General features: G+C 32.1%; 3 protein-coding genes across 7 annotated transcripts; 1 reads left to right on the forward strand and 2 right to left on the reverse strand.

Annotated features, from left to right (window-relative positions):
* Positions 1-18,883: 18,883 nt before the first annotated feature.
* On the reverse strand, positions 18,884-24,710 carry LOC143068707 (testis-specific serine/threonine-protein kinase 1-like). Its single transcript, XM_076242964.1, has 4 exons — positions 24,307-24,710; positions 22,130-22,278; positions 20,381-20,588; positions 18,884-19,271 (listed from the first exon to the last, which is right to left on the reverse strand). Exons 1-4 carry the CDS (start codon positions 24,589-24,591, stop codon positions 18,960-18,962), a joined length of 954 nt encoding a protein of 317 aa, XP_076099079.1. The 5' UTR covers positions 24,592-24,710; the 3' UTR covers positions 18,884-18,959.
* A 39-nt stretch (positions 24,711-24,749) lies between these two features.
* On the forward strand, positions 24,750-26,204 carry LOC143068706 (testis-specific serine/threonine-protein kinase 3-like). The gene has a single exon (XM_076242963.1). The coding sequence runs from the start codon at positions 24,866-24,868 to the stop codon at positions 25,934-25,936; it is 1,071 nt and encodes a 356-aa protein (XP_076099078.1). The 5' UTR covers positions 24,750-24,865; the 3' UTR covers positions 25,937-26,204.
* Positions 26,205-31,915: 5,711 nt separating this feature from the next.
* Positions 31,916-80,808, reverse strand: LOC143068708 (WD repeat-containing protein 64-like). 5 transcript variants are annotated; one of them, XM_076242967.1, is made up of 32 exons: positions 80,220-80,808; positions 77,883-78,013; positions 73,528-73,633; positions 65,481-65,587; positions 64,967-64,996; positions 62,848-62,958; positions 62,160-62,386; positions 61,593-61,635; positions 60,720-60,817; positions 59,668-59,801; positions 58,841-58,968; positions 58,254-58,338; positions 56,846-56,994; positions 56,135-56,258; positions 55,564-55,727; positions 54,762-54,956; positions 54,147-54,271; positions 53,407-53,544; positions 51,245-51,386; positions 49,902-50,013; positions 48,976-49,151; positions 48,456-48,561; positions 48,169-48,230; positions 47,609-47,721; positions 46,855-46,972; positions 45,438-45,529; positions 43,476-43,593; positions 43,040-43,075; positions 39,391-39,471; positions 38,761-38,856; positions 34,975-35,161; positions 32,049-32,187 (listed from the first exon to the last, which is right to left on the reverse strand). In XM_076242967.1, exons 1-31 carry the CDS (start codon positions 80,374-80,376, stop codon positions 34,988-34,990), a joined length of 3,678 nt encoding a protein of 1,225 aa, XP_076099082.1. In that variant the 5' UTR covers positions 80,377-80,808; the 3' UTR covers positions 32,049-32,187; positions 34,975-34,987. The 5 variants fall into 5 exon arrangements, with proteins under 5 accessions (XP_076099081.1, XP_076099083.1, XP_076099082.1 ...); XM_076242969.1 differs by lacking the exon at positions 34,975-35,161 and adding an exon at positions 36,375-36,408 and having other exon boundaries at positions 32,052-32,187; XM_076242970.1 differs by lacking the exon at positions 34,975-35,161 and adding an exon at positions 38,126-38,144 and having other exon boundaries at positions 32,107-32,187.
* Positions 80,809-123,900: the final 43,092 nt, after the last annotated feature.

Below are 123,900 nucleotides of genomic sequence, written 5' to 3' on the forward strand. Positions count from 1 at the left end.
GTACCAATGTCAGTTTCAGGGGAAGTGCAAAGTGGAAGTTCATCTAATGGGGTCAACTGATAGTCACTGAACTCATCTTGTAGCTGTGTTGTCTCTTCATATCGTTACATAGCTCAGGTAAACAGTCCTACATTTTGACTTTTGGTTACATTGAAAAAGACCGATAAAACCGAAGGTCGTATTACTTCTAAATACCGGAAACAATTCCGGTCAGAAATCCGGGTGAAACGGGTAATGTTAGAAATTCCCGGGACCCGCCGGGTAAAGAAAAACTCCCGGGTGAGAGGTGAAAATAACGGGTGTCACCCGCAAAAAACGGGTGAGTTGACAGGTATGTCCCAGATCCCACTTACTGTTTTGTCAGATTCCCATATCCCGCTTACACTATGTACATGAGCAATTTTCATTTTTTTGTCATTTCCGGGGTCCTGCAGAACCCCATTTCCCATTTTCACGACAGACCTCATTTCCCGTTTTCATGACACAATAATTTGACTTTCACGTTTCACGCTTGCGAAAAATTGTCAATATTGGTCACGCTTAGACCCAATGAGAACCACACACTAGTCAGTATTTAACTTCACCCAAAAAGATGACTCAACTTCCCTCTATATTTAAAACCTGCATACTAATTTAAATAGCATTTGCTCCCCTTGAACACTATTTGGCCCCTTCCGTGTCATTTCCCTTTAAATTTGCTGAAAAGTCATACTTTAAGTCCATTTACAGTAACGGCTAATATTTGATTTTACCATCTTAATTTCAATTTTCATATTGAACACATTTGACCATTCAATATGAGTTCCCATGTATTTTTGTCATATATGAAGGAGGTTTTAGGTCATGTTTTCCTAAACACCTTATTGCTATTTGTCTGTCTGGATTGTTAAAACCACAAAATCAAATATTGATGAATATGCAAGTTTTCAACAATCCCGGAACATTAACAAAGATGTGTGTGAGAGGGTGAAAATTACCCTTCTGATGTACTGATATTTTTAGCACCCCAAGTGAGAATCTAACTCAGGACTTTCAGCACTGTAGCCATCGGTCTTAACCACAAGATCACGAACTCACATTTGATGAACTAATTTCTTCTATATTCAGTCAGAGCTCAGACATAAACAAGTCTATTTTTGTTTTTGACTTAAAGAAGTCAAAACATGTATTTATCATAAAAATGTGTTTTCAATTTTAGACTTATCTAAGTCATAAATTGACAGACTTGTTTAGGTCTATTTATGTTGATGAAAAAACTTAATTCCACTTAGTGGCCAAACTACACAACCTATGACAGCAAAAACCTGTCTGAGAGTTCACAAGGACTTGAGCTATCTATATGTAATTGTCTAATTGAACATCCTTACTAAACACAGATGTTTTTCCTCATTAAGTGTAGTTCCAGGTGGTTGCATTGTAAGGTTAATTAACATTATCTCCGATTTTTTAGACTCTCATTCATATTTTTCTTTAGAAGACAAAGCATTGTCTTTCAATGTTTTCATTATTTGATTTAGATGCATGACCTCCTTATAAATATGCGTGGGTCTTGAAGTTAACCAATTTTTATCACTTATCGACTTGTAGGAGTCGATATTTGCAACTTTTTGATTCTGGTCAATTATTTCTTGCTTAACAATATTTGACTTATTAAAGTCGTATTTTGTCTTGCATTAAAGGGAGACTAATCCTAAAACTTACAAATTTAGACCTCTATGAGTCAAAAGCAGATTCAGACTTATTTATGTCTGAGCTCTGACTGATATTAACTGTACGTGCATAAATTCTGTATTATTTGATAACCAATCACATTCACGTTGCATGTTTGCATGATAATGGGTTCTGTATGAGTGAACTGTAGTGTATTGCAAAATTAATGCAAATTGTGACGTCAGTGCGCCTTCACGTGACATAATTATTTGTAACCAAACCGGCTTCTCATGTAATGTAACGGTTTATTTCGTCCTCTGTGATATTTTATCCTGAGGATAATTTGTCCCGGTAATTTTTTTCCAGGCATGGTATTTCATTTCACAGGTTGATTTTTCCCAGAGGAGTGAAAATCTATCAGATTTCTGTGTTATGCCGATAGTATGTACGGGTATATATTTGCCGTATTATATTTCACAGAACCGTGTGAAAAAGAGTCCCATTAACTACTATGTAAGTTACTCTCAATCAATATATACCTGACTATAATTATAAAATGTTTACAAAGGTAAGCAACTGTCTAGGGCCAGGTAAGGGAGGGGAAAAATTAGTATTAGTACTATTTCGCAGAACGATAAACAGATGCATAGACAGACCAAGGGGGTGGGGGAAATTTAGCTTATGACATATATGTAAGAAATCATTGAAGCTTGATGGGAGTGGGCAACCCTCTGGTCCATCAGAGCCCCCACACCTTTTTGAAAAGTTCTGGATCTGCCACTGAGATTTGCAGGTTTTCTTAGTAAAGATACCTTAAAATATCACAAACTGTGTGCTTTCCAGACCATAGTTTACATTTTTTTTCATATTTTGCCGTGTCAAAATGACCTAAATTTAAAGGACAGTATATAGACCCAAAAATGGTATATCACATTCTACACATCAAGATTTTAGCAGGAAAGACTGCCATTGGAGTTTTTAACCATTGTGACTTTTTAATTTGATCTACTCCACTAATTAAAGTCGTTGAAGTAGAATATTTAATGTAGGTTTGTCCACATTTTGGTATATATTAATACATGTTTAGAAATAATGTTGAGCCTGTTCCTAGATGCCTGTTATAGACTTCAATATTTATTGTTTATTGAAAATAAATGGAATCAATTCTTTCAGAAAAGTTTAATTCTATGGAAATGTATCCCCCCTTTTATAAGTTGAAAAGGCTACATAGAGGTCAATATACAGTCTCCAACAGAAAACCAAAAAAGGAAAAATAAAGTGAATTTTGGAGAATTATTAAATGTACATGCATTTGAAATATTTAAGATATATTGTTTCAATTTTTTTAGTTCTAGGTTCCACATAACTACCATTTTAGAAAACGATTTCAATGCTAAGTCTATTAGAGGGATATTTGATTTTCATTGGTTGTAAATATGGAATCTTATTCAGTGGCAAAGGAAATAGACACTGACAAGTCTTAGATAACATTTTATATAGTTTTGAATTTTTCTTCGTCAGTTGACTAAAATTAGATGGAGGTGTGTTCTAATTTCCAACAGAGGAGCAATCAACCTATATCAATATGTGCATGAAGCAAATTGATAGTTGCTAGATACTGAATGATTATATCCACAATAAAGGTTTAACCTGTGCATATATACTTAAAACAAGATAAAAAAAGTCATGTCTTTTTCAGGACTTCTGAATCCAATCATGTAGTATGGAATGTTATTGAGATATGGTTTGGGTGGATGGATGGTCATGAAGGACCTGTAGTACAGAGTATATCACTGGATTTAGCTCTTTGTCTAAGTGTATTATTAAAGTACTTTGCTTTGAGCTCAGTTCATTGTTATGCAATTCATTCTTTGTGAAATTAAGATTTGACAGACAACTCTAATGGACAAGGATTTGTCAAAGTAGTATCATCTCTATGTACAATGTAAGTATTCAGGAGATAAAAGCATTCTATTTTGATTTGAACCATACATTTTATAAAAAAAAGTGGGAACAAATTTACCGGACAATGCTACTCCCACTACTAGCAATATGATGCTAGGTTGTTTTAATACATCTGTATTGCCTGCTGATGACTCGGCCCTGAGTGTAAACGGTCCTTCAATTAGGAGGGAAAAAAATTATAAGGCCTATCCAGTCTAAGGGAGCTACCATTTGATTTTTATGGGGGGAGCTAGGATGAAATTTGAAAAAAAAGGCAGGACAGGATTTTGAGTAAAAAAAAAAGGCAGGATGAGTAACTTGGCAAAAAAAAAAAAAGGCAGGATGACAATTGTTGTAAAAAAGTCAGGATAAGCTAAGAAAAAAAGAGGCAGGACCGAATAGACTGAAAAATAAAAAGGCAAGACAGAGATTACAACTAAAAAAAAAGGCAGGACAAAATTTTTCATCCTAGCCCCCCCCACCCCATAAAAATCAAATGGTAGCTCCCTAATCGATTTCTAAAACTATACTTCATTGCACATGTTCAACATTTTTATACAACCACAAAAAATTTGGGGTCGTAAATTGGTATCCTGTCCGAAAGATGGTTTCTGGATAATAACTTTATTATAAGTCAACAGAAATCAACAAAATTATAACACAACGTTTATAACCACAAAAGGAAGCTTGGGATTGATTTTGGGGGTTATGGTCCCTAAGGTTTAGGAATAAGGGGTACAAAGGTGCCCAAAACAAGCTTTAATCTAGTGTCGGTTTAAAAAGTTGTGTATAAGTATTTCAATTGTTCTGAAATTGTACCACAATGTTTAATACCATAAGTAGAAGGTTCGGATATATTGTGTGGGTTATGGGACAAACAGTCTAATAATTACGGACCAAAAACAAACATTTTTGTAAATTCAAGACCCTTAATTGGAGTTTGTCCAGAATGGTTCTTGAATTACCTAATACCAATGCTTTATGAAATCTTCTTTGAAAATTGGAGTTATCTTTCTTTGTTCAGTCAACTTAAATCAATTATACAATATACAATGCAATATTCACTTTATTACCAACTGATAAATTAAAGCAGTCATTAATAACCATTCAGTGATTGCAAGCACTTTCTAGGGTATGCCCTTTTACAAATGGAAAAATTATACATTTTTTTAGTTTCTGATCTCTTAACTGAAGTTTGTCTCCTCTAAATGTTTCTCATTTCAGAAATTAAAAAGAAAATTTCTTTAGATATTTTTGTTTGAAAGGATTAATATTCAGCAGCATAGTGAATTGCTCCTAACACAAAAGCAAAACAAATATTTAAGTTCATTAGACCACATTCATTCTGTGTCAGAAACCTAAGCTGTGTCATCTATTTAATCACAATTCAAACTCAGAGCTGTTTCCAGCTTGAATGTTGTGTCAATACTAGCCCCAACTGTTCAGGCTTCGACCTCTGCAGTCGTATAAAGCTGGGCTCTGCGGAGCATCTGGTCCATTCATTTGTTTATTTTTCAATTTGTGTGAATTAACATAGTTACAGTAAATGCTAATTACTGCACTTTCATACCACAACAAATATTGTATTGGTACATGTATCACTCAAATGTGTATCCATATAACCAAAAAAATGAAAAGGAATAATTTTGCATTACCTTTTGAATACTATGACTTTTTAGATATGTAGACATATTAAGACTCATTAGTAGATGTTGATAATATTGGCTTAAAATGCTTGAAATTCTATCAGATTACTTTTGGAGCAGTTATGAGTTTTGAAATTAGAAAGATCATATCATATGCAACAAGTGTAGTAAGTTTCAAGTTGATTGGAATTCAGCTTCATCAAAAACTACTTTGACCAAAAACTTTAACCTGAAACTCCCACTTCCATTTTCTATGTTCAATGGACCGTGAAATTGGGGTCAAAAGTCTAATTTGGCTTTAAAATTAGAAAGATCATATCATAATGAACATGTGTACTAAGTTTCGAGTTGATTGGACTTCAGCTTCATCAAAAACTACCTTGACCAAAAACTTTAACCTAAAGCGGGACAAACGAACGAACGGACCCACAGACCAGAAAACATAATGCCTATCTACTATTGTAGGTGGGGGCATAAAAAATTTAATAAATAACACTCATAATGCTCAGATTTGGTTGTCATCGTGCAACATAGTTAATAACACCATATAGAAAAAACATAGAACTCATTTTGTCATAAGACACTGTCAAACATCCATACATACTATCCACACTCATCTGTGTCCACACTTGTTTAATTGAAAAATAAGTTATAAAATATTACAAAAATGTATATGTACAATAAATTTGTCAAATTTGATACTACTTGTGAAAGGCATGCATATAATCATTATAGGCCCAAAATAATCAAATCAAAATTAAGATTGAATATTTTTATAATAAAATTGTGTGTGTGTTAATGACAGTGCTAGTGGGATGAGTATCACCAGCACAATAGTCAGAACCTCTGTGTTGGTACCATAGTAAAGGGGCATAAAGAGTTACTCTAGTCCGTTCGTCCCGAACGTCCAAAAAAAAAAGGGTTCCGTTCTCTTCACTTTAGTTGCCTCAACCAAATACTACAAAACTTATACCCAAAATAAAAAAAGAAGATGTGGCATGAGTGCCAATAAAAAATCTCCACAAAAGACTAGATGACACAGAAATTAGCAGCTATAAGTCACCCTACGGCCTTCAACAATGAGCAAAGTCCATACCGCATAGTCAGCTATAAAAGGCACCGAAATGACAATGTAAAACAATTCAAACGAGAAAATGAACAAAAACAAATATGTAACACATAAACAAACAACAATTCATGAATTACAGTCTCCTGATCTGACTGGGGACAGGCACATACAAAGAATGAGGCGGATTAAACATGCTAGCGGGACCCCCACCCTCCACCTAATGTGGCGAACTCTCCACAAGAGACCAGATGACACAGAAATTAACAACTATATGTCACCACACGGCCTTCAACAATGAGCAAATAGATATAGGAAGATGTGGTATGAGTGCCAATGAGACAACTCTCTATCCAAATAACAATTGATAAAAGTAAACCATTATAGGTCAATGTACGGCCTTCAATACGGAGCCTTGGCTCACACCGAACAACAAGCTATAAAGGGCCCCAAAATTACTAGTGTAAAACCATTCAAACGGGAAAACCAACGGTCTAATCTATATAAAAAACGAGAAACGAGAAACACGTATAAATTACATAAACAAACGACAACTAATGTACATCAGATTCCTGACTTAGGACAGGTGCAAACATTTGCAGCGGGATGAAACAATAGTATAACATCACAACATAGAAAAACACACGATAAAACGAAAATCAAACGAGAAAAGAAACGGACAAATGTATAGGCTCCTGTCTTGCGACAGGCACATGCATACTGAATAAGGCGGGGTTGAACATGTTAGCGGTCTCACCACCATCTCCCAAACCCGGGACAATGCTTATTTCAACATAAAAAAAAATGAAAATTGGTAGCGTCACTTTTACCGTTCATGAGTTATCATGTTCCTTTAAAAACATAGAAAATGCTGAATTTTTCGTTTTCGTTCTTTTTAATAAGTTTGACTCAATCAAATGTTATAAACCTTATACGTAATGCTTATTACCCCATAACACAGTACAGATCTATCAAGTTCGATATTGGGTGGTGTTACTGTTCATGAGTTATTAGATATAAAAAGTTGGTACGAGTACTAATGATACAAATATCAACACGTAGCCTTAAGATAGGAAAAATGCTAAATCTGTTGTTTCTGTTCTTTAACTTTAGTTTGCCTCAACCAAATGTTTTGAAACTTATACACAATGCTTATGGTCACAAAGCAGTCAAAATTACGTGAATCCTGCATCCTGCATCTATATGTGGAAGTTTACTTGTGGTTTTTTTTTCACAAGCAGAGGTATCTGTGGCCCATAGACATATTGTACATTTATTTCAGTAAACAGTTTATTTACTTCCTTTGGATTCTACTTCTATTAGAATTAACTTGCATATTTTTTTAGGATTGAGGTGCAGTTTGATAACAGACAGTGACCAGCATTAAAAAGTGTTTCACTAGATTGAGCTCTATGTCTAAGTGTACTTTTAAGGTTCTTCGCACTGAGTTCAGTTTATTGATATGCGTATACCTTCTGTGCGATTTTTCAAGATGCTTGAACAGACTATCCATATGTACATGTCCATGAAATGAAATACAAGGTAAAATAATTGAAACATTTTGAATTATATATCACAACTGGCAGCACATGGTGCTACTGAAGCAGTAAATGTTCTCTCTAATTTTTCATGACAATTAAAAGATTTAGTTTTCATTTGATCAAAACATTCTTCAATTCAAAAATTGAGAAGGGAAATGTGAAATGTGTTAAAGAGACAGTAACATGACAACAGAGCAAAAAGCAGTCGAAGGTCACCAATGGGTTTTTAACAAAGTGCATGAGAAAATACATCGCCCGGCGTCGGACTTCAGATGGCCCCTAAACAAAATGTGTACTAGTTCAAACTCCAATACATAAAACCGAACTTACAATTAAAAACATACAATACTTACAAAAACCAGAGACTCCTGCCTTTGTCAAGGTAATCCTTGGTAATCATACCAAGAGGCACACCCAATATGCATAGGTCAAGAGTCAAAAAGTCATAGACTGGTCAAGAGTTCCATGACAAAAAAAAAACCGCAAAGCAGATTTTGAGGAAAGGGTCATCGCGGTACACAAAACTAACAAATATATCTATATATCTAAAGAAGATGTGGTACAGTGGCGGATCCAGAGGGGGGGTTCCGGGGGTCCGCACCCCCCCTTTATTTTGGCCGATCAATGCATTTGAATCGGGACATATGTTTGCACCCCCCCTGCACCCCCCCTTTGCCCTGGGCTAGCACCCCCCCTTTCGAAAATTCCTGCATCCGCCACTGATGTGGTATGAGTGCCAATCAGACAATTCTCCATATAATTCAAACAAAATATATAAGTTGTACAATGAGGGCAAAGGTCAAGCTCATATGAAGTTTCTCGTGCCACTAGACTCACCATTTTATGACAATGCATCTTCATGCTACATATTCAGAAGCAAGGTCAATTTAGAATTATACTTTTAGGTCAGGATAATATACAAAGGAACACACTGTATCATGATGACACACCCAAAATGCATAGGTCAAGAGTCAAAAAGTCATAATCTGGTCAAGAGTTCCATGTCAAAAATACACAAAGCAGTCCTGCACGAAAGTTCATCACGGTACACGTAACAATGTCTTATGTCATGATGCACTACACATGCCAAATACAGATTGAGAACACAGGGGTCAGGGACAGAAACAGAAGACATATAACTAAACTCAATGGAACAGTACTTGTATTGCAGGTCACTATATGCAGGTGCCTTCAAGATAGAACATAAACTCTCGCAACACTTCAAAGTTTAAACCGTCTTTCACAAAAGTTTGAGCAGGATTCTTTGCAACGATTAGCTTACCACTGTTAATTGAAAATCGTGTCGTGCAGTTATGTCAATAAATTAAAACGGTAAGATAAGGCATTAAAACACTTAAAACTAGGGTTTACCATTAATTTCTAACCTTACCATGTGATAGCCCTATGGTAAACTGATAGAAAAACATGATGCAGTCATGAAATTGAATATTTGCAATAGTACGACCAGAACAATACAAGACAGATTTGGAAACAAATGAAAGTAATTATACATACGAATTTTTAATCACAATGCACAAATAAGGAACCGAGTTTTCATTCAATTTATTCATTTAAAATGTACACTCGCGTTAAACAATGGAAATTAATACTGTATATTTATATAAACGATCAATCTTGTAATAATATATGTAAATCGCAGAAATATTCAAAAAGTTTCTGTGTTACTGGTTTTGATTTGTTTTTCAAAATGCCACCAAAGGGTTGTCACTGGCATGAATAAGAGCTGCTTAATAGTGAAGACATGCACTTACTTTTTAAAAGATCGATTATGAAAAATAAGAATTCATGACACTGAAGAAATCTGACAGCCAATAATTATTATTTCTGACGCGAAATTTTCAATTGGCATTTATCCGTTTCAGATCCGTTCATCGTCCGTTTTAGGTAGCACTCCACAGTTAGAAAATAAAATTAAAAATGAGCCATAAAATGTTTTATCATCTCCTATTCCTGGATTTCTATAGACAATAACTGTTTAGTGTCTTTAAATATCAGCTGTATTTGTACGAGGCTAGGAAACAAGGTGTATGCGAGCTTTTAACGAGCTATTTCACCTGTTTCGAGCCGAGTACAAATACAGCTGATATTTAAAGACACTAAACAGTTATTGTCTTTATCCTGCAATTAATTCAGTATATTATTTGTGTTTTGAAAGACACAAAAACACATGTTTTGCATTTATTTTCGATTTGAAATCCCCTGAGACCCGTGTAGTAATACGATACAGTAATCACATATTCAGCCTGCTGAAGACGGGTTCGCAAAAAAAGAATCTCGAATAGTCAACAATAATTTATCGCTCAAGGTGAATAATTATTTATTTTAACATAACAACTAATTTCAACAGTAAAAACAAATAACAGAACATTGTCCAATTTTAAACAGAAGAGTACGAATTGTCCTACGCTTCAGACTGACATTCACTAAACATGCATGCTGAAATTGACATGGTTGTTTTTGTTACACAATCATACACATTCAAGTTTTGAAATCGATAGTTGTCATCGTAGAAAAGACTGCTGTTCATGTGTGTATGTTATCAGAAAATTGGTGTGATTCTTATTTGAAAACAAACAGCCAGAACGTATAAAAGTAATCGTTAGTTCGCAATTGATACGTCATTGGAATGCGACTGCAATACACATTCTGAGGTCACGCAGGTTCATACAATACTCAGTCCGGCAGTGGGCGGAGCTTTTAAGCGATATCTGATATACAGATACAGCATAGCGATATCTGTAGGGCTGTATCTGCATAGTAGAACACCCAATTGCAGAATAACATACATTAACCGAACTGTTTGTGTTGTACATGTGCATATGTATGTAATCATGCAGTATCTTTCATAGATTTGATTTTCAAAAGTTGAAAGGGTGAAAAATAATTCCTTTTCTGTGTATCCATGGCAACATTCTGCATTTATTTACCATAAAATATTGCAAAAAGGGGATTAAACATGTCACATATCCCCCCAAAATTTGGATCAAACTAGAATTTCAATGCCTTTGAGTGATACCTTTTTAGAAACTGTTTTCATAAATCTTCCTAATGATCAAATAAAAAATGGGTGTCTTTCGCCTCATTTTTTCGTAAAATATAATCACAAAGTTCATGCGACAAAAAGTTGGAAAAAAAAACATTACAATAATCATGAATTGCCGGACTAATGTATGGTATGGACATACTAATACGGACTGTCATACAGAAAACAGCCTATATTACATACATTATATATGATATTGATGTTCATATAAACCCAATACGAAGGCTATTTTAATACTCAGCTATCCAAAAATGAATTTTATTGCACACTAGCTCTTATATTTGAAAAATCCACAGGGACCAAAATTCGAAACTACACACCTACATTGTAACTGTGGAGTGCTACCGTATCCGTTATACGTCCGGTAGAAGTCCGTTTTACATTCGTTCGACATCCGTTTCATCCGTTAAACTCCGGTAGACGTCCGTTGGTGAATTTGTCTACAAGACCTCCACCGAATGAATAAAGCCTCGGTCACCCCTTACCGGATAGCTCGAACGGACACCTAACGGATAAAAAAAAAAGTTATCCGTTGACAAAATTTTTATCCATTGGGAGTCCGTTGGTGTACTAACGGACATGTAACGAATGCCTAACGGACACACAACGGACATTGAACGTACGTGAAACGGATACGTACCGGACAGAACGGACGTCGAACGTACATCCAACGGACGAGTACCGGATAAAACGGACACCTAACGGAAGCCGCCGGTAACGGATAAAACGGATGAACAAAATAATCTGAAAATTAAAGGCAATAAACCATCTAAAAATTAAAGGCAATAAACCATCTGAAAATTAAAAGCAATAAACCATCTGAAAATTAAAGGCAATAAAATAATCTGAAAATTAAAGGCAATAAACCATCTAAAAATTAAAGGCAATAAACCATCTGAAAATTAAAAGCAATAAACCATCTGAAAATTAAAGGCAATAAAATAATCTGAAAATTAAAGGCAATAAACCATCTAAAAATTAAAGGCAATAAACCATCTGAAAATTAAAAGCAATAAACCATCTGAAAATTAAAGGCAATAAACCAACCCGCTGCAATATCTCGTCGAACATCTCTGTGGGCATTCGAAGGAAGTGTACAAAGGACTGCCGATCCTCCCGCCTAAGTTCGGTCATGAGTTGGTCATATAGACCAAAACTGCGTCGTCTTTCAGGACTAAGCCATGGTCGTGTCCACCATCTCCTTTGTCTTCTCCTTCTTCTCCTTTCGACAGCTATAATGTTTATATTTGCTACATTTAAGTTGAGTCTGGCCTGAATGAGAGCTGCTTGGTAGCGAAGACGTGCTCTTACTCCAAGATCCATCACGAATAATAAATATTCATGACACTCAAGAAAATCTGACATACCAATTATTGGCATTTCTGACGCGAAATTTCAATTGGCATTTGTCCGTTTTACATCCGGTAGGCATCCGTTTTATCCGTTTTCCTTCCGTTAATGTCCGTTTCACATCCGTTTTATCCGGTAGGCGTCCGGTAGACGTCCGTTGGTGAATTGGTCTACCGGATCTCCAACGGATGCATAACGGACATGTAACGGATACAAAACGGACGAGTACCGTACAAAACGGACGCCTAACGCCTAACGGACGCCTAACGGACGTTCAACGGACATTTTATCTAACGGACGCCTAACGGACGTTCAACGGACATTTTATCCGTTGGACGTCCGTTCAAAGGTTTGAACATGCTCAAAATTTTCCACCGGACAGAACGGACGTCAACGGATAAAACGGACGCTTAACGGACATGCAACGGATATGGACGGACGACTAACGGATAAGAACGGACGTCTAACGGACATGAACGGATTGAAAAAAAGTTATCCGTTAGGCGTTCGTTCGATCTATCCGGTAAGGTGTGACCGAGGCTTTACGGACAAGTAACGGATACGAAACGGAAACGTAACGGACGAGTACCGTACAAAACGGACGCCTAACGGACGTTCAACGGACATTTTATCCGTTGGACGTCCGTTCAAAGTTTTGAACATGCTCAAAATTTTCAAACGGACAGAACGGACACTGACGGATAAAACGTACTCTAAACGGACGTGAAACGGATATCGACGGACGTCTAACGGATAAGAACGGATGTCTAACGGACATGAACGGATTGAAAAAAAGTTATCCGTTAGGCGTCCGTTCGAGCTATCCGGTAAGGTGTGACGGAGGCGTTAAGAGTAGAGTTCTTGCAAATATAAAAAAAAAAATGTTCAGGCGTCTCTGACTTTGATCAGATTCCTCACACTAGAAATCACCCCCTCTGAGATCTTCCGGTCTGCAAGTGTTAGACTATAAACGTTTGTAGTAACTTGAGAATAAACGGTACATGTATCACCTTAATCGCAAAGGCAACTTTGGAACTTCGAATGACGATCTTAGTTGTTCCACATAGCTTTTTGAGTAAAGAGATATAGGAAGATGTGGTATGAGTGCCAATGAGACAACTCTCCATACAAGTCACAATTTATAAAAGTAAACCATTATAGGTCAAAGTACGGTCTCCATCACGGAGCATAGGCTCACACCGAACAGTAAGCTATAAAGGCCCCCAAAAATAACTAGTGTAATTCCATTCAAACGGGAAAACCAACGGTCTAATCATTATAAAAAAAAAACGAGAACGAGAAACACTTATAAACCACATAAGCAGACGACAACCACTGAGTATGCATAGATCTCTACACGGAACCTGCTCCGTCATATGGAGTCGTCGCACTGTATTTTCGACAATCGATGTCAATCTTAAAAAAAAAAAAAAAAATTATGGAAGACCTAATAATCAGGCAGGCTTTTGCAAAATATTTGTGTCACAAATCTTCCATTTTTTATAACCCAAAACCATGTCCATCTCTCCTTGTTTATGACTTGTTATCGGACTCTCTTATTATCGGAAACATAATTATGAACATTTGTGGAGCTGAAACTTCTTGCCCTTCCGAAACACAAGATTATCTCAGAATTTTTTTTATATTAAGTTATAATATATAGGATTTTTTTTCTGAGACTAGTGCCTGTGTGATTTCCCTTGCGATTTATTGATGTTCGTCTAGCTCAGTCTTTATTTGTGTGTGTGGTATGATTGCCAATGAGAAAACTTTCGAAGTTGACATTGGACAGACATAAAGTTTTGGACATGCTCAAAATTTTCAAACGGACAGAACGGACGTCGACGGATAAAACGTACGCTAAACGGACGTGAAACGGATATCGACGGACGTCTAACGGACATGAACGGATTGCAAAAAAAGTCATCCGTTAGGCGTCTGTTCGAGCTATCCGGTAATTAGGTGTGCCCGAGGCGTAAAGAGTAGAGTTCTTGCAAATATAATAAACAGCTGCGCCATGAGCGCATGATACGCCCGACGTCTTGTGTGAAAGTTTTATGCAATTTCATAGTTTCTGAGAAAGTTTTAAGCAATTACCATTTATTGCTTTTGAGACACGGCGGGATATGTGACCCCCCCCCCCCTCCCCCTGTTTTATTTTACAAATATCACTAAAATAAAATTTTGAATCAAACCAAAAAGTATACAGATCTTTAGATTAATATAACAAAAAAGTGTGTACAGTTTCAAGCAATAATCATAAATTGTTTTTGAGATACGGCGCGACATGTAAAAAAAAACCTCCCCTTTTTTACAAAATACTCAATAACTCAAAAATAAAATTTTGAGTCATCACCAAAAATATACAGATCTTTAGATTAATATAACAAAAAAGTGTGTAAAGTTTTAAGCAATAATCATAAATCGTTTTTGAGATACGGCACGACATGTAAAAACCCCCTCCCCCTTTTTTACAAAATACTCAATAACTCAAAAATGAAATTTTGAATCATCACCAAAAAGTATACAGATCTTTAGATTAATATAACAAAGAAGTGTGTAAAGTTTTAAATAATAATCATAAATCGTTTTTGAGATACGGCGCGACATGTAAAAAACCCTCCACCTTTTTTACAAAATACTCAATAACTCAAAAATGAAATTTTGAATCATCACCAAAAAGTATACAGATATTAAGATTAATATAACTAAGAAGTGTGTAAAGTTTAAAGCAATAATCAAGAATCGTTTTTGAGATACAGTGCGACATGTGAAAAAAAACACACCCCTGTTTTAGTTACAAAGTGCCGTAACTCAAAAAGTTTAAATCTTATTTTAACCAAAAAGTATACAGATCATTTGACCATCATAAAAAACAACTATATCAAGTTTCATGAAATTTAGATAAGTCGTTCTCAAGTTACGGTGCGACATGTTTACGCCGGACAGACAGACAGACAGACGGACGGACGGACGGACGGACACCGGACATTTGTATACCATAATACGTCCCGTCAAAATTTTGACGGGCGTATAAAAATAAAAATGTCCAGTCGTCTCTGACTTTGATCAGATTCATCACACTAGAAATCACCCCCTCTAAGATCTTCCGGTCTGCAAGTGTTAGACTATAAATGTTTGTAGTAACTTGAGAATGTACATGTATCAACTTAATCGCAAAGGCAACTTGGGAACTTCGAATGACGATCTTAGTTGTTCCACATAGCTTTTTGAGTAAAGAGATATAGGAAGATGTGGTATGAGTGCCAATGAGACAACTCTCCATACAAGTCACAATTTATAAAAGTAAACCATTATAGGTCAAAGTACGGTCTCCATCACGGAGCATAGGCTCACACCGAACAGTAAGCTATAAAGGCCCCCAAAAATAACTAGTGTAATTCCATTCAAACGGGAAAACCAACGGTCTAATCATTATAAAAAAAAACGAGAACGAGAAACACTTATAAACCACATAAGCAGACGACAACCACTGAGTATGCATAGATCTCTACACGGAACCTGCTCCGTCATATGGAGTCGTCGCACTGTATGTTCGACAATCGATGTCAATCTTTAAAAAAAAAAAATAATTTATGGACGACCTTATAATCAGGCAGGCTTTTGCAAAATATTTGTGTCACAAATCTTCCATTTTTTATAACCCAAAACCATGTCCATCTCTCCTCGTTTATGACTTGTTATCGGACTCTCTTATTATCGGAAACATAATTATGAACATTTGTGGAGCTGAAACTTCTTGCCCTTCCGAAACACAAGATTATCTGAGAATTTTTTTTTATATTAAGTTATATAGGAATTTTTTCTGAGACTAGTGCCTGTGTGATTTCCCTTGCGATTTATTGATATTCGTCTAGCTCAGTCTTTATTTATGTGTGTGGTATGATTTCCAATGAGAAAACTTTCGAAGTTGACATTGGACAGACATAAAGACATGTTGAGTGATCTATAAAACAATAAACTAATTTTGGCCTAAAAGATTTTACTTACCCTTTCTATTGATCCCAGATGACGTCGCTACCAATAGTACATGTGATGCCATGATACCCCTACCCCTATAGATCAAAAGGAGATCACCACGTGACGGCATTAACCCAAACACAAAGTCACTAATTTAGCTTACCCTAGTTCCGATAAACTCTGATATTGGTTGCTGTACACCATAAATTTCATAAAACATTATGAAACAAAAAGTGAAACAAAATTATAAAAGCGACAGAGTTTCCTAAATTAAAACACAATGAAATGAAGATAAACAAAAGTTTGATATTTTTATACCTATATTCAGTGTATATAAAGTGCAAATCAGCTAGTTCATTTTCACTATCACATGCGAGTATGTCTATTGTAGAATAAAGGATCATGGGAAAACTTTATTTTTTTACGTTTCGAAAATACCAAAATAATTGATTTGAAGTTAAGTTTCAACATATTTTCATTGTGATATGTCTATCTAATGTACAAACATAGCACTAAAGTTAAATAAGTGTTATAAAAGCAACATAACATAGCATTTCGATTATTGAAAGCGATCCATTTTAAGTATAGATGCGATGAATTATCACTATTAATTAGTGCAATCATTTCTTTTTTAGGATTTACTTCATTATTTTATTTTTTATCTAATATTGCGTAGACCTACATCTGAATGTGCAAGGCTTTGTCATACTTTAAACGAAATGTCAAGATATCAAGGGAAAGAGAAAGAATCATTTTAATTCGACGAGATCAAGATGTTTTTTTTTATTTTTTCAATATGAAGATATTACAAACGCCATTGCATATACGGTGTCAAAAACAAATCGTCTGTTTATTTATCATTCTACATCAGAAAGGAGTAGGTTCAGTAAGACCCCTTTTTGGCCCAAAATATAGCAGTTTTACAAAATTGTGAAAATGTAATTTTTTAGCTATTTATTGGAAAGTATAATACTTCTGCTACATAAATATGGGCGGTTTTTGACAATACAATGCACATATATCGGGTACTAGCATCATTAAGTCATGCTAAATTACTGAAATCTTCACAATTTTAGCATTTCAGTTAAATTTTAGATGGTTTCCGTCTTAAATGAAAGTGGCCGCATTCGTGCTCATTCATAATATTGAAATGTAAGTTGTATTTGATGATAATACATTACATATATAAAGGTTGAGGATGAACACGGATGCGGCCACTTTCATTTTTGACAAAAGTGACGTTATTTGGCATATTTGATAGATTTTTCATATTTAAGCTTGAATCGAAGCGATTTTAATGACTAAATCAGATAAAATCATTCACAATAACTAATTGAATCAAGTGAAATAGACACTTAAATGTTTAAAAAGTGTTCAAAACCTTTCGTTAGATGAACCTGAAATTTGAGGCCAAAATCGGCCCTTACCGGACCTTCTCCTTTATGGCATATCCAGTGAAAATGATATTTTAGGATCCGCACTTTACATACACTGATATTAGTCACTTTACAATAAAGAGATGTAGTATAAAAGCCAATCAAAAAACTCCCAAAACAGACCCTGAATGACATGAGTTTATAAAAAACTGTAAGTTACACCAGGACCTTTAACTAGTATACATTTAAACCATTTATCACGACCACGACTCTTTCTTTTTCAGCAAGCCGATTGATTGATAAGACAGTGTTACTCTTCCGGGGCACCTGGTTTCAATCGAAATTTTTGTAGGTTTCCCGTTGCTCAATAATTTTAGTTTACAGTGTAGAGGTGTTTGCCTTTTTGATTAATTGTTGGTTTGTTTTATCATGGTGTTGTCTGTTTGTTCTCTCAGAAAGTGTAGATTCTGCGATCCTTCATCAATAAAAGAAAAGGATGAAACGGTCTGGTCCATCTGGTTGCAGATATGTCTCAATTTTGTGTTAGCACTGTGACTTTAATTTTTGTTTTGTTTTTTGCAGAAAGAATATCAACGACAGCCTATCCCCAAAAAAATATTTGAATTGTATAAACCTTTTGTATAAGACAAGTTCATGTTAAACTTTCATTTGGTGTTAGGATATAAGCTGAGTTTAACTTGAGATTACTGCAGTTAGTCTACATGAGCAAAAGGTTTGAATCCTTACACAGAAAAATTCAGACAATATTCGAATAAATCATATACACTTTGAATTCTAGCGTACCGGATGAAGGCGTTAGTAGAAACGCAATAACTGTGTTGTTTTTGAAAGTTTTCTACTTCCTGAATTTAAATTAGAGTGACAAAAAGTAACTTTATCAAATCCGCTACCTTTGCTTTTAATTTTTTTTAACTTTTAAATTTTAAAACTGTATTTGTGAATAGTAAATATTTAGCCAAAAACCTTTTTCATAGAAAAAAAAATGAATAGATGAATGAATGAATGAATTCATTATTTCTTAGAATAGAAATAATCAGATTCTCTCCAACTCAACAAACACATTGTGATCGTGTAGTGCCTCGGTTGACAGTTAGAAACCTCGATGGTTTCAATGTCCATTTATATTGTTGTCTCTCTCTTGTCGTCTGGAACCTGCCTGTCAATTATCTGATTTCGTTTAGGTCATGTTCAAAAGATTACTAAATCATCTTATAATCTAAAAAGATTTTTTTTTATTAATAAACTAACAATTTTAAAGATATACAAAAATAAACAACAGAAAAACAGATTATATCAAAACGATACTTTAGAATATTGCAACTATGCACTTGATTTGACTTCGTTTTTACCCCAGTCTAAATTTAACTTTTCTCCTTCCGTTCCTACACGTCGTTCTGAGCTATGTGTTTCTTTTTCCTTTTCCTTGACCTTGTCAAGACTACGTATCCAAGGATGATCCTCCATTGCTGTTATGGTCGCTCTTTTCTTGACATTTGCTTCTAAAATTTTGTGAATCAAATCTTGACATTCCGCGTTTACCTTTTTCGACTTTGAAAATGCAACTTTTCGTTCTATTTGGTCTTTTATCATTTTCTTTAAATTTGAATCATCATAAGGCATTGAAGCACAAACCTACAAAAAGAGGGAAGTATATGGTTATAAAAAAATAAAAATAAAAATGTGACAACTTGACAACATTTATGTACGTTTTGGCATTATCGATAAGTTGAATGTATTCTTATGGGCACCTTTTTCGCCCCTCATATATCAGATTTGTTCCTGTATTATAATGTATAACATTTTATGGCCAATATCGGTAAAGGTCCGTCTTTTTAATTACTCACTTTCTCAAACTGTTTATGACAAATTTACAAAAAAAAACGTTGGCCTGGAAATGGTTGATTTTTTATTCTGGGACAATTAATGTTTTACTTGTTATTGGCTTTAAACCAACTTTCAGTATCTACAAGACAATTACAATGCATATTTGTAATTTTTGTCGTCTTTATATTAGTTGTATTTCTGCCAATCTGTAGATTCTCGTCATGATTTTTTTAGTTTGTTCTTATGTTGTGCTGTTACATCAGTAGTTAGGCCCTTACAAACACGTTTAACCCGTCACATTTTATATTAACTGTACAAATTCAGTAGCCTGTAATTTAGTGGCCTATGTTTGACGTCTGTCATATTCATATAGGCATTGGCCTTTGTTAGTCTTGTAATTTAAAAAAAAAATTTAGTTCATTTACATGTTTTGGAGTTTAGTGTGACGTCTATTTTCACTGAACCAAGTGCACAATTTTATTTAGGAGCCAAATGAAGACCACCTCAGGGTGCAGGATTTTCTTGCTGCGTTGAATGAAGACCCATTGGTGGCCCTCTGTTATTTTCTGCTGTTTGGTCGGGTTGTTGTGTTTTTGACATATCCCATTTCCACTCTCTAATTTAAATTCGTTTATTCTATCGTCATTTTTTATACAGATTGATTTTCATATGTATTCAAGTCCAATTTTGTAATTGTGGGGCCTTTTATAGCCGACTTTACGGTGTGTGTTTTGCTCGTTAATTTTACTATGGTGGATAGTTGTCAAAAACAATCACAACTGATATTTTACGAAATCAATGTGCAGACCGAAACCTGATGATTTATATTCATTAGTGCAATTAACCTTTATTAGTTTTTTTGTATGTCCAATCGGAATTCAATAACATTTATATTTATTTTCCTAGTATAACCTTACCATTATATATAGTATAACACCCATACTCCAGATGTCATGCATGGGACAATGGTATGGAATTCCTTGTAAAATCTCGGGTGCTGCATATGCTGCGCTACCACAAAAAGTTTTACTGATATCACCAGCCTCGCTTTCACGAGCAAATCCGAAGTCCGATACCTTTATATTATTTCGTTGATCCAATAAAATATTCTCACATTTCATATCCCTACAACATATCAAAAAATATTTTACTGGTATGCAAAGCGAAATTTCAATGCTTTTTGTGCTAAGCAATCGGGGAGATTATTTTAAAATTTGTTTCTAGCGGTTGATAAGTTTGCGATAAGAAGCTCGTAGTTCAGTGTAACTATGTCGGCTTTCACAATACACTCAAATTAAGTAAATTAAGTAAGTGTATAAGTTGGCGTGATTTGTTGTTTTGAGGTAAAGAACCACACCAAAAATAAATAGTTCCAGCTTCATTGAAATATTAACGTGAAAAACGTTGCCATCAAATGTCACCAAAGCTTATATGGATAACCCCGCATACAACTGTGATTCAATACCTCATATTGACATATTCTTGCAAAGCACGAACAAAAGATCTTTCACTTTGCTTTCGTTCTGAACTATATTTTAACGGTGTTGATATATAATGATATAAATTTAGTTGCTACAATATAATCTGTGATCTCTGTTAATTAAAAAGATTTATCAGCTCTGTGTTGAAGGCCGTGCTTTGTACTATAATTGTGACTTGGATGGAGAGTTGTCTCATTGGAACTCATACCACATCCTTTTTTTTTTAATGTTCAGCAACATTTGTCAAATGTTCAATATAAAAACGAAAAACGATAGTAGTTGGTTTCAGTTTGTTTTCAGTTTAATGGTTATGACTCAACCGCAAGGGACGCCATTAATCTGTATAAAAAAACGTAATCACTTACGGTTGGTAACATTTGGGAAATAAATTCGATGACTCTGGTAAAGAAATATCAAGATTATGTTGCAAGAGATAAGTTTCCGCTTGGTCTATCTATCATGTTTTTATTTTTGAATGGAAGCCCGAAATATGAAGGAAATGTTTGCCGCAGGACATTACAGAGGCGGATTCAGAGGGTTTTTCAGGGGACCAGGTTCTCCCTTTTTCACAAGGTGGGAATCAATTGGTTGATTATATAGGGAATCACTCAAGCATAACTGGAGCGGACCCCCGCTTAGGCAGTCAGTAGCCCTCTCCCCCTTATATGATTTTTTTCTGGATCCGCCACTGCATTCCGACAACAACAGTCATTCAAAATAGCTTTTTAGTTTTAAATTCTATACTAATTGATAGGGGGACATTTGTCGTTGTAGTTTGAGATAGAGCATCCACGTTTCGTTAATTAATGCTTGCGCCAAAGTCTATTGCTGCTTCAGAACAAAAAAAGTGAAAGCCCCTTTAGTCCTTTCTGGTGTTATGTTTATCGCGTATGCTTGAATATAAATTTTGTATAGTATATGCTCGATGCTTGATATCAAAGACTGCATCTTAAATAAGCAAATGAGGGTGGGACCAGTAATTTTCTTTGCATTAACTTTGCATTTAAAGTCTCCGAAAGGCAAAGAAACTATTATTTTCTTATTGTCTAAGATAAGGAATGTTAGCTCAAAACTTGAAGCTTAGGTTAAACAGAAAAAAAGGTCTTGCCTGACAACTCGTGTTTTTTTTTTAAATAAATGAAAGATTTTCTTGTAGCTCATGCCGATTTGAGACATCATACTTACCTATGAACCACTTTATTGTCGTGAAGGTAATCAATGGCACGGATAATTTGTCTAAATATACCCTTAGCTTGTTCATCAGAAAAGGCTCCTCTAAGCTTTATGTATTCCAAAAGATCCCCGTGTCCAGCATGTTCTAATACAATATACACCTAAAACAATATAAATATTTTTGATTCTTAAGATCAAAGCATCTCTGAAAGTAAAGAAAACAAAGTACTACCTTTAAATAAAGCAATTAGAAACTAGATGTGTCAAAGCGACACGAATGGCCCCGTCTCAAAAAGTTAAAAAAAAAATCTGCAATTTCAATAAAAACTGTGGACACAAACATGATGATTACTAGTCTCACATATCAATAATCAGCTCAAAATCTGGAGGCTTATAGAAAAATGTCCATATAACTGTGAATTTCAACAATTTTCAAAGTTGTACACCCTTAATTTTGGCAAAAATTAGCAGAGCGGAACGAAACTTAAACTTTATCTGTAACTCATCATGGTTAGCTCACATACCAATATCTGAAAGCATTTAGAAAAAAGGTCCGTATAACTGTGATTTTCATTAATTTATCAAAGTCTGAAGCCCGAAATTTCTGCAAAAAAATAGCCGAGCGGAACGAAACTTAAACTAGATCTGTAACTCATCATGTTTAACTCACATACTAAAAATCAGCCCAATATCTGAAGGCGTTTAGAAAAAAATCCGTATAATGGTTTGTTGCGGAATGACGGAATGACGGAATTACAGAATTACGGAATGAAGGACAAGGGTAAAACTATATGGCACCGATAACTTCGTTGCGGGGCCATAAAAATCCATTGTTTAAGATTTCAAAGACCTAAATTGTAGGTGAGCGACACCGTGAAACTCTTTTAAAAAAAAACCTCCGGTATGGTTTAGGTGTCAGACCACCAATTACTCCCTCCAATTTAGAACGTAAAAGTAGTCCTACTTTGACACAAAATAGTGCTTTTGATGTCATTGTTTACTTAAACTAACCAACAAATTTGCAGAAATAAAACTTTTGGTGAATGGGAAATATATTTAGACCATTTTGAGCCAAAATCACTTGTCTATGAGTTTGCATTAAAAATTCAGGATTAATGCGCTACATAGTACACTAATTTAAGATTTCCAGAAAACCGGGAGTTATTTTGGTAGTACCTGTCTTTTCAAAATCAGAAATTTGTTACAAGACTTTAAACATTGGTTGAAAATTGGCATGAAGGAAGGTGATACATGTACAATTCAGGATATACCTGGTTTCCTTGAAGTTAAACTTAAGGTAAAATATTTAGAAAGCTGTGAAAATTGCAAAATTTGGTTGAACAGATAGGGATTTTTAATTGGTGGTCTGACACCTTTATCGTGTCATTGGGTTGCTGTCTCATTTACGTGTTTTCCCCTTTTATTTGTTTATATACTTTTATTTTTCACATCTATACATACTTTACTGAAACACAAAATATGTTTTTATTTGCTAACTTCGAAATTAGACGAGAATCGATAGAATGGTCTGACAATAAAAAAAGAAAGCCTTTCCAAAACTTTGAGGAGTTTGATATTATAAGCGAAACACACTATGGGGAAGTTGGTATTATAAACTTATAAAAGAAGAGGGACACAGTATTACTGTATGTTTTACACTCAATGGGTCAAAATCAGAAATTAGTAAAAAGCTTTTATTTTATTTGAAAATTCAAAGATTTTATAAAAAATATACTTATAAAAGATCAACAGTTTTACACATTAAATATACATGTTATCCGGCGCTAGTTATGCATGTGTTTGTAATTTATTTTTTATTTTTATCAAAATGCGTATTAAACCAAAATACAAATAACTTGAATCAGAAAGAAAATATAGAGCTAAATCTCCTATAATTGGTTTTGTTTAAGACATTCTTTTAATTTTTGGATAAATTATAAAATTTGCCAAAATCTAAATAAAAATGTAGCTTTCAGTCACACGCTTTCACGAAGGCAAATAAAGAGAATATATGAATGGGTAACAACTAGCCAAAAAATCAAAAACTTGAACTGTAAGTAATTTCAGAAATTACGGACAAAAAAAACATAAAACAAAGAAAAGTAATGATATACAAATTAGAGTGAGCAAAAAAAGAAACACAAAACCTTAACACATGAAATATTTGAAACAGTGCAAAGTATTCTTACTTTATTGTGAAATTCCATTATTTCGAACATCTTGATAACATTTGGATGATTTAAGCTGGCATGTATCTTTAATTCTCGAGGTAAAAACTTTTCTCTAAAATCTTTTGGTGCTTTCTTTCTGTTGATGATTTTTATTGCAACCCGTTTCCGGTTACTCTCACTAAATGCTCCTTTAACTTTTCCATAAGAACCTTCTCCGAGTGTGCTTCCTAGAGCATAACCTCGTTTCCTCAGTTCTATCTCCTCGTCTGACACGCCAACTCCACCGGACAATGCTTTGTTCATTTTAAATCAGCCATATCCAATAAGTTCTTACATAATGTTTGGTGTAAAAATGAAGCATCACGTTACGCTCCTGACATTGTCGGAAGTCCGTTGCTCTGCAGCATCCATAGTGACGTTTGTTCTACAATGACGCCGACATTTTGGTTGCTCTTGGTTCTAACCATTGTGTCTCGTTTTGGAGTTGGATGTCAACAGAGGAAGCAGTAAAAAATAACAAGCTTCGGGAATGTGGAAATTGTAAATTTTAAACTGGTTAAAGATCCTAGAATTGTTAATGCTGCCAGAAAAGCGGTCCAAGAAGAGGATGGCTGAGGAGAGCTCATCGAAGCCTGACAAATTAATGGCAGAACTCGAGCTTATGCAATCAGAGCTCGAACAAGTCGATGTGAAACGATCGCTATCCTCAAGGAATGAAACCGTAACTTATAGACCAACTTACCGTGCTGTCTTAGCAAAGAAAGGATATTTAGTGAAACAAACTCTTGGAAGCGGAAGTTATTCCAAAGTCAAGTATGCACATTGCTTTAAGAGTGATCGTGATAAAGTTGCTGTAAAAATAATAGACAGAACAAAAGCACCAAAAGATTTTCAGCACAGATTCCTTCCTCGTGAAATGGAAATATGGCCTAAACTACGCCATCCTCATATTATTCGTATGTTAGATATATTCGAGGATAGTAGACGTGTGTATATGATATTAGAGTTTGCAGAAAATGGTGATGTTCTGAGATACATTCAGCGTAATGGAGCTATCAAAGATATCATTGCTCGTTCTTGGACACGTCAGATTTGTGAGGCAGTACGATATCTTCATGAACAAAACATTACTCACAGAGATCTCAAGCTAGAAAACCTTCTATTAGATGGCACCCACACGATAAAGATATGTGATTTTGGTTTCGTGAAAGAGGACTGTATGCGGGATCTTAGCAGAACCTACTGTGGATCGAAGTCATACGCTGCTCCAGAAATTTTGAAAGGAGAGCCCTATGATCCTAGAAAAGCAGACATTTGGGCTATTGGAGTGATTTTATATATTTTTGTTACCGGTAAAATGCCTTACGATGAAAGTAAAGGAAATCAGGGTGTGTTAGAGGAACATAAACGTTTGAACTTCCCATGGCAAAAGTTTAAGAAAAACGTGTCAGACGATTGCCGTTGTTTAATTTTGTGGTTGTTCTCCTATGATTATAAAGACAGACCAGATATCTATGAGCTGCTTGGTTCTCCGTGGTTTAAGCAAGATGTGAAAATACGACCCGAGAACGTCAAGATGGAAGGAGCAAGCCGAAAATCGGAGAAACAAGACAAAGAAGCGCCCTCTACAAGTGAACAATCTGGGTAAAGGGAATTGTGATTTGTTCGTACTGGCTTTTGTTAATCATTATTTGTATTTTGGAAATAATTATAAACGGTTTAGATATGTTTTTCCTTTTATAAGTGCAATACTTTCAACTTTTCTATAGGTGCATATTTTGTAATATTTTGATAAGATAGTATATTATATTGTAGGTGATTATATTTTTTAATTGTAATACTTTGTACATATGGTACTGTTTATTTATATTGCCTTTGCATGAATGTTAAAATTTAATAATAAAAATGATATTTAATCAAGTTTTGCAAACATTAATCGAAAAGGCAATTGAAGTTTAATGTCATGATGTGGTACTCAAAATGTGTAAAGAGTTAGTGTCTGTTTCATCGGGAGTTCATTGTTCGGTTCAGTTTATAGTCGTGTACAGCAGTGAAAATCATTGGTTATTATGAAGATATTCTTTTCTTTCATGTTTGGACAGTTTTTTATATAAATAATACCTAGAGTTAATTCATTTTTCATTTTGTTTATTCTTCATTGTTAATTTGCAGTATAACAGTGAAAACAATATCCGACATTTCTTCTTTTTTTAAGTTTAAGTTTTCGATCACAAATCTGTGAATTGAAATTTTGTTTTATATATCTTTTTTTTTAGTTCATTACAAAAATAATGAGATCAGGCCTTGCGTTCATAAAACTTTCGAGTCAGTTTTTGTACTCGTACTCGAAAATCAACCAATCAAAATGTTGGATTTCATGTTTCGAGCATGATTTTTGTGCTCCGAGCACTGAGCAAAGTTTTATGACTTCAACTCAAGGTTTGGTTGCCAATGAGAAAATGTAAACCAGAGACCAAATTAGTATGGATGTAAGCAACTATATGTCACTGTACAGTTTTCGACAATGAGTATTTCAAAATCGTATACTAGTATACGGTGAGCTATACTAAGCCCCGGTATGACAAAATGTGAAACCGTTTGAGTAGGCGAAAAAATCAACGGCCTAATTCATGTCAATTGTTTCTTTTAGACTTGTCAGTCAAGGTGGCGTGTTGGTCAGTTTCTAAAATACAATACGAAACAATTCATGCAACTGATACTGGCAGAAGTGTTACAAATTGGTAAAAACAGGCACTGATGTCGAGGATTTTTCTTCAAATCGACTTGGCGTACAATTAACAAAATATAGTTGAGAGACAAACTCTGTCTAAACTATGTATGCGTCTCCTTTGGATGTCGACTTAGACTCATGTCTGCTCACCAGGATTGATGTCCATTTCTCCGAGATAGACAAAAGATACACAAGGGAAATTCCAACTCACAAACTGACAATTACTTTGCAAAAAACGGAAACAACAAAAATACCGTTAAAAAAACAAATAAAAAAATTAGATTAGATAAACTAACATAGAAAACTAAACGACTGAGCAACACGAACCCTAACAAAAACCGGGAACTACCTCGGGTGCTCCGGAAGGGTAAACATATCCTGCTCTACTAGCATCATCCATCAAGTTACTCATGTAAAATACAAACCCTGTGATCTCTAGAAAAATTTATAGTCTATGGACTTTTCACATGATCAGTTTGCGGACTGCAAATAATATCCATGCACACAAGACAGGATTGCATGGTGTTATACGCCCTATTTGGACCTCTGTTTTCATTTCCACTTTCAAACGAATTATTCTTTTAAAGTTGCGATTCATCATGCAGATATTTTCAGCGAGAAATACAATACTCAAGATCAGCTGCATCCACCTATTAAGATATAATTTTTTGTTTCCATTTATAAGCTCAGAGATTGAATCCACGAGTACTTGGCATGGGTAATGCTTATGTAACGGGACTATGCCAATCGAAGAACCAATTACATGGCATTAATCCAGGGGATATCATGTCTTACTTGGTTTTAATGAAGTGTTCTTCAACTGATACAGTGTTTCTTTATCGTTTTCATATAAATAAAGGGGGGTATCTGGTATACGTCAAAGAAATAGCAATCCTGGGTAACAAATAACCAAACATGAAGAATCATAAGGTCTATCTATGTACAGTTCTCGACCCTTGAATAGACACGTATCCATTGAATTCCAAAATCGTCCATTGTTTTTCGTAACTTTTTAAGTTAGAAATCCCTTTATATCACTGTAGATTTGGTATCGATACTGTACTTTTTACAACTTGTTTTCCCTTTGGAAAGTGTCATTAATATTAAACAAATATGTTTTGTTATACTATCATGGTCTATTTGCAGTATATTTCAGTTTTGTTTTTGTTTATTGCACTTATATATAAATCCACTTTCTCAGCTATATTCTATCTGTTTGTACGTGCGACATCAAGATTTAATGGTTGGTAGATGATTGAAGTTCACATTAACTGACAAAAAAATACGTGTATTGAACGTAAGATCGAAAGCACATTTTCATTTATGCTTAAAAAAAAGAAGATTATTGCTTTACTCATTGTTGAAGCCTGAACGGTGACCTATAGTTGTTAATTTCTGTGTCATTTGGTCTCTTGTAAAAAGTTTCATTGGCAATCATACCACATCTTCTTTTTTTATATATATATTATATCGAATCTCTACCAAAATAGGATAGCTGTGACTAAATGTAGAATAATCATACATTGTCTCTGAACAGAGAAGAAAGCAGGACCAGAGAGACATTTCTTTCCTATTTTGTAAATAAATGTTATATCCTAGACAATTTATAATTTTCCCAATCAAAAGTCCATAACTAGATAACTAGATATTTTGGTTGAAACTCGTGAATTTTTAACACGAAGCCGAACGATGAAAAAATTCCGCGAACCTGTACTACTTCGTAACGTCATAAAGACATTTCTACAGAAACGTATTGTTCACGTCACAAACAATGGTCAGTGCCTGGCTGTATTATGTAAAAGGTGACTCCGCAATAGCACCGATGCCGTATAAAGTATTGTGTATGCAGCAATGTCCAGATGGTTCAATCCCCGATTAAGTATATTCAGAGTTCTTTGTATGTGCTAGTTATTTCATTAGATTAGTGAATTGATCTTTGTTGCATTTATAATAAATTGTATCATTGACCTTTTGACCTCAAAATAATTTGAATTGATTGATGGACTGTTGTTTGGGAAGCAGGACAAATCGACCCACTGGAAAATCGCCCTACACCAAAGCGCCCCACTTTTCCACCAACTCGCCCCACTTTTACAAAAAAACGTTGTTTGCTTAATGTCCAGTGGCAAATGTTTCAAGCATGTTCAGGACGAATGATGTGATTAAGAGCTTTATTTACAAATTTTATGTTTTGTTATGAATGTTAATTTCACCTTCAAATATTCAACATTGAGAGCTTTTTCTATTTCAAGAGACCAATGAAAAGCAGTCTGACCCAACATGCTAATGTGTTTACACTTTAGTTGTCATTTCAGTCATGTTTTACCTGAAGTTTCATTCTTTGTGTGTATCTAAGTAATGTCCATTCTAGTAAAGTTTTACACTGTTAAGAGCATTGTGTTGCTGTTATACCAATACTTCTGGTAATGACGAGGAGGATATTATAAGGGGAGAATTCTGGAATTTTGAGCAATTTACAAAAATGGAATAGATATTTTATTTTACAATTTATGATATGAAAATGCAAATTGTGAAATACAGGAATGCATTTATTTTAAAAATCAAACCAGTCATGAATCCACCACTGAGTGTGGAACAAATAGGTTGAACCCTACCATAAAATTTATGTGGAAGTTACAAGCCATGTGTCTGTCAAGGATTTTGAAAAGAGGGGTTCCTTGCAAGCCAATGTTTGGTGCGATATTTGTTAAAAGTCCATCATGCATTTATCATAATTTTTTATATGACGCTCAGCAAAAGGGGTATCAGTACCCTGTCTCCCTGAATCCACCTCTGCTATAGTCCAGTCGATGTCATTTTCTTTTTTTTTACTTAATTATTACTTATTAACTTTTTTAGGTTTTTTTTAATTGTTCATACCTGGTTTACCACACCTTGTCTTGCTTAGAGATACCTCACCACAAGGGGTTTTGTCCATTGTTGAAGGTTGAACTTAAGATGTCTTTTTTTCCTTGGTGGATTGCTGTCACATTGGCAATTCATAATGAATCCACACATCATAATTATACTGTTTATCTGATATATTATGATACTGAGCACCATACCCAATCCTGGAAACTGCCACAAATTAGTTAATCACCACTTTACTTAAAAATTACAACAAATCTCTTTACTTAATATTGCTGACCAGTATTGCATACACAATAAGAAACAGACCTGAAATCTTTAAAGTATGAGGAAATCTGAAATGGGGTCAATGCCATATGACATTTGTCAGACAAATATATGTACTGTTAGAATTGTTTAACACTAGTCATTTTGAGGTCCTTTATAGCTTGCTTTTCAGTGTGAGCCAAGGCTCCATGTTGAAGGCCATACTTTGACCTACAATTGTTTACTTTTTGCCCCTTTTGACTTGTATGGAGAGTTGTCTCATTTGCACTCATACTACTTATTATTATTTATATTCTAACAAAAAATAAACGAACTTACTATTGTAGACCAATAATGTGCTGGTACTACATGAGAAGCATTTTACCCACCACAAAGATTCATTTCAAATTCACCTAGAAGGAATATAATATTTATGGCCTATCAAATCAAGTTTCAAAACATTTAATTTGACAACCATTGGCAAATAAAATTCATAAGAAGATAAATATTTCTTTGTTTATTTATAAAAAATATTTATCACAGACTTTCTAAAATATCACAGGTAACAAAATAAAATCTTGAATTTATCGCCCACTTACAAATTCATTGCATGTTAAACATATAAGAAACAAAATGAAAATAAACATGATGAAAAATATGGAATCATAACAAAGAGTCAATGTAAACTGCAATGCTCACAGCTTAAAGTAGATACAAAATCACCAAAAGTAGCCTCTTGATTTTGTAAGAGTTTTTTGCAGGTTAAAAAACAGAAAATAAACATTTGCATAACTGACTAAGACTGGCCTCAATATATCATATCATCAATTTAGATATAGAGATGTGGGTATTAGAGCCACTGAGATGTGTGACCTTAAAAATAATAAAAAATATAAAAATGTAAAAATGATTAAACTTTACAGTTGAAGTTAAAATTCTAAACAGCATAAAAGCAAGAATTGGCAAAGCCATTTTTCTAGTGTTCAGTATGAGTACAAAATATCATAAATGTAAATTTTTAAAATAAATTTAAGCAGAAATTATGATGCCTCTGTTGAAGGATTTAGCATTTGTTGGAACAAGACCTCAAGAAGGATAACAAAAATAAAACTGGTACCTGAACAAATAATTGTCAATTAGTGTCCTCTCTTACTAGTATTGATGATACCAGTAAAAATGACATTCAATCAGTATTCAAAATTAATTAGTACAACTTTTAACATTGCATAAATGCTGATTTCGTTTTATAATACTGCTTGATGGAATCATATGTTTTCTTTAAATACTGTTAATTATGAGTAAGGTAATTCGAACTAATACAAGCTGGTGAAAGATATTTATGTATTAACATTATGAAAAATAATACAACAACTGTAAATTCAGAAATTATTGTGTGCATTTATAATTGTGATTTTTAAAGCAGGGACAAAAATGTGAGATTAATTATTGCCACTTTCAAGAAAATCTGTATGCAGATATAAATATTAGATATTTAAATGCATGTTCTTATTAATTGAGATACTCACTCAGTCGCATAATTTGCAATAATAAAAACCACACTTTAATTTCTGCATTTACAGTATATGTTTGTCAATTAGAAATTTAAAAATTAAAATTAAAATGCAAGTAATTAATTATGATTTATCCAATTCATTCAATTTCTAAATTAATAAAACTAGTTCAAAGTCCACCAACATCAAAGGTAGAATTTTAAGATAGTGTCTAGATGAAAAGTTAACATTTCATATAATGCACAAAACGGAGAAAATATTAACAAATTTGTCTGGTTATTTGATCAACTGAAGTACAGAATTAAAAATACAATCCGTTGAATTCAAAATTGTCCTAAAATGATTCTGCATACTCTATTATGATGTTAATGAGCTTAGCTTGCTCATTTTACTCATGGATCTTGGCGTGGGTAAAATTGACTGTCTGGATTGCATCCTTGATGAAAAATTGGCAGATGACAATGATACACTGCCAACAGACCTGCCCATAGCACTACCTCTTTTTGTTACACGACGGCTAGCTGCTTTGGTTTGCATAATTAACTGAAAAACAAAAATATAAATTCTGAATCTACAAATTCTTCATGAATACGAATTCAATTTTTAGCTTAGTACTTTAAATTCAGAATTTTTTCAATGTCATTGCTATAAATTTGTTCGACAATGAACAAAAATCCCCAGATTAATTTTTACTATTTATGCAAACCTATCTGGTCACAAATTTTTACAATAATACAAAAGATATGGAAACAAATTTAGAATTTACATCAATAATTCTGAAGTCATCCAATCAACCTTCACATGATCTGCTTCAATATAAAACAATAAAGAAGTGGATCAAAACCAGATATGGAATATACAAGAAGGAGATCACAACCAAACTACACAAAAACAACCCAAAAGACATCTAAAGGTCAACATATGGTCCTTAGCAACAACTACACAAAAAAACAACCCGAAAGACATCTAAAAGTCAACATATGGTCCTTAGCAACAGACAAGTGTTTATATAATAGTTCATTCTCTAAATCATTCAAGACTACAAAGTGTATTCTGAGTGTATTATCACAAAACAAAGAAAGTGCCATTTTTTGTGGATATTTAACAAATTGATATGGTTCCTTGATTATTAAATTTGTGATTTGAGGTATCATAGAAAAATCTATAAAAAATTTACAATTCATCAATGAATGTTTATTTTGCAGTTGTTTCTGCTAACTCAAGTAAAGCATCTACGAATTACTTACCGGTATTAGCCCAAAGAATATTTAAACTGTAAACGGGAGAGGAGTAATAGATATCATAGTTCTCCTATATTCCTAAATTTTTCGTGTACATATAATTTAAAAGAATGTCCACAGTACACTGATAAAACAACCACACTTTCATTTTCTATGTTCAGTGGCCCTTTAAATTGGTGTAAAAACTCTAACTTGGTATTAAAATTAGAAAGATCCTACATATCATAGGGAACATGTGTACTAAGTTTCAAGTTGAATCCACTAAAACTTCATCAAAATCTACAACGACCAAAAACTTTAACCTGAAGTGGACAGACAGATACATGGATGAATGAACAAAGGGATAAACAAACAGATGTACAGACTGTAAAACGTAATGCCCCACTTAGAGGCATAAAAAGATAGCAACAATTCTTCGACTACATTTCACCTAAAAAAGATCTGTACCCTGAAATATAATTATGAATGAATGCATATACAGATTACTATTTTCAATCATTGACAGATACAATAAAGCTTTATAGAGGGAAATGTAAACATGTAGTTAGTTATATGTATAAATAATATTTCATGCTTGTTATATATTTTTTTTTTTTTATTTATACAAACATTATGAGTGAGAAACATCAATCATGAATTATCTCCCTTTAAAAAATTAGCCAAATTAAAGCCTTTATTATCTCCCCTTAGTAACTTGGTCACTTATCAATGTTTCTCACTTAACATTTATCATGCATATCATACTGGTTACTATATTCATGTATCAAAAATACCATTGAAATTAACAGGTTAAAGGTTTAGAATACATGCAATGGAAAAAATTCTGAATTTTTTTTTCAGAAAATGTCTTTTTATCTCAACTTTAGTTATCAACTGTGAAAAATAAGTGCAATCTGTGATAAACATAATATGCTGTGAAATTGATGCAAAATAAAGTGTTTTTAAAAAAAACCAACCATCAGATTCTAAGCGATTAAATGCTGATCAAATCTTCTTTGTATCTTGGGATCTCTTAATATTTGGTGGAATCAATTCACAACTTTCATTTGTAAATTGTTTTCCTTGTGTAGGACAGATCTAATGCAACTTCAACACCAAATTTCATGTTCAAATGTAATAATGACCACACGCTGATGCATAGATACTATATAGATATAAGAAGATGTGGTATGAGTGCCAATGAGACAACTCTCCATCCAAGTCACAATTTGTAAAAATAAACATTTCGTTATAGGTCAAATTATGGTCTTCAACACAGAGCCTTGGCTCGCAGAAACAGCAAGCTAAAAAGAACCCAAATGATTATTTTGACAGTGACATTGACATAATGAAGTTCATAGTTCATTTGATGTACCGTAATGGCAACAGAGACAATATCTCATGTCATTTTACAAATATGTCAGTTCTAAACCAAGTGAAGGGATGTCTATGTATCTAGTTCTAAACTAAGTGGAAGGATTTTGTCTATGTATCTATAAGTGGAAGGATTTTGTCTATGTATCTATAAGTGGAAGGATTTTGTCTATGTATCTATAAGTGGAAGGATTTTGTCTATGTATCTATAAGTGGAAGGATTTTGTCTATGTATCTATAAGTGGAAGGATTTTGTCTATGTATCTATAAGTGGAAGGATTTTGTCTATGTATCTATAAGTGGAAGGAATTTGTCTATGTATCTATAAGTGGAAGGATTTTGTCTATGTATCTATAAGTGGAAGGAATTTGTCTATGTATCTATAAGTGGAAGAATTTTGTCTATGTATCTATAAGTGGAAGGATTTTGTCTATGTATCTATAAGTGGAAGGATTTTGTCTATGTATCTATAAGTGGAAGGATTTTGTCTATGTATCTATAAGTGGAAGGAATTTGTCTATGTATCTATAAGTGGAAGGAATTTGTCTATGTATCTATAAGTGGAAGGATTTTGTCTATGTATCTATAAGTGGAAGGATTTTGTCTATGTATCTATAAGTGGAAGGAATTTGTCTATGTATCTATAAGTGGAAGGATTTTGTCTATGTATCTATAAGTGGAAGGATTTTGTCTATGTATCTATATGTGGAAGGATTTCAACTACAGAGCTACTTACAGATACAAATATTTCATCTTTTGACTTTAGTCTTTAAATAATCTAGTTTGTCATACTTCTTGTTGAGTTTAAGATAGAGAGAGTTGATACGAGGGAGGACATTCACTTGGGATGGCTTCCGTATCCGTAAGAATTGTTTTTGGTCCATACTAAATTGATCTCTAAATTGGCTGTTAGAAGGTAAACTCTACAATATGAAAGTGTTAATCACACAGAGCAGTTAGAGTAGTTAGCTCAACAATATCAAGTTATAACCTAAAGTTAGCTACACTACAACATGTTTCTCACACAAATATCCCTCAAGTTATTTCAAGCCAACAACAACATTTTGGAAATCATTTCATATTATTAAGGATTTAATATCCCATATGCATAAGCGCTGATTCCTGAATTTGGTGTAACCCTTTTTGTCCCTTTTGTTTGAACCAGATTTTTGTCATTTGAATAGAGATTTCGATATTAAATATTTCAACTATAGGCATAGAACTTGTTGTATTTGGTGTTATCTCATAAGTTTCCTTTTAAATGATGCTCCAGAGAAAATCTAACAATTCTGTCCCCCTAACCCTGAATCTAATATTCTTTATATCATGTTCTTGCAAAGGACTACATTTGTGGCACTTAAAGGATTATTAATTATTTGATTAATGCTTGAACTGCAACATAACCAAAATGTTAGATTAAAACACTTTTCAATGGAGTCTGACATAGACTTTTCTAAAATAAAAACCAAATAAAACAACAATTTTTTGTTCCAGCTTCCTACAAACAGAATGTCAGGAGTAAATCAGTTTATTTGAATCAATAGAAAATATCAAACTTATCAGACTTACATAAGAGAGGTAAAAGAAATTTTAAAGCTGGTAATATAAAATAATTTAATTTGTGGTGTATTCAGGCTGTATAGGTTATACAATTGTACTTATTGACAATTAAAGTCTTAAACAAATATTGTGTCAAATAATAGGAATATCTAGCAACATCTTCTTCATGTTCATGTTCATAACAACATAAGGAAATATTATGGTCATTTGATGTGCAAAAAAGAAACATGCCACATTCTCATTATAAAATAGACATTGTTACTGTAAACTCAGAAATCATTGGGACAGGGTTATATTCGCAATAATTTGAACTCGCATTTTAAAATGTTGTATATAAGTTGAACAGGAATTTTTCTCAACATCGCCAAAAATTAAATTGCAATTTAGACTAAAATGACAAAATTGCAATATTAAATGCACGCAATAATTTCTGAATTTACAGTATCTATATCTTTTTATTTAATAAGTGTTGCTAGATGTTGCCATTGGCCTAAAAAAATTCTTGGTAATTTTAAATTGTTGCAATTCTTGTACCTCTCTGCCTGACATGTCATTCAACAAAAGAAGAAGTCTTACTTTAGACATTATTAGTCTTTCTCATATCCTCCTGCTATAGAAATAAGTCAAAAGTCATTCATCATGTGACAAACTCAAATGAAATCAATGAGCTCAGGATGAATGAATTTTTATACTAGAAAGTCCCCCTTTCCTCCATAGTGACGCCTTTTGACGCCACCCCTTTACTCCATAATGTAGCCTTTTGACGCCTGTGTAGTACCTCAGTTGAAACGCTTTGACTACAAAGTGTCTGCAGTAGACTTAATAAAATTTGTATCCAATATGAAAAGGAATATCGTAGGAATATCCAACTTTAATTTATTTGATGAATTATTTGTTTTTCGCAATGCATAAATACTTTTAAGCATATTTTTAGCATTTTATTGAAAAATCCTTATTTGAATCAAGTATGCAAAAAAAAAATTCAATGGAGGAAAGGGTTAATGAACGAATAGTTTAGTGAATTGTGAAATTTGGGTAAGAAACCTAGCTTGCCAGTTATATTCAACAGTTCACTTTACAATACATGTTGTCTGAGTTTAAAGTGGAAACCTGATACAGACAGATGGCCAGATTCCTGGTAAACACAATGGACATCGATCGAGATCTACATTATACATGTTATAGGAAGAAATGATAGTGTTCTGCATTTCTTATCTTCATTTCAAAGACATGATTATAAGATAACACAGTTGCTGTTAAAAAACATAGAAGAAAACAAGTTTGCTATGTGCCACATACATTTGATGTGATTATATCAAGACAAAGTGTGCAAACATGTTAAATAACATAGTCTGTTTCAATTATCATTTAGTGAGTGTTGTATTTTATTGAATTATCAAAATTATTCCAAACATGCATATTTGGAGTATATTTGCACAGTGCCTTGAAGTTATTTGTGGATAGGGTCTATCATTTATGGGTTTTTTTTAAGAAAATATTCAAAATGAAACAAAAATCATATCAAAAAGACATAAAAATAGAATGCAATTTCCTAACAAAAATTTGAAAAATCTTTCCTGAAGAAGTAAGCAAAATGATATATTTTTTGTCTTATGTCAGTAGTTTCAAATTAGAATACAAAATGTTTTGTATATAAAAGAAAATGTGTCTAATTCCTATAACTATTTTAAATTGAAAAATATCAAATCTTGTTAAACATGTACAAGAGTAAATTTCTCCAAGGCACTGCTAGTGTTGATCAATTGTTGTGAAAAGACCATTTTGTGTATTCACAGTATTTAAGTTAATATCCTTCTTACATTTCTTTTACTCCTACAATAAATGCAAAGTAACTTAATTTGCAAATATCCTTAATGTTCTTGATTACTAACTAAGCCTCAATATTAACCAACATTAAAATAAATACTGGAAAAGTAAATTAAAATTTCTGATAGATCCTGATAAAAGTCTATTTTTTACAGAAAAAACTAAAACTTTGTTTTTTATCTGAACTTTTGAAAAAAATCTGCCAATAAACTTTTTTGTTATAATCTTTCAGGTGAAACAGAGTGTGTTTTAATCCCCACATTATTTTTTTGTATATATGAATGATAAGCCCCAATTTTTGATTTATAAATTAAAATCAGAGTTACCAAAAAAGGGGGATATGGTGCATGGGTATCACTACAATATTGGCATTATACAGACTTAGAAACAATGTCAGACACAAACAACATATAAATTAAATGTATTTGTCTTGGTATTTAAGGCGTTTTATTTCACTAGTTGGAAGGGTAGGTCTTCTAGTGTTTTGTTTGTTTACTTACAATGGCCTTAAAATGTAAACTGAAATAAAAACAATGCTTTACAATCATGATGCATAGAAAACACTTCCCAATAAAGAAAAGGATCTCAGAGACATAGTAGTAACAAAGACTGCTCTACCTAAAACAAGTTTTCTTGCCAGCAGTCTATAAACCTGTTACATGTTAATGAAAATCAGGAGATGTGATACCATTTCCAATGAGTCCAAGTGATGTGCTGTATGTAAGCGTACTGCCATAAACAATGACCATTTAACTAATAGCTTTTTAATTCAAATAACTTTTAATCAGAATTCAAATTTTTTTTACTTTTTTACAGCTGTTGAGTTTTTAACAACCCAATTACCAGTACAATTGTTAAAGTAAATATTTGATTGCCCATATTTAGTTATATGTCACATGAATGTTGTTTTATGTACCAGCTAGCAGATGAAATAAGACCAAACTATCAATTTTTATCCCCTAAACTCCAGTAAAAAAATATGAATTAAACTAATGAAAAATCTTGTAGAAAGCAGAGCAGTCTTGTTCCTAGTTTACAAGGATATTATTTCAGTCCCTACAGCCAGATATGAAGTACCAAATAGACCATCTAATAGAAAAGATACTGTTTAATCTACATAGTAACATCACCGTACCTTGCTTGCTCCACCAAACATAATACTAGAAGCTTCATTGTTATGGGGCAGCTTAAATGCTAATTCTGGTTCCTTTATTTTCTTTGGTGTTTTAACCTGAATCAAAAAAAATAAATTAAACAGGTATATTGAGATATTACAATCACAAAAAGGAAACTTGGGTATAAACAATAATGACTTTTCTATTCAGCTGAAAGAGAAATATTAGTGTTTTTCATAAGGTAAAACAATTTGTTGTAATCGCAAAACTTTGTGATATTTATACAACTTGAATACAGACATTGAACAGTTAAGAGTTAGACATACAGTATTACAAAATTGTGTTTGTTTGATGATAGGTGTCTAGATATATTTTGCTTCAATTGTTTTTTTACAAATCTCCATAGTATCATGAGCTTACCAGAAAACTTTATCATAAAACGAATAGTGCAGATGTTTATTTGCGTATCTATAAAATTGAGAAAGGAAATGGGGAATGCGTCAAAGCGACAACAACCAGGCCATAGAGCAGACAACAGCCGAAGGCCACCAATGGGTCTTCAATGTATAGTTTGAAATAATAAAATGTTTAATTACAGTTTGAATATCAATAGAGGACATTTTGAAATATACTCTATTGAAAAATCTTACCCTGTATACCGGCAAAGCTCTAAACACAGCTCCTTGATTCTTGTCTCCTGTTATTATGCTCTCTAGATGATGATTATATGCCTAAAATTAAATACATAAGGTTATATTGATGATAATGGTTGTTAAAATTCTGAATGGGAGCATTTAGTTGAGGCCTCCATACTTGAGCATCTTCTTATTATTTTTATAACTTATAATTATAAATAATATCCATGCATCATTAAAAATGTTTGTCAGACAACTAGGTTTTTATTTTCAAATATTGATTTTCCTCAAAAGTTGTTTATACATATCTGTTAAAATCTATTCCAAGCCAGACAGAATCAATGAATATTTCATGTAAATCATCAAAACCTATAAGACCACATTTTAACATCAATCTGAATAAATGTTTTATGTGAACTCACTAAAATAAAATGCAAACAATATATTTAATATTTTTATTTTAATGATAGTTTTACTTGTGAATTTAGAAGTTATAGTCATAAAACATTTAATGCAAAAAAGGATTGGTTTTATGAGGAAGTTTAACTGAAAATAAAGTTTTGTCACTGCATCACTCCTAAAAAAACTTTGACACAAAAAAAATATATATCACTAAATTTATCTAGCATCACACAACAGTTACACGTGAATGTAAATTCATCATTGCAGAATTCAATAAATTCATAATATTTTTTAGATTGATATACACTAAAATATCATGATTGACTGTCAATACTACAAAGAATGGAAAAATAGCCATCAATGCAATATTCTTTACCTTTTTGTATACACACAATGAAATAACCAATGATCCTTTGATTCTAACATAGCAATTCAAAACAAAACAATTTCACATTTTTTTCTAAACTTTGCTCAAACAGCATTTGCAACAAAAATATATATTACTCCAAATTGACAACAACACTTCAAATGATCTGCAATTTTATTTGCTATGGGCTACATGTTCTGCCTGCACGGCAGGCTTCATCAGTACAATTTTTATATAGAAATTAGTTACTGCAGTAATCAAAGTGGTACATTGAATTTGACGTCGTCATGGTGAGAGAAACACATTGGTTCACCACATGGAGTTTAATTTGATATTATTTTATTCGTTAACCCCTGCATCCGAAAGGAACCACCTTACTACATGCACCGATCAACAGGCCACCAGTGTATACATGTCACAAAAGCAACAACTGAACCAAGATGACGAAGATTTCAGATATCACCTTACATGTACATCTATAAATAATAGCAGAAGAAACTTACCACACACCACACTGGTGCTGATCATAAATGAACTACTGATATATTTACAACCATGCCGATAAACAGAATAGCTACAGTAGACGATAAAAAATTATATAGAATCACCAAATAATATACAAGGGAACACATTTTGACAAATTTATTTTCCATTAGTGGCGACCAAAATCTTCCCATTGTTGCCGATGCGCCAGGAAGTAGAAACATCCAACAATGGCCAGGTTGGAGGAGAAGCCTTGCGAAGTAGTAGGGACCATGAGAAGCTTGATCATTTAGATGCCAAGCCTTTAGAACAATGCCATTTATCATAAAAGTAAAAAGTTACATTGTGAACAAACTTTGTTTTTTCTACATTTATCTTATCTATTGATAACTCTGTATTGCTACTTTCACTTTTCATTGTGTTTCTCTCACCATGACAACGTCAAATTCAATGTACCACTTTAAGTAGTTTAGTAACTAATTTCTGTATAAAAATTGTCCTGATGAAGCCTGACTTGAAACATGTAGACCATAGCAAATAAAATTGCAGACCATTTGAAGTGTTGTTGTCAATTTGGAGTATTATTTTATAATGTTGCATTTATTTGCATAATTTGACAACCCTGCATACCAAGGTATCCACTTCAGGGACTCTATCGAAATGTCACACAGGCATTGGTTCACCACATGGAGTTTAAAAAGATATATTTTATTAAAATTAACACAATCCACACAATGCTAAATCTATGACTTTTTTCTGTGATTGCACTAAAAAAATCAAACAGACAAAAAGGTTCAAATCTGCAAAACACCATTATCACATAACCAGTGCCTGCAAAGTGTTATATGTGTATAACAGTATGTTAATTGGCCGATTTCAGAATCCTTTGGTTTCTGGGAAATATTTCAGAAGTAAACCACAAAACATCATGATTGAATAATTATGTCTTAAACATTGGATATTAACCAATGAAATTAATTTATTATCTGTTTGGGGTATGAACAATCATACCCGTAGCCAGGGGGGATTGGGGGGTTCGGACTAACTCCTCCTTGAAAACAAATAATCACTGTTAAAGTCAACATTTTGTTCGAATTATGTCCAAATACACCCCCCCCCCTCCTTTAGGAATTTCTGGTTACGGGCCTGACAATGCACATGATTGAAACAGTTAATTGTGTAAGAATTTTGATTTAAATTAAAATAATTCATTAAATTTGTAATATAATTTTTTAATAAGGCTTCTGATTTTTGTGAAAAAAAGCTTCCTTCTCATTCTATAATAGGATATATGAATGTTGTGAATATAGGACAAAACAAAGCTATGTTTATGTATTTAACTTCTTATGTTTGAGGTGTTACATTGTACTTTCATGTGGTTGCCTTAGATATTTATTTAATCATGAAGTAACAAAACAAAGTATTTGTAATTTTTTCATTTATTTCAACACATTTTGGTGCCGTGACCAGGATTTTAACTGTTCCAAATCAGCCTTAGTGGTCTATTTTAACATGCTTGTCAATAGTTTGATCACTTTTATGTCAAACTAGCATTAAGCAGGATATCATCCTGAATGTGTATGTAATTGTTGCCACTAGTCAGGGGGTCCTATTGGGGGGTTCTGATCCCAGATCCCACTTTCTGTTTTGTCAAATTCCTGTATCCCGCTTACACTATGTATGTAAGCAATTCTCATTATTTTGTAATTTCCCGGGTCCTGCTAGACTTTATTTCCCGTTTTCACGACACAATAATTTGACTTTCATGTGTCACTCTTACAAAAAATCGGCAATCCATGTCACGCTTAGACCCCAATGAGACCAACCAATCATTATGCAGTCTTCAATCAATCTTTGAATTATATCTTTCTTCATTTCAGGTATATAAAAATGAAATAAAATTTGCCTACTTAAGATATTGAGTAATTTTAAACTTCATTTAAAATTTTTAGAATGGGCACACTAGAACTTCTGGTACTAATATTATCACTTAAAAAATCATTTGCCTCTAATTACAACAGTTCACAAGACCACAGAGTTAATAAGAAAGCAAAAACAGTATGTGGAACAAGAAAATGCATAAAGTTCCTTGGAAAGAAATTTCCATCATTTTTTTCTAAAAAAAAAAACCTCCATCTGGCATCAGAAATTCAAATTTATTTTCATACTAGATTCAGGAAGGAAAATTATTAATAATTCATTGAAACAGTTAGAGGGACTATAACCACAGATTTGATTAGCTACCCCAAAAAACTGAGGAAACAGGATGGTGTGATAAGGTGAGCAAAACTGATTTCTGAGGGTGCGAATTATTAAGTGACAGAAAAATCTGGTTTGTGTGAAAACAACTGTTATACACATGTTCTGGCATCACAAAACTTGAAGTTATTTTGTAGCTTATACAACATTCACCTTCTTATGTAGTTCTAAAAATCTGTTTAAATTATCCTGAAATAAGTAACAATTTTCATTTACTATGAATACTTTTAAGCACTTTCTGGTCTCAGATCTCTTTATTCATTTTGGTCATTTTTTTTCAGGCCATAAAAATAATTGTGTCGACTCATCTGGTTTTCCTTAAAACTTGGGTTGATGGGAAAATTTACCTTTGAGATATACAATAACAAAAAAATTTAATGTCGATAAAAATTTGTGTTTTCTATTTATCACAAAAAATACTTTAAAAAAAATGGGGATTACTCTGCAAAATGGTACAAGGTATAACTTTCTATCTTTGTGTTAATTCAAATATTAAGAAAAATCAAAGTCTTTTTCAGTAATACTTAATTTTCTAGTACATTAACTGGATCTTATATCACTGGGACTATTAAGAAACATAAATAATTACCTTAGGTTTAATCAAAGCTCCAAAGAACTTTTTATCTATTTCATATGTAAAAGGTTTTTTCTTTGGAGGAGGGGCCTCTGATTGTCTAATGTATGCTGATCTTCTAAATGGTGTCCACCTGGATAAAAAAAAACAAATGGCTATTAACCCTTTCAACGCTGTACACGGCATATGCCGCGATGACATACGCCGTCCGCCACTGCTATTCGCGGCATATGCCGCGATGACAACGGATTTTTCATAAGGACTCTTAAACCATTCGGTTTTCATTCGGGTCCTCTCTAATTTTTCCTTGTATGAATCGAGGATATGCAAGGTCTCATTTGCGCTTGAAATCCCGGCAATTTTTATTGTAAAATCATGCAGTAGAAGGAAAATTGAAGGAAACTAAAAACAAATATTTTGACAAATGCAAATGGCGGAAATCGGAAACGAAGCTGTAAATATGGAAATATTTCAGCATTTATATGGCGAAACTGATGACGAGGATTAGTTAAAAGGTTTCTTGCTATCTCAATGTGTTTATTACATTCAATTCGTGTGGGAAATATGATTTGATCGATCATTACGAGACGTAGAAAAAGAGGGGGAAACGGAGGTTGACTGAAAATTTTGGACGGAGCCACTGATTTGTGCCATGATTACATAATACGTTGTGTATGGTGCAATACGCTACGGAATCGAGCAATTGGTGTCTTCTTTATTATATGGCAGATAAAAAAACAAAATAGATGAAGACGAAAAGTAGTTTTTTTTTCAAAATTCAACACAAATGTAACAAATTACACCTTTTACCTGTTAATTACCTGAAAATGCAGGTAACCTGATAAAAATTTTACTGAAATAACTGCCTAACATTACAGTGCATACTCTCCTGAGCATTTTTCATGCAATAACTTTTTCTGTATCTCTTATAATAAAAAAGATACAGCAGTCTGAAAAGGAATATACTGTTCTAATGAATGAACACAAAAAAAATGCAGCAGCAGCAGCCATTTTTCTATTTTTTTGTGTAGCGTTGAAAGGGTTAAAGTGGTTCAACATAATAAGTCAAAAGTCGTACTATTAAAACTTAACTACTGTCAAAATATTTTTTTTTCATTTTTATTCATGGGTAACCAATTGTCACAAACTTCAAATTTCTACACCTAAAAGAATTTTAATTTTTCGTTATTTTTTTTTAATATTTTGAAATGTTAAAAAATTAATTAAAAATTTACCAGCAAATTGATACCTAATAGTCCATTTGCCAATTACCGATTTGATTCAGTTATAACACACTTTTTAAACAAATTACTTCCCTTTGTCAATCGTAGACTGGTTCCATACCGGACAAAATTGGCTTTTGCCAATGCAAAGCATGATGAATTGAAAGTGATGTATCGGCAGTTTAACTAATTTTTCATAAAAAAAATTACTGATGTCAAAAGTTTTCAGATCAACAACAAATTAATGTAATTAAAAGATTTGAAAACCTTTAAGATTACTCACATTACGCACAGTAAATTTGCTCGTTCTGCTAGCTCTCCATTATAAATGAAAATTAATGTCCCTCATAAAGGAGACAACTGAAAGAGGGATCTCTAATTACAGGGTCAATTACGGGAATAGGCAAATAGCCTATTCTATAACAAAATAGATATCACAGTACAGTTGAAAATAGCACATTACATTACTGAGTTATCTCCCATGGCCTGTTCCATCATGTTTTTTCCCAAAACTTTTACAATTCTACACAATTTGTCTGAAGCTGTATACACAAACTTCTTTTAAAAAAATTTGGTCAAGTACTCTTAAATGTTCATTGTTCAAAAATTCATGAAGACACACTTGCAGGTATGGTCACTGTTTCCCAAGTCAACACTTCTAGTTTGCAGCAAGATTTTATGGTTGTGTTATTATTAACATGTTTTTTTACACGAATTTACAACTATATCTTAGTGGCAGTAGAATAAAACTTACTTCTCATTATCAAATATAAGTGGATATTCATATTTCTGTACAGTTCTTATGGTTTGTTTAGCACTTTTCTCTTGAACTGGAGCTAGTGGTCCCTAAAATCAGTTAAGTTCAATTTAAAGTAAAATTAGTTGAATCCACCATTATTATCAAACAAATATATAATATAAACGTATGATTGCCAATAAGCTAACTATTCACCGGAAAGCATATAACATAATTTAGTCTAGTCAATTTAGTGAACAACCTGCAACTAATTGCAACACAAGGTTTTTCTCTGAAAAACAAGTCTGTTACTATCTATGAACAACATTCTAAAACTATACAAAAATATATTTTGCGGAAAGTGGTTTAATTCACGAAAATATTTTGTAGTAAAAGTAAGGTAATATGAGTTACTTCCCCTTATTTGCCAAAATTGAAAAAAAATAATTTATCCAAAAAATGATCTTCATTTTTTAAAACAGTTCAAGTAATACAATACAATGCATAATTATGTCAATTCAATAGAATAATTTAACAAGTGAATCACTTTCCTGTCTCATAGTTTGTATAATTAAATAAAGATATAGACCGAGATTGTGTTCTGATATTTTACAATTCGAAGATCAGTGATGGTATGTAACCTATAACAGAAGACTATTCTGAGTTAGATTAACCAACATAGTCATAATCTTACTAGGTTTTTGAAAGAAATCTACCCCTTTGTTTAAGTTAATTTTAGTTGGGGGAGGTGTTCTCAAACACATGTGTTTGGCCATTAAAAATTGAATTTTTTTGCAAGACTTATTTTTTTGAAATTCAAAAGTTTTTAATTGTTTTTTTACCACAACTTTAACATGTTTTAAAAGAAAACATTTTTTTTATTTTTCTTCTTGAACAAACATGTTAAGATTTAGAATCGAACAATGTTTTTCAGAAGAAAAAAAAAGAATGATGAGTGTTAAATGATTGTATCGTATAGGCGGATCCAGGCTACCCTCCTTACGTTGGAAAAATTTGGTTGATTATATAGAGAATCACTGAAGCATGACTGGAGCGGGGCCCCTTTAGGTCAGTCAGAGCCCCCCCCCTTTATGAAAAGTTCTAATTGTTAGCAACTATAGGTCATACCTCCTTCAACAATGAGCTAAATACAAGTCTTTATCGCAGAAAGTACTGATACTGGAATAATACTTTCTTGCCAGGACACTTCAGGCATGCTAGAAATTAGAACATTAACAATGTCCAGTATCAAAGCCGATAGTTATATTTTGATGTGTCAAGACTTCTTTTCAAATTTCCTTTTAGGCAGATAGTTTATAACTTTATGAGTGAGAGTTATATATGTTTTAGACAAAACAGTTTTGAAATAGCATTTATTTCCTTATTATTGCTGACTAAAAATAAAAAAAGACAGCAGTTTACAAGACTTTTTTACCTCAGTAATATCGTAAGGAAGAGTTGGAGGACCAGCTGTTTCTTCACGTTCTGGGAATACAAATGGTCTATGCTGACCGTAGAAACCTACAAATCTACCCTTGTAACCCCACCATACTCTGTAAATATATAAAATAATGTCAAACGATTAGTTTATACTTAAATATTTTTTTCAAAACTTTACTTATTTTGTTGTGAAGAAATAATTATTTATGAAATACAGAGGTAAAACTCATCACATATACATGGATTCTTATTTGATATGCCATACCCAGGTTTCTTCTACAAAACCCTCATAGATTTTTTTTTTATGTAAACAAATTTGTAAAATATTAATTCTACAATTCTTTTATTCTTTCATTATTGACAACAAACGTCTTTTGATTTAATTAACTCAAACTAGAATCTTAACTTGACTAATTTGTCAGTAAACTTAACGAAACAGTGGATTTTCATATAGACAAATTCACCGGACAGAATCAATTATCAATCTAAAATAAAGAACAATCTTTAGTATATATAATAAATAAACCAACCTGACTGATCCATCTGTAGATCCTGACAGAATGCACTTTAAGGGTTTAGTATAAACAAGGGAGACAACTTTACCTGACTGATCCATCTGTAGATCCTGACAGAATGCACTTTAAGGGTTTAGTATAAACAAGGGAGACAACTTTACCTGACTGATCCATCTGTAGATCCTGACAGAATGCACTTTAACGGTTTAATATAAACAAGGGAGACAACTTTACCTGACTGATCCATCTGTAGATCCTGACAGAATGCACTTTAATGAGTTAATATAAACAAGGGAGACAACTTTCACTAGATGAGCTCTCCAGCTGATCACTTGTTTTATTGCACTCTACAATCACAGAAAATACAAAAATACCAATTAAAACATTCAGGAAATGAATACCTTCATATAGATTCTAATTTTGTTGTAAGAAAGTAAATTTATCTAACCAAGATAGGAGAAACATGATGACTCATTTGCACCCAAAAAGAGCATCAGTTTCTCCCATATTTTTTACAAACCCAATTACCAGATAATGAAACAATTGTGATGTTGCCAAAAAAGCTACTAAACTTTTACCTTTCAATGTCGTAGTAACAATAATGAGTTGAAACACAGCTGTTCATGCAAATCAGTAAGTTATATTTGCATATGTACAATCAAGGAAATATAAGGAGTACTTCTTCGCCCAAAATTTTGAAGGAAATGAAATATGGCATTTATGTCTATAAAACAGAAAATCAACATCACATGTCACAAAATTATAAATCTACAGCAGTAGTATCAAATACTTACAGGATCATTTGACTGTGGGTCTCTCAAGAACTTCCCTATACTCCATAAAGTTAAATATCCCTCTGAAATAATATACAGTTTAAATCAATTGATAAAATTGTATAACCAAGTTTTATGAAAATTGTTTTGTTATTGAACTAGAATGTCTTTATATATTGTCAATAAGGTTTCCAAAATTCTCAAATTTAATTTTTGTACCTGAACATGTCTCATCAGGACAGTTTAAATCATCTTTTATCTTTTGGTCTCATCAAATTTAAAATTCAAATAAGTATTAAAAGTCTTACTTGAATCACCAGATATGAGTATGTTACAGCGTTCATCATGACACAGGGCAGTAACAGGAGTTCCTTGTCTTCTTGTAACAGCAGACACTTCACGTAATACCTGACCCTAGAAAAGACAAAAAGTTTAACATAAAGCAGAAACTTAAGAAGATATGATGATGGTTCTACTGAAAAGAAAAAGAAATAATTACTTCATGAATAAATAAAACATCAATATGTCTGATAGAAATAAGATGTGATATGATTGCCAATCAGTCGACACTCCACAAGAGAACAAGGACATAGTACTGGCTTCAATAATGAGAAAAACCCATGTCCCATCATCCTAACAATCTTATAACTGACTAGTAAGAACTCTGTTATATTTCACAACTGATAGGTACTTTTACTTTTAGATACAAATCATGTTTGTTTTTCTGTATCATAGCCAAAAAATTGAAAATTACAAAAAGTAAATGCTTGACAACTCCCCCCTTTTTCCGTTCCATTATGCCATAATGTTCCTCAAAATTAAACCAACCTCCATGTTCCAGAATCTGATATAAGAATCTTGGTGAGCGGTGACAATGATAGGATCATAAGTTTCCTCCACCCATTTTCTCTCTTCTGTCCATTCTTCTTCTTCCTCCTCCTCTTCATCCTCATGTAAGTTTAGTTCTATGTCGGGTTTCTCATAATCTTTCTTTTCTTCTTCATCTAAAAAGTAATGTTTTTCTATACTGCATCTTTTTACATTGACATTTATATGCATCATATTCTAGGATTTTAGATTTGCTTTTGTAAAGGGCCGTTATTTGATTCAGAATTCACAATTTTTACTGATTTCAGAACACTCACAGTAATCATTTTTTTTTTTGCATATGTCATTGAATGATTACAGTCAAACAAAAAGAGAGAAAAATCAAAAAGTTTATGGCCAAAAATACTGTTTAGGTTTTTGTAGTGAAATACAAATAGTGTGAAAATGCCTGCTTTGTTCACAACTTTGACAATTGTTTCAGCTATTGGTGTAAAATATATAACTGAAAAAAATATATATAACTGAAATTTTCAGTATCAAAAATTGATAAAACTTTTTTACAACTGTCCAAGTCTAGGTTGTAACATTTTGACAAAGTGTTGATTTGCATTGTGGTTGACACATACATAGCAGAAAAGTCTCACCATGTCAATGCACCAGCTTAGCTCGTTTTGGAGTTTGTGCAGTTCCCTCAGTTTTCGTTTGTATAGTACCTTGATTTATCTTTTTTATTGACATATGGAATTTGAACATCGGTTAACTACTGTTCCCCACATTTAAAGAGGGAGGGTAGGAGGGGTCCTGAACCCCGATATCCCAAGGTCCTGAATTTAAATAAATATAAATCCCGGATCCCGAAATCCTGAGCTTAAAAACATCTGACTCGAAGTCCCTATAAAGGTCCTACCCCCCTCTTTAAAACCTACCCTTGTCTTTTTCCTCTTCTTTTCCTTCCTTCTCAGGGTCTTCACCTTCTATTCTGGCCGTTAACTGGTCTACAAAATCCTTCTGTTCTTTTTGTTCCATTTTATCAGGTGGCTAAAAAAGAATTTGAAAAGCAAAATTAAAAAACAGGATTCCTTAAATATATTTCAATAATGATGGAAAAGTAAAATCACAAAAATACTGAACTCTGAGGAAAATTCAAAACGGAAAGTCCTTAATCAAATGGCAAAATCAAAGGATAAAACACATCAAACGGATGGACAAAAACTGTAATATTCCTGACTTGGTACAGGCATTTTCAAATGTAGAAAATGGTGGATTGAACCTGGACCTGAACCTGCAAGATTTTCTTCATTTAAAAAGAAACAACTTCACCACATTGCTCCTGGTTTGAAAGCTATTTATAAGCAACAGATTTGATGTTAACTTAATGATGACAGGTCTTAAAACACTGTACCTACTGATAAATAACTGGCAAAATCTTTTTAGCTAAATCTATCAAACTAGATTTTGTAGGTGTGTATGAATGTCTAAATCTGATTTTGAACCTAATACATTTTTCCCCAAAACCTGTATCATAAGACTGTACTAACCTTAGATGATCCATTGGAATGGCCCTAGAAAAATTGCTCTCTGTCCTTATGATTCAAATATAAATGTTGGTGATCACTCTATAAAATAACCTTAGTTGGTCCAATCTTATGTTGAGGTAAACTGCTCTCAACCCTAATCCTGAGTCTGATATAATTTTGTTTTGACATATTTATAGATCATCGTTGATCATCTCAACGAGATTGCTTTTCTCGCTTGAGCCGGTACAGCAAAAGCGAGAAAAGCAATCGAGTTGAGATGACCAATGATAATCTGTTTATCCCTATTTTACCTATGAGGAGGGTGTCAATTTCATGTCAATTTCCTTAGCAACGCCACATGCCTCCTTAGTTTCTAGCAATAATTTTCCATCTCAAGTGAGTAGCATGATATGAAAAATTATCACAAAAAAAGATCAAAGGCAAAATGCACAAAATAGCGATAAAACTATATACTAACATTAGGTGGTAAATTGAAAGTGTGAGAAACACACATTTAATACTGCCTATAACATTTTTCCAACTTATGTCACAACAATAGTACAATTTGGTAATTAGTGCATTTAAAATGGTGTGATTCAAAAAGCACTCAATCCGAATCTTGATCTAAATATAAATTTTTAGCCTTAACACAATATACTAACTTTATGTGGCACATTGGAATGACGTGAGAGAGAACAACTCTCAATCGTAACCCTGATTTAAATTCTTCAGTAATACCAATAAATACTAACCTTAGGTGGTGCATTGGAATGGTGTGAAAGTCGTGATCCTACTCTAGAACCTAATCTGGATCCTATTCTAGAAGTTTTAGATCTGTGAGACATCTGAGAACCTGCCCCTTCTCGCTCTGTCTCATCTTCAACTTTCGTCTTTCTATAACAATAAACAATAACAAATAAGAATGGTTTCTTTAAAACCAAAGGTTATTTATACACTTACTCAAAATCTGCTTCTACTCAATTTACTTAGCAAAGAATAATTTTAAAAGTGTAGTTTCTGTAAAAGGTTACTTATCCTTAGCTAAACATGAACAGAATAAAAATTTGTCAAGCATTAAAAGTATTTATAATAAAAAAAAATTGTCCTCAAAGAAATACATAAAAAAAGTCATTGCATTTAATGTAATAGAAGTTTATTCTTGCTGGCTGGTGGGCGGGATCATAGGATATTTGGTAAGCAGCAAAAGGGGAAAAACATGCTTTTAAACTGCCTCGAATTACTCTTTCAGAGAAAACATTAATATAAGAGTAAAACAAAGTTTAAATTAAAACTTATCAGGTAAAACTGGTAAATGAGGTTGTTTGGCATAAATGTTCACAGGAAATTTCTTAGCATGCAAATAAGGTCATGAATATATTAAATGTTAAAATCTCAATACCATTAATATATTACGTTCTGAAATAATTACAGAAATACATTACATTCACACTGCACTGATATTAAAAAAACAATTGTATACCTGAACAGCAGAGACCATTCCTTTGTTAACCTTAGGTTCTAAAAGTGGTCTAATCTATTTTAGTATTTACAAAATTTTCTGACAGCTGATGAAATAAACATTTCAGAACACTGGTAAATATAAAGTAAATTACCTTTTCAACAACATGCATTGTATTTGTGCCCAAAATGCCTTCATGTGTTACAAAAGTTTGTAATGTTTATCATTGGGAGTTTGACGCTCATGGTTGGAGATTTTTTCAAGCAAAATATGGTAACAATAGAGACTAAACTTTGGTGGCACAAATGATTAAAATTTGTTTCAAATTGTGACAAAAAAAAAATCCAAAACCAAATTTTATTTCTAAATCTATTTCATATGCATGTTTTTCTTCATATGTTTCTTATTTTGCAAAAAGCTTATTTAACAATCTATGATAGATATATATTTTTATGGGTTTCGTTTGTTGTTGACTATATTGTGCTTTTAGCTTGCTGGAGTCCCAACAACTCTATCTTTCACAAATAGAACTGACCAATTGCAAGAAAGCAGATACACAAAAGAATGATCTCTAGGCCTACTGTAAAACAAAATCATGTACATGCAGTAAATGTAAAGTGTTAAAGACTCAATCAATTACGCATTCACTTACTTCTTCTTGTACCTAGAACAAATCATTACAGTACAGAGGAGAACAAATACATGTGTAATTTCACTAAACAGTGTAGAACAAATAACTAAAAAAGAAGGGAGAACAATTTATAACAATTTTGTGGAAAACAAATAATTACAATACGATGGAGAACAAATAATTAAAATACAGTGGAGAACAAATAATTACAATGTTGTGGAGAACAAATAGTTACAATACAATGGGAAACAAATAATTTCAATTTTGTGGAGAACAAATAATTACAATTTTGTGGAGAACAAATAATCATAATACAGAGGAGATCAGATAATTACGACACAGTGGAGCACAAATAATTATGATACCACATATTTAATTGTGTGTGCTTAATTTCAAGCCCATCCAATAGGTCAGATGACAGCGTATGATGAACATGGCCTGATAAGGATGTACAGTTTCTAGAGCTGTACAGTTTCAAAAACTAATTAAAGAATTATATCTTCTTCAATTTTTTTCTTTAATTCTATAAGGGTTATTCCCTTAAAATGTATGTGCGAGGGAAGAATGGGAAGTTTGAATATTGAATACAGGTCATGGATCTTTTTTCAGTATGTATCTATTATAATTATGCAAAATTATCTAATAAAAAATGGTTCTTGGTTGTAGGGATATTTTAAAAGTGCCTTCCTACCCTCCCACATACATTTTAATGGAATAGCTCTAATAATTAAGAATATGATTTTTCCTGAAATACTTGTATCATAAAAAAAATAATTCTATGTTTTTACGAGATATAAAGCATATAAACCATCTTGTATACTCACTTTAAATATTCTGGACTAAGTTTCTTCTCTTGATGTATTAGAAATTTGATTTGATTAATTTTCTTTTCCCCTCCCTGTCTTGATCTGTGTCGACTCGTTGGTGGAGAAGAGGTTTCTTCAGGATCTTGTATTTCATGTCTGAAATCACAGCAATGACTGAACAGACAAAAATTTGCATAAATCTTCTGTCTCCTACTTAACAATGCTTCAAAATTTACATTGTAAATTGGTATTTCAGAGAAAAAAAATCTCAACACAGGTATAATGTTTAGGTACATAACCATTAATTTGAACTGGTAAAATAGAACACTCAAGAAAGTTTTACATATTTTAACAAAAAAATAGTTCTGACACATAGCTTCAACTCTGTCAATAAGTAAATATTTGTTTTGAAAGGTAAAATCATTCATGAATTTATATAGAAGTGCATATTTGCCCTGTTGCTTTGATCAGAAGTACCTGTATTATCAAACTTCATGGAACATGAAAACTCTGATAGGGAAATAATGGTATGTTGTATCTTTTAGTAAAAGTCACATTAGGTACAGTTTTCAACATGAAATGATTGTTGTTTTTGGTGAATTTAAGACAAAATAGCATTAAAAGCTTGAAATTGCAGAAATTGACATAGAGAGCAATGGTGCAATGAACTAAGTTGTTTTAATCCTTTATGTGCAAAATAAACTGTAAAATTTCAAAAGTTTTTTCCCATCTTGTTTAATTTAAAATATCTTACTTACACTTTATCAACACTAGATTTCTCTATGTTCCATGTGATAAGTTTACCATTACTACAACCAGTATACAGAGTATTTTGTGAAAACGTCTCTATTGTTGACATCTCATTTAGTGTTAATAAATAATCCTGAAAAGAAAAGAATCAGAACGTGAATTAAAATTTAAAAAAAAAAAAAAACAACAAACAACAGAGACATTTCATCAGAGTTAGTAAAATCTGTCATTTGGTAAAAGAACATTTTCAGACAACAAAAGTTCTACTAATACTGTCTGCTAGTTTATCATACATGTAAGCAACATTAAAATAAAGGTTCTGCATTAACCAAAATATTTATAATATGTCTGGAAAAATAATTTTATATTTCAAGTTTCATGATACCTTTTTGAAGCGGTAATCATTTTAATAATGCATTCCTTCAGCTTTCAGTTAGAAAATTCATTCCCTAAGATTCAACATTCATAAGCTTTAGCCGGATAGACCAATATTTTTTGTAATTATTTCCCATTTATAGTTGATATTAGACAAGATCTGAGTTGGAAATTTTGTATATGATTATTTTTTTTAGTCACATAAATAAAATTCTAGTATTTTATCCAACAATGACATCACTACTCACCTTTTTAAATACATTATTAGACATAATAGAATTTTTCTTGGAAGATTTAGATACATTAGAATTCTGTCCTATATCAGGTAATGGGTCTGCTGTGAATGGATCACTCAATGAAGCACTAACATCAACATCTTTGGTAAAGAAATACACATCACTAAACTCTCGTACACTGGGTAAATCATAACTCTCATTATTATCCTACAAAAGATATTTTAGAACAATAAGAGCTGAAATGCTCATAATCATATGTAATTTTCCTATTTTCGTAGAGCAAATTTATCATCTCAGTTTTAAAATTGCCAAAAAATAACAGGTTAACACTAACTTAGGGTAGAACCTGTATGAAATAATTATGCAGTGCCAAAAATCAGTATTTTGATCTCCAGAATTTTTTGTTTTAGTGTAGCTCTGTCTAATTTAAGTATTTATCCTTTTTTTTATTCATGATCAGTACTAGTTGTCTTACACTGTTCATAGCCACAAAAAATTACTTCATATAAGCCATCAACCTAGTTTACCCCCCCCCCCCCAAGCGCGACATTCTGTATGTTCCTGTTCCAAGTTAGGAGCATGCAATTCAGTGGTTGTTGTTTGTTGCTGTGCAGCATATTTGTTTTTCTTTCATTATTTTGTACATACATTAAAATCAGGCTGTAGTTTTCTTGTTTGAATTGTTTTACATTTGTCTTTTAGTGCCTATGCAGTATATGTTTTGCTCATTGTTGAAGGCCGTACTAATTAGTGTCTACAAAATTCATTGATGATTTTGGATAATTTGATTTTGATGAATAAATTTCTAACTTACCAAAATAACTCTAATTTTATTATTCCAGCCTGCTGTAAGTATGACTCTATCCTTGTCCAGACTCCAGTATTTCATTCCTATTATACTGAGATCTTCATCAGACTGTCTACCAGATTTATGTTTCAGTTCCTGTCCAGAACCAAAATCCCATACTTTAATGGAGCCTAAATTATCAGAAAAAAAAAATCAACTTTAATTTTTTTCAATTAGTTACATCCATTTCTAATAGAAAAAGATTATTATAAAATTCAGCTTGCAACTCCCAATGAGTAAATTTGAGTTAAGCAAGGTTTTTTTCAACTTTTTGGTTTTACAGCTACTCTTTTTGGTTGTTAATGTTTCTGATGATATTAAATGATACATATAAAAAAACATATGAAGCTTAAAACATATGATTTATCTTGATTTAGAAGCAATTTTTTGTGTTGAATGTATCCTTGATTTAAAAATATGTGCCTCATTTGTTTAAGAAATTATTTCTTCAGGGAGCTTCTTTTAACAAAGTAGTCCTTTTTCTTTGGAATGTAATAATTGATTGTTCATCGACTTATTCCCACTAATTCATACTTACCATCAAACCCTCCTGTAGCTAGTCTGTACCCTGATGAATCTAAACAACATGCTGTCACTTCCACATTAGGTCCATGCGCATCTGTTATTGTATACACACGCTTTCCTGACTCATATTCCCATACCTATAGCAATACAATCAAATGAGTTAAAAAGAATAATCTATCCATACAATTAAATTTATATTATGTTGAAATCTCATTTCAAACTATTTTATAGTATTTGTGTTTCTTAATCATTTTAAATATAAATATGCAATCAGTTTATATTTAAGAAATATTTGGATTTAGAAGAATCATAACAAGGTCCTACTTTTAAAGTAAGCAAATCATATTTTGAGTGAAAGATATTTTTTAACAGTCTTTAAAAGTTAGCCTAAATCTTTGTTTGTGACACACTTTACATTTGAATCAAGTCTTATGTTAACCAAATTCAATATATGTAACGTAAACCTATTGCCTTTTTCATTAACTGTAGGGGAAATATATATTTTAAAAAAACCTGTTCATTTGTGACAATTTAGCAAAGAATCCTGTTGGTAAGCATTTGACAGATTCATTTCTCATACATAAATCTTATATCATATGGAGTCTAAAAATAGAGGAAAGATTCTCTATTCATTGTGAGAATTGGATCTAGCTCTCTATTGTTTAGGATTTTACTGAGTAGTTTTTTCTTCTTATAGTAATTGGAGTTTGATTTCTATACATACCTTTATAACAGATTCTGTACATATTGTAACTATTTGCCCCAGCTCTCTGTTGTACAATATTTGACTAACTGGTCTGTCGTGTGTATGGGGTACTTGCATAGTGTCCTGTACAGCTCTAGTTAATGGCCAGGAATCTATCACACTGGAACCTGTGGATGAAAATTGAGAATTTTTTTAAGGGCATACAATACAGTTACAGGGGAGGTTATGACGTTGCTGACGTAAAATGTTATTTTCGCGACATCAAACTGTAACATATCGGTAAAAGATGCATTTTTTGATTTTTTTTAAGGGCATACAATACAGTTACAGGGGAGGTTATGACGTTGCTGACGTAAAATGTTATTTTCGCGACATCAAACTGTAACATATCGGTAAAAGATGCATTTTTTGACTGATTTTTATCATTCAAACTGATTTAATTTGAAAACAAATGCATGGACCCCTATTTTTTTAAACAAATTTTTGTTTCATTTTGCACGGAGATTATGTGGACCAAATTTTATAAAACTGTAAATAGTGCATTTTTTTTAATTTCGATAAATATATAGCAAAAAATTACGTTTTTTTCTCAATTCATGTCCATTTAATAAATATGAGCTATTTCTGAATAAAAAATGCATAAATTTTTACTTATGAAATACAGAAATTACAAATTATTGAACAAAAAACAAATTGTGTTTATCTTTTAAAACAAAGAAGTAATGTCTTCCTTTCCAAAGGGAATATATGGCCACAAATTCAAATTTTGAACAAATATACAAAATTTCTACCTCATTTTACTCAAAAAGTAGCACATGAAGGTATATTTTTTATTGCATATTTGATTTAATCAGGTAAAAAATAGTCTATATGGAAATTTTTATCAAACTGTAAATACGGGATCAAAACTGTATCATATGCCCTTAACTGTTTTTCAAATGACTTTACACAGGAATTAATACAAAGTATCAAAACATATAAATAAAAAAAACACAACAAATACTGATAAATTTATGCTCTTAATTTATAATAACTTTTTTTTTCAAACAAAGAAAGATACCAATGTTACTGAATATTATGTAATTATAGATTATCGTTGATAATCTCAACGAGATTGATTTTCTCGTTTGAGGTGGGACAGCGAAAGCGAGAAAGGCAATCGAGTTGAGATGACCAATGATAATCTGTTTATCGCTATTTTACGTATGACAACGTTGTCAATTTCATGTCAATTTCGTAGCATGATACGAAAAATTATCACAAAAAAAGATCAAAGGAAAAAGACACAAAATAGCGATAATGTCCGCTATTCTTTTACTGCTTTATATTTTTATTAGTATTAATAGCTGCTAAGATCTAGATTTTCTGTATATTTCTCAATTTCAGAAATCTAATTTTCTTGTACAATGTAAAGCTCCTGTCTAACCTGTTAATAATCTTTCATGTTTGTTATCAAATATCATTGAGTATATTCTTTTTTCACCTGGTCTCTCTTCGTTGTCTGTAAATACCTATTTTTGAGAAAAACAAAAAATTTAATAATGTAAACCAAATACAATACAGAATGTTATCATTAATATTAAATTATCTGTTAAAATTTAGATAGTAGTCATCATTCAACAATTAGTACGTTAAAATCTATTTTTGATACTGTGGATTCATTTATATTTGTTGCATACAAATTTTGGTGGATTCTTTGGATGCAGTGGAATAACTAATTCAAAGGTTCAATGAATTACAAATTTTCTATTGAGATGTTTGCATACTTTGCTAAAACCATGAAATTATATATTCATGAATATGCAAGTTTTCCTCAAACCACAAAAAATGGTAACCACGAAAATGAATGAATCCAAAGTAGATTGGCATATGCTAGGATTTTTTTTTAATTCAAAATTGAGTAAACAAGATAGTTGAGATTCTTCAAATAATTCAAAACAAATGTCAGTGAATGTGAAATCTGAAATGTTTAATATTCTTCAGGTTATTGAGTTTCACAAATGAGATAATTACCTGCAGGCAGGTTAATGTATGTATATCCCACACTCTGAACACTCTGGCTGTTGACAGACTGATCAAATGTTGGTCTTTCTCATTACAACATATGTCTACTATTGTAAATAAATGGCCTAACAACTTCCCTGTAAAAAAAATGTTCAAATGTACAATATATTGTACATGTATAACAAAATCTACACAAAGCTCATTATTCTAACAGAAAATGACAAACATTAGAAAAATTCCTGAATTTGAAGAAAGGTTTTCTTTTTTTTCTTGTTTCTTTTCCATTAATGTTAAAATATAAGTAAATGCCATCTAGTGAATGATTAATGTTTTGACATTTTACATTTGCTGCAGTATGATGGGATGTTTATGGCATTACCACAGAAAATCTAGACATGCAATAAACCTTTTCAGCTAAATAGCTTTGTTTGAGAAAATAATATGTTATTGATGGCAATGATCAACTATTTGTCTAGAAATCTTATGTGGATGCATACAGATGAGAAGAAGTGTTCGTATATTATATTACATTATACTTATTGTTTTGGGGGAAAGTTAAATTTTGGTAGTAAGACCTGTCACGGCCAGGCTGGAAAACTGGATAGGCAAATGCTCACATTAAATTTGTACCGATACAGTGTGTTAAATGTCTTCCTTTTTACACCATAACCCATGGTGGTGCTCCTACTAAAGGAGGGAGATACAGAACATACATACATACACCCACAATTCCATTCTGTTGGATGTAAATAATCACCTCACTATGCTTCGAGATATATTCACAATTAGTCAATAATGCACCCTTTCCTTGAACCATAGATCTACCCCCTGATTACCTGTTGGTCTTGAAAATATATGTGGATGCCATACTCTGATTACTTTGTCTACACCACCTGTGGCAATGATATTGGCTTTGGTACAATATTCAAAACAATTTACACCTTTTGGAATGGCTACATCTCTCACCTCACTGCAAAAAGTAGTGCTAAATATTGTGCAACCATGCCAACAATGTGATTCACAAACTATACTTTAACATGCTTTAATTGTCAGTAAAATCAAACAAAGTGTTCATAACATATGTTTATTGTTTATTACATTTTCTTTCATTTAATCCCCCCTCCCTTCTTTCTTTTTCAAAATCTTAAAATCAATATATATACTATAAACAGGTACAGGCCATATAGGAAACATGCTTTATTACGCTACTATAAAGATGCATAAAAAGCAATTAAAAATTGGCAACATCTGATAATAAATTACAAATGTATTTTTAAGTGGAAAAGATAGACATATACTGGTTAAAGATATTTTTGAAATTTGGAGTTGTAGACATTACTGCTGTCTACAGTTTATCTCTATCTATAATAATATTCAAGATAATAACCAAAAACGTCAAAATTTCCTTAAAATTACCAATTCAGGGACAGCAACCCAACAACCGGTTGTCCTATTCATCTGCAATTTCAGGGCAGATAGATCTTGACTTGAAACACTAATTTACCCCATGTCAGATTTGCTCTAAATGCTTTGGTTTCAGAGTTATAAGCCAAAATATACATTTTACCCCTATGTTCTTTTTTTAGCCATGGCGGCCATCTTGGTTGGTTTGGCGGGTCACAATACACATTTTTGCCTTTGGACCAGGTGAGCTAAAAACATCATTCATACCAATTTTCTTCTTATATCATTCTACCCTATTTTATTATATTGATAACTCATGCAAGCATGTGACATTCCAAGATAACATTGAGACAACATACACCTTAGTGAAACATTGCAAATTGTCAGAAGTCAGCAGGCAGAATAGAAGAAAAAAACATGCACTAATGCACTTCCATTATAAAATTCCAACTGACATGTCAAACAATCGTGATTGCATAATTACCCATCATCATAAAGTCGGTCCACTTCCTCTAACACGAAAGATTTCTTACTATGCGGTGAACATGACGCAAAACATCGTAACTCGGGGAAATATTTTACCTGAAAAAAAACAAAGCTAATTATCTATTGATTGAAATTAAATTGAATCTTAGTGCAAAGAAATGTAACACTTTTTAGAAGTGGAAAAAAATTAAGTTAATTTCCCCATGTACTTCTGAAACAAATTTTCAGGTTAATTTAACTATGATCATGGCATGAATGATAAATAGGACAAATTGGATACTTTAAATGTTAGCAATGAATTTAATAGAATTGAAATTAATTATTAAATGTCATCCATTATATTTTCAATGTTTTATTAAATTATTTTCTGCTTCCTATGCTAATTTTCTTGTTTCAGGCCAAATAACAATAAGGAAGCCATCATGTTATTATATTGAATTGTCAATATAAACATCTACTTAACCCCCATTATAAGGAGAATTTATTGATGCAGTACTATCTAGTGTCAGTTTCCATCTGTAGTGCCAATTCTAATGTCATAGTTGAATAAAGTAATTTTAAGGAATGTTATATATTATTTGCTGTACATGTAATATCATATGAAGCCTTTCATATTAGGTCTCATTAAAACTTGAGATGCCATGTATTTAGGTCTAGGGTCTAAAAGTGGGGTGGATGATTTGAGTCTGACATTTGATTTCAAATTTTATTATTATGTTATTTTCATTCGGGTACTTTAGTTACAAAGTGAGGTCACATATTGCTGAATGATTTTTAAGAATCAGATCCGTTTAATGCTAATAAATGGCTAGTAGCTTGTGTAGTCCTTCTGAACAAGTTAGGTGTACTTGATAATTACATACACACTTACTTGTAAGACATAATCATTGTGCAATTTTCTTCTGACAATTTTGCTGGAAAAAAAAAATGTTCATATGAAGTACTTTTGTATAATCATATATGGAATTTGGTGCCTACAGTTGATATGAGCTTGTATTATTGTATGAAATTTTTAAGAGTAAATGGGTTGAAACACTTCAGTCACTTCTTTTAAATAGTTGTCAGAGATTTGTTTTTAATTACTCAAAAGTGCAGATATAACACAAATATTTAATGGGCTGGAGTATTAATCCACTAAAAAGAATGTTTTTGCTACAGGAGCAATATGACAGGTACCAAATGTGGAGCAGGATCTCCTAACCCTTTGATGGCACCTGTGTTCACCCCTGGTTTTTGGTGGGGTTCGTGTTGCTCTGTCTTTAGTTTTTTTTTGTTGTGTTTTTGTGTACTATTTGTCTTTTATCATTTTCATGTTTTTGCCAAGGCTGCGTCAGTTGTTTTTCGACAAATGAGTTAAAATATCCCTTTAGTATTCTTCACCACTATCGTAAATATTGAAAATAATGAGAAAGTGAGTCTGTGATTGACAGATACTTACTGTGTAAGTTGATCTGGAGCTATCGTAATATTTGTAGGTATTTGTGTTTGGCGTTTGTCACTGTCTTTGGAATTTTTTGGCGTAAGATCTTTGGCAACTAATTTTAGCACATTGAGATAGCCCATGTCGTCTCCAAATAAAACTATGTCATCTAAAGTTCCCTCAGGGTTTGGCACATAGGATATACATTGTGGGGAATTCTCAAATGGCTTGATTACAAACACATGCTGAAATGACAAAAAACAAAAAATATTATGAATTTTTGTGCATACATCACTGCAACTCACATCACTAAAAATCAAATGTACATGTACATCTATTCATTTCAAATGCAAACTATCTAAATACCACAGTAAATATGTAAAAATGAAAGACAATGCGATTGTTATTTGGCCTCCCTCTCTAGGGGTATAAAATTTTATATTCCTTAATACCACAGTAATTTTATAATATAAAACTAAGTTTTTAATCAGGATAAGAACATATATATAACTTGCTTATCTGAAGATTAAATTATTTAAGACATTATATTTTACAGTGGACTTTAAAACACGCTTCCAAAAGTTCTTGTAGCATTGGTGCTGCATATCAACAACATTAGCAAGTTCTTTTTAAAAAAAATAATTGCCCTGCCAAGTTTGTTTGAAAGGGTACTGAGCATTACAAATCAAAGTGACACTAGCAGTACCTGATTTTTTCCTTTTGATCTGTTGTCCCATACACATATGCTACGTTCTGTACAACAAATAGCTTTACGTATAGACGGCAAATATTCACATCCTGTCACCCACGCTGGTTCCTAAATATAGACAGTGAGAAAATAAATAAAACTTAAGTAAAAATTAATGTTGAATAGTAACATTGGCTACCAAATGTTTATCAAAATCAACATTATCAAAGTTCTTTTTTCAATATTGATATCAAAACAATGGCTCCAACTACTAGTATGATTTTATAAGTTAACTTTCACGTAATAAAAATATCTACCCAATCCATGCTACCTCAGATTAAGATTTTCTGTTCTTTTTTAAAATTATTATTAATAATATTATACGTTTATAGAAGGATTCAAAATATCAACTTTTTGTACTTGTCTCGATTTTGCTGATGTACTATGAACTTATTTACTATTATTAATATATATGTAGTTCTTTGCCAATAAACACATTACAAAAAAAAACCAATGCATTTTGCTGAACTAACTTGAGCAAACATCAAATATTGAATTGATCCTAGTCTTAGTCTCAGTATTTGCAGTTTTTACTAATTGCATTTATATTACATGAATCTATTTTAAACATGGATTTTTTTTTATTACACAATGTTTTTGATTAACTGAAGAAAATGTTTAGAATTGTTTTCTTGTCATAGTAACTATATTTCATTGATACTTTTTTTAAATGTTTAGTCCTTTAAAGCTTACTTCATAATTTAACTTTCTGAACATATTTATAAAGAGGAAGATTTAAGTTTGAAATTATCATGCGATATTCTTGAAAAAATAGATAGTTTGTGGAAATAAGTTGGTTTACAATATGTATTTAAATTTATTATTTGTCAGTTACCCACAACCAAAACTTTAAATAGAATATAATAGACTATAGATAATAAAGTGATACATTTATGTGAGTAAAAATGAGTATAGAGACAAACACAGATACCATTCAACAATCCCATTAAAAAAAAAGACACAAAATATATTAAATATAGATACATGTACTGTATATATGGGACCCATTCAAAATTAAATATAGATGGTTTTCCATAAGCATTATTACGTGTGTATAATAATATGTTTTAACATTTGTGAGAGATAAATATACCATTCACTGTAAAGAAGCTGGGTCGAAATTAAGATTTTCACACTCAGTGAGAAAGGGGCAGATATACATTCACTTTACCCCTTCGAGGACATAATATTTGTTGCTGCCATCTTTTTCTTCTTTTGTAGATGTAATCTTACGCTATTTCAAGTACATATAATTCTGCTTAGAAACACTCACACACATATGATACTTATTTACACTTAATATTACAACAAAATCATGTTTTTTCTCAATGGTGGTTATATAAGGGTATTGGAAAAACTTAACTGTGAAATTTCATGTTAGAAACCATTGATTTTTACCCAAATTATTTGAATTGGAATATGTTTATGAGTTTCAGTATAGAGAGAACAGCAAGACATTGTCTATAATTTTTTTTTTTATTTGAACTCATCATAGACTCTTATTCTAGGTAATCCTTGAACAAATAAATTTTATATTTTAAGACAAGAAAACGTTATATAAGTTAGGATTTTGAGCTTTAAACATACTATTGAACAATTGTTAAATTGGTGAAAAGTCTGAAATCTATATTCAATTTTTATTGGACAACATTGTTAAGATGTTTTATACCTGAAAGGCAAAACACATGTAAAAACATTAGGACACAACACAATTTTTGAATAATTCCTATATCGCATTGAGTGAGCTTTAAACATACTATTGAACAATTGTTAAATTGGTGAAAAGTCTGAAATCTATATTCAATTTTTATTGGACAACATTGTTAAGATGTTTTATACCTGAAAGGCAAAGCACATGTAAAAACATTAGGACACAACGCAATTTTTGAATAATTCCTATATTGCATTGAGTATTTATTCATTAAAAATAAGGGAGATAATCACTGATCAGATTATGTCAAATGCATTAACAATCAATGTAATTCCATTATTCTATGTGACTTCACTGATTGCATTTAATCTTTATATGAAAATCAACCATATAACATGTAAATTCCATTTATAAAGGTGTACTTACATTAATATCTATACAGCTCTGTAATCTAAGCTGAAATGACATAATAAGAAATATATAATCTTCTTTTATTTCCTTGTAAAAGATAGCTGGTTTGTGGCCATCTAATTGATACCTGTATTATGCAGGATTTTATTCTTGAAAGCTTTTTCAATATATGGTCTAGACATGCACAGTTCCATTCTAAATTTCAAAGTAGGAGGTTTGTGCAGATGTTTTAACCCCATCAGATTTGTGCCTGTACCAAGTCATGTTATCTGCACAATGAGATGTTTATTTTTTTGTCTTTACGATTATTTTTTCTGAGAAATTGTTTGTTTGATAAATCTTTAATGTTGTCAGTATATACTGTTAGTACGTAGCTTCAATTTACTGTCCAATTTAGGATTTCGCTTATGCAATACATTAACTTGTAAATGTTAAGCAGTGGAACAGTACTACTCTTAGCTATAGGTCCTTATGATATTTGAACTATTTGTGAATCAAAATAAGGACCTAAGTGCTATGGTAGATCTACCTTATTATTCCATATACAAATGGCTCCCTTCTGTGAGGCTGATATATAACCATCTTGTGAAGGTATGTATCTCAAACACTGCACTGTATCTCTTCTGGTCTTGTCACCTTAAAAACAAACAACAATCTATTGAGAGAAATGGCAGACAGCAGATGAAGACAATGGAATTTGCACCAATGAATTGATTGGGATAGCATTTTTTCAACTTTTACGATACCTTTATATAATTGAGTCAAAATTTAAGTGACACCTATAGTTTAATCCAAATTGAGAGAAAAAAAAAGAAGTAAAAGTTTCTGCTTTAACGAGCTATATATATAATGAGCGAAAAATTAAGAGAGAAAGGGTTATTTTTTTCTAAATTCTGAGCAAAAACATTGATTTCAAGAAATTTAGTGTTGAAAGTTTCATTGTGATTTTGAGATGAAGAACAGCATTACAAGCCCTGTTCCTTTGCTTTTTGTGTGTTTTTGTTGTTGTTGTTGCTGTGCTTGTATTGATTTTGTGTAAACGATGGACACCCAATATCTTTTGTTTTTCTATTTGAAGCAAACAAATTGGAATGAAAGTTGTTCTAAAACAAAATCTTAGCAATAACTGAGGTGAAAGCTTTGTTGACACAATTAGTTAATAAGCCTTTTGAACTTTTAAACTAAAAGATTTCAACTTGGTATTTATGGAGGTTTAAATGGTATGAGGGATAGCCTGTGAAATAAGTCACACATCAACTTTTTGACCTTTATATAATTCATAAATATTTATTAGTGCTGTCCAAGAAACCATTTATTTTTTAAGTTCTCCTTTTAATGGATTTTGTGGTCGCCCCATTAATTAAAACGAAAGGGTAATTTGCAATTTATCTAATATGGGAAAAAAAGAATGAGGAAAATTCATAAGTCCACAAACATACTTATTTTCTTAAAACATGAATAGAACTTTTGCAGTAAATGTTCGCAGACCAAATGAGCTTTTTCAATGTAGTTGTCCAGCCTTGTGTTAAAAAATTTATCAAACATATAATACGGCATGATTTGCGTTCACACAACACTCATTTCTAGAATAAACTGCTGTAGGTATGCATATTTTCTAAAAACTTCTTATAATTATTTTGAGAAGTGTGGGAAATCGAAATATAAACCTGTAGGAGATAAAAACCATAAACAGTCAGTCTCAAAAACTTTGCCTATAGGAACTGCAACCTTAGTTAATAACAATATGAAGGGCAAATACGATTTAAATAGTTGTGGTATCATCATGATCATGTAAATGCAAAGATAGTTAAACAGAAGAAAAAAAATCTGAATCTAAAAAACAGAAATACCTTGAATTTCACAAAAGCAAATTATTTCACACTCAATCACAGAGAATTTTAATATACAGCTGTCAAGTGCAAATGCATAAATATAATCTGACTAATTATGCCAATCATTGTTATAATGAATAATGGATGTTAATGTGAAAAAGCGTGAATAAAGTCATTTGACGTCAATTCTTGAGATAATTTTCTTGCATGTTTGAGAACTATTCATTAGTTCTTATAAATGTCAAATGTCCTCCCAGGGAGAAACGTAAAGTTTAAATCGAAATGGAAACTTTCTTAAGGTGAATAAAATAAACAATCACTAAGAATAAAATAAGAAAAGTGCAAAATAATAATGCTGTTTAAGGCAAAATTTAGAAAATGAACTGTTCAACTTAATTCCACAAGAGTACACATAAACCAAAGGAAAACCTTATTGAAAATGACATGAATCAACCATTTAACTGAAAATGGCTTTTAATATTTAGCCTTAAATTCAAATCTTAAAGAATTTCTTTTCAAAAATTTTCAATAGCATATATAATCATTGAATGTATACACACATGGGAGATCATTATCAAACTTTGTTATAGCGTAAAAATGAAGTTACCATCACAAAAAAAAATAAAGTAATGATAACTTATTAACTGCTTGCATTCATTTCTATCAATAGCTTTTTTGTGCATCAATTATATATCTACATTACAGTCAAACATTTTATATAGACTGCCTTAAGTTTCCAATACAAATTTCTTTAATGGGTAAACTTATAATACATTACTTATTTAAATGGCAAATCTATACAAATGCTTTTTGCTATTTTTACTGTACTGTAAATATTGACTTTAAAACGTAACGGTAAGTGTCACTAATGTTTAGAATTTCATTCTTTAGGACATTTATATATACATGATATATAAATATCACAAAAGTTAATGATTAAAACAACTTATCATGATATATACAACCAATTTATACCATTTAAGTAATGGATTTTCTTTATAATTTTGACTCCAACTGCTCCTTAAATTGGTTTAATCAATTATATACAAATGAAAACTGGGTTAGAAAAAACAAGAGGCTTAACATGGATAGCAGATGAACTGCTTGCTTCCTGCTATTTTTTTCTTCTTCAGTCCCACACAAAACAAAATCATACATTTCACAAACAATAAAAAAACGTTTTAAGGGAGTTTAAGAAAATTGGAGCTAAATGAGAAAACACATTTATAAATAAGGCTGTTAGTTTTCTCTTTTGAGTTGTTTTACATTGTTATTTTGGGGCCTTTTATATCTGACTATGAGGTATGGGCTTTGCTCATTGTTGAAGGCCGTATGGTGACCTATAGTTGTTACTTTCTGTTTCATTTTGGTCTCTTCTGGAGAGTTGTCTCATTGGCAATCATACCACATCTTCTTTTTTTACATATAATAATTAGAATGAAAAAAAGATACACATAACAACCCCATACCAAGTTCCTGAAGCAAGGGCAGCTATATATATAAGCAAAATTGATCCATTTTTCAAATAGTAGCCAATTATAGTACTGTTTTCAAGGAGGTAAATCACAAGCCTTTCCCCTTCCTCAAACCTCAATCATCTCTATTTAAATCACAATTAATATTGTCTATCTTTCCTAAGTAGTTATTTTGGAAGAAAAATCATGTGCTACTGTTACAACTCATATGGAAATCACAAATAAAATTGATTTCATATCTTAAAACTGATAAATTAGAAAAATACTACCGCTTTACATAAATTTATACAGAAAAATATTCTCAAAAATATTATAGAACAGCATTTTGAATCATTATTTCGGCTGTTCAGACTAGAACTAAAACCCTTTCTTATATTTCACATGCATGTGCTTGTTCAATTTATGTTGATTTAATTTAGAAGTACAAATGTAACAGATATTTTCATGTTTACACAGTATTGTTTTAGAATTCTTAGTGACACCCTAATCTGAAGTTTACTTTGAAAAACTAATCACCTAAAACTACTTGAAATTTGTTTTAAATTCAAATTTCAAACAATTAATTGATAGGTGTATCAATTGAATGAGATATATTCCTTATCACAAGAGAAGTTTTTATTCATAGCATTGGTCATGGTAGTCAGGAATGTGACATGAATCTTATCATCAGACGACAAATTATTCCTGTGATTTACACCATAGAACTAACAATGCTCTATTTTATAATGGGAATTCTGGTCCCCTGTCTGACCCTGATTCTCAATTGTACGTACAACCAAAAAATAATCAGACATTATCTGTATGTATGACAAAGTTTTGCACTACAAAATGTAATCCAAAGAACATAAGAATGCAAACCCTTTCAAGCTTTGTGTAAACAAATTATAAATATCTAATTTAGTATAGTTAGTGGTTTGTTCTTGCCATGCAAGTTTTAAAACTACTTCAACATGAAAAACAAAATTTCATGATCAGACATCCTGATTAATACATGTATGTTATTCGATCAGTTATTACATGCATGTACATCAAAGTTTTCTTTTTTTTAAACATAAGGGATAATAGCTAACGATCTTAATGTATGGTTGCCCAAATTTCAATATATTTTTTTCTATGTCCAAGGATGATGAGTGTATGTTAAATATTATATAATATAATGAGATTAGAATGTCAATGCCATATTCTCTAATTTTTGTGCTATTTAAAACATTTCCTGACCGGTGTGAGAAAACTATTTCTCCTCACTTGTGAAAAATCTGTTATCGGCAATGATTGGTTGAAATTTAATTGTGACGTTAAATTTTCTTGTTTTCTTCTGAATTTACTTATTGTGACATCATGAAAAAGGCGACCATGCCTGATGACGTTACATCAAAAGTACACAACTTTCCTCAAATCTTTGAGAAGGAAGGATTAAAATCATAAGAGAAACAGATTCCACGATTGTAACTCGTGTAGTACGATATTTCTCCTCTCAACAGTTAAATTTTAATTATTTAAAAAGCTCAGCAAGCCTCTCGCTTTGAATATTAAAATTTAACTGTCTCCAGTGGAGAAATCTCGTAATACACTTGTTAAAGTTGTGGAATCTATATTTCTCAACCTCTTATTCCAGCTACATCATTAGACTCCACCTTAGTCCTTAATGGAAAATCAAAGAGCTGAAAGCTCTGAAGAAAAATGACGCCACTGTCTCTAATATTGGGATAGTTTTTATGCAAGTCTTGATTTTCACATACCGTAATTAGTTTAACAATGCAACATGTCTCGTAAGCATATAATTGATATTCGTATATGTGTGTGTGTGAAGTGAAGGTGCCAACTGGCTGGGTTTTTTTTAAAGACAAATGAATAGGTCAAGACTACCTGAATTGTACAAATAAATACTGTAGAAAGGCTTCTATATTTCTCACTGGTACATAGGCTGAATCCGGGTCCGTTCGCGCCCATTCACGTTTGCGCCAACTCATGTTCGCCCCCTTTCACTTTCACACCCTACATGTTCGCAACTAATCTTAATTGGTTTTGTGTTTAATAACTCTGTAAGCAAGTGTTTTCTTATAAGTATAATTGTTGTCATTGTCTCAAAATAAAGTGAGATAGCATTTTTTTTTTTGTGTTGAATAAATCTTAATCATGTTTTGGATAGGGTATTGTTAAAGATAATAATAATCCTTTCTAAATAAAGTGGTATTTTGTCAACGTTTTATTTAGCGTTGAATAACTCTTAATCATGTTTTGTTTAGTGTATTGCTATACTTTGTTTCATTGACCTCTTTCATAATGAAGTGAGATTCTGACTATTTTTTTTTCTGTGTGTTGAATAAATTTTATCATGTTTTGGTTATAATAGTGGATTGCTATATTTTGGTTCCTATATTTTATTGTTTCGTTGTTTCAGATTAAAGGGCTTAAAAACAATTATCTTTTGTGTTTTTCCTTTAAAATCTTCAATGTTTTACTCATACCAAGCTATAAATACATTCAGTATTTACACCAAAGCAATTTAAAACAACAATCATGATTTTCCAATTATTCAACTTGAATTTGAATTAAAATTGGGCGCAAATGAGTAGAATGCGAACGGACCTTGGGTGTGAACGTGCGAGGTGCTAAAGTGTATTGGGCGCAAACAGACCTGATACCACATAGTCTGAACCCCCTTCTCCCACAAAATATGAAGTAAATTAAAAACAAATTGTTCAGAGAACAATTGAAGTCTTTCCACTAGAAAAGATCTATTTTTATATTGAAATATGAAAAATCAGTTTAAAATGTTAGTTCCTATGGCTTTATGACGTCCTATATATTAACCTATGACCTTGACCTCAATTTCAAGGTCACAAACCATGGACCTTGAATCAAAATATCCTAGGTCTTTAATATGTTTGGTTAATGAGTACTACCACTTGACGTGTAATTTTAAATGTAAGATGGACAAAAACTCCCTTTTATTGTATGCGCAGCCTTTCAACCAAAATATACAAGTAAGACATGTCGCAACTAATAATTTATGAAAAATTATTTGTCAAAATGTCATACAGTATTTGAAAAGAAGTGAAAATAAGCCAAAATCAAAATTTATAATATGACCTTGACCTTTGACATTGACCTCATTTTCATTTTTAGTACCAATGACCTCATGAAGACCCTAGGTCTCTATCAGTTATGGTTTACCAGTTGAAAATGCATATCGCTTGAATCAAATGAAAAAGGGGGAATAACTCTCATATGGAGTCCCCATAGAGCTATGGTTCAAACGAATATTCTTATCCTAAATATGTAACGAGCAATTTGGTAAAATAAAATCTTTTACGGTTACGAAGGAGAGGTGGCCACAAGAAAAACAGTGTTTGGGAGATAACTCTTACAACGTAATGTATTTTGTTATAATTACATTTGATATATGTTTCATTATAATACTTTATTCTGATTGGCTAACTGCACATCACATGTTATTCCTCAAGCAATTGCATCACTCAATAAAACTTTTCATTCATGATAACATGTGGTCCCACAATAAAGTGCACAGATGAATTGAATAAAAAAGTTATAAAATTCGTGTTTTCATGATCCTAGCTAAAAAAAGTAATTATAAGTATTGAATGTTTCTTTTTGTAACCTCATAGGGTTGCAAAAGCGTTGACCGTGTGCACATTTTTAGAATGAAGCGCTTACGCTTACGCGCTTCATACAAAAAGTACTTCGGTCAACGCTTTTACACCTCAATGAATTTACAAAAAAAAAGCATTCAATACTTAAATGCAGTTGTAAATTTTTAAAGCAAAAAGAGTTAATACTAACTTTCACTTTTTTGGATGTTCATGTACATTTTGTATGTATTTATTTTTCTCAACTACATGAATTTTTTGGTGTATTTTTAATGATATATATGAGTAGTCCAAATAATTATTACGTCTGGCAAGGCTTTTTAAATTTTATTCTGGGACACCTTCCTATGACCACAAGGCTATGTTAATTTTTTTCTGGGACGCCTTCTAACGAACGTCTTAGGAAGGCGTCCCAGAAAAAAATAAAATAGCCTTGTCAGACGTCATTATTATTTGGACTAATACATGAGACATTGGATATTTTTATGCATTATTTAACCAGTTGAGTCTTTTACAGGATTGTTTGTTTAATGCTGTTTAAACATTACTGAAGAAAAAAAAACACCTTAAATTTGCTAATTATTTGGCATGAAAGTTTGATTTATTGAAAGGGACTCATAGTTTTCCATTTAATTTTAATAATTGTCTAATGGTTAAAACAATAGCTTCGTTGTTTACTTTTATACACAACAACATATTCACTTTGGTTTCGTTGTTTACCTAATATTCACTATGTACTTGGTAACAGTTATTAATTAATTGAATAGAAAATATTATAATAAATATTATTGGAAGCCGAATTGACGTCAAATAGGTGCCGATTTGACTAGATGCCAACTTAACCAGGTGCCGACTTGACTTGTACGTTTCAATTCCTCTGCGATCGTTTGCGGTATTTTCTTGAGAAAACCTATTTTCCATCATCAAAGAGAAGAAGAAACTGCTTGAAATGATTCCCGAACGCTTCGTGATTGTTAAAAAAAGTTTAATTCACTCAAAAAACACTTTTAAAACTTGCGATGTTTAAACAGGAAGTTTCAAAAGCACGTGTAAAAGAAGAAATTAACCGGTGAGAGTGGAAATCCGTACATAACATATATCACTATAGTACGACTTTTAAAGCAAAACAGTTTCATCCTTTTGTAAAACAGTCTTTAATATACCTATCACATTAATGTTTGAAGGGTCTTAAGCTTATTCAAACCATATAAGTCGGTATGAAACACCAAAACGGAATGATAATAACCGATTACGTTTTGTAGTTTACAAAATTCTGGACTGGTTCCTGTCAAACTACAACACTTTGTTCGACTGTAGTGGAATACAAACAGAAACCAGTAAGTTTGTAAACTGGTTCCTGGCTGATTACTACACAATGCTCATGCATATTAATGATAACACAAGCACATTCCAGTTTGTATTGAAATTAGTAAATACGAAACCAAGCGCGGTAGGCAGAGAAATCAGGTCGGCAGTTATGGAACAATGACTGCGTCATTTTCCAAAAACTAACTGCCTACCGGTTAAGTTAATTCATATAAACACTACATCAAGGATTTAACTGGTAATGAGAGTAGAATATTGTACCTTCATTATATCAGTATATCAACCTGGATCTACGTTGCCTTAGTCCTTATCATGGGAGGTAATAAACTTACCAGCAGCCTCTCCAACCCTCCTCCTCTTAGACACTGTGAATACATTGACCTCTTCACCAACAACAATTTCTTCATCATCATTATTAGACTGGAAATAGCCAAAAAGCTGCAAAAATAAAAGGATTTAAAATGCATAATGCTTAACATTTTCTGCATGATAAAATGAAATATATTTATTGAAGAATCTTCTACTGTTTATGAAGACACATAATTACAAAAAAAGTTTATGTTACAAGAGAATGTGCATCTGTTTGATGTAATACATGTAATAGTGTGAGATTTACCTCATACATTTGTACAAGTATATGAAGGTTTTTTCCTGTAAGGCTCTTTGCTTAAAATAAGTTGATCATAAATATTAAGTGAAACTTCAATATATTTTTGCCTAACAATATAATATATCTTGAAGTCTTAAGTTTTCCTTGTTGGGTTTTGTATACACTTGTTTGTCTTTTGATAATGTTTTCATTTTTTTGCCACCAACCTAATCAGTTTGTTTTCGACTTAAAAGTTTAAGATCCATGTGGTATCATTTCTCTCTGTATTGAAATATCAACTAAATCTTACACAAAAACAGTAGTACATGCTATGAAATTCAAGGAAAGAGGAGTAAAATCTAAGGTAATGTTATGAAAAAAATTGAAAGGAGGATTGCCTAGATATTTTTCCCAATTAGTTCTTAAAATTTTACCTAGAATGTACAAAATTCCCTTTTGATTTCAAACACTGTAAGAAAACAATTAAGACATATAGAAAAAATACTGTATTGGAGACATGCCGACTTTTAAGGAATAAAATTGGTATAATTCAATGAAATTTCCTTGATAGTCATGAAATGTACATGTGTTTCTCATTTCTCGTTTTTTATATAGATTAGACTGTTGGTTTTCCCATTTAAATTGTTTCACATATGTCATTTTTGGGGCCCTAAGCCTTTATAACCTGCTGTTTAGTATGAGCCAAGGCTCGGTGTTGAAGACCATACTTTGACCTACATGTATAATGGTTTACTTTTACAAATTATAAAAGAGAGTTATCTCATTGACACTCATAGTCTCATACCACATCTTCTTATATCTATCTACAATATTTCTCATTTGAAACAGTAATGTTAAGATTTTCAAACTGAATAGATGTACATTTTCATAAACCATTTTTATGAATATTAGCTTTGTGATTGCTCTTTAAATCATTATTACTGTATATAATTATCTGTACCTTTTTATATAAAACCTCCATGTAATTACCGGTAAAATATATTTGAAGTCCTGATCTTTTTAAAAACTCAAATTACTTTAGAATTTATATGAGGTTTTATACTTGACATTTATGAACTATTTCTTTTAAACATGACCTTTATATACTGAATGTCTATTTTGAGTAATTAAGTTTTTGCCAAGGTTTGTATATTTCATATGTAGCTTTTAATCTGAAACATATCTTAATTAAATACATTTACAAAAATGATAAGTTCAACATTTATCGAATATTTGTTATAATGTTTTGTGCTTCACAGGTTGTCAATATTGAATGATCAGTTCTTGTGAAACCAATAAATTTGTACTAGTAATACTACCTTAATCCTTATTCAGAAAGTGCTGATACAGTATCAATAAAATCTAATTTACATTTAACCCCATACAGCTTGGAAAAGCCAATCTAATCCACTAATATTTTAATTTTGTCGTTGGTGAATGAACAAAAGGACCTCACTCACACTGAGAGTGGAAAAAGACGTTTGACTTTAATGAAAAAATGACTAATTAGAAAATAAATTAGCAAAAAAATTTCACGGCAATGAAGCAAATAGAAGTATTTGGTGCCATTTTGTTTCAAACCTTTGTAAAAAGCATTTAAGATAATCGGTAAAGATACACTTTTTACCTACTATAGACAAGATAATATCTTTAACTTATCTTATAATTGGGACAACAGGTTGTTTAAACAAGAGTGCACACGCTGAAATGTCTCGCCTTCTATACTAATCATTGATATTATGTTGATAGTCCTAAGTATAAAGCTAAGCTTTATTACAACTGTCACATAAACTTAACATTAACCAAGATAACTAAACAAAGACCAATGAACCTTGAAAAAGAGGTCCAGGTCAGATGAACCATGCCAGGCAGACAGGTACAGCTAACAATGCTTCTATACAACATATATAGTTGACACATTACTTATAGTTTAAGAACACAAAAACTTAACATTGTGCAATGAACCGTGAAAATGAGGTCACGGTTAAATAAAACCTGCTCGACTGACATAAAGATCATAAAATATTTCCATATACCAAATATAGTTGACCTATGGCATATAGCATTAGATAAAAAGACCAAAACTCAAAAACTTAACTTTGACCACTGAACCATGAAAATGAGGTCAAGGTCACATGACATCTGCCCGCTAGACATGTACACTTAACAATCATTCCATACAACAAATATAGTAGACCTATTGCATATGGTATGAGAAAAACAGACCAAAACACAAAAATTTAACTATAACCACTGAACCATGAAAATGAGGTCAAGGTCAGATGACACCTGCCAGTTCGACATGTACACCTTACAGTCCTTCCATACACCGAATATACTAGCCCTATTGCTTATAGTATCTGAGATATGGACTTGACCACCAAAACTTAACCTTGTTCACTGATCCATGAAATGAGGTCGAGGTCAAGTGAAAACTGTCTGACAGACACAAGGACCTTGCAAGGTACGCACATATCAAATATAGTTATCCTATTACTTATAATAAGAGAGAATTCAACATTACAAAAAATTTGAACTTTTTTTTCAAGTGGTCACTGAACCATGAAAATGAGGTCAAGGACATTGGACATGTGACTGACGGAAACTTCGTAACATGAAGCATCTATATACAAAGTATGAAGCACCCAGGTCTTCCACCTTCTAAAATATAAAGCTTTTAAGAAGTGAGCTAACACCGCCGCCGTAGCCGCCGCCGCCGGATCACTATCCCTATGTCGAGCTTTCTGCAACAAAAGTTGCAGGCTCGACAAAAAATAAAATTATTACAAAAAAACACAGGATTTTCATTTACTGGAAGGAACAAAAGAAATCTTCAATATGCATGGAATGTAACACTAAAATTAACAGCAAATACACCACTGTGGGTCAGATTCTATGTAAAGATATTGTTTACAGGAACTGCTAATATAATATTGAGTCATTATCATGATTATTGACTCTTAAAATATCAGTGGGTGGTAGTTTCAAAATACAATACAAACATCACTGACTTTAAAATCTAATCTAAAACAAGAAATAAAATAGCATTTTTTGAGTTTGACAGTCCTTTTGGTCTATCTATCATTTTCTGTAGTACAGTGACATGTATGCACATGTAAAGTATAAAACACTACATTTTTGGTAATCCTTGTTACTCATTGAGTAGATAAGGGTCACACTGAGCATAAACAATTGTGCTTTTCACAGGAGACAAAAAAAACAAAAAGAATTCAAAAACCTACATTTTTTGTACATCATGTGTCATGATAGGCAAACAAGCCAATAGCTAATATATGTTTGTACTATGTGGTCAAGGTGTTGGTTCCATCTATACATTCAAGTTATACAGATACAATTATTTAAATCAGCAAGACTGACCAAGGAGAAGGTTAAAACCATCACATTATCACAACTAAAAAGTTTGATAACCTTTAAATTGAGATCAATCATCAAACATACACGACATACATGTAGCAAAAACATAAATGAAGAAGAACACTAGACATTTTGATAATCTAACCAGAAGAACACAACCCCATTCAAATTGACTCATTCTTAGTTTTCACTATCATTGACCAGAACTATCTAGAAGACACAGATGTGTGAGTAACAATGCAAGTGTTGTGACTTTCAATCAACTACATTTATACCAGAGTTTACTTCATGTTAAAAAGGTTAGAATGGGTTCTACCCATGCTTACATAGACTGATGAAAAGGTATACAATTTCTGCATGGTACTTACAAATAATGAAAATGTATGTACTGTATGTTCAAAAAGCGGGTCAATAGTTATCAAAGGTACCAGGATTATAATTTAGTACGCCAGACTGATTTGGGAATTGCCTAGTATGTATACTCAGCTTTAAACAAATATCATGAAATTATATATCCTATTCTGACGGGGGTTTATTGCCTTAAGTTCACACTATAAATCCCCTGGAACTCTTACACCTGGTAAGAAGATATTACAATAAACGAGATTTGTGTTGCATGTTGTCAAAATAATTTCGGAATAGCATATACCGGAAGTCACTAAACTAAGAAACAAAACGTATACGGGAACAACCAAGTGTCTCCCGGCTGAAAAAAATACACACCTCGCTCCAATCAACTTTGGCATCAGGATTTGTAGAGATTTTTCTATATATTGCCTTTAAATCTGTATTTTTTATATCCGATCCAAACAGCTGTCTTATTCTGTCACAAAACTGATCAAAGCGCAATGACTCTGAAATGAATAAAAAAAAAAAGTCATGATCCCGAAAGTACAAATTAATCTTCAGAAATGAAATGTGATTTACAACTTTTGATCGTTTTCTATCAGTGTGGGGTCTATCAGTATGCAATATACAAGAAAAATCAGTGTAAAATATCAGTATTCCGACAAAAATATACTGTTTCGCTAAGTCTCTGCACAGCCACTGACTCTGACCAATTTAAAAGTACTCTTGATAAAAAGCTGCATGACTTGACTTGATGATGACAAAGATGATGGGGATTAACAGCCGGACAGCAAATCCCTGATTTGTCCGTTAAAAACCCGGATTTATTATTCGAGAATCAAGTGGAGATAATTTCTGAGAACGTCATCAACAGATGTCGCTGCGTAGAAAAATAATTTCCCGCGGAAGACGACCCGGCAGGAAATCGTGAATTTGTTAAGTTATAAGAATTTAAACGTATGACGAGCGGTATGCATGATATGATAAGTTTTACAATTATTTTAAAGATATAAGAAGTCAAAAAAATGCATCGTTGAATCAGAAATTCAAGTCATTTATTTTGAGCCTTCGGAACCGCCATTTTTCAACATCGACTGTCATTGACAAATATTCAACTCGGGACGAATTGACACAAACCCGTTTTACCTAGGAAAAATAAATATGAGATGTTTATATTGATAAACTGGAACGTGGAGAACAGAACTGGGATAGTCACATGTCGTTACCATTCGTTGTTTACACACGAGCACAATTTCAGTACGTAGTTAAAGTTTGAAACCTGCCGTATTTAATGATGTATTTGGTTAAGCAAGATGAATACATAAAATAGCTATACGCCGTCGATTTCGTGGCGTCATTGCCGTTGCTAAAAAATGTCATTTTTTGAACTGAAAATCACGTGATCAGAATAATAAAATCGACGCCATTATGAGATTTGCTGTCCGGCTGTAAATGATGAACAAACTGTGAGGAGGAGAAGGATAAGGAGCAGGAATTCGACGACGACCGTACCATGGAGATGACGACGATGAATTTATTTACATGCTATTCATTTTTTAATACATCCAAACTGTATGTATGTCATTCGTATTATTTCATATCATCTTTATTAACTGAAAGTATTCAGTCAATCACAACAGTACTTCTCAATCTATCAACGTTTGGAAGATGTGGCATTACTTGTTGGGTCAGCAATAAGAATGTTTATAGGCTATTTAGTTACGTAAGATCCATTTAAACATCTTAATTGATCAGTTGTATATAAAAAATTAATTATTTTAATTTCTTTGTTCATTTTATGGTGTTTAAACTGTAAAAAGCTTTTAATCCTTCACATATCAATGGCACTATTTCAATAAATAGTTTTATGAATAATTATATTTGGTGATGAAAATTATGTTATAAAGGAATTGGGGTTGCCCCTCAATGAACAGATCTCTTAATCTATTTTATGATTAATGTCAAAAACTGTAACATCATTTAGATATTCTTTGTTGTATACCTTATGTAAAGAATCGAATGGGCCTGCATACTATTCTATAAGAAGGGTATTTCGCTCTGAGTTTGTTACTTATTTTTGTCGTCGCGATGATATATTTTTTGCGCTGACCTGAAGCAATTACCAACCAATAAGAAATTACTGAGAAATTGTAAAGCCAAGAAAGAGTGGGCTGGGCCTAGTACATGATTGATATGGTCCCAGGGCTGATTTTACAAAATATTAAAGATACGCGAGAAGCAACCATTCGTACAGTTTATGGTATATAAACATGCACCTTTGTGACAAAAGTTTCTTATCTTTTCATAGTGCCGTAGCATTTTGTGAAACCAAGCCAACTTCCTATGTTTGGAGATTTTCTCACACTTTTAAATACTACTACAGAGATGGAAATCAAAGACAAGATAAAGAAGCTTAAAATGTCTTGTTTGAATTGAAAATCATGTCTTAATATACTGATAACTTTCATGTCTGTTTACGAAACAATATATTCTAGTCAGTTTAAATTAACACAAAATCAATTCCCATCAGATTCCTTCATGCAGTAACTAAGCTTCCGATTCGCAGATTTGCCTTTTTGAAGAAAGAATGCCATCTATTATACAGTCGACTAATACAAAGATATCATGATAAAAAGTCTGACAATCAATACAACTACAAAAGATTTTATTGACAATAATTATCACACCAACAGTGGTATGTTAAATATATACCTGTAATCATCTGACGCCTTTCTTCAGGTGTCGCTTCAACATCTTGGAAAGTCACACTATTTATAAATTCCGCAAACTGATCAAGTTTTGATTGAAAGGTTCCAGAGGTATAGGGTCTTCCTAGACCCTCACCACGAAGTTCTGGTCCCTCAGACATTATATTCCTGATTTGTCTTTAACTATAAATCCCACAAGTAGATTTAAATATATTGCACATGCTTTTAATCTATCCAAATATATCAAGTAGCATTTCACGTGTTGCTACTATTCCAAATCATAACATTTATAATAAATTTAAATAATGAAATAAAAAGTAACTCCAGGATGTGTTATCACTTTAAAGTTGGTTTAAATGAAATCTTATCCATCCCGAATACACATCTATTGTTTAATCGACACACAGACAGGTAAAATGTTCATTACCTGAGAGTGGATATTGCGTCTTTTTGCACCCTAGCAACTATTGTTGACCAGGTATGACCCCAGTGCCAAGAAGGGGATAAAGCATTTAACTGTAAACAATGCAGCACACAAATCCTTATTAATCTTTTAAACAACAAAAAATGGCTATAAATGTGTCATTTAAATGTTCATATTTCTTTTGTAGATCGATAGAATTTTCGTCAATAAAATAGATTGGCAATTCTACCCCGCAAGGGACGATAATTTTGTAATATTTAAACATGCGAGATTAAAATGACGGGATTTAAATCAAATTGTGAATTCTAAAGTAATTTCAGTTAAATTTTTCTATATTTATTCAGCCTTGTCCGAAGTGATTTCACAGCCAACGCCGGATAAAATTAACGTAATAATTAGTCATATTAGGCCATTAACTTAAAGAGTCGTCCATCAATATCATCCACTTTTCACGTTGAATGTTTTAAATCTATATAGGAAAATATGTAATCAAGCGAGAGAACTGTCAAGACAAGCCAAAAGATTATTATTTTTATGTGAGGATTTACATTTAAACTGTAAAAATAAAAGTATATAAATTGAACGAAACTTATATCCCTTCGAATATTTCTTGATTTAAAAAAGGAGAAATTAGCATTTAGAGCTATTGGAATCGGATAATGTGAAGCAAGCTACATTTAAGTTTTATACATAGTTGAACTTTTATGCATATTTTGACAGCGGGAAAATGCTTCATTTACATAAATGGTTAGCAATGAAAGTAAAATTCAACAGGGATGTCTCAGTGAAAGGAATATTTAACATGACAGTCTTTATAAATACATAAATCGGTGTGAAGATCACAAGATTTATATTTTATAAATCACTGATATGTCTTATTTTGTTAACCAGTGTATCAAATAAATAGATATGCAAACAAATTTATTCCCATTGATGTCGTATCTTAAAGCACAGAAGAACGACACAGAATAAGCATTTTCCATATTTTCAGTGTTAATACTTTTACTTATAAAATGTTGACACAAATATTACTCCTTCTGTATTGTGTTGGTAGGTAAAAAAAATCTTAAACAACCGGTTCATCAACGTTTTCTTACGTAGTAACTGCGAAAAAATTAAAACAAAACATTACACATTTCAGGGGTCCGAAGTGCTGTTATGGATTTATCTTTATCACGAATGCTTAAAGCCGAACATTTAAAAAAAAAAAGAAGCCTAAGGTGTATAAAAAGAACAGAAACAGTTGACGAGACATATGGCTCAAAGGACATAAACAATAGCCAATTTCATCAGCAGGGTCTGGAGGATTCGCAACTTTAGTTTTTATTATTTCTAAATTTATTAAAGGAAAATTTAAGAAATGTTAAAATAATCTTATAAATCGTGTCAGTACCGAAGTAGTGATTACTGAGCTGATGATACCCTCGGAGACTGATAGTATGGAAAGCTATATGGAAACACCCGACTCCGTGCACGTTTCAATGTAATAATACAGTACTTGTACGGCCGTGTAAGATTACCGAATCCCGTGCAGTGGTATTGACACAGAAGTGGATGGCATCTTTGAAACATCACATGCATGTTTGTGGGGTCTATCATACCGATATTAACAGATTTATATTGTACACCCTTCTGTGCACATTTGTTCATTTATACGATCGCAATCAGGATCGAGGATGCTAAGCCGAACTAAATAATTTAATCACACTAACATGTACATGTACCTGTCTGAAGTCAGGAACTTTGTCAGCGGTTGTCTTTTTTTTTGTGTTAGTTGATTATGTTGGTGTTGATATCTTTGAAATGTTGTGTTTATTTTTAGTTATAACTTGACATTGCTGGACATGATGATTATAATATATGCTTGTTTTCAAAATTCCAATAGGGAACATACTTTTTATAATTGTATAAATAAACCAATTTTTCAAAACGTTTTGGCCATTGGCCTTCTTCAGTTCATGGCTGACATTTCTTTTTCAATCACATTAAACGAATGGATAAGAACTGTCATATCACTGACTTTGAACAGGCATTTTCTTATGTAGTTTAGAGGAAAAATAAAGAACTGAAAAAGGCCAATGGCCGAAACGTCTTGAAAAATTGGTTTATTTATACAATTATAATATATGCGGCATCGGTCTGCTATGTCCTTGATGTACAACATATATATCCCATATCTTCATTAATTCATATCTGTCATCACTTATTTTCCATGTGCAAACTGAGTCATCTTGTCTGTACCATTGCTTTGACAGTAACTGCTAACTCTTCTGGAGTACATATATACAGTATAGAATTAAAAGGATGTGGTATAAGTAGCTATGAGACAAAAGTAAAACCAAAAAAATACTAAACTCCGAGGAAAATTCAAAACAGGAAGTTCCTAATCAAATCGCATAATAAAAAGCTCAAACACATCAAACGAATGGATAACAACTGTCAGATCACTGACTTGGAATAGGCATTTTCTTATGTAGATAATGGTGGATTAAACCTGGTTTTATAGCTAAAGAAAAAGCAACTTTCAATTTCATTTGGTGCGGTCGCGGTTTTCAATTTTTAGTTGCATACAGTGTTTTGAGATCACTGGTCTGTCTGTTCATCTTTTATTCTTGTTGTCAAAGATCTTTTATTTCAGCAATTCATTATTCTGTATTCGTTATTTTATGGCTCTTTTTCTTTTACCTATTTTCGTCTTTTCCTTATTTTTTACATTGTTTTCTGTAGATTTAGCTCCGATTTCTCTCTCTTTTGTTAACCCCAACTAAACTCATGGTCACTATCGCATATTAATTTGTTCTTTATTTTCAAAGCTTTACTATATTCATATGTACTCCATATGAATAAAACATATACCAATGAAAGTAAACGAAATTGGATCAAATCATGTATATGTATCAAATATGATTTTCTTTCGAAAAAAGTAAATTACCAAAAACTCGAACTCCGAAGAAAATTCAAAACGGAAAGTCCTTTATCAAATGGCAAATTTAAAAGATCATATTCCTAACTTGGCACATGCATTTTCAAAAATGGATTAAACCTGGTTTTAAAGCTAGCTAAACCTGTCACTTGTATGACAGTCGCATAAAATTATACTATATTGGCAACGATGTGTGAACAAAAACAGAAGATCGAAGAGACAATTGACACAAGAGTTATCGTTCTTTTACTCAGAAGTATTTTATCAAATTCATTTGGAACTAAAAAGGTTTACTTGTCTCAATATTCCAGAGATATAATGAGTTGAATAGTTATGTATGATTAAAGATAAACAAAGGAAATTATAAGATTATATAACTAGAACACTAAATTTATGTATGTTTCACGGGCAGGTTGGAGCATGGACATCATTATTTATTTACTATGAAAGAGATATTTTCTTTAAAAAAATTTTATTTTGTTTTTATCTTTTTCTTTCTTAATATGTTCCTTCTATAACTTGCATACTCGAATGTAATTTATATGTACAATCCTTCTACAGTGGTAGATAAGAGTAGATGGGCGGCGCTTATGTGTTTTTCTCGTTGTAAGAGTGTGTTTTAATTGCAAGAATACACCGTCCCACTTTTAATGTAAACGGAGAGAAAACTTATCTTAGGGAGATCGAGGAGGCGCTTGTGATTGACAGGGGGGAGGAAAAGGCAAATCAACTACTCAGGTTAAAATGTTTATTTTATACTTACATTCCAAAACTGTTTCCCAGTCAAGACATCATCACTCGATCACTCCTGTTTTATTCTTTTTTCTTATTTTATTCCTACGTATCATCGAAAGGCATCTACAGAGAATTTTAAGCATTTTGTCATATATACGACGTTATGTTAGGGTAACAGTAACCTTTGGATTTCCTATGGGAAAAAAAACAACTTTTAAGTGTTTTCGACCTTTAAAGTTGGTCTGTTTTATTGAATAAATGATTATATTTTAGAACAAATTATTTGGCTGTAAACATCAATATGGCATATAAAAAAACTCACAAAAATCGTATTTTTACGTAAAGCATTTTTTTACTTTGCTATTGGATTGCTGCAAAGTTCACATTTGCCTTATACCTACATTTTATTTTTATAAAAGAAAGTTAAAGTATCACATACGCAATACATTGACATCTATATGACATGGTATTTTGGCTACACCAACTAGTCAATATGTCGATGTCTTTGAAAAGAGACGAAAGATACCTTAAGGATAGTCAACTCGTAAGTCAAAAACAAACTGACAAATTCATGCCAAAAAAAAAAGGGAAACGACAGCAAGACAAATACGAAGAATAAGGACAAATACGTCGTGTGCATTTCTTTATTCGTTAACAATTAAAAATCAACTACTTTGAAGCTGAGACTACACTTTTCAATTTTCAAAACGTGTCACCTAGGGATCGGATACGAAATATTTTAGTCTATTGAAGTCAATTTTCGAAAGTCTACACAAAATCTATACGACTAAAGCTGACTAGGTGAAGTCTTATTTTGCAATGATAATGCAGGTGACGGAATCTATAATTACGTATTTCTCAACATCTCTTTTAAAAGTAGGAAGACGATACATAAGTATCATATAAAGTGCATTCAGTTTAAGGCATCTTATCAATTTAACTATCATTGGCTCCAAATCAGTTCTTAGAAAACCATTAAATTCTCTAAACATATAATTTGTGTGTCTATACCTAGACAATTTAGTTCAATTCATTTTTCATATCTCTGTTATCATAAAACATTTTGCTTGATAATAATATTGACTCGTTCTTACGTAATTACCAATTCTATTTGAATGTCATATTTGCACGAATTTTTGTTTTTCAATAATTTGTCTTTTTTCTAAAAAGAAACCAACAAAAATACTTGAAAGTTATGGGTTTTGGAAACTGCGTACTGTTACGCATGAACAACCATAGATGAATAAAAATACCATATGAAGATAATTATAACACAATTTTAATGTATTAGTACGATTGACCCAGAATTTTATACGGTGAAACGCGTTCCCTTCACATTTATGCTTATTTAAAAACATAAATTATTAATTCAAAAGATATCTCATAGAATTTATAAGAAATAAAATAAATTTGATTGAATACCATATAAACGAAAACGAAGCAACATTCGATCAACAAACTGATAATGTGAGGGCAAAACACGAACAGCGACAAAAAGTTAGACAAACAACAGTACACACTAAGTGATATTATAAATTTCGTGACCAGCATTTTTCAAAAGATTTTAAGATATCTTCTTTTCTTTTAAACATATTCTATTAAAGTTGAATGATTAATAAAGAAAAAAAAAACATGTCTTGAAATAAACTGGTATATCCCTCATATATATAAAACATCTTATAATGTGTGTTTTAGCCCTTTTGAAATGAATTTGAATCCCCATAGTCATTGTAAACAACTGTTGGCTTTAATTTAAGGGTTTTTTTTTTAATTTTGTGCTTTTTCTACTACTGTCTATGTTATAATTTACAAAAACGCACAAAATCCAATTATACAATAGAAATACAGGGATTCGAAACTTATATAAATCCGTCTCCCTTTCAACTGTCTATGTTAGAAGGAGGATTGCCAATCACACGCCTATTAAACCCTGCGACGTAATTTATGTGCTCGTTTTCATTAGCAGTTATTACCATCAATAAAGGCGATAGAGTTTAACCGATGTTCAAATCTGGTAAATTGATTAAAACGAATCTATACCAAGTCAAAATGTCACAATAGAAAATTGGATAGAACTGGTAAAACTCCAGATCAGACGACTTTTCTGGTATCTTAACATCCAAGACCCCGAAAATATATCAATAGGAATAGTGTGATCAGACACTGACACAGGTTTCGGGGAACACAGTTGTGATGGTAACCATAAAACTTTATATGTAGTGTCGTTTTCAGTCTGTCTCATTCATAACCCTGTTTTGGCGTGTTCCGTGATGCTCAGTTGTCAGTTTATTTGATGTGTTTGAATGTGCAATTGTTATCTTTCGTTTCTCATTTTTACAAAGAACAATGTCTCTCATATATATAAAACATTTTAATAATGAATGTTTTTTTTCATGCCTTTTGAAATGAATTTGATATCCCATTATGAATTTCTATAGTTATCATACCTTTATTTGTTGCCTTTAATCTAAAGGTTTTTTTTTGCTATTTCTACTACTGTCCTATGTTAGGAGGAGGATTGAAAATCACAAGCCTATTTAATCCTGTAACGTTTCTTATGTGCACGTTGTCCATTAGATATTATTACCATAAATTAAGGCGATGGAGGTTTACCGATGTTCAAATCTGGTAAATTGATTAGTGATAGTATGTTGAGACACCGACACATGTATCGTTCAACAAATTCGTGATGGTAACTGTAAAAATTTATATACATCTTCGTTTTCAATCTCTTTTCTCTCTCATAACCCTTATTTGTGTAAGTAACACACTCCTGTTAACGAAATCACAAACGCGTTTTGTTGTGTATCGTCTTGCTCAGTCTTTAGTTTCCTATGGTGTGTTTTGTATACTGTTTATCTTTAGTTGCTTTCTTTTTTATTTTTGCGTTTTGAGTTTGAATTTGCCTTTAGTATCTGTCGTCTGTCTTTCAACAAAGAACGAAATCTAGCACAAAACCAAGTCATAAAAATGGCCATTGCTATATTATAGTTCATTTCTGTGTGTGTTACATTTTAATGTCGTGTTTCTGTTGTGTCGTAGTTCTCTTATATTTGATGTGTTTCCCTCAATTTTAACTTGTTACCCGGATTTGTTTTTTTTCTCTCAATCCATTGATGAATTTCGAACAGCGGTATACTACTGTTGCTTTTATCTAAACTCATGCGGAACGAATGAACTTGGATTTGAAAACTACTTTTTGACATTGACACATGAAAAGTTGGAATTATTACTTTTGTTAATGATAATTGTTTGCATTCGGGCAATGTTTAAATTTAGAGGAAGTAACCATACTTCATTGAAGATGGAATCACGCAGCATTGAATTGCAAAAGAAAATATACAATCAAGACAATTAAAAAAAAAAGATTTACACAGATCATATTCATACAAACGATCGAGAATCATTTGAAACTGTAGCCATTAACTGCTTGTATGCATTCTATGCATTCTATGCATCTAAATCGAAAATTTCATCCTTTTTTAAAAGATGACTTACAACAGTAGTCAACTGAAGTTCAAATCACATAATCGATTCATACGAAAATCTAGATTACTAACAAAAACTAAAGGAATCGTTTCAACCTGATACGCCGACGGGTAAACGTATTTTGCTGCCCATGTTTCACCCGACATATGAAAAAAGAGGAAAATTCAAAAAGGAAAGTTCCTTATCAAATGGCAAAATCAAAAGCTCAAACACATAAAACGAATTGATAACAATAATTAATACACACACAAAAAACAGTGGTCCAGTTATTTCTATTTTTAAACACGTCAATAAAAAGTAATTAATATTGGAAAGTAAAAGTTCTAGTGCAATAAATCTCATTTCAGCTTTAAGCTGTTCAGTTTGAAAGTAACTGATTAAATAGTGCAATTTAACTTTTATTAACAGAGATTAGAGACCTTTTGATTGTGAAATTCAATCTTGCTTTCAGGGAATAGATACGTTTGATGCAGCTGATCAAACACTTTATACCCATTATGTTGTTCAAGTTATGATGCAGTTGTAGTAACTACTTCAACTTAACTAGAAAATGAGAAGATTAGTTCGATAACTGCGTTTATGATGATGTGATTTATTTGTGCTTAACTTTGTCTTAAGATTTTAGAGTTAAATATCATAGTTCTTAGTGATGTTGTTTTGTTTTTGATTTATATTTGTTTAGAAAATTATTAAATATTAGTCTTCTGCTAATTCATTATTTATTAAATATACGGATATATGGTGTGATTGCCCATGACACAACTATCCAACATAGTCCAAATAAAGCGGATTTAAGCAACCATAGGATAGTGTACAGACTTCAACAATCAACACACTGCATAGTAATTCCAAAAACTGTTATTCTACTTTTTAAAAGGCGAACGTTATTTTTTTTTTAATTCAAAAATCTTTAGTCTTTAAGATTCAATATATCTTGCATTCGTTGGTATTTTAAATAAAAACTATTCTTTAGCAAGTTTAAGTATTTATTTTGTTAAAGGTTAAGGAGTTGTGATAATGGATAAATGGATTGTAAATGTAAATCCGAAGAATATTTTGTCTCGAGAGATTAATATGTTCTCGATTTTAAATGTCTTTTTGTTTCTTGACGATTGATGATTATGTTTTATGCATGAATTTCCAGAACCATCAAAAATAAATTGCTGAAAAGCGTGTTGAATGGTATCGACAATTTGGATCCTCAAGTTGAAAATTATACATTGATGAATATAAAGATGAAAATGTCTCCAACTGCTCAATTTATACATTATAATGTATTTTTTACAATTTTTTTAGATTAGTATTACTACTTCCACTGCACTTGTTATGTGCCTCAAAAAGTCTCAGTAAGATCAAAAATGTATTTTTTTAGAAATTAGGATACTGCAAAAGGTTAATTAAAAACAAAACATAATGACAAAACCAGCACCAAATAGTTCACAAAAAAAAGGAAAATAAAGTAACACATATGTGAAGCATTATAACTACAGTGTTAGATATATATCATTTTTTGTCCTTATAAACAGAAAAACGTAGCTCTATATTGAAGTAGATAGATTATGGGTTGATACTACTATGAAGCCGCTGATAAATCACAAAATGTTATGATTAAGTAAACCGTTATGGAATATCTGTGTCATTGGTAATCATTAGTCTCTATGGACTACAAATGTTGTTGAATAATACCCCAAAGTACACTTGGTTTTTGTGTGTAGAAAAATATAAGATGTATGGAAAAAAACAAGAACAAAAAAGAAAGAACTCAAAAGTAAATTAAAAAATTAGGAAGTCCATGAAAACCGGATGTTTCAAATGCTCAATTATATCAACCACCGGAACGACTGAAAAACAACTTTCCTATTCTTGACTTTAATTCAGGAATGCATCAAACTTTCGTCAAATTTCATAAACATTTTATGGAAGGTGAAAGTTGTACTTGTCCATCTTAACACCAAGAACATCAAAACTGCATTTACAAAAAGAGTATCTCTTAAGTGAATTAGTTGGAATATGTTACTTTCAAATGATAATGACCAAGTTTGTGTGCTCACGTTAACGTCCCAACCCCCAACACAGTTTACGCCTGTACCAACTATCTGTACAATGTGTGTTTTTGTCGGATGGTAGAGGATGTTGGCGACAAGGGTGGGCTGCTGTGTTCTATTGAAAACTTGACTTATTCTTTTTGATTTATTATACGGAGAATAGTTATAGCTTTAAATTGAAGTTCATGTTATTCAACTTACCAAATTTAAATATGTTAAATGTGGGAATTATTGGAAAGGGGCATTTATTTATTGAAATATGGTTGATACTTCTGCTGATTGAACTCGAATCTAATTTGAAATTTTAATTAAAGTTCAATTAAATGAGGCAAAATAAAATTAATCAATTCCATATTTCTATGACAAAAGGGTAAATTCATCGGAATAATCAAGTGATCTAAGAGAGACTTACATTCACCTATCCATGTTATGTATATGAGATACAAGCAAGTCTGATAGGAATTTGTAAAAACCTGTCTGAGGAAAAACTCATCATTATAACGATTAAAATGGTATTGTTACAAAAAAAAAAGAAGTTCAAATAATCATGATAAGATTCTCAAATGAATATAAGAAAATACATCTAAGAAATTTAATTAATGAATTAATTATTAATTCATTGGTAGCGATATCAATCGGTCTTAAGGACTAGGTGAAACTAGGACAATTGTGCTCTATAAACTAAAGTAGTTGTTGTCTTACTCTTAAACTGGTGAACAACATTTTTGCCCCAACTGTTCATGGTTGGACCTCTGCGGCGGTCGTATCCAGCCACGCTCGGCGAAGCAATTTATTTTATATTCATATTTCTAAATAAATTGTACATTTAAAAAAATCGTTAATTGGTCTCGTTGATTTTTTAGTCTGCATTTGAATTGTTTTGTAACTAAATAAAATTGAGAATGGAAATGGGGAATGTGCCAAAGAGACAACAACCCGACCATAGAAAAAAACAACAGCAGAAGGTCACCAACAGGTCTTCAATGTAGCGAGAAATTCCCGCACCCGGAGGTGTCCTTCAGCTGGCCCCTAAACAAATATATACTAGTGCAGTGATAATGAACGCCATACTAATTTCCAAATTGTACACAAGAAACTAAAATTAAAATAAGACAAGACTAACAAAGGCCAGAGGCTCCTGACTTGGGACAGGTGCAAAAATGCGGCGGGGTTAAACATGTTTGTGAGATCTCAACCTTCCCCCTATACCTCTAGCCAATGTAGAAAAGTAAACGCATAACAATACGCACATTAAAATTCAGTCCAAGAGAAGTCCGAGTCTGATGTCAGAAGATGTAACCAAAGAAAATAAACAAAATGACAATAATACATAAATAACAACAGACTACTAGCAGTTAACTGATATACCAGCTCCAGACTTCAATTAAACTGACTGAAAGATTATGATTTCATCATATGAACATCAGGCACAATCCTTCCCGTTAGGGGTTTAGTATCATACCATCATAACATATATGAGGAGAACATAACCCGTGTCATGCCAACAACTGGTTTTTGAATAAATGTGTTTAGTTCCGATGTGAATCAATATTAACGCCAAAATATGCAATCTTTAATGACCTGACAACAGTATCGTAACTATATCCCTTCTTAATAAGTCTATTCAAAGGTTTTGTTAGTTTTTGAGGTGAATACTGACACCTTTGTGCTTTATAAAGAATATTTCCATAAAAAATTGGATGTGAAATACCTGAACGTATAAGAAGTCTGCATGTTGAGCTATATTTACGAATGATGTCCTTATACCGATGATAAAATTTAGTAAATGTTTTGACTAGTTTGTGATATCGAAAACCCTGGTGTAATAATTTTTCAGTAATACATAAATTTCTCTCCTTAAAATCTTAAACATTGTTACATACACGAGCGAATCGTACAAGTTGAGATATAAAAACACCGTAAGATGGTGACAAGGGAACGTCACCATCTAAAAATGGATAATTAAGGATAGGAAATGAAAAATCATCTCTTTTATCATAAATTTTAGTATTCAGCTTTCCGTTAGTGATATAGATATCAAGATCGAGGAAAGGACAGTGGTCATTGTTAGAATTAGCTTTATTTAAAGTAAGTTCAGCAGGATAAATTTCTTTAATATACATACTGAAGTCGTTATTATTGAGAGCCAAAATATCATCCAAATATCTAAAAGTATTATTAAATTTGTTTATCAGATGTTGTTTCGATGGGTCTTTGCTTATTTTTGTCATAAATTGTAACTCATAGCAATACAAAAACAGGTCCGCAATAAGTGGTGCACAGTTAGTCCCCATTGGAATTCCGATAATCTGCCGATATACGGAATTCCCAAAGCGAACAAAAATGTTATCTAGTAAAAATTCAAGGGCATATATAGTATCAAAACATGTCCAATTGACATAGTTTTTTGTTTATTGCTACTAAAAAATGACCTAAAAGAATTTGAACATATATATTCACATTCTGACTTTTTAAATGCCCATTTAATTAGGTGTGTGAATTTTTTCTTAATGAGAATGTGAGGCAATGTGGTATACAGGGTAGAAAAATCAAAAGACTATATACGATGTTCACATGATTTATATGATTCTTTGCTAGAATACTTTTAATAAGAATATTTTCTCCAATTTTGTTTTATACCATTTAAAATCTCGCTTCATATTCCGCGTTGTATACTTACCTCAAGATCATTAAAGCAGGACAAGTTAACATCCTGACAAATTTGATTTTTACCTCACATTAAATATTAATGATGTTCTTTTCAATAGTTTAGTGTGCGCATGTATCTTCTATCCTATTTTCTTGAAATAAAGGTAATTTTCATCACAATTCTTATCTTTGTAATTCGTTTCTAAAAAAGTAACAAAATAGACCACTCAAAACTTAAATCTATGATAAACGTTCTGATTTCAGAGGATCGGAACGGGCGTTTCAGAGCAGATAATCACAAGATAAAATATAAAAAGAATAAAGAAAATGGGCCAAATTGGTAAAATGTACAGGATAGAGAAAAATGGTATTAAGAATTAGAGAATAAAGAAACGAGACCTCCTAATCCAGAACTGTTTTCATTCATATCCCTTTAAAAATATTGATTGGTGTCCTTTTTATCAATACGCCAGTGTGGGCATGTATCTGTTTTACTTTTATGAAAACAAGAAGATTTCTTCTTATCTTTGTTTTTACTAGAAATTGACAAAATAGACGAATTAAAACTAGGACATATCAAAAACATTCTGAATTTAGAGGATCTAGAATTGTTTACAGTTTGCATGATTATAAAAAAGGGACTTAGAATAAGGAAGAAAAGAAGAAAGGAAAAAAAGGGATAGAAAAATGGAATAAATAATTAAAGAATAGAGACATGAAGACCTCCATATCCAGACACCCATAACAGTATTTAAAAAAAAAATTAGTAGTAGAAAAGTTATTTCCACCTGTTTTATCGATGTTGTCATTTCCCCCAATATTTCAGCAGACAGGGAATAAAGATTCAATTTTAGGGAAAAAAGAAATAAGCATCAGCTCGGTAGTCAGTGCTTCGGTACTGACATGATTTATAAAAATATTTTTAAATTTTAGAAAGAAATTAAGTTTCAAATCCTTCAAGCAAAGTTGACCTCAGATAGATGTGGCCAATGTTTTGTGTCCTTTTTGGTCATATAACTCTATAGTTTTCGGTTCTTATGCATCCTTGGCTTTCAAATGTTGTGCTTTGTGTGTTCCTGATGACGGTGAATACAGAAAAGCGCTTCGACGCATCATTATTAACGTTTTGTTTTCATTTTTTTGGCTTCTCATCTCTGTCTTTTCAAGAAATTGACAAACATAAATAACGCCAAATTTGAATCTATTTAAACTGTTATGATTTCAGAGGGTCTAGAGTGGTTAAAGACAAGATAATAATAAGCAAACAACTATATAAGCTGAGAGAGAAAAATGTGGAAAATATAAATAGAGAGAAAATAAATAAGGAATACAAAAAAAGTCCATTGTCAAATGGGAACATCAGGAGCTCAAGTACATCAAACGAATGTATTCCCATGAGCAGTATATCATTACATGTATGTTGATTGACCAAATAATGATGAATTCCCAGCACATTAACTACCCCAGCTAAATCCTCAGAAAATAGATACTAATATCATAACTTAACATGTTCTGCGGTTGCCATCACAATTGGTTGATCGTTAAAGTATCTCCGCATCGCATGCAGCTAGATATGTTTACATGATAACAGATTTTATTCTCAGAAATAGATTAATTTTATCTGTTGATTTTGTTATTCTACAAAAACTTTTATAAACGGATTTTTGGATGTTCTTTTATTTAAGATTAAGTTACAGATAACAGTTCATGTTTAAGATTTTTGTTAGATTATGTCGTTTTCTGTTGTTACGTTTTGTTTCCTCTTAAAGTTGATGTGTTTCCCTCAGTTTTGGTTCGTGACTATTGCCTTCATTGCATACGATATGGTGTGTTAAAATTGGATAACGAAAACATAATGCATTTTTCTCTTTTATCATCTTAGAAAAAAACATAATGCATGCATTCTCTTTAATTATCTTAGAAAATATTTAAGCTCTTCAAATGCATCAACAAGTAACTTTTATCACACGCCAATTAATTTCTTACTTTGTCATTCACGTCCAAACACCTACACTCTGTCTCTAACCATTCACTCACACTCTCTCTTTCATTCACTCACTCATTCTCTCACTCTCATTCATTCATTCACCGACTCTCTCTTTTCTCTCTCAAACACTCACTCTCAAACATTCACTCTCTCACTCAGTCTCTCAAACACACACTCTCTCAAAAACTCTCACTCACTCAAACACTCAACTCTCTCAAAGACACTCACTCTGTCAAACACTCACTCATTCACTCAAACACTCACTCACTCTCTCAAACACTCAAACACTCACTCACTCTCTCAAACACTCAGTCACTCTCTCAAACTCTCACTCAGTCTCTCAAACACTCACTCTCAAACACTCACTCACTCACTCACTCTGTCAAACACTCACTCATTCACTCAAACACTCACTCACTCTCTCAAACACTCAAACACTCACTCACTCTCTCAAACACTCAGTCACTCTCTCAAACTCTCACTCAGTCTCTCAAACACTCACTCTCAAACACTCACTCACTCACTCACTCTCTCAAAGACTCATTCACTTGCTCAAAACACTCATTCCCTCAAACACTCTCTTAAACACTCATTCACTCTCTCAAACAATCATTCACTCGCTCTCTCAAAAACACTCACTCTGACTCTCTCAAACTCACACTCACTCTAACTCTCTCAAACTCAACACTGACTCACAATTCTACTTACCAGGGAATCTTCTACTAATCCAACCATAATATACCTTCTTATGAGGATTGGATACACCAGTACTTGGGCTCATCATGAAGAGTAAACCACAATTGCAATGACTGTACTGTCTTCCATCAAATAAGTCAGAGTATTCTTCCTTCAGTTAACCTTCATTAGGTAAGAGCACAACGTTAGTTTACTAAATAATTTAGACACTTTAGTTCAAAAAAATTTAAACATAATTTGCGGTATTTCAATTTTTTTTTATTTGCAATTATATTTGTTATTAAGGGTCTACTATATTTTATTTTCCTTTGTATTTCATGCGTTTGATATGCTTTTACTTTTTAAGTACAGTTTAGCTATATGCAATTACTCATATTTGTGTATCCAAAAATCTTTCAACGAGATGAAATACAGGGAACTAACTGTGATAGTCCTTTACATTTCATTGTAATTATACACCCTAATGAATATGCGTTTTTTCGATCACAACCGATAGAATATATGTAAATACAGTTCACTTGTAATCAGTAAAGTGTGAAAATATCAATACGATCTTATACTGTTCTATAATCTAAAATAGCTTGACGAAAATCCTTCTTAATAAAAAAAATACCACCCCCTTTTTCGGCTATTTATTGTGATCGACAAATTCCCTGAGTTTCTGTATCACGTCTACTTTTAAAAAGATGTAAATTGACAGTCCTATTTATCGATTTATGTTACAAAAAGGGGGAAACCAACCCCAAAAAAGTAATATTGTGTGCACATTATGCATGGGAGAGCGAGATACTGTGATACGTACGTGTATGTATAGTAAGTAAGTAAAGTAAGTAGATCATTTACGATAGTGACATGTGTAGCATGAATAATTATATTACATTATGAAAAAAACCCAATAAATTACTTAAATCACACCCGGTCAGTTGAACCTATAAGACACTTTAAACTTAATGTTCATATTTTCAATCAGCAATGTGATATTTTTACTTATAAAGGCAGTTTGTCTTTGACTAATTGTCATAAATTAAAAGAAAATTGCTATCAAGGTTCACTGATTCAAATAACAAGCGACTTAAATTTTCAGAAGCTTTACAGTACAACAATAAATGTTGAAAGCGTGATTCCATTCAGAGAGACTGCGTTACGACCTCACTACGACCCTCACATTCTCACCGCAACGCAACTACGCTTTCACTACGACTTTACCACGTTTACAACACGCTGTTCAAGACCATAGTACGATTCTAGCACGCCCTTGTCGTCCTCAACACGCTCTTCTTACGACCTGACTACGTTCATACTACGACCATCATTGTCATTTTCATATAAAACATATTATATATCTCCACGTTTTGTTTGTCAGTATGTAGTTATTGTTCATTTTCTCTAACGGCTCAACCATGCTTCTCGTTTATAAAGATTAGATCGTTGTTTTTCCCGTTTGAATGGTTTAACACTAGTTATTTTTGGGGTCCTTTATAGCTTGCTGTTCGGTGTGAGCCAAGGCTCCGTATTGAAGGCCGTACCTTGGCCTATATTGGTTTACTTTTATAAATTGTTACTTGGATGGAGAGTTGTCTCATTGGCACTCATACCACATCTTCCTATATCTATTGACACATCTGTGTCATCTCTGTTATCGTTCACTAAAATATCGTCAATGGACCAGCAAAAGGTTGTAATTTAGGTTGGATTGGTCGGTCAGAAATCTCTGCTTGATTAGGATTGGTTACTATCAGAGCGCCCTCTGTCTCTACATCAACCCCTACCACCACGGCCACGTGTTCTAGAAGATTTTGGTGGCATGACTGTATTGTTTCCGAAAAATCTATGTATTAATCAGAAATAGATGAATTGTATTGATATGGAACACGATGTTAACGTTATTACTGATAACATAGTAAGATCGCGGTATGAACGTAGTATAATCGCAGTAAAAGCGTGGTAAGATCGTTTTGCAATCGGATAACTCGTGGTATGGTCGTAGTAAGAACGTGATGAGCGTGGGAAGATCTTGTTAAGCGTAGAGAGGTCGCAGAATAAGCGCGGTGATAACGTGGTATAATCGTAGCGGGATAGTTGTAGAAGCGTAATGAGGACGTAGCAGCAGCGAGAAAACAACGAAAATTTATATTTTCATTCCGCTCATAACGCGATCTCACCACGATCTGAATTTATTTTAGATTGCGGTGAGCGTGGTGCGATCGTGGTCTGGTGGGACTGGGAATTAACTGATCGTTTTTGTTTCTTGGTGTTCATTTTTGCGTAAAATTCAGTCTCGTACTACTATCTAATCGTAATGAAAGTCCGTAATTTTGGTAGAGTAGCGATTTTACTAGTCCAATCGTTTTTCACAGTAGGACTTATTATGGGTTCTCTATTTTTTTCAAGCTATGTTTTTTACCGGTGTATCACGTTTACGCGCATTACCATTACGTTTGCGTGCAAAAATCATAACGTTTGCGCGCAGCTTTTGATTACATTTGCGTGCATTTTTTTGACAGGTAAACTCAGGTAAACTCAGGTAAAACACAGGTAATAATACTTATTTATTTAGGGAGAGATCCGTTTGTGCCAAAAATGCGTCCTTTTGCGCCACAACTTTTTTCTCCAATGCTACGTTTGCGCCACCTGTTTTAAAATTATATGGTATCATTTGCGCCAAAAATAAAACATACGATTGCGTTATATATAATTAATTAGAAGAAAAAATACTTCCCTCCACCTTTATTTGGACTTTGAACCGGCAGTTTACACGACAAATGTTTCCTTTTCTGAAACATACTTTCTTCCTTCTGCTGCTGCATGTGTCTTTCTCCATTTAATGTATGTTGTGGCTTATAACTTCACTTCACAAGACAAACATTGAAGGATGAAATGCATAAAACAGTTCATAATAATTCCTGTGGAATGCTTCTGCTACATTACTGGTACTTCTTCCGGCAGATATAGTTTCAGCACTGTGTCATCAAAAAATGTGGCTAAAACATAATTAGCAAAAGCTTCTATATTCTTCTCTTTTGGCATATCTTGTATTAAATATTCAGCAAAGCAATAAGTTTTCTTCTCTCTCTCTCTCTCTGTACATGGACTGTAGATTAATGCATCTTAAGTCATTTCTCTCCAGATGATCATCTTCATGATGAAATATCTCCAAACATAATTATAATACTTTTTAAGCCAAAAATAAAAAAGAATATCTATCATTAATATTTTTGATCATAGATATGTGTACAGGTAAATTGGCGCAAATGAGCTCCGAGTATTGGCGCAATTGATACATTAGGAAAACAAAATTTGGCGCAAATGATACCCATGAAAATTAGTAATTGGCGCAAAAGGACTGCTGCCTTTATTTATTAATTTGTTCAATTATTTACGAGTATCAATACCCCTTCTGTTAGTCTAAGTCTCCTAAGGCAACTATTTTAAATAATTCAATCAGTATTTTTTTAGGGAAAATTCAGGTGATAATATTTATTTATTTACTAATTTGTTCAATTATTTACAAGTATCAATACCCCTTCCGTTAGTCTAAGTCTCCTAAGGTACCTATTTTGAAAGAATTCAATCAGTATGTTTTTAGGGAAAATACAGGTGATAATACTTATTTATTTATTAATTAGTTCAATTATTTACAAGTATCAGTACCCCTTCCGTTTGTCTAAGTCTCATAAGGCAGGGGAAAAAAAAGATAAAGCCGCATAATTTTTTCGATTTTCAGATACAATTCAATAAGTCAAAAGTGTCTGCAAAATTTTAAGAAAATCTGTGACATAGCCCATTTATTGTAACTTGACCTTACAATGTAAGCTACAACGGGGTTTAAACTTGGTTTTAGAATTCAATATGAACAATATATAATTTGAATTAACAAACTATTTTCAAAATTAATAATTGATAGTCATATCCATTATGAAAATGCAAAAAAATATGGTCATTTATTAATAATTTTATATAAATTTCATTTATATTTTTACCTGAGATTACCTGTGAAATGAATGCGCGCAAATGTAATCAAAAGATGCGCGCAAACGTAAAACATTTTTTAATCAGTTTGTCATCTATCGAGAAAGTGCATGCTATATATGGTATGTATTATCAACTACAAAAACGTTTTTTTTTATTGTTGTCATTTTCAATTTGCTATCAACACTTTTCTGTCTTAGTCAAATTTTCTATCAACAACACCACTTTTGTTTTGCTGGCGTCTTTCTCGGATTAATTCGTATGCTTGTTTGAGTTTTTAAGTCAGTTGGGATATATTTCTGTGATGTATGTGTACCGTTTTGACTACAGGGTCCCAATTTTTGTCACATTAACCTATTGTGTCTGTTCCGATTGCTCACCTTATATATATTGTCATTTAAACTATTAACAATTGTCACGCAAGCTATAAAACCAGGTTTAACCCACCATTTTCTTCGGAAAATACCTGTACATAGTCAGGAATAACATTAACGGTACCAATCTTCCTGCACCAGATGCGCATTTCGACAAAACATGTTTCTTCAGTGATGCTCGTGGCCAAAATATTTGAAATCCAAAGCTTATATAAAAGATGAAGAGCTATAATCCAAAAGGTCCAAAAAGTATAGCCAAAGCCGTAAAAGGAATCAGAGCTTTGCATGAGGGAGATACATTCCTTAATTTATAATAATTTCTAACATTTTGTAACAGCAAATTTTAATAACACAAAAAATCCGTATTTTTAGTCAGTACCGAAGTACTGGCTACTGGGCTGGTGATACCCTCGGGGACTAACAGTCCACCAGCAGAGGCATCGACCCAGTGGTAGTAATAACATTAACGGTACCAGTTTTCCTGCACCAGATGCGCATTTCGACATACATGTCTCTTCAGTGATGCTTGTGACAGTTGTTATTCACTGATGCCGTTGGTTAATCACGTTTTATTAAATCAGTTTTTTGTGGACTCCCCTATTTTAAAATTTAACTTGGAGTTCGTTATTTTTCTTAAGATTTGACAAATTTTACCACAAAAATTCTGACAGAGTTGATTTAGTTCTCCTTGACCTTACGTTAACTTCATCAAGAACATATTTATTGAAATACTTTTCACAGGTTTCATTGTTTTGCTCAAACATTGTTGTCGATATCATGGAATAATCTGAGACTGTCATACAAGTGAGATGTTTAGCTAGCTATACAAACAGGTTCAAGCCACCATTTTCTACATAAGGGAATGTCGGTACCAAGTCAGGAATATGTTGTTTTCCATTCTTTTTATGTATCTGAGTTTGTTTTTTTTTGTTTTTTTTTTTGTTTTTTTTTTTTTCATCATTTGTCATATGATAAAGGACTTTCCGTTTTGAATTGTTCTTTAATAACCAAAAACTTTAAATTTACTGCCTCTCAAACAGAAGTAACGAACTTGATGAAACATTAAGATTAAACCAGACATACTGAAGTAATTATAATATCTATTATTATATTTCCAATGTTCATTATCGATCATCCAATATTATTACCGGTTTTGTCATGTTCTCCAACATTGACACTTGATACTGAAAACGACCATAATGGTTTTAAGAAATCTGAGTTGGAAAGGATAATTACAGAGATTAACTTCTTACAGACGTATATATAAGACTACCTATTGGGATTGCTGAATATACAGTATAATGCCCACTGATTTCAAACAAAGACGAAATAGGAGTACTAAGAAATTGACAGAACATTTTGTTTTTCATTTCAACGTCATTGTCAAAAGTCCAACATCAGTATTCCCCTCATCCGGAAATTTTATATAAACTTTGGTTGAACTCATCATTCTTTTAAACATAGCTGATACTGGTCATTCGAATCAACTGAGCTATTTTGTACATAAATTAGGCCGTTAGTTTTTTCGTTTGAATTGTTTTACATTGTCATTTCGGGGCCTTTTATAGCTGACTATGCGTTATGGGCTTTGCTCATTGTTTGAGGCCGTACGGTGAACTATAGTTGATAATTTCTGTGTAATTTTGGTCTCGTGTGGATAGTGTGTTTTAACTTAAAGAGTGTTTATCTCGATTTCATTGATGTATGGAATCTTGAAATTTCTTGATACACCTTTTTTGTACTTTGTGGTCATTAACGCTGAGGATCACAAATAATATATATATAATTCAGTTTTAAATCTAGTAATGCAAAAAAAAAAATGGAGGATAATATATATAACGTTACATTTTGTTTCTCTTAATTCTTTTACAGCACATCTCTATCATTACATGCGGCTTGACAATTTCACAGTAGTATTGCTGTTGAACTTTATTGAAGTTATTTAAGAGAGTTAATAAAAATTCCATTAGCATTCAAAGTGTAATCGTCATGCATACATAATTTATATAATCATACATTGGTAAGATATACATATCGCTTACCAAGAGAAAATGTGAGTCCTAACTTAAACAGTCCACATTTTCTCTCTCTCGAATAACAGGGAAAAATATAGTTGACTGGATTTTTTACTTTTTTACTTAAATCTCTTGATTTTTTTTCTTCAACCATCTCTGATAGAATGATTTAAATAGATTTAGGAAGGAGTGGTATTAATGTCAATGAGACAACTCTCCATCCAAGAAACAATTTGTAAAAGTAAACCATTATAGGTCAAGGTACGGCCTTCAACACTAAGTCTTGGCTCACACAGAACAGCAAGCTATAAAGGGCCCCCGAATTACTAGTGTAAAACCATCCAAACGGAGAAAAACCAACGGTCTAATCTATATAACAACCATTCTTTTTTATTCTAGATTCATAATAGGTTAATCAATCTAATAAGATATAAGTAGATGTGGTATGACTGTCAATTAGACTTCTCTCCTTCCAAGTCACAATTAGTAAAAGTAAACCATTATAGGTCAACACACATCCTTCAACACGGAGCCCTAGCTGACACCGAGCTACAAAGGGCCCCAATGGCTAGTGTAAAACCATTCGAACAGAAAACCAACGGTCTTATCTATATAGAAAAATAACGAGAAATGAGAAACGCTTATGAACAAGATCAACAAACGACAACCACTGAACATCAGATTCCTGACTTAGGACAGGTGCAAACAAATACAGCTGGTTTAAACGTTTTAATAGGCCCAAATCTTCACCCTGCACCGAATAAATAGTATAATATCACAATATAGAAACACACTATAAAATAACAATTGAAATGGCTTAACTCAATCAAAAGACATATATATATAAAAACAACAAAAAAAAACAAAAAAAAAACAATCGAACATACACTGAACAAATAAATTTGATCCATGACACAATAAAGATACAAAATTAATAAAAACAGGGGGTTAGATCAGAAAGACAACCATAACCTTGGACAAAATACCGCCAAATGAAATAACGTTCACAAGAAAATAACTAAGAATAATTTTGTTGTAAAGAATACATGGAGTACAACAATATTTTTTTACAAAAGAAATAATTTTGTTGTTCATAGTGCGAGAACAGAAGTTAGAATGTTTTGTCAAAAAGAAGGTAAATAAGTAAACATTAAATAACAAAAAATGCATTTCAAGTTGTTAAAAAAGATGAAATTAACACGACAGTATGATTTGAGAGCTCCTTGCAGTAACTGATAGCTAATCAAAAGACAAAAAAATAAATACATGGGATAATAAAATATCATGCAACAGAGACTGAAATCGCCTTATTTAAAACATATCCAAGCTATTTGTTGTTTTGACGTCATGGACAGTGTCAGTAAAAAAAGACATGACTTGTGTGCAATACCAAAATAATAGTATCGACAGGTAATAGGATAGAATAGGAGTGAACCTTTTAATAAATATGTAGATAGTCGAAGAGTTATCTCTATATAGCATTGTATCCTTTTTTTCTATCTGATTGTCTTGTAAGTTCAAAAGGTGGATCAATTTCGAATAACATTTAAGAAGGCAACAAAAACCACATTATGATGAACCGTTAATTTGAATAATCGGACGGAACATGGAATTGTGTAACAAACTGGAAATCCCAATCTGATGTATGCAGTGATATTGTTTATATAACTCGTAAATTAGCATACGATCCATACAAACAAGCAGTTCCTTTAAATAACTTCATTCTTAAAGTTTATCAGTTTAGCATTGTAGTAAGTCCGGTGTGGGTTTTCTTCATTGTTGCAGCCGTACTATCACCTATAATCGGTCATATCTTCGTTCATATCTTTGTCTTTCTGCCTTTATGTATATTAGTGTCATTGACAAACATACCGCAACTTTTTTATTGTCTGCATTTAAATGAAGATGGAAATAACTGCATTATTGATTGTATTTAAAGCAGGAACGACCAGGAACTATGTCATATATCAGGAACAACTAACTAGGCTATGCTATGACCCATATCTGTAAACTTCTAGACCAAATGACATATGGAAGTGTCTTAATTTTTCCATCGGGACTTTAATATGCACATTTTTCAAATCATGTCAGTGTCAAGTGCCAATGCACTTACTATACTGAGTCAATGATACCATCGGTAAATATTGAAAATAGAGCACCAGTTTCTTACGTTGAAACAACAGATTCTATATCCTGTTGTATAGAGGCAACAGTTAGATAGCTTAAAGGCGTCTTAAGTCATTGTTTTGTAGAATTTCGTTTCGCTATATAAGGTATAGCAAGGAGGTACAAAATGAAACACGTTATTAATGTTATGCGTCTGAAGGATTCAAAATAGCAGAAAATGAACCTTTGCACAACTCGATAATAATTTAATTCTGTAGCACTATCATTTTGAGTGACACATAAAGGTTCGGCTCGCCTTCTTTGAATAATAGTAGCATTCGTGAAATTGTGTTAACCATAATCAAAGGTTAACTTTGTACAGTAACAAATTGCATAGCAAATTTCAAAATTTATGTTTTGCGGTTTTGCGAGTAGCCATCAAAATGCGTTTTTTGCAAGCAACTGTTGTTCATATGTTCTGTGATTACAGTGGTGGATTTGAAATTAAATTGAGTTGCATTTACTGATGACCTAGTTTAACCAAACAACCTAGTTTTGTAGAAAACTAATATGAAATGAAAATATGTTTCCTCGTTTCTTGTTACCCCGTACTCTATTCATGGTACTTTTATCCTTGTCTTTGCTATTTCTTATAGTAAGAATTAGAAAATTAAACCTCGAATTCAATTTTATTATGTTGACCCCCAAGGGTGACTGACGAAACGAAATATGGTCACTTGGTCTTCTCCCGACCGGCAGTAAAACGCTTGCCGAAGTGGGGCGTCCGTTTGGCTGTGCGGGATGTATCAAATTCCCAGTCACGTCCAGTCAGGTTAAATCCGATGCCTCGTGTAAAGAGAGTGCCATGCTCTTTGCACGTTAAGAACCCTTGCAACAACTCTTTGAGGGGTCTGTAGGTGGCTTGTTGCGAGGCAAAATATCTGTCCCTATCCAATATACCTTCATTTTCCAGTGGCAGTCCAAATTTCCCCATCCCGAATGGCCTCTATTATGACAAGACCTACCTATTGTATTTATTGTTAACTTGTTCTCGTCCTGAACATGCATGAAATATTTGCCACTGGACGTTAAGCAACCAACAATCAATCAATCAATTTTATCATGTTTCAAAGTATAGTGTTAAATTCTTTTTTTATAGTCGTCAGTTCTATGCATAATTACCTGATCATTTCGATCTGATTAATGTGTAAGAATATATCCATATTTCATGATGTCTATGCGTCATGTATTATAAAAGAAATAGGCTATGGTATAATGTATTACTTCTTCGACGTAGCCTAAACGGATAAATCTTTTTCGTTATTACCCTGGTTAAACCTGAAAATAGCATACCTGGCACACAATGCTTGTAAGAAGTAAAAGCCTTAACAAACAGTTCCTATGAAATATAAGACTTGACGCACAATATGTCTGTGAAAAAAAGAGAAGTAAGAGCAATCGAAAACTATAAGTGGACAGACAACATACAGACAACAAATCGATTGAAAAGGCCCACAAGATACCAGAGTTTTAGTAGGTCCTCATGAATGTTAGGAATATGTTAAGAATAGAATTGTTGTATAGCTGCATTGTTAACGAAGACATTATAAATCGTGTCCGTTAAAGAAATATACTCATGTGCAGGTGGTGTCGGTATTTTGCTTCAAAGACACCAACAAAGCATAATCTAACTTTCAGAAGAATAATTAAGTCTTTGCGAAATTGCTTCTTCTTCGTAATGTACCAGTAGGGAAATATTACTGTGTGAATGATAAACTACTAAATACAGTTTATATGTGCGCATTAATTTTGTGCACTAATTTGTGTATGAGATTTTACTTTTTAATTCTCAGAGTGAATTTTTTGTTTTTTTGTTGTTTAAATCCGAGTTTGTAATTTGCCATTTTTTAACTCTTTTTTCAATCAGAATTTTTTTCTTCTTCAAATCTCAGTGTAAAAATCTTTCGAAAAAAGACTGATAGAGGTATTCCCATGATAGTATGGACAGCCGTAATACTTATGTTGTTGAAATAATACTGAAATAGTTACCTTCAACTTGTTTGTCATCGGCTATTTATAACAATGATTTTAAGCTCACTCAGTCCGTCAGAGGCCTTCCAGTAGGAATTTGAGTAGATGAAAAACAGTAAAGTTCAATATACGTTTCTGCCTCTAGTGGCGGTTCCAGGGGGACGGGTGTTCCGGAGGTTAAAACCCCCATATTTTTTTACGATCAATGCATTTGAATGGGAACATAATTATGGTTGGAACCTCCCTTTTCCACCTGGGTTGGGAGCACTCCCTTTTAAAACATATTGGATCCGCCACTGGCTTTTAAGGGTTTTTCACCAATTTATATCCAAATATCTTTTTGCTGTCCAATATCTAAGTACGAAAAAGACTGTACGAAGGTACATTTTGTCTATTGAATTTATCATGCATCCATTCTAAATAAAATTTTAGACAAGATAAAAGTTAAAACATGCTTATTGAAAAATTAGACAATAGCAATTATTAAATCGATTTGACGTCCAATTCATACATTGTAACTTTTAAAGCTATAAAAAAATGTTTATCAAAAACACAAACACAATAGTCAAGCATGTAAAAGTATTTAATATTAATCAAAACATCTGTTTTTTTTCCTGAGCTAGTTTTTCGATTTATTTGATTAAGTTGTTGAGAACCTTTAGCGACCCCGGAGTTTAAATGTCTATGATAAGTACGACGGTATAAGTGGGCATTAAAGACGAACATTTCACCTAAGCCGACTCAGTCAATTGATGACCTGAGCGTACAAAGCATTGGTATCGTCCACACTATTGTGAAAACGATTCTATAAATAATAATACGAAAGTTCTTTCCATATTAATATATTTTCATTCTTTAGATATCGGAAAATATCTGCTGAGAATCTTAACATGAAGCTTTATATGAGTGAGCGCAGCAAACGAACCAAAGATTGAAACTTTATGACGTCGCCTATTACTGCAGCATAATTCCATCGAATGATTGAAATTCAATCAACTTCATTAAATATAAAATTCACATGATAAATCAGATATCGTTATGAATTTTCCTCGGTGTTCGGTATTTTTGTAAATATTACTTTGTTTAGGTTTAGACATTCAAATGTTTTGGCATAAACATCACCAAAGAATATTAATTGCCGAACTGTGCATCGAGTGAAGTGAATTGGTTTTCCTTCTATAACTTTACCGAATAATTTCTTATTTTCAGTTATTTGGACAATATTTTTGATATTATGCAAATTAATATAACAGAGTCAACCTAGGTTCCAACATGTAAAGATCAACAGTAAGATGAACGCAAAAGCAATAGCAGACGAGATTTTACGGCGTGCAAACAGTTTATTTGTGACTGTTACAACATTTTTCAAGTTGGAATAGTTTAAAACCAACTATTACATCTTGGAAATAGTTGTATCAGTCCTTTAATGACTGTGATAGCTATTTCTATCGTTGTTGAAGTCGATTTATTTTAGAGGCAAACATTTTTAAAGTTGAAACAGGTACAAAAAAAAATGCAACAGTGAAATTTAACAACTGTTGAACCTTTAACCAACATTTTCAGTCGTAGAATGACTGTTACTGATATGGATAGTTGTTTTTTCGTCCATTAGTTGAGTTTCAGGACTTGAGACAGGTTATGTATTTATAGAATGCTAAGCGTGGCGATCTATTGTTGTTTGATGCAAATTATCTGTATTTGTTGTTTTTCTGAATGAATCAAGCTTTCAATCTATCGATAGTAAGGGTCACGTTACAAAATGGATACCTTGTACCAGTATGTTGAATATATGTCTTAATATATGTACTTATTTGTTAAACACATGCGGGGGATGTAACGGACTCCATTTTATCAATCACTTCAGAATAGTACGTTCTTTGACGTCACAATAATATTTAAACGGAACGCATACAATGAAAACATCAGCTAGAGTCCTCTCTTTAGTTCCAATAGATAAAACGAACCCATTGCTTCAGCACGCCAATGTTCTCTTTGTTCATCCTTTGGTTATAATTTGATACTCACAGTTCTATGTCGATACAAACCGATTACGGAATTTATTTCCTGTAGTTTGTTTTCATTTCAGATTGATTTATAAGTTTACAACAGTTGTCAAATTCGAACCATATTTAATTATTTTTGCAATGTAATTAATGATAAGATTCGTTGTTTAATCAATATCTCTACAAAAACACATTAATACCCGATAATTTTATTATTCTTAATTATCATTCAATCATAGTAAAAGGTACTGATGCATTTAAATGTATTATATCACACATTATAATTATTCCTTTTAATAAATGGATTATAAATTGAAAATTTACTTAGAAACCAAACATTTACTTCAGAGAAAATAAGTTAAAAGATAATATCCTGGATAATCATAGTTCTGTTCCATTTTCCTTTGGAATTTCTAAATAAAGATTTACAACATTAAGCTGTGTACATGCAAATCATGAGAGGAATATTTCTTGGACTAGCAACTACTTAAAGGAACTCTCTTCCTTAAAGTGTTTTTATCGGTAACAAAATAGGCTATTCGAATTACAATGAATCACTTTAAAACAGATGGTTCTCGGATGCAGTTGTTTGATGAAGAAGAAAAAAACCTACTGATCAGAGTATAGGAAATCAGTGTCCCTTTCATCATGTAATATGTTTAAAGATTATACTTCATCCAGTGTGAAATTTGGGGGAAATTCTTATATGGTTTTTAATGGACCCACAAGTGTCCAATTGGTCCAGATTTAGTATCTTTTTTCCAAACCAATTGAATACAAACTTAGTGTTGTTACTTTGATTCTGGGCCAAAAAATGACATCCAGTTGAGGTCAGATTTTCAGAACAAATGAATTGAGATAAAACAAATTATGCAAAGAGATATCTTTGAAGATACTTCTATGTCTTACTTTAGTTTTAATAAATGGTTCAATATGTTTTAAGGAAAAGATTGGTCGGTAATGGGAGGTATGCTATTACTTTAATGATGAAAATCCTATTTTTTGCTTTTTTGCCGTTAATGTCAGGTTTATTAATCAATTGTTGTCTTTTGCTAAGGACAATACACAATAAAATTTGTATGTATTGCCTTCATAGTAGATATAGAATACGAATTTAAAAATCAGTAGTTTTTACTGCATAATTTATCTCAATAAATGACATTCTAAAAAAAGCTTTAACAATGCTCTCTTCCTTGCTTTCTGTTTACTTTTTGTTTCATAAGTGTGCATATTGATGTAATCAATCTATCTCATGATATTGTTTTCAATAGTTAAAATATTATACCAATATATTGCTTTGCCATTAAGTATGGAAAAACGGGCATGGAAACGTCACATATTCCCCCAAAGTTTGAGTAAAAGTAGAATTTCAATTCAATGTGGGATACCTATTCTGGAACCATTGACATTTATCTATCGAAAAATTTCCCGGTGCAAACATTCGAAACCACACACATTACTGTGGAGGGCTACCTAATGCAAGAACAAATCAGGTGAAAAGTCTTATTCGCTGATGTGACACTCCAATACAAGAGAATTTGGTTACATGTACGACAACTGGAACATATTGTCTTCTGCTAGTTCACACTCAGTTTAAAAAAAGAATAAAAGATACCAAAGGGACATTCAAACTCATAGATTGAAAAAAAAAACTGACAACGCCATGGCTAAAAAAAACAGACAAATAATAGTACACCTGACCAGACAACTAAATGTCACAATCGTGCAAAGGAAACAATTGGTTAAATTACAAATCAGATGACCAGTCTGTTATCTAATAATCTACGATCTCGAAAGCATGTCTCTAGACGAGACATTTTTACATAAATTATAGATTAATAAATTAGTGATACTGACCGTAAAACGTGTCTGTTTCAGTCGTTCTTCCTTTGTTCTGGTATTTTGTTCTGCAAGGAACAAACCTTTGTTATTAAGGTCTATATATTTTGAACTTACACTAGCGTAACATATTAATTGATATATGTAATCGTTTTACGATTTGACAAAAGGAATGTTCTTACTGAAAATGGGTTGTTGATAATCGAAACATTTAAATTAACTAATTTGTCAACAATATCATCATATTTTCTTAAAACGTCCTGTACACAGTCAGGAAAATGGCAGTTGTTATCTTGTAGTTCGTTTCTGTGTTTGTTGCATTGCCGATTATTTTTTTGTTGCATTTAAGTGTTTCTGTTGTTTCGTAGTTTTCCCAGATTTGTTTTCTCTCAATCGATTGATGACTTTCGAACAGCGATAAACTACTGTTGTCTTTATTGAAGTTTAAAAATGAAATTAACCAATATGAAGCAGACCTTCTAGTTACAGTTGTATCCTTAGTCTCTATATCATAGTTGTTTTTTCATTCGTTCCTTTGGTTGATTTAGTTCAGCATTAATGTTGCCAAGTTTGAGGGATTTCATCTTTTTTTTTTAAATTTTTTTGGTCTTAGGAATTTTTAAATGTTTGTTATTGAGTGACAGGAAGTGGTATTGCTCATCAATTTTAAACCATGTCTAAACCATGTATACAAAATGGTTTTTAATATTTTGTTTATTTTAAACTGTTCACTGACGTAGTAAAATTAAATTTATAAATCCTCCTGAAAATGATATATCTGTATAGTCATTACTCTCGTTAGAACTGCAGAATATTCCTACTGCATTATCACTCCCACAGCGCTCTTGATTTGATCAGACGGAATTTTTAACATTTGTTCATGCAGACAAATTGAATCAATATACCAAAAACAGTTTTTGATGGAAAAAATTTGAGTAAAGACATAGTGTAAGATACCGTAATTGTATTTTGGAACCACGTTCAATGCAAGATAAATAACAGATATTTCATTTAAATGCAAATAGGATATGCATATTATCAATAAATTTAAATTAAACAAACCAGAAAAAGTAAATGAACAACAACACGAACAACAAAATAACTCTAGAATTAAGCCGTCCAATAAATTTTAAAAGCAACTTTTGAGTCTATTTAGGAAACATCAAACATCTATAAAACTATATAACATCAAAACTTAAAACAGGATATGTCTACCTATTTTGTTTTTGGTAATACATATAAAAAGAAGATGTGGTATGATTGCCAATGAGACAACTCTCCACGATAGACCAAAATGACACAAAAATTAACAACTATAGGTCACCGTACGGCCTTCAACAATAAGCAAAGCCCATACCGCATAATCAGCTATAAAAGGCCCCGAAATGAGCAGGTTATATTATTAGGTCAGTAAAGGGTTAAATATCTGTATTTAATTAACCACATTTAAAACAAAATCAGATTGTGCTATGTAAACTTGTTTATTTATTTGTTTGTTTTATTTTGTCGTTGCTTTATGCTTTATAAATTTTAATATTCCTTTGAATTCTTATGACCTTTTGTGAAGATGTAAAAATGTGTTCCAAGCTTTCCTTTTTATAAAAATCTACTAGGTTCCTGGTTTTTCGAAAGAATTCAAATGCTACATGTCCTGTGAACAGTTTTAATTACTATCCTTTGATTTATCTGAAATTGTAAATCAAAGCTGTTATAACTTATTTAATCATGATGATATCAAGTTGTTGCAATACATTTTATCTTGTTCGACATTACAAAAATGAGACAAAGAAAACATACACAATTTTTAAATGACAAAGCCATGGGAAAAGACGCAAAATAATTAACATATAAATAAATCCCCCAGAAAGGCTACATACGAAATCTAAGAAATGAGATACAGTGACCAACTGAAGAATTAAGGTGAGCTTAGGTCCTGTTGGGTATATCTTGCTCATTTCTCATGGTTGGCATGAAATCGAAATTGTCACAATTTAACGGTAGGTTAAATGTCCGGCTGGGATCGTGGTTTTTCGGGTGTGACTACGTTTCTTCCAGTGAATATGATAAAAAAGAAAACACAAAAAAAACATACTTCCTTTCTGGTAAAATGCAAAAAAAAGACAGGAAAAAGGTGATTTTGATAAAAATAAAAAGATATTTTCAACCCTACACTACTTTTTTTTAAAATGTTTATTAAGCCTTATAATGCTTAATCCAGGATATATAGAGTATCGCTATATTTATATGCATACCAATGCAAATGTGTACATGGAATCTATATACCATTAGAATTGCAAACACTTTACATAAATTATTGGGTTGGGTTTTTTTTTAAAAAAAAGGATATTTTGAAGAGTAAATTATTTTTGTATGTCTGTATTTTTTCGAGAGCAGTCCGTGTTTTCTCGAGTTTAATTTGTTCTTTCTATGTTTTAAACTATAATTCGTCAGTGCATTTAAGTTTTCTAAACCAATGTAAAGGATTAAATAAATAAAGTACTTTTCAAAGGATGAGACAATGCAATAAATCAGTTCCATAATACTGTATTAACACGTACATTTCATAACAAGTTATCGTTCATTTGCATTCAGTAATTTTCATGTTAGTGTACCAATATGGATTTTGTATAGTGAATATTTGGTGTTGTAAACAATGTGTATATCAGCTCAAACATTTTGGACTTAGACGTACGTACCTATAGTGTGTAGAGTGGGTAAATGTGTGTTATTTTACAGAAAAAAATATCCTTAATGTTTCATTTACTATTTGTCTTAATTTTAAAACATTACGATTGAAAACTTTAGAATCAAAATCACAATTGAAGACATATTTTCGCTCATTACAGTTCTGTAATATATCATATACTAACATCTACTTTCAAGTATCTAAGAGAAAGTCATCCTTTAAAGTAAATTTGATCGATTCTTGAAAACCAATAATAAAGACAGAAGTGTGGACATTCACTTGTCAGCAAAATTTCTAGGACATAAGGTCAACAATTCAATTGAAACGTCGTATCCATGTACATTATGTTCATTAAGAAGACAAATATAACACATTCACGTTATTTAAGATACTTGATGTATTCGTTTCTGATTGAACCATTGTCTCATTCGTAAATGTTAAATTGACATATGCATCGTGTTTGTATGGACAGAGAGTTCGATGACTTGTCCACGCAAGAAAAAATGATCGAAAACAAACTTACGATAAACGGTAATTTTATTAACATGTAATCTAAGAAACCGTTTGTTTATAAGATATAACAAAAACCCTCCAATCAAGTCAATTCATAAAGGGTCTATAAACACACAAAAATTAAATGATTGTATTTTGTTTTCAACGTACAATGAAGAAGTTTATCAAAAATGTTTATTTGCTCGTACAAAACAAAATAAAAATTGTTTTATTTTTGTGTATAACTTGATATTCGTACACTACATATTCAGTGATGTTGGCAGTTCTTTGATAGGCTTTGTTAGATGTAATAACATGTCTATGCAGAATACAATTTAGTCCGTGACATTTGCTGTAATTGCTTGTCTATTACTGTTGGCCGTCTGTTAACCTCTAGATGTTTGTTTTATTATTGTATTTGTTTGTATTTTATTTATTTCACTTACCGTTTTTCATTATTTATTCTATCTTTTATATTGAATTTTTTTCATTTATCGTTTTTTATTTTTTTGTACTATGTTTTTCATTGTATTATTTTCATTTGTCGAATTTTATTTTTAATTCATTTTTTTCATTTGATTATTTTTTATGTTATTTATGATAATTTAATTTAATTTAATTTATATTTTGTATATGTTACATTCTATGTGTTTTTTCACGGTGGACCCATGTAAAGAATGTTAATAAATCAGAGAAACATAACATATTTAGGTTATTTAAGATACCTGATGTATGCGTTTCTGGTTGAACCATTATCTCATTACTGAATATTATTAACAAATCCATCATATTTGCAAGGGTAGAAAATCCGTCGACCTTTCCAATAAGAAATGGACAATCAAGTTCGATTGAAAACAAAACCGTGAGGATCATACTAGTGTCCCATGTGGAGCAGGGTCTGTCAACTTTCCGAATCACCTGAGATCACAACCGTATTTTGGTGGAGTTTGTGTGGATCAGTCTTAAGTTTTCTATGTTGTGCGTTGTATAATCTCGCTAGTGTTTCCATCCTTTTTATGTTTTTAATCATGCCGTTTACAGTTTTTCGTTAACTTCTGGGTTTTAATATCCTTTTGGTATCTTCCACCTCATTATCTGTTATTTTTATCTATATAATGTTTTGTTCATCATGGTTTTTGATAATGACGACAGTTCTTTGGTAATTAGATATAACCACAAGCTGTCTAGGCTAGACACGATTCAGTAAGTGACATTTGTTGTAAATGGTTGTCTATTACTGAAGACCGTTTGTTGACCTCAAGACGTCTTTGATATTCTTTTCATTGGTTTCATCCATTTGTATTTTTTTTTGCTTCTGCGTTGTTGTTGGATTTTCGTTCTCATTTGAAGTTTAAATCACAACTTTTTTTTTATTATTAAGTATTAATACCATTTCATGGTCTCACTACGTCACATAATTATTTCTTTTTAATGATCCATTAAAATTGGATCTCTGTAAAAATTTTTTTTAAATATTTTATCAAAAGCATACTGGTATTGTGTAAAAGAGAAGCGGAAGTTATCAGAGGGACATTTAAATTCATGAATCGAAATTAAACTGACAACATCATGGCTTAAATAGCAAATAAGGAAGCATGGTTTAATTGCTTCCTTGTGAGCAACAACCCTCTATCAAGGAAATCATGATAGGAAATACAAGCGAGGGAATATCGTATCAGTTGGGAGATATGTACCCCGTATGCAGGCGCTGGTGGAATGTTGCTACATAGAAATGGAAAGTTCACAATTGGGAAGCTGAAATCATCTCGTTTGTCGTAAAGTTTTGTTTTCAACCTTCCCTCATTGTCAATTTATAGAGGTAAGTCAATATATGAGGAAGACTTAATTGTTTCTGTTGTATCCTTTATCTCTAGTTCGATGGAATAGATGCGTTCAACATAGTCACCAAATTAAGAATTTTCAATTTGTCTTTTAGTTTGGAATGCGGAATACTTGTGTAAAGTGTAAAAAAGTCAAACGTTGTAATACTATTGCAAGATGAAAGAGTCTTAGATTGCATGTATTCTAAAAGACCTTTGGATTTTTTAGTATCCACATCTGATTCACGTCACCTATAGAATAGGCAGTTTCACAATAACTTTAAAGCCTGTCTTTGATTGCTGATAAAATAGATGTTGATAATTTAGAAAGAGGTTTCGTTGATCACTTGGAAGACCCAGCAATATATCTTTGTGTGTAAGGACACTTATGTAGTGTAGGTATCCAATACAGTGATGGAAAATCCAGTTTTTCACCTTTGGTTGAAATTCCAAAGGAACATAGAACAGACCTATGATTATCCAGGATTTTCTCTTTGGTAAGTGTCGTAAGGGTATATTTTGAGTTTCCAGGTGAATTGTCAATACCGAATTCATTTATCAGTATATTCAGTTTATGTAATGAGCTTTACACAAAAAAAAAACGATGTTGTTTGGGGCTTTATCTGCGGGGACAACAACATATTTGTTATGGCGGTAGGACAAGTGTTTTGCAAAACATCCAAGCTAAATATTTGAAACCCCGGATCTTTGAGAACCGAAACAGTTGAAGAGCTATAGGACCCAAAAAAGACCAAATAATAGCTAGACCAATCTAAGGTCAATTTTACCTGAAGGAGTTCAAACCTTTAAAAATTTAAAATGGGACAATTTCTGAGAGATTAATAGCTATAAATCAAGTCAATATCGAAGTACTTACTGCTGAGCTGATGATACCCTCGGGTACTGATAATTAAATCAATGAATCATTTTGTGATCAATTGTATTAATGTCCAATGAAATAAATAATGAAATAAATCCATTATTTAAATATCTAAAATCTCAGTTGTCAACGATAAAGATTTATATAACGGGTCTAATCGTTATAATTAAATTAATTCAACTGATAGTGTATATATATAGCTGAAGTGGATCCTTAATTTGTAAACATTAGTATCTCTAAACATTTTTGTTACTTGGTTTGATTTTCTTGGGTGAAAATTGTTTTATGCATTCGATTTCAATATTGAAAATATACATATTATATAAATAGATCTTTCAAATGTCATATGAATCACAAACCAAGTGGTAAAAAACTGAGGATGTAATTTTATGTAGAAACAGTTTTATTTTTAAACATTTGTTGAATTTGTTATAGTCATTATAGTTGATTATTTTTTAAAACATAAAAAAAAATTCAAATCAGGCATCTCAGAGAAAATTTTGCTTTGAAATAAATGTGATCGATACTTGAATACTAATAATTTAGACAGTAGTGTAGAAATTCATTTGGTCAGCAAATTCAATAGGACAAAGGGTCAACATTTAATGTAAACGTCGGATCCATGTACATGATATTCATCAAGAAGACAAATATAACACATTAAAGTTATCCAAGTTATCTGACGTATTCGTTTCTTGTTGAACCATTGTCTCCTAACTCGATAATGTTATTGACAGATCCATCTTAGTTGTATGGGCAGATAGATCGTTGAGCTACCTGAGATGAAAATGTTTATCTGTGTATCTATGTGTGTGTGTTACATTTTAATGTTGTGTATCTATGTGTGTGTGTGACATTTTAATGTTGTGTATCTATGTGTGTGTTACATTTTAATGTTATGTTTCTGTTGTGTCGTAGTTCTCCTCTTATATTTGATGTGTTTCCCTCAGTTTTAGTTTGTAACCCGGATTTGTTTTTTTTTCTTTATCGATTTATAAATTTCGAACAGCGGTATACTACTGTTGCCTTTATCAATCTAAAACAAACTAAAAATAAAAGGATAATCTGATCATTTGGTTTAATTAATTAAGGAAAAGGTTTTGTAAAACGGTTTCAAACAGATAGTTACAATGTACATGTATTTTATTTCATTTGACACAGCAGACAAAGTTAAGATTAAGTTGGTCGCTGACCAAAACACTGCAAACGAATTATGTAAGTAAAGACAACAGTAGTAACCGTTGCTCGAAAGTCATAAATCAATTGAAAAATATTATCAGGGTTACCAACTAAAACTGAAGGAACACATCACCTACAAAAGGAAAAACAACGAAACAACAGAAACACTTGATGTGAATTTAAAAAAAAAAAAAAAAAAAAAAAAAAAAAACCATGCAACAAACAAAGTAACGAACTATAAGATAACAACTGCCATTTTCCTGACTTGGTACATGACCTTTTTAGAAGAGTTTAAAGCAAATACAAAAATCTGTTATTTGTATTCCTATCTTTTTGTTGTCTGTACATTGAATATATTTGAGCAACATTACCATTATTTGGTAATTTATGTACGATATACTCATGACATGGTTAAGATGATGGATACGATTTGGTTCGTAAACTTGTTGATATTGATTGGCTTTTACTGCAGATCGTGTAGTAGCCCTCTATACGTTTGTTTTATTATTATATTTTACTCCGTATTTTACTATTTTCATTATTTTTGCTTTTGTTTTGTTAAATTTTTCTCTCCTTTTATTTGCAAAATCAGGTTTTTTATTATTATTTAGCAATAAAGCCAATCACTGTTCTTAATACGTTTTTTTTTTTTCTTTCGTTATAGATTTTTGAAAATGGATCTGTAAGGTTTGGTGTAGACACATTACCTGAGAATTAGCGACGCGTCTTACAACACTTTTTCTTATGGGTGTCAGCAACAACAAAAAACCGGGGATAATCTGGGGTGCTCTGGAAAGATAAGAATAACGCGTTATTGAGAGAAGGCTGTGACGTGACACTTATATATGTATAGTAATAAAAAAGTCGACTTGCGCTAAATTTTTTAATCAACTTTCTTTTATTTTTCAAGGTCCTTGATAATGACAACGTGGAACATACATGAACTTAGATTGAAAGTGGATGATCAAAAATCTCAATGCATTTCTACTTTGTACATTATTGGCCTTTTCAACTTTTTTGGGTTCGAGTATCACTGATGAGTCTTTAGAAGACGAAACGCGCGTCTGGCGTTAATACAAAATTTAATCCTGGTATATGTGATGAGTTTATTTCATACAAAATTCTACTGAATGATTTTTTACAAAAAGATTGTGAACACATCTGTCTTTTTGTGACGTAGCAATTAGATAACTAAATATGTTTTGTTCGTTCGAACATATCTTGTTTTCGCTTATGCCTTTCCTTCCTGTCGATATAACACGCTCTTGTTATTTAAAAGGAATAACGCCTACTGCAATTAACAATGTTGTCACACAATATCTGAATAAAATATGTTGTTTCACTTTTTGCCTTTGTCTCTTTGGCATTATTTGGAAACAAACAAAATGGCATACGATTGTTGAGTGCACGATTTCTATTTTAGCCTCAGCAAACAACCGTTGTCGTCTCTGGTCACGCAATCTGCTCATTGAAAATTAGTTGACAGCTTCCTTTAGTCATAACGCAATTCAGCAATGAATCAAAGTAGTTTACCAACAAAAGGAAACGAATTAACAAATCAAGCAAGCACAATTCTTGGTTTCGATTCATTAAACAGGTAAAATGGGAAATACATATTGTTGATTTTTAAGAAGTGTTTAAAGATCAAACATATTTTTATGTGAATTTTAGAGTCTTAAATACATTATGTAATTCATTATGTAATTCATCATACTATTTATAAGTTTTAAATATATAATTCATAACATTTACTTCTGATATAGAATCTGAAAAGGTCGTTTCGGTTTGTTTGCTTTTGTCTTTAGTCAGATCAAAAGAATCGCACGTCGATTCCAAAGGTCACAATCAGGAAAATATGTCATGATATGTAATTTGTTATGTTGTTTTGAACTCAGCTGTAGTCAATAGGGAATTGCTCCAGCATGACAAAGTATGCAGTTCATTCGTTATCATATCGTAAAGCATGGAATGGAGAAGTCAACGTAAATAAAACAAATACTTTCATGTTATATTGTTAGAAGCTAAGATACGATTTTGATTTTACTTTAAATGGTTCAATATTATAAATAAGGGGCTCTTGGTGACCGAGAGGTCTTAATAGATACAGTATCATTAGTCTTTAACTGATTGACTTCCTACCGACGTTTGGTGGTCATCTCCGGGCAATCTGATTCCCTCCGACAATAAAACTGACCACCAAGAAATAGTTAATAGTTCTGAAAGTTGCGTTTACACAATAATTCAATCAATCTTAAAACGGTTGATCTGGCCATATCCAGATAAAGAAGTTGTAAACTTCCATGTTCTTAGTAAAGGAGGGACGAAAGATACCAGAGAGACAGTCAAACTCATAAATCGAAAAAAAAAACAAAAAAAAAAAACTGACAACGCCATGGCTGAAAATGAAAAGGACAAACAGACAAACAATAGTACACATGACACAGCATAGTTTTAAACTAAAAAATTAACAACACGAACCCCACCAAAAACTAGGGGTGATCTCAGGTGCTCCGGAAGGGTAAGCAGATCCTGCTCCACATGTGGCACCAGTCGTGTTGCTTATTTTATAACAAATCCGGTAAATAGTCTAATTCGGTAGGCCACATTCATGAAAGGGAAGGGGATTGTAGTTACGACGTAAGGAACATATCCGATATCATTTGTGAAACGGTCATTCCATAACGGTCAACCAACTCGTGATGGCGTCCGTAAAATTTACGAAGAGATGATTTCAACTTCACTATTTGAAACTCTTGATTTAAAAGCTTCCTTGTGAGCAACAATCCTCTATTAAGAAAGTCGTGATAGGAAATGCAAGCACGGGAATATCGTATCAATTGGGAGATATATACACCGTATGCAGGTGCTGCTGGAATGTTGCTTCTTAGAAATGGAAAGTTCACAATTGAAAAGCTGAAATCATCTCCTTTGTCGTAAAGTTTTGTTTTCAATCGACCCTCAATGTAACTTTTGTCTCAATTGCAATCTGTTATAATTTAAAAACTCTCACTACATTTTTATAACAATTATCTTAATTTGTTTCCAAGAAATGAATTGATTTGCTTGATAATTTTATCTCGTTTTATGTTGATTAGGTCATCATTATTGTGAACTGCTATTATCAATTGACCTCATTTTACATATTGACGTGACCGTATCTTATAAATTTAGAATGTTTGATTATTTTGAAGCTTTGTTTGATTGACTGAAAGACTATTATTTGAAAAGAGAAAAACCAATGTCATATTATGAGTAGAATAGAAAAACATCAATTAGAAAATAATTAATTGAGATGAATTAGATATTTCTACTGGACCATACATACTTTTACGCTAAATGGAATGATTCTTCTTGTTTTATGCTAACATGCATTTTTTTCTATGGTGTGCTTTTGGTGTCGTAATTTTATGTTCTTTTATTGTGGTATAGGTACAGCTGGGATATTTTGAGTATGTGATTGATGGGGTGGGTGTAGGTTTTAGGATATCACCAAAATAAAGATTTCTTGCTATTAAACCGTGATTGCTGTGTGTTTTTTCTTTCTCGGACATCAAACTTTGATTGTGTGTGTCGTTGTGTCTTAAATCGTCTGCAAAGTATATGAGAAATGTATTTGTTTAGTCATATCTTTTACTTGATTGCATCTAAAAACAACGACCAGTAAGATATCTTTTAATTGGCCGTTTCAGAATCTAAAGCATCATGGGTAATTTCATTGTTCGTACCCCAAAATGAAAATAACGTCACGTCATTGGTTAAATTTCCATTGTTTATGACATTTTTAACCAATCAGGACGTTTTGTTGTACACTTTTGAAAATATTACCCAGGATGCATTAGATTCTGAAACGGCTAATTAGATTGTGGTTGTCGTTTGTTGCTGCATATCTATTTGTTTTTCGTTTGTTGTTTGTATATAAATAGGTTGATGGTTTTCTCAATGGAATTGTTATACATTTGGTCATGTCAGGGTTATTTATAGCTCACAATGCGGTATTGATTTTGCTCATTAATGAAGGCTGTACTATGACCTCTATGTGCGTCATTCGGGATTCGAGTTTCAATTATCTTAGTGGTGATTTTGGCAAGCGTTGTTTATTGTTTGACGTCATTTATTTATCAATTATCTGAATTAACATACAACGAATATTTGAATGTGTGTTGTATAAAACCTTTAATAAAAGAGAGACGAAAGATACCAAAAGGAACATTCAAAACTCATAAGTCGAAATAAACTGACAACACGGCAAAACAAAATAGACCAAAACATCAATTAAAATAGTACCACTAGAATTTTTAATCCTGCACTTTTCAACAAGTGCATGTTAATTATCTGTTTTGAAAATAGATGACAGCTGTTCATTCTTGCTACTCAAACAAGCTCATCTAACATTTTTTAGATTCTAAGCAATTGTTGCTTTATTTGTCGTGCCTAGAAGTTACTGTTTCATACTGACCTTTTGATGTTTACTTTGAGATTTGTATTGTTTATTTTTCTATTACTGTTTTATTTGTCGATCCTAGAAGATACTGTTTCATACTGACCTTTTGATGTTTACTTTGAGATTTGTATTGTTTATTTTTCTATTACTGTTTTGTTTGTCGTGCCTAGAAGTTACTGTTTCATACTGACCTTTTGATGTTTACTTTGAGATTTGTATTGTTTATTTTTCTATTACTGTTTTGTTTGTCGATCCTAGAAGATGCTGTTTCATACTGACCTTTTGATGTTTACTTTAAGATTTGTATTGTTTATTTTTCTATTACTGTTTTGTTTGTCGTGCCTAGAAGTTACTGTTTCATACTGACCTTTTGATGTTTACTTTGAGATTTGTATTGTTTATTTTTCTATTACTGTTTTATTTGTCGTGCCTAGAAGATACTGTTTCATACTGACCTTTTGATGTTTACTTTAAGATTTGTATTGTTTATTTTTCTATTACTGTTTTGTTTGTCGATCCTAGAAGATGCTGTTTCATACTGACCTTTTGATGTTTACTTTAAGATTTGTATTGTTTATTTTTCTATTACTGTTTTATTTGTCGTGCCTTGAAGATGTTGTTTCATACTGACCTTTTGATGTTTACTTTGAGATTTGTATTGTTATTTGCCGATTAATGTTAATTTGGGTTTGGGTCTTCGTGAAATTTAATAGAGGTACATACAGGGTTTTGAATGAGGGAAAGATAAGTACAAACGGAAGTTGATTCAGACTGTGTATAGTGGATATACAACACTTCGCGGTGGTGGATTCAGGATTTGGAAACTTCTAATTATATTCCTCAGTGGTGGTCGCTGTGTTTAGAGTTGTGGTTGTTTAAAGGTTTTTTTTTTTCTTCTTAAAAGATTTGACAAAATACACTTTTCTATATAAGATGGAGCTCCCATTATAATTAGCCGCTAAATAAATTCAAATGTCTTCATAAAGCAGATATTTCCCATTATGAGAGTAGATTTATTTTTAATCAATGTGATTTTTTTACTTTGTGTAAGTATACACATAATCGACATGATAGCTATGATATGTTATATAGTTATAGAAATAAAGGCGTATAATATCTATTAAATATTAACAGGTGTGTTTGTCATGATAGCAATTGATGTGTGTGATACAGATCTGTGAAAAAAACAACGACCAGTAAGATATCTTTTAATTAGATTGTGGTTGTCGTTTGTTGCTGCATATCTATTTGTTTTTCGTTTGTTGTTTGTATATAAATAGGTTGAAGGTTTTCTCAATGGAATTGTTATACATTTGGTCATGTCAGGGTTATTTATAGCTCACAATGCGGTATTGATTTTGCTCATTAATGAAGGCTGTACTATGACCTCTATGTGCGTCATTCGGGATTCGAGTTTCAATTATCTTAGTGGTGATTTTGGCAAGCGTTGTTTATTGTTTGACGTCATTTATTTATCAATTATCTGAATTTACATACAACGAATATTTGAATGTGTGTTGTATAAAACCTTTAATAAAAGAGAGACGAAAGATACCAAAAGGAACATTCAAAACTCATAAGTCGAAATAAACTGACAACACGGCAAAACAAAATAGACCAAAACATCAATTAAAATAGTACCACTAGAATTTTTAATCCTGCACTTTTCAACAAGTGCATGTTAATTATCTGTTTTGAAAATAGATGACAGCTGTTCATTCTTGCTACTCAAACAAGCTCATCTAACATTTTTTAGATTCTAAGCAATTGTTGCTTTATTTGTCGTGCCTAGAAGATACTGTTTCATACTGACCTTTTGATGTTTACTTTGAGATTTGTATTGTTTATTTTTCTATTACTGTTTTATTTGTCGATCCTAGAAGATACTGTTTCATACTGACCTTTCGATGTTTACTTTGAGATTTGTATTGTTTATTTTTCTATTACTGTTTTCTTTGTCGTGCCTAGAAGATGCTGTTTCATACTGACCTTTTGATGTTTACTTTGAGATTTGTATTGTTTATTTTTCTATTACTGTTTTATTTGTCGTACCTAGAAGATGCTGTTTCATACTGACCTTTTGATGTTTACTTTGAGATTTGTATTGTTTATTTTTCTATTACTGTTTTATTTGTCGATCCTAGAAGATACTGTTTCATACTGACCTTTTGATGTTTACTTTCAGATTTGTATTGTTTATTTTTCTATTACTGTTTTATTTGTCGTGCCTAGAAGATGCTGTTTCATACTGACCTTTTGATGTTTACTTTGAGATTTGTATTGTTTATTTTTCTATTACTGTTTTATTTGTCGATCCTAGAAGATACTGTTTCATACTGACCTTTCGATGTTTACTTTGAGATTTGTATTGTTTATTTTTCTATTACTGTTTTCTTTGTCGTGCCTAGAAGATGCTGTTTCATACTGACCTTTTGATGTTTACTTTGAGATTTGTATTGTTTATTTTTCTATTACTGTTTTATTTGTCGTGCCTAGAAGATGCTGTTTCATACTGACCTTTTGATGTTTACTTTGAGATTTGTATTGTTTATTTTTCTATTACTGTTTTATTTGTCGATCCTAGAAGATACTGTTTCATACTGACCTTTTGATGTTTACTTTCAGATTTGTATTGTTTATTTTTCTATTACTGTTTTATTTGTCGTGCCTAGAAGATGCTGTTTCATACTGACCTTTTGATGTTTACTTTGAGATTTGTATTGTTTATTTTTCTATTACTGTTTTATTTGTCGATCCTAGAAGATACTGTTTCATACTGACCTTTTGATGTTTACTTTGAGATTTGTATTGTTTATTTTTCTATTACTGTTTTATTTGTCGTGCCTAGAAGATACTGTTTCATACTGACCTTTTGATGTTTACTTTGAGATTTGTATTGTTT

The sequence above is a fragment of the Mytilus galloprovincialis genome, chromosome 3, assembly GCF_965363235.1.
Source record: "Mytilus galloprovincialis chromosome 3, xbMytGall1.hap1.1, whole genome shotgun sequence".
Taxonomy (NCBI): domain Eukaryota; kingdom Metazoa; phylum Mollusca; class Bivalvia; order Mytilida; family Mytilidae; genus Mytilus; species Mytilus galloprovincialis.

Coding starts and splice junctions, on each gene's coding strand:
- LOC143068707 (XM_076242964.1), bottom strand. CDS start 24,591: ATGAACAAAGCATTGTCCGGTGGAGTTGGCGTGTCAGACGAGGAGATA. Junction 20,589..22,129: donor GACAATAAAGTGGTTCATAG/GTAAGTATGATG, acceptor GATATGTTGTAG/GGATATGAAATGTGAGAATA. Junction 19,272..20,380: donor GTGTTATACTATATATAATG/GTAAGGTTATAC, acceptor CTCTTTTTGTAG/GTTTGTGCTTCAATGCCTTA.
- LOC143068706 (XM_076242963.1), top strand. CDS start 24,866: ATGCTGCCAGAAAAGCGGTCCAAGAAGAGGATGGCTGAGGAGAGCTCA.
- LOC143068708 (XM_076242966.1), bottom strand. CDS start 80,376: ATGTCTGAGGGACCAGAACTTCGTGGTGAGGGTCTAGGAAGACCCTAT. Junction 54,272..54,761: donor CTAATAATGTATTTAAAAAG/GTGAGTAGTGAT, acceptor TTTTCTTTTCAG/GATTATTTATTAACACTAAA. Junction 53,545..54,146: donor AAATCTAGTGTTGATAAAGT/GTAAGTAAGATA, acceptor CTGTGATTTCAG/ACATGAAATACAAGATCCTG.